This window comes from Aulonocara sp. 'chitande type north' Nkhata Bay, linkage group LG12, assembly GCF_057382095.1.
Source record: "Aulonocara sp. 'chitande type north' Nkhata Bay isolate Kocher_YH1m ecotype deep benthic linkage group LG12, A_spYH_male_GT1.1, whole genome shotgun sequence".
Lineage (NCBI taxonomy): Eukaryota > Metazoa > Chordata > Actinopteri > Cichliformes > Cichlidae > Aulonocara > Aulonocara sp. 'chitande type north' Nkhata Bay.
This window is the reverse complement of record NC_141355.1, coordinates 36843482-36965377: the sequence shown is the minus strand read 5'-3', so window position 1 is coordinate 36965377 and position 121896 is coordinate 36843482. Positions and strand designations below refer to the sequence as shown.

Below are 121896 nucleotides of genomic sequence, written 5' to 3'. Positions count from 1 at the left end.
TGGCTATAAGTTTGGTTAGTCAGTCAATTGTCCAATTACTTTTGAGCCTCTGAAACTCAAGAACTATATATAAAAATGTAATAATTCATTCATTCATATGGTTTGGTACTGAAAAACGTAACCACCCGTATTACTGATAAGTTCTTGCAATGTGAGCTCAGTTGAATTATTCGGGTTCACAGCAGTTTAGTGCTGCTGCAGTCATGGTAACCAGCATGACTGAGGAGGACACTGAGCGATTGGGCCTGTGAGGGTCAGGTCATTCATCAGCTTGTGCAGCTGGTTTTAAACCACGATCCGTCTGGAAAACTGCAAACAAATGGAAATGTGTTGAGGATTCTCTGTGCTTGGCGTCAGCTGTCCCAGTGTGTGATGATGTCATTGGTCCTCCTCTCCACCCAGAGAAAATCTCTCTCCTGTTTCTCTCCTGTCTTGTAACTGTGTGCAGTGTATTTGAGCCCAAGCTGCTTTTCTTAAATAGCAAAGTGACTTGAACCAAAAAAAGTTTATTACATTTTGTTATCTTACACTAACATCCGGCATGCTGAAGGTGATGTGGAGCAGCTGAGTTTGCCTGTTACTATGAAATGAAAAATGACTTGTTAAAAGCAACTCAAGATGGTCATAGTGTGCATAATTACCACACACACCTACACACACACACACACACCTACACACACACACACACACACTTGGCGTTTGTGTGTTTTGACACTTGGCCTCAAGTCATGATTGATAGATGCTGTTTACTTCTGGGCAAGGTGCTCAATTTCAACTTAAGATGCCATTAGTGACAAACAGTGCATTCTCAAAGGAGAAAAAGCAAGCTAAAATAACAGTTATTAAGGTAATTATGAGTTATTGATGCCATTAGACTCAATAGATCGCCGTTATTGTGACTAATACTTCTTTGGTTGGTTTTCTTGAGGCGCCCTGATATTTTAACACCTTTACACCTCAAAATGTTTTTCTCTTGTAAGATAAAAATACATAAACTCAAAGCAGGTGTGTCAACTTGAAGGACCAGGCTGTACGATCGCCTTCCTACAGGACAGTAAAGAAATATATTCTGCATGCTAAACACGTAATCACACTGCACTACTTTAAACCCTGTATCATAACCCTTATCATTTACATTTACACCCTGAGAAACCCTGCAGCAGTATCAGGAATAGTTCATAGTTGTAATATTTTATGAAGTTAACATTATTGTGCCTTGCGCATGAATGAGTGCAATTTATTTAATACAATTATGTCTGATATTAGGTAAGAAATGAAGAATCATAGAGAAAGCTAGCATCCAAAAAAAGGGAAAGCCATTAACTCCAAAATTACCTGCCTCAGACACACCCACGCCACAAATGTGGCATCAGGAGAAAGCCCAGGATGTCCCCTTGTACGGATACATTTCATACATTTTGGTTGGTGTAGAGGTCTCAGACTCGTATCCCTCACAGAGAACAAGAATGAATTGGTCTTAGGAATTTAGACGGAACCCAACTTTGATGCTGTTACCAAACAGACACGCAGAGAAGCGTCAAGGTCAGCGAGCTGCAGATCGTGTGGAGCTGAGTGTGGACCAAATGCAGATGATGCAGAAAGACTGAAACGAGTAAACATAAAGCGAGCTGTTTATTTAGGCTGGACATAAGAGTACACAAAAGAAAATAAAAAAATGCAACAAATAACCTAAACTGGGAAATATTAAGGGAACATGGAACTAGCAAGACAAGAAGACTGATAAGCAGAGACTCCAACGAGGGCCGAGACGAGGCTGAGACGATGCATACACAAGGGGGAGATTAGCGGAGGGGAGACAGCTGGGATGCACAGGGGGCACTAATTAGACATAACGAGGTAAGGGAAGCAACCTGAACGCAAAACACAAAAGACAAGGACTATCAAAATAAAACAGGAAGCACACTGACGCAGACTAAGATGCACAACTTGACGAAAGAAGAGAGCGAAGGACACAGTGAGGCGAACAAACACTGAGGAGAAGACTGAAAGGGCGAACGGAGACCAGACAACCTCAAATAAACCTGAATCACAAGAAATGTAAATATCATAATCAGAAAACTCACAAGCACAAAAACACTAAACTTGAAAACATAAAGTCCAGAAAACCAAACCCTGCGTCAAAGAAGCTGAAACAGGATCAGGCTGTGAATCTGTACTATTCATTTATAACAGGAAAGGATCTGTTTCCCAGCAGAGGTTTCGCTGACAGAAAAATCATCCTGTTTTGCAATTTTACATCCTATTTTCTCAAAATCCCAGGATATTATTTCCTCTTTTGGGAATAAGTTGCGTGATTTACATATCTATGGACCCTTTAAGCGAAAATGTCCAACTATTTACTTGTGTGTTGTCCCCGAGGATGTTTTGAACCTGCACTTGAAATCCTAATAATTTAGGTTATTAGAAGAACTTCTTTGTTTTTGTGATTTTGCCGTTTGTCACGGGTTTAACTCTTGATTAGCTTCAACACCTCAGTGCTTACATAAATTAGCATTGTTTTAACTGTCGCTTTTGATTTTTTCCTCCACCTCAAAAGCCCCCATGACAAATTGATGCACAACAACTATTTTCTCAAGCCACTGGATTCTTGTATATGCTTACATTTCCCAAATAATGGGAAATACATGGTTGTTGTTTTTCTTCTTTTTGTTCTCTTTGTTTTGTGGGGCTCTGCTCAGGGTACATCAAGTTAGCTAGCATGTACGGAAACCAAATGGCGTGCAAAAGAATTAACATTCTAATTAAAATCTAATTAGACTTTGATTTGCTAGATAATTATAATCGTGTGTTGCTGTTCTCTGGACTATTCAGATTTGATGAGGTGTGTTATGGTAATTACCTCACTGATATGGAGTTGTGTGACAGCGTAGTTTTCACAATGAGGCAAAACAAAAGAAAATGGATTCAGTTTGTTTGTGTAATCCGTGTTTCAGGAGAAGCTGCGCTGTGAATAATTAGTTCTTATACTTAAATGAGGTGAAAGTACTTCCTCAGAATAGAAAATGTAAACAACGAGCAGCTCTACAGGCAGATGTGGACATCACTATTTTTATATTACTGTCGTCTCTAACGTATTTGCTGGCATTTTATGATTTTTATGAGTAATGCTTTCAAAATAATAGTGTTGTTTCAGCTTTATTCAGCTATTTGCAGCGTTCAGATCAGAAATACACAATATTATACATTTTTATTTTAAATGTCTTTAAAGCAGATTTGTCAATTCCGGATTTAAAAGGCTTTCAAACACTACAAACATTGTACATTTCAGAGGGACATCATCTCAATAGATCTTTTATAATCAATAATGGTTAAGCTACTTTCCCAAATTCCTTCAGAACTCTCGCTTGCATGTCTCTACCTTATACGTAAGTATGTTGCCCGTTCTCACTCCCGAGGCGTAATATAGTTATGATTTTTTCAACTTTTACCCTAATACTGATCTAATACTGATGCCTTGGGACCTCTTGATCTCAATCTTTTTACGATAGTTTTAAAATAACATTTCATTGTTGCAACCTTGTCCTTGTAGAGTTAGTTTAGTTTCACCTCCTAGCATCCACATCACAGGCAACCCATCCGGGGCTAGATGATTAGGGGTTTGAGTTAGGTTTTGATAGATTTCAAAGACAAAATTGAAGAGTTATTCCAGAATGTTTATGCCCTAGCAGTTGAAAAGGCTAGTTTCATAATTGATGTATGATAAATTTCTTTATTGAAAAGACTGGAATGTTTGTCTCTATTCAGCTCGCTTTATTTTATGAGTTTGTTATGGCACCGAAATAAAATTCATGATATGTCAGTGTATTTTATAAATGTACTTTTCTTAACTTAGAGATGGAGAGAAATGAAGTTGTGTGAATGTAGCTTCTTCTTCTTTTTCTTCTTCATTAAGCTGCTTCCATCTGTCTCCATCTCACCCTGCCCCTAGCATCTTCCTCTGTCACATCAGCCCATGCATATCCTCTTTCACTACATCCCTGAATCTTTTCTGAGGTCTTCCTCCTTTCCTCCTGCCTGGCAGCATCATCTTCAACTTCTTTTGACCACTCCACTATCCCACCTCTGCAACTGTCCAAACCATCTCAGTCTTGCCCCTCTGATTTTGATATTATATAGGCTAGTGTTCATGGCTTTCAGTGCTGATGGGAGCTACCTCAATAAGCAGAAATTGCAGTAAGTGTTTAAAATCTTTTAATCTACCTTTATTTGGAACATTTGTTGTAGCAGATACAGGTAAAGCAGGAAGAGCTCAACAGCAGCTGTGGCATTAATTTCATAGCCTGGAGTCACATCTACTGCAGAGCCAGCTGCACGCACCTTGTTCAAACAAAAGACGTGACTCATCACTTACGACCAAACCTGGAATTTCCTGCATGTTGTGTAAAACACCACCTGATGAAATGTATAACTGGTGTTGAATGTAACCTGAGGGGAAAGCTACTGAGATATAAAGGAGTTATGAAACTTAATTACTCATCTAGAGTCAATAGATACAACTGTGAAAACATTTGCATTATCTGTCTTGGTTTTCCCTTGAAGGCTTGGTTTTGGAATGCTCCTTGGCCACATGTTCATATTGCATTTGGTTAAATGGTGCTGTGTGGCTCGGTGGGTGGAGGATGGCTTTTGTTTTATGCATACAGCTCCATGGTACGCTGCCAGAATTAGAGACGGGGGTGGGGGGTGGCGGTTCAGCTCCCACTGTAGATCAATGTGAGGAGCAATGCACTAAGTCGTCCAGGTTGGGGGATTTAAAACTGCACAATGAGCCATTTATGCTGATGATGGAGGCTGATGTAGTTCTGTGAGGACCCTTGAGTATAAAGGCAAATTTAATTTCAAATCCAACCACGAATTCCCAAAGATCTGATTCAGATCATTATCTTTAATTCTTGCAAGCACTGAAAATGTATATGAAAAAACAAATGGCCACCACATCAAGTCTATTCAACTGCCTATAACACACTTCTTTGAGGAAACATTTGTTTTCATTCTTTCTTTCTTTCTTTCTGCATATTTGTTTTCCTTATTTGTTTTACTATCCGTACCTACCTGGCTGTTTGTGAAAAAGTTATTGCCCTTGACATCTATCAGTCTAGAAAGTGCTACCAAGCCCTTTCTAGGGCTTTAGGACTCCAGTGAACCATGGTAACAACTATTATCATACCAAAATTACTCCAAGAGCACATCAACAACAAAAGAAACCGGAACAACATCTAATGATGCAAAAATGGCATCCATAGGAGACTTTCAAGGAGAAGACCACTGCTAGTCAAAAACAACACAAAGGCTTGTCAACCCAAGACATTTGGGACTTCTGTGATGGCCTGGAGCTGCTTCAGGATGACCTGATGCAACCATGAATTCTGCCCTTTACCAGAAAAATGTCCGCTCATCAGTTTAGCCCTGAAGCTCAAGCACACTTGGGTTATACTGAAGGACAGCAATCTTAAACACACCACCAAATTCACCTCGGAAGGGCTAAAAAAATGAGGAAAAAACAATTAAGTCCCAGTTTTGGCACGACCTTAAAAAGGCCATTCATGCTGGAAAACTTTCCACTCCAGCAGAGTGCAAAGACGAGTGCGTGAAGACTCCACTTAATTGCAAACACTACTGCAAGCGCTTAATGTCAGTTCTAACTGCCAAGGCTGGTACCATCAATTATTCAATCACCTTTTCACACAGGTCCAGGTAGGTTAGGATAGCTTTTACTACCTCTTAGTAAATAAAATCATCATTTAAACATTGCATTTGTATTTACTCAGATGATCGTTGTCTAACATTAAAATTTGTCTGATATCTGAAACGCGCGATTGTAATTTATGCAACAATCAAATACAAATTCAAAAAGAGGGCCAAATATTTTTTCCACAGTACTTTATACAAAATCTAAAGCAGACAGACTGGAGATTAAGAAATGAGAGGAGAGGCTTCTAAAGCGTCTCATTCTCTCAAAAACTGCAACAAATACCACAATAAAAAAATAAGAAAGCATGTGTGTCCTTAAGCAATGTCTTTTTTGTGTAACTTCTTGGATTTCACACATGGTGGACCTCACATCTGCATCCTCTTCCTGTGCTTGTGTAGCCAGCAGACTTTCTGCTTCCCTCAGTGTGACTGTTCGATCTGTATTGGAAAAAGAGCTTTGGATGCCTTCTCTGTATGCCACGTGTTCATACAGTTTGAAATGAAGCATGTTGCAGCCAAGCTAATGTTAGTGCTCCAACAAAAGCCTCTTAACTCAGATGTCATAAGAATTTAGGGAAATTGTGTCATTGTGAGAAAAAGAGAAGATGAAGCATGTGTGGTCATTTCAGCTTTCATAGCCTGAAAGCACAAATCATTAATCATTTCTCTTAGTTCCAAAGATCCCCTGTGCAACAGGAAGCTTTGGAGCCTTGGAGCCAAAATAGCTAACTAGCACCATTTGGTTTAAGAGCAACAAAAACACACATTTTTTCACCAGGTTACCAAGACTTTTGAAATGTTTCTCCGCGGTTTTTGAAAGATGAGACATCTCAGCAGAGCAAAAACAAAAACACTCTTTATCCTTCTTATGTGATCATTATTATGTAGTCCTCTTCATAAGGTGATACAGATGTTGGGTGTGTGCAATGGGAACTCCAGCACTGCATAAGAAACAGCTGGTTCCATCCCGTGCATGCGCACTGGACTGGACTGGAGGCTGATGACGCCTTCAAGTGCCGTCAGTATAACAGCGCTTTCCCAAAGTTGGGCAAACGTCAGAAAAAAAATAAAAATAGGTCAATGGATGACACATTCATCATATTAGTCGCGAGCAGCTTTATGGTGATGTCATATTTATTGTTTGTTTGTTTGTTTTTTAACAACTTACAGCTCCATCATTAAAACCATTCGTTAATTCTGAGTACGTTCAGGAACTTTGGCAGTGTGGGGTGGACTTCCTTGTGTCTGGTTTGTTCCAGCTTATTCTGCGTAATCAGATGGGACGGTTTGTAGTTTGTAGACGGTAATTTGGAGGAAATAAACATTTTTTTTTCTTTTTTTAAGGTTGTAAGATCAGGGCCTGCCATTTCAGTGGGAGGAGGCGGCCAGGTGGGAGCTTGGTCTGCGGTAAAATTAGGGCAGACTGACTGGCAGGACAGGTTTACCAGCAGCACAGTGCATTTTAACTGGATGATCAAAGTTATATGACTGACCTGTCACTTTTCTTTGATGGTTACATTTTTATGATGTTGTCCATTTTGTCCAGGTTAAAACACCTTTAGTGATGAAACGTACAGCGTTCAGGCTGTAGGCTACAGTAAAACGAAGGACTGAGTGATTTGATGGCACGGCCTTCAGAAACATGAGCACTTTTAGACTGCGTATTTTTATATTTTCATATTTAAAAAAAACCTGAAAAAACAAACGTCATGCAATTTACTTACAAAACAGTAACAGTAACAGTCCTTTCCACCACGTAATAAAGCATCTATTGTGTGCTTATTAAACACCTTTCTCTCCATTTACCAGCTTTGTTAAATTCAACACGAGCTCTTTTCTGGGCACATCTGTAAAACGAAGCAGGAACTTTAAAAGAAGCGATTAATTTTGTACCAAAGCTACGCCTACAGCACTCAGCAGTACGAGTTTTGAGCAGCCCTTGAAGTTCTCACAGTTTGTCTCGGTGAAGTTTGCGAAAAGCTGATATTTTTTGGGTTTCTTCCGTCTGGGGTTTTGCGTGTTTTTCGCCAGGTTTGATTTTATTGAGGATGTGAGTGAGCAGTGAATCACAACGATGTAGAAACTTCATCGGTGACGTGACGTGACGTGACGGCGATTTCCTTGATTTTGTTGCTCAAAGTGTTAACTTGGTTGTTTTGGAAGAAGTCTGACATGCAGCTCCTCCTCCCCGAAAACTCATCTAAACTTTGATTTTTCTCAACGAGCAGCGACTCCTTATCGTTTCTCTGTGTGGCAAACATGCGGGAAAAGTTGTCACGTTACTTTGCCGCGGAGGAGAAACTTGTGCGCGGACAGAGCGGCTGGACTTCGGCGGCGGTCGCGGTGCTCCTGCTCGGGTTGTTCGCCTCGTGCTGCTGGGCAGAAGAAGCGTCCTGTCACGGGGCGTACGACCTCTACTTTGTTTTAGACAAGTAAGTGAAAACTGCAGGCAGAGCTGGTGAACTTTAGATGACTCCTGTCTGATCGCGCTGCAGCAGCATGCTTTTTGTTATGGACTTCTGTGTTTGCCTTTGGAGGAGGACGAGCCGGTGCACCCCTGGGATGTTGGGGGGATAGTTTGGTTAGGGTGGACAGATTATCTGCGACCTGATTAGGAATATGCGTTTTCAACATATCCTGTATCTTATGCAGACTGTGTATAAATTTGTGGCACTATAAGGTTTACATTGGGTTACTGTTACTGGCCGAAAAAACCACTCAGGTCTGCTGCGTTATGGAGATGAAGTGCTACGGCCAGGGCCTTACCTAAAGGGGGGGCAAAGGGTTGTTTAAAGTCTGATGGGACCCACTTGGTGCCTGCTTCTCGACTTTAGTTTCACTGAAAACTTTATACACTCTACTCATTCCATTTATTTATCAATTATTTTTCACATTAAAAAATAAATAAATAAATCTACTTATATGTGATGTTGTTTTGCTTCTGAATGTCAGTTTTAGCGGATTTCTTATTTCCCAAGGGGGTCACATGGATTTCCATGTTAGAGTTGGCAGTTTTTGCAGGCGATGAAGTCTAAGTTTTAACATCCAAACGTGCAGTTTGGAGTGGCCTGGCCTGAACTGCGCCTCTGCCTAAATCCCATCTGTTGACATCAGTGGCAGACCCCAGTCATGCTGATGTGGCTGACTGGGGTAAAAATGTGATGTTACAGAAGTGGGGTTGGACAGGGGGAGGGAAACGTAACAAACTAAACCACTTTAAAAGCCAGCGAGTTGTGATAAAAATGAATTGACATGTTATAGTTAACTATACAACTGAAGCACAATAATCAACTGTGAAGTGATGCTGAAGTTGCTGATGTTTGTGTGTGCGAAGCGACTGATGGATACAGTCAGCTCTAATGAAGCTTCCCTGTGCTTTGAACGTACTGTTGTTTTGCTAGAGTGATTAAAGCTGTGCATGTAAAAGACCTTATCACTGAAGGTGATAACAAATTTCATTTACCAAAACTCACAGTACAAAGAAGGAATGTGCGTGGCAGCGTGCAAACTGATCACTCCTGGCACTTGCTTACTTTGGTGTTGTTATGGCTAGCTGGATATCTTTTAAATTCTTTGTAATCTGGTACAAGTGGAGACTGGTTCATATTCAAAGTGAATAAGCTGTGTTCAGGTTTACTGATATCTCAAAAAAAAAAACATCAGTGAGATCCTGGCAGGAATTTACTAGTGTGATAAAACCTTCTTCAGTATCACTTTTTCTTTTTCCAGAAGTATAACAGTCTCTATTTTCTTGATACATTTAGGAGAAGACTACAGCAAGTCAGGGAAGTATAAAAGGTTATATTTACTGTGTTAGCATCCCGTTCATTCTCACAACAGCAAATATGTCAGCCCTAACTGCAGCTTAAGAGTCATGTACATAGTTATGCAAGGCAAATTGCACAACAGTTTAAATGATGTATCACATGAATTACAGCATGACAAAGGATGATCGATTAGTAACTTCACCGTTTCTCTAGCTGCTGCATCACAGGATTTTGGGTACCTTAAAAATTAGGCAGTGTGCAAAATCTCATTGCTAGATATCAGAGGTTTGCAGATTGCAATCAATAAGTTGTGTTTTCTTCCACCTCCCAATTCAAGTACATAATCCCAGTTATGGTGGTCACTGTAGGACAAGCATCTCTGACCACCAGTCAACTGTAGTGACTGTCAGTCTGCTGTTTGTTTCGTCTGTCAATATGCAAAACTGTAATATGCAAATATGTAAAGCTTTGTGAAAGAAGTCAGTGGAGCTCACTTTCATCCAATGATTCAGGTTTTAAGATTAGGCTTCAAACTTTCCTTTTTGCTAAAGCATATAGTTAGGGCTGGATCAGGTGACCCTGAATCCTCCCTTAGTTATGCTGCAATAGGTCTAGGCTGCTGGGGAATTCCCATGATGCACCATGTATTTCTCCCTCAGTCACCTTTCTCACTCACTGTGTGTTAATAGACCTCTCTGCACTCAATCATACTTGTTATTATATCAGGCTCTCCTCCACAGCATGTCTTTATCCTGTCTTCCTTCTCTCTCCCCAACCGGTCGCAGCAGATGGCCCCGCCCCTCCCCGAGCCTGGTTCTGCTGGAGGTTTCTTCCTGTTAAAAGGGAGTTTTATGTCGCCAAAGTGATTGCTCATAAGGGGTCATATGATTGTTGGTCTACCTTACAAAATAAAGCGCCTTGAGGCGACTGTTGTTGTGATTTGGTGCTGTATAAATAAAATTGAATTGATACTGAGGTGAGATGTTGTGAATATCCTGAACTTTTCTGTCAGTGACTGTGAGCCGGCTTTTCTGAAGTATTGGACTCAGATACTTAGCGAATAAACTCTCATACAATGTGAGGATGTAATAGTCATTTACTGGCATTTAGACTCAGCTGACATAATTTCACCTTATAACCAGCTGTTGTTGTTTAGCTGGCTCGTTGTCAGCTGCATGTCTAATCTCCTGTTAGTTTTCAGTGAAGCTTTAGTGTTAGCTGTAACTAAAAAGTGGAAATGGAAATTGGGATTGCCTTGTAATGTAATGTAGAGCCTTCAGTTGGTCTGCAGCTGCAGGAACTTTGGATGCATTAAAAACAGCAGATGATGATTATAATGCACTGGCAGCTTACAGTTTATGTCTCTGGAGATTTCATGACAGGGCTTGAAAAAGGTCTCTGTTTAGCTGCTCGGCTGTAAAAAAAAGCTTTGATAAATGTTCGAGGCTAAGGTCAGATATTTGAAAAGAACTACAAGTGAACTCGAGATCAAGCCGGGGCTGTGACCGCTCAAGTGAATGATACTCTTGGGCTGTGTCTTGGTTACGTGGTGTACTGCTGTGCTTCGTGTTGCATGTGGTGAAGCGACTACTGTGACAAGCTCGTACCACCACACAAGTGTTACCGTGACCTCATCTTTCGCACCCTGAACGTTAACCAGACTTCAACCATAATATTTATGGTATGTTTAAAGAGCACAGTTGGTAACAGGTCAGTAACATGTCATGGGCTTTTTATAATGTTATCATTCTGGGAAATGCTGAATTGTTGAGAAGAGGAAGAATGAAGGTTTCTCAACTGTTGCTGTATTGTTTCATTGTTTCAGTATCCATAGCAACAGCTATCTGACATGACAGCAGAGCATCTTCTAATAAATTAATTAAAGTCTTTTAATCATTGATTAAAGTCTTGACTTAAGTCTTTTTTTATGTGAAAGCATTAACTAGTGTGAGTTTTACACATACAAGCTTCTAATCCTCGAATACCATTGAAACCACCCTTATGGTGCACCGACAAACCCAGCGCAAGCAGCTTGGAGCAGATGTTGATGCTGTATTACTTCCTGTGTTTCACACTCTCACAGCCCTGCTGCAGACATCACACATGCAGAGACTTCACAGCCACATTCAGTTCAGCAAAACTGCTTTGTAGAAGTAGTGCCATGCAAAAAGACCTCCTGTATACGAAGGAGAGTTTACAGCCTTGACAGCAACTGTTTTTAATCCCACCCTCCCACGGCTTGGACATGTGCCACCGTGCTGAGTTGAAACGCTGCTCGCCTGGCCCTTTTGTGTTTGACCCACCCTGCCCTGGATAAAATTGCATAATTACAGGATGATGACCAAGGTTTTTTGGCACAATTATGACAGCGTGCACACATCTTTGCTTGTTCAGCATTTCTTTTTTATAAATTTGCCAAATGCGTTGGATTTACAAATGCAAGTTTAAATGTAACAGGTCTGAACTTTACTGTTTGTTACTTGTCAGCTTGCAGCATCTCTAAGTTTACTTTATCTCTGCAGCTATGATGGCTCTACTTCAGGATTTCCTGGTTGAACTGATAAGACTGTGCGGTAATGTTTGCGGCAGCAATCACTGCCTTACCTTTTTCTTTCAAAACCCTTTTCAGAGCATCTGTCAGTCACACAGTAACACAAATCATAATCCTTTTGGACTCTATTGGGGAACCAACATTTACAAGTGAGCTTCCTGTTTTATAAACTAGCAGTTGAGTCCAAAAACCCATTGGGAAAGTGTTTACTGAAAGTACAGAGCAAGAGAACTGAGAGCTACTTTCCCATAGACTTCCAGCAGGCCATTAGATAGAATGGTTGGTGGCACTTCTGCACTAGCTTCACTTTTTAGCCTCACTTGTCATCTTTTTCCATTCACACTTGGCAACCAACCTGTACATCCTCAGTGTGACGTCAAAGAAAAGCAAACACTGATTGAAATGGTTTCTAACAGTGGATAGAGCACACTCCACCTGGAGCTGTATTAGCCTTAAAGATTTATGAACATAAAATTCAAGTATTTCCAGCCTGTTAAATCATTCTGAGATAGTTTATTTAAAATGGAGGATAGCTCAACACTATGAGAGCGACCTCTGCAAACTCCAAAAGCAAGAAAATTCTTGCAGAAGATGCAACAACACACCAGCTAATCAAAACAGGTTGAAGGAGGAGATACTATCAGCTAATGACTCTGCAGCGCTCGCTAGTTAGACTCCATATCACAGGAAGAGCAAACAGTAGATGGAAATTACTGATTTGGTGAAAAAGCAGGGTTAGCTGGTTTAAAAGCTCGACCCAAGATAAAACATCTCACTTTTTTGAGTTTTGTTGCATGACAGTATTGTGCAGGTCCTGATGAGTTATAACGTTAACTTACTTTATTCTTTGTCTTGATGCATGCTCAATCATCCAGGTAATTAAATCCCAAAAGTTGATTCTGTTTATCTGGACGTAGCGTTTTGTGGGAGAAACGTTTCGTCACTCATCCAGGTGACTTCTTCAGTCTCAGCTGACTGCAGGTTTCCAACCTTATAAACAGTACATTTGCATAATGACTGAAACCAGCCCACTGAAGGAACAATGGGCTGGGAGGTCAGTTCCTTAATCTTAATTATGCAAATTCTCATGACCACTGACCAAAACCCACTGACCAAAGACCATGAGTCCCATTCACAGAGAGTTGGGGAATGGCTGCAATCACAGCATTGTAAGATGGCGAAAGATGTACCCTTGGGCCCCCTCCTCGTTTCAGAGATGGTCTTTCCCTTTTCACGTAAATGGCCTCCTTGACTCCGCCCTCAAACCAGCGTTCCTCCCTGTCCAGGATTGATCAGTGGGCTGGTTTCAGTCATTATGCAAATGTACTGTTTATAAGATTAGGGAAACCTGCAGTCAGCTGAGACTGAAGACGTCACTTGGATGAGAGACGAAACGTTTCTCCCACAAAACGCTGCGTCCTGATGAACAGAATCAACTTTTTGGAGATTTACTAACCTGGATGATTGAACATGCATCAAGATATGCAAATTAATCTTGTGAAATTTGGCACCAGGTTATAAGAGCAAACCCAAATGTTAATGCACGAAGCAGAAAACACTCAGAATGTCTTTATTGTTATGAACACATAAGTAGATTAAGTTGGGAGCTTCATGCAAATAAAGATTCAAAATTGCTCATTATAATTTTTATAAAACCAAAAACCAACAAAAACCAGAGGTGATTCTCATCCCTTTAACTATTAAACCAATGTTTAGCCACAAAGAACTCACTTAAATATATGCAGAGTCACCAGCGTTGTCAAAGTAGAGTAAAACTCTTCTTTATTCTTGCCTCTTTCCTCCGCTGTGTGACCTTGTCTATGGGCAGCAGGGAGGAGAAAGAGGTGGCATGAAAGATGAGCCTCCTAACGGTCAAACTCTTCTTTTTTATGTTCTCCGTACATACATAGAATTGTAATTATTGGTTTAATTACCTCTTTGTCGTTACATCAAGGGCACATTTTACACACTTCGTTCATTGTGGTCAGACCGACTTACTGAGGGGTGAGAGGGGCCAAGGGCTATAGGTTCACACCCACCTTGGAAAATTTATGTGTCGTTTTTGGCAATTACCAACTCTTAATTAGTTTTAATGAGACAAAGACAGTAGAACAAGCACTCGCACCTTATTCCATCTTTCTCTGCACTTCTTGTAGAGCTCGTCTGTGTAACGAAAGGTTGCAGAAGTGGGCCTGTCAGACATCGGAGAACTCCCGCGTTACTAAACTGCACAAATTAACTGGATTAAGTTAAACTGCATTCTGTTGCTTCAACCTCTACCCGGTAACTTCCTGTTAAATTTCAGATCTGTTGGCCAAGTACATTTGTAGAGAGGCAAGCCTCGTGTGAACGTTTGAGGATTCTAACAGCTGAAGTGGCTGCTGTAGTACACAGACTTTGCACAATTATCCAGCATGTGGCTGGTGTTAAATGTCCAACTGTGGTTGTGGTACAAAGCACAAATACTGTACAGTATTTTACTCCCCAGCACACAATCTGCTGCAACTGATGAGCTGTGAGCTGACTGTTGTTTTCTTGTTTTCAGGTCTGGAAGCGTTGCTAATGACTGGCGTGAGATATATTCCTTTGTGAAGAACCTTACTGACCGGTTTGTGAGGCAAGTATGATATTTTCCTGCTTTCTCATATCTCACGGATGTTTAAAAAGAAAGAGGAATAAGTTGGGGAAAATGAAAGAAGGCCTTTTCTTCTGTTTTACATCTGTTTGACATCAGCATGGCGGTTTTATGGGATAAATGTCTATCACTCAAGCGCTCACACCGTTACTTCCAGCCAGTTGCACAGATTTAAATGACTTCCCACCTGTTTTACAAACTATCATTGTGCAGAATCTACGGCATCCGTCTTGCACATAATTCATTAAAAAGACAAAACGGCAGAAACCGGCTTGAAACGTTCAGCTTGCATAACGTTTGAGTCAAACGGCGCCTGCCAGCACAGTACAGACGGTAGCGACCCAGCCAGAATGAAGTGGTTGGTTGAAGAAAATAGCAAAGGCACCAGGTGGGAGTGGGTGGCAGAGAGGAGCAGTCTTCTGGGCTGTGAGAATGGCCATTTGCACCAGGGGGGGTCCGGCTCCACACTTATCCCCTGCTTCCACCACAGAACGGCTGACAGGCAGACAATGTACAGTAAAGCAAAAGAACACTGGAAGGCGATGAGGACAATCTGCTAAACAATGCTCGCTCACCAAGAGCACTTCTGTTCCGCCATGTGGAGCAAACTGGACTACTTCATCACCCCCCTCTCCACCATTCTCAAAGAAAAAAAAACCCAACACCACCCTCTGATTTGTCCTTGGCATCAACTGCGTCTTTATCCCAAGTCTTTCTTAGAAATAAGAAAAGATCCCAGTACTGCTAAAGAGGTAACAAATAACATCTTAAGCTCCAGTTAAAACCTAAAGTTCGACGTTAAGTCACCACCCACGATTTCTCATCCGTGACTTGCGTGCGGTTAGTTTTTAGTCCACATATGAGTCCCGAAACTTGCAGACAGGATGTGGATGTATACGGCTGCTACCGCTCCCTGCCAAATCTGGCCGTGTGGCTTAAAGATTGTGCTATTTTTGCGGGGGAGGATCGCGACTGGGCCATGTGTCATGTGGGTGAGAAATATCAGCACCTCTCCTTATGCTCTGAAGGCTTCGGATCTCTGAAGGAAACACTTAATTATCTGAAGTTTAACTCGCTCTGTGGGATGGCATCCGTGTGCTTTCTGTCTGTAGCAGAGGTGTGAAGTAACCGAGTGCATGTAATCGAGTATTCACCAGAGTATTGTTTAAGCGACGCAGAAGTATCTTTACTTTAGTTACTTATAGCATCCTGTGATTTCATGGTTACACGATGTTTTTCACCCTAAATTGTGTCGCTGATTGGAATCCACATATGACGAGGACGACCGCGTCGCTGTTACCTTTATGATTGCGCAGGATAAAAACTTTAAGGTCAAGCTTGCAGTGTAAGAGGATTCTGTCTTTCAGTTGACTTGGACGCTTCGCAGTTTGTCTGTGGTCTGGTCTTTTTTACACCATCAAACACTTGATGCTCGAAAAGTTAAACCGTAGGACACCAGCCTCACGCTGACACGTCTATTTTTCCAGCACTTCTTTATTCTAATTTAACAGGAAAATGTGTTACAGTGAACGCCACCTTTAGCATGAAAGTCTCTCAATGCGGTCACTTCTCAAACCCACTTCCTTGTAATCATATTTTTAGGTGGCTGTTGGCAGAAATATTTGTTTCATCACTAGTATTTTTAAAATAAAAAATCCCTTGTAGATGTTCTCTAAAGGTTTAGTGTATATTTAATTTGCCTGCTCAATATTTCGTGCTCCTTTTAACCGACGACCCATCACGCCCTTGTGATTGATTTCGGTATTCTAGTGAGGACGAGTGAAAGTGTGTCACGCCCTGCTGCTGGTTACTTAGAGCTTCTTTGGATTTTAGTTTGTTAACTGAATTTTATAGTGAAACCTTACTGAAGAAATGCACTTGTAGTTTATGTTGGCTTAAATAAAAGTATTGAGAAATCATTGTTTTATAATATTAAAACTAAATAATTCCCCCAGTACTCATCAGATCTTGTCATTTTTTAAATCCAGCTTAGTCAGAGCTTATATCTATATATGAAAATGTTTAATTTTATATATTCTATTTCATTCATTTCTCATTTTATGTCTTTTATTACAGTTCTAATGTAATTTTATTACCCCCAGTTTTGGGGAATGTCACCATAGCCATGTCTTCGTCCCTGCGTCGGTGTGTACAGGACTCAGAAACCAGCCATGTTTGTTTAAAAAAATAAATTATTAATAATTCATGAGGCGGCGAGCGAGTGCTCGGAGATGACAGAGCGGTACTGAATGTAAACAGCGCTGGCTGTACTGCGAACACTTGACGCCACACTGTTTGGTCAGACACACATCAAAGTGTCCAACGTGTCGTTTAACACCCTTAAAAAGTCACAGGTACAAAATATATAGATTCTATACTATATTTGCGCCTGTGTATGTGTGCGCGTGTGTGTTTGTGTTTGTTCGTGTGTTTATGCGTGACTCACTACCACAACATGTTTCCTGTCTTATTAATCACTTCCTCAGTCCCACAGAAGCTGCTTTAAGTCATCCACTAATATTAGTTGACATTAAAAGAGCCCCTTCTGTTTGGTTCATTATTAATGCGTCTTTAATTCCCTTTAACTGAACTGAACTGATGTAAAAGCTTTATATAACACTGTCTGTCACACTGACACATTCCCAGCTAGTCTGAGAACTTCACGTGTTTGATTGTGGCCGCGATGGTTTGGTAAAGACGACAAAGGACAGAAGTGCAGATTTTTGTACAGGATAATAAAACGTATCATATTACAGGGTTTTTTTTAGTTGTTATTATTTAAAACAAGCAACTAAATGAGACATTTAGAGTATTGCTTCTGTTTGTTTATTTAAAACGAATCCATGTCCTTCTGTTTTTCAGTCCGAGAATGAGAGTCTCATTCATCGTTTTCTCTGCCCAAGCCAAAGTCCTGCTGCCTCTGACTGGAGAAAGGTACCAGAGTGAACCCTAAATGGCACACAGACATGTATATGCAAATACACATACACTGTACTCACTAAATACACACACACACACACACACACACACACACACACACACACACACATATATATATATATATATATATATATATATGTTAGGGGTGCAACGATACTCGTATCGATATTGGACCGTTAGATACAGTGCTTTCGGTTCGGTACGCATATGTAGCGAACAATACAAAATGTTTAATTTATTTTATCAACTTTTCTTCTGATGATGATGCTGTCTGTGTTGAGAGCTCAGTGAATCTGCGTTCGACTACTCTGCCTAGGCTGCACTGTCGAGCGCAGATCCACTGAGAGCAGCACAAGCTAGCAAGACAGAAGCTAAGCTCATTGCAACATGGCAAATTGAACCTCCCCCACCCTCATTCAGATCTGGCCTTTGGAACTATTTTGGTCTTCATGTGACGTATGACCCTGAAGGTAAGCGCGTCATGGACTAAAGTAAAACAGTATGTCGGATGTGCCACGCAATGCTCAATTACATGGGTGGGAACTAGTGCGTTAGCGCAGTTAGCTCAGTTAGCTCGTTAACGTGTTGACGCCGTCCAGCCCCATACACGGGGCGATCCGTGGTAGCTCGTTAACGGAGATTTGCCGTGTTGTGGCGTTAACGTCATTTCAAATTAACGCTGACAGCACTAGTGGGAACACAACGAATAGGACTGCACATTTACTCCGACATCATCCTAGTGCAAAGACAAGTGGAAGCAGACAAAAACAACAAGCAGCATGCTACAAACTTTACCCGAGTCATTTAGACAGCCGTTAGCACAGGATTCTCCTTATGGGGACCTGATATGTTTAATATGCTGCTGAGAATATAGCCCAGAAGAAGCGTATAGTATAGCTTTTATTTTGGAAAGAGACATTTCTCTGTAATAAACTCTCTTTTCCAAAGATGAGTGATTTCTCGATCAGATTTATTATTTTATTACTTTGTTGTTTCAGCAACATTAAATTTAAAAACTGTACGTTTGAGTTAAAATCTATATTTATAATTTTAATAAATGACAAATTTAAAAAGGCATGAACATTTTTTTGTATCGAAAAAATATCGAACCGTGACACCAAAGTATCGAACCGAACCGTGAATTTTGTGTATCGTTGCACCCCTAATATATATGTATATATATGTATATGCACATGTGAATACATATATAAGGTGCATTATGCATGAAGTGGTAACTGTAACTTCATGCATAACTGCTTCTTTTTTAATTAAAATTGCAGAAGGGTTTTATATATTAATGTTGGAATTGAGTATTTTCACATTTTCATCATCCTAAAAAGCTTAAATGTGAGGATCAATGATCTGCATGATAACTACTGATTTAACATTCTCACCCAAGAAAAGGAAAATGTTTATTTACTTGATCTGAATTCCAATTCTTTAAATTAATATTAAATACTTTGACAAATAATAATAAAAGCATTTTTAAGTGTCTTTTATTTTTTGGTTTTTACCACTTTAGGGTATAAATAATTTGGCAAGTGGTTTACTGTCGTATTTTTATCTGCACTGTCATCAAAACCATATCTAAATTTAGCACTATTTTTAAAAAATGACATAAATAACACTTTAGACAAAAGTGTGATGTGTCTTATTTCTGGAAAGTGAAACTTTTTAATACTTATTAATATCAGATTAAGAAAACAGGGGATGCACAGATGACGTGAAAAGACACTGGCATCTGCACTGGAAACATTTTGGAACATGGCTGATGCTGAGAGTTGTTATTATGAAGAATAAAATAAGTGGTTTTTAAAGATGTTGGAAATGTCTTTGTTATCTTTGAACATTAAGCCAAACAGCAAAACTGATGCGAAGAACAAGAACAGTAGCGTAACTGTAATGATGATATTGCAGTCAACAAAGCCGATGTTGGTCAGAATAGTGAGTGTCATCATGTAGCTGCTGTAAAGACATTTTACACATCAGTGCTGCCAGAGAACACGCTGAAATGTGATTCGGTGTCAACACGTGGCGTGAGCCGCTAAGCGTTTCTTTATATCGTCAACATTTTTAGACACGAGATTGAAGAAGGTCTGCGGCTTCTGAAAGATGTGACTCCAGCAGGTGAAACGTATATGCACAAGGGAATCGAACAGGTTAGTTTTCTCTCCTTTTACTTTGTAAAGTAATCGTAAAACACAAATCTGATAAAATGCTCGTCACCAATCTGGTCTTGCAGGCCAACGAGCAGATAAAGCAACAGTCGCTCAAGTCCTCCAGCATCATCCTGGCTCTGACAGACGGGAAGCTTGCAGTTTATGTTCACGAACTGACTGTAAAGCAGGTGATTTTCATTCTGACCACAGCTCTAAATGTAGCTTATCTCCCCCCTTCCCTTGCTTTCTTACCTCAGCGTAGTTTAAAATTAAACTCTGCATTTTTCCTCATTCAGAAAATAAAAACCTTTTTTTTAACTTATTCATTTGCAGAAGTATCAGTTCATCTGTTTATTTGCACTCTGTTTCATGATGTTTTTTCTTTTTTTAAATTTCAACCTGTTGCACATCATCCACGCATTTATTTGAACTGCAGGCTGACGAAGCGAGGAAATATGGCGCTCGTGTTTACTGTGTGGGTATCAAAGACTTTGATGAGCAGCAGGTAAGAGGGCTTTAGTCTTAATCTAAACATAAGACGAGTCTGTCGCTGAATGTGTGCTCAGTGATTCCGGTTCTGGTGTAAGACACATTGGCGTGTTGGAAGAGTGTCAGGAAAAGGTAAACATCATCAGTGCTTTTACCTGTGCGGAAAAACCAAGTGAAGTAGTAGGACACCCAAACATGTTCTCGCTGTCAAACTTTCACCTTTTAAAGGCTTGAAGGTGGTCGGAAAAAATAATAATAATTTACATTAAAGCAGAGAACAGAGTCTTCGTGACCTAAAGCTTGAGTTCATGCCGGGAACACCGGATGTACAGTTGAGGGAACATATGAAGTCTTTGGAATTTCCAGGATTTCTGCATCGATTACTCTTAAAATGTTGTTGATTCTTCTTCTGTTATTATAGACAAACACCAGCTGAAAATACTTCTAACATGTAAATAGTTGTGCTTTCTCTGCCTTTCTGAATGCTTCATATAACTACTTGATGATGTGGAGGAGCTTTGGACCTGGAGCCATATTTCTGGGATGTCTTCATCCCTGTCAGCTCGATCAAATTGTAAATTCAGTGTTTACACATCGATTTCAAGGAGCAGGAGGACGCAGCAAAGCAAAACCAAACCATGATGCTGCCTCTGTCATGCAGAGCGCACTTCCTTTAGTCCTCCACTGTACAGGAAAGCCCAGCTTTAGTCTCATTTGTTGAAACTTGAGATGCTGCAGTATTTATTTGCAAAGCTTCCTTTGGTCTGTGTCAGTTACTGCAGACACAACCCCTCGGTTCATGACTGAGCTTATAGTGTTTGGTTTGTTCAGTGTCGCTGGATTTCTTCCATTTGTAGACACTTTATGTTTGTATTAATAAACACTCGCTTCATTAGAAATTCCTCTGTAGACTTTTCCAGCTTCTCGCGTCTCTGTGGTGCTTTTGTGAAAGCTGCTGTAATCAAAGCTTAGTTTTTGCCACCCAGCTATTCTCAAGAAAAGTAACCAGACTTTGTATGCCTGTGATTATTAGGAACACCTCAGTCCAAGCAGCTTGTGGAGAACTTGTAAGCATAAAGGTTCACCTTTTTTTTCAGCCTGCAGCATGTTATTGTGAATTAGATTAAAAAAAAACAAAAAAACCCCCAAACAATTCATGAATAATCTGTGCAGAAATCCGTCTAATCCAAAGCTTTTTTCTTGCACCCGTACGTGTGACCAGTTCTCTCACCTTAAATCACTCTCGCTTTTCAGGTGTTGATCTTAACCCTACAGTGCCATTTGTAGCATATTTGATAGATGAGTTTCTGAGACCTGTATCTCATCAAAATGATCAATACTTTCCATTATCTTAAAATGTTATGGACAAAACTCTTTTTTTGTTTTGTTTGTTTTTTTAAAATTAACATTGACAACAAAAAGTTGCCAAAAACGCCCAAAATATCAAATGTAATACAAAAAACATATAATAAAAATATATCATACAGAGCACGATATAACAAAAACAAAATTTGGATTTTGTTATAATCTCATTTCCAAAAAATCTGAATTTTCTGCCTGTTTTTTGTTGCTTTGGGTCTTACAGGGTAATATTAGTTTCATTCCCAGTGGTCGGTCATTATTTTCCCAAAATAAGTTGGAATACTGTACATGACTTTCTAGGACATGATATTTAAACATTTACTCTTTTTTTTAGATCGCATGATCAGTTATTACTTTTCATACTTTTTATTTTTGGACAAGCTTCCTTTTGAAATGGAATGAGAGGGTGCATAAAGAGGGTGCACACTAATATTTTTGGCTCATCGTGTTTTTCACAACATTAAAGAATGCGTGGAAATTTAAACCACTCTGAACTTTAAAATAACATTAAATTGAGGGTAATTACATTACAAATACTTGATACTAGCGATATGACCAGAAACTAAACTAATACACAGTAAATGAACGTGTGATCATACAGGAATAGTTAAAGTGTGTTTATACTATTAAGCCAGAATAGCAAATTCTTAAAGGTTGATTTAGCGTGTCGCCGGATATTATATTAAGCAGTACAGAGACCACAGGAGTGTAACTATTAAGGCTTACTGTGAGCTTTTGTTGTCATTAGAAACTGTGGAGTAAAAGCACCATTTCTGTTGGCTGTGAAATCGGTTATTGGCTCCTCACACCGTTCACACTATTTTTATTGTATTTATTATTTGTCTCCGTAGCAAATGATGAGTTTGTGCTCATATCGTAAAGTGACGTCAAGAATTTCTTCCCTCTAATGTCACCGATGCTCAGTGCTGTCTGCATTTTTACTGTCACTCTTCCAACATGGTGGCCTGTCCCTTGTAACCATTGGTAACCGATCCTTTGATGAGAACTTAAGTCAAAAACAATGGCAATGTTGCTCCCAATTTGTGCTGCAATTTTTTTTTTATAGTTGAGCAAAGTGTTTGCCACAGTCATGCCATCTGTTTGTCTCCTCCTGCCCATAATATGAAGGGAAAGACAGAGCTCAGTCATAAAGAGAAAAAGAAGAAAGCCGTGTTAAATCAGCACTGCTCCCTGTTTACTCCATTCTTTCGTGATACCAACAGCTTGCTGAAATTGCGGACACCAAAGACCATGTGTTTCCTGTCAAAGATGGCTTCCACGCTCTCAAAGGCATTATCAACTCTGTAAGTTTGCCTGACGTCTCTTTTTTTGTGTCTTCGTGAGGTAGCTTTGTCGTTCGTGCTGTAGACTAACAAGCTGTGGGTTTCAGCTGAACCTCTCTTCTCCGTATGCAGGCACAGCTCAGCTGCTAACATAGTGCACGCTGTTTGTCAATTCAGCAATTGAGTAAAGTTGTTTCCTTTGGCTTCGTTGGCATTTCTCACAAATTAGAGCAAAACCTCAGTGGACTTCCTGCTAAGCTGTTTGGAAAATGTCTGTGGAAATAACTGGTCGTTGTGTCCTCTTTTTGCACACAAAGACGGAAATGTCTTAGTCACTCTGTCGCAAATTACACGCTGTGATGGGAACAAGTAGTCACTGTCCATATAGCATCCGCTTCACGCTGTGTTTTTTATTGTGTCACAAGGCGCGAGTGCAGCAGCAGGGCTTCAGTAGAGCTAATTCTCATTTTTTAGATGATTTTTCAAAATAAAAGCTGGTGTAAGCCACCAGTGCGACACAGAAATCAGCGAGTCGCCCTCAGAGAGCGAGAGTCCCTTAAACAGTGTTTAAATAACGTTCACAAACAGCCGCCTCATCCTCTGCCAGCCAGTTAGTTATACTTTCCATGTGCTGCAGCTTTTAGCCTGAATGCTGTCAGCCAAGGTGGGGGTTTGTATGGCAACATTTTCACATGAGTCTGAGCCCAGAGTCCTGCAGAGCACTCTGACCCGAGCTGGACTTACATGAGCTGAAAAAGAGCAGAGCTAAATGTTGCTGTCAGACATGCAGCTGGAAGCACACAAAGCCAAAGGGTGCGACTTGTTTCTGTGTGATGCAAAGAACCACGAGCTATGATTGATGGCTCTACTTTTAAAACGACTGTGATGTACAGGAAAGTGCTGCTTTCTACCTTTGTCTTGTGAATGCAAAAATAAACAGGTAATACGGAGATACTTCATGCCAGTTCTTTATAAATGTGTTAATTTTATAGTTTATTTAGACACAGAAACATGTAAAGCTTTTAATCTAAGCACTGCAGCTGCTGTTAGCAGAGTCTCGCTCGTGCATGTGCAGCCACGATTCATTGAAAGCAGCTGTAATTGTTGTTGAACTATTGTGTGTGTGTGAGTAACCACAAAGATGAAAATGTTCTCATGTGTAAGTCCAAGAATACTGTCAACTGTCAGAAGTACAGACACCCAGTTTGTAACAGTTAAGATCAGAAGATAAAAGACTTTGGGGTGAATGGTGAACATGATTACTGATATTTTGAAGAAAATGCTTCAGTCTGTTTATTCTATCAGAAAGAGAGCTTTGTTCACAGGGCACTCTTGCCACTAAAGGCACATGTGCGTGTTTTTTGTGGTCTCGAGACACTCCAACCGTTATCCAAAGCGTCTGAAAGCCTGTCCGAGAAAGTCCAGGACAACAACAAAAAAGCTCGTCCCCTCAGAAGAGGAGCTGAGTGCAGTGACGCTTCCAGCATCCAAATGAAACGAGGAGCATTCCTCTCTGATTACTAATACTGGATTCCTGACTAGTTGGCCTTCTTGCTTCACTGTTGGATTTTGAGGATTTGAGATCATCTGTGCAGCCTTTTGCTGCAGGATCCACCCCGCCTCTGTGACCAGCATGACAAAACTCGCAGGAAAAAGCTCAGCAAAGTTGGGTTTCTGCACCCTCGTTTATTTCTTCTGCACTGGCCCTTTGTTGTCTGAGCTGCAGGCCTTTTGGGAAAGCCCCAAATTCAACTGCTATCAGTAACTTCCTTTGCTACTGGACTGTTAAACTCTGCACCATTAGTTGTTATCTTGTGGCACTTTACTGCAAAATAATGCATATGACAAAGAGTTCATTGCCATATGAACCTTTCCACTTAATTATTTCCAGAAAGTGATTAGACTAGCCTCATCCTTGCAGAAACCCCCGCCAGTTACAACACTGGCTGAGATATTTGGATGACTTTGGGTATTTGGACGTCTGCCTCCTTTTCCCTCTGCAGCCCGTAAATAATGTTTGTCACTAGATCCCAGAGAAATGAATAGCTGCTGTTTGAGTTGAAGCAAATGGAGGCCTCTAATCTCAGCATTCAAAGCTTATATTTTAATATCTTCAAAACACCGAGGATGTAGTTTGTGGATCCTGTAACCCAAACAATTTACCAAATTTTCTTTAAGAGTGAATTTTTTCTGTATGTGTGAGATGGAATTTCTTCAAGTGGAAAATTTCACTAGATGGAAAAACAGTGTAATTCCTGAGGTCCTCCCATTATTTTAAGCTTAGGGAGGCAAACAGTCAGTTGTTTTTTTTTTTATTTCCCCCTTTTTTTTTCTTTCTCTATCGCACTGCCAACGAAGTAATTAGACCGGGAAAATAGTGGCACAGAGGAACAGCAGCAGATCCTTTTCCCTCCCAGCTGTCATCTACAACCCTCTCCCCTTTTAACAATTCCATATCAAACCGTCATATTTAATAAGGCTGCTGTAAACACTTCCGTCTTCCTCTTCTCAGATTGAAGTTTAACCCAACATCAAATGAAAGGTTCAAGTGTCCTATATTGCAGTTAATATGCTTCTTTTTACTGACTGTGTACTGGGATTTGCATAGTTTGTCCTTTGTTGATTTATTGAATCATAGCCGATAGTGCGGCTCCATGACAGTGGGCTCACACAGGCTCTTTATATGGTAATGCAGGATCCCCGAGGTTTTTAATCGAAGTGAGGAACAGTAATAGTCTTGCATAATTTTCCCATAAAAGCTGACACAGCTGCTGTTCTACCTCCTGTTCTCCTCACCGCTGATATTCAGCGCTCTCCTTTAGCCTGCAGGTCCAGAGGAGCAAGACATTTCTCAGGTGTTGCACTCTAATCTGTTTTCTAAACTTGACAGAGTCGATAACGGCCAGGACTTGATGTATTTATTCTCAGCCCTCAAGCAGTAATGTTTGCATTTCATGTCCCCTTCCCCTCTTATCCTCAAGATATTAAAGAGATCGTGCACAGAGATCCTGAGCGTGGAGCCCTCCAGTGTCTGTGTGAATCGTAAGTAAATCCCGATCAAGTTTTTGGAACTCAAGTCGATTTATCCTCCACAGGAATCTTTTTGTTTTTACATGTGCTGAATGAAACAATGACATCCTTCCAATTGTGTCGAGCCTGCTCACAGACAAGTAAAACTTTAATGTTGGTAGTGCAAAGTCATATGAGAGGCCATCAGAAGAAAGGCGAAGACTTTTAAAATTCCTCCTCCGAGCTTGTCTGCTGTTTGTTTACATTCCACAGAGTCCTTTGATATCGTCCTCAGAGGGAACGGCTTTGCCCTCGGACGCAGCAATGAGGGCGTCGTCTGCAGCTTCATAGTTGGCCAGCAAACCTTCAGTAAGTGGAGAAAACCCAGAGTAAAAGCTTTATATACATACACCATGTAGTCGTTTAATGTCATAACTCTCTGTGTTCCTTCGGGTGGACTTAAGTGGACTGGTCTGTGCTGTAAACTGATGGTGAGCATGCAGGATTCAACTCTGCACAGTTATTGATTAATAATTTGAAATGACTCTTAAATATACAACACGGGTACCAATCATAGGACAGTAACTCCCCGTTAATGAACTGCTGAAGCCACATTGTCCAATATAATCATGATTACCAGTGACCAGAATGTCCTGACGAGCTCATTACATCCTGCACAACCGAGCAATCGTTGCAGCTAAGCTGTCAAATGATCATTGGCCCAGTCCTGTTATTCACGCAACACATTCACATCTAAAACTTTTGCAAATATTTGCTCAGATTTGTATTTTTACAGTGTCGTAAGTTTAAATTTCGCTCATGGCTTTAAAAAAACTACCAGGGAAGTCGAAAATCATAAAGAGGAAGTCGGCATGCCCGCAAAGGAATTTTTTATGAAGACAATATCATGTGGCTGTCTACCACAATCTGTCCATCCAGTCTTTTTTGTACAGAAATATTTTCTTTGCATGACCCGTATTTCTTTGCTCCTTCCAGTAAATATGTTTCCCAATCTTCTGACTAAAGGGTTCCAAATTAAATTGAGTTGAATCTTCCCGTTGCTCACACGGCAGGACCATGTTTTCACGTCACGTCTCCTGAAATGTCATCTTTATTTATATGCTGACAAACAGTGTTGGTCAAATTGCTTGAAAAAAGTAATTAGTAACTAATTACTGATTACTTCTCTAAAAAAGTAATCCCATTACTTCACTGATTACTTGTTTTCAAAGTAATTAGTTACTTAGTTACTTTTTGAAAACATGATACACAACCTGAGTGTGTCATAAAGCAATAGACTTTTCAGCCCAGTTCTATTTTTTCACATCATAAAACTGTAATCACATGAAAAAGCCTCTTTTTAAAAATTGTTTTTTTTAGTTTAAATCTTTTAATTTTATGCACATTGCATTAAGCAAAAATTAAATTATATGCAACAGTCTTTGACCTGAAGACATTCTTTAACATTTAACCCTATTTTCTGCATATTCCAGCATATAAAGTAAAATATTTTTTTGTGTTTAAACTCTTTCAAATAGTTGCAAGTAAAACAGCAGAAAATAAATAAAATCAAAGTCCTGTCGCTCTGAAATCTATTGTCACCTGTTTATCAGGAGTGGGGTGAGTGGAGGTTTGCCCGGCGCCACAGCGGTGATGTCAGTGGGGGGATCCGGGGGTTTTTCTGTGAAGTTCACATTCCCGTGGCAGCGTGCTCGATGTTTAGTTTAGGGGTTTTTTCGCTGTAAAAAGAAGTTTTCTTCCCACACAGAGTGTACAGCGGACGCTAATGTCTTTGTCACTTTTTACGGAATCAAAACTCAAAGTAATGTGATTACTTCCACGCTTTAAATGCGGCATGTTCGTTCTCTCTCCCACACTACATATTATCCATTGTTGAGCTACACACATCCGTTACCACGAATGTCGCTACAAACAAAATCACAGTTTAGTAACGCAGTAACGTAGCGTGCTTACAGGAAAGTAACAGTAATCTAATTACTTTTTTTGCAATAGTAATCCCTTATTACTCATTACTTGAAAAAGTAATCAGATAACAGTAACAATAACAGGACTTTATATTGCAGAGTAAAAACCAGTACGTGATGGGGAAAAACTCCAACAATAATATGAACCCTTATGGACAAGCACTTGGCGACAGTGGGAAGGAGAAACTCCCTTTTAACAGGAAGAAACCTCCAGCAGAACTGGGTTTAGAGACGGGCTTCCATCTGTTGTTAGAGGGGAAAGAGAAGAGAGCAGAGGCAGATGGGACAAAAGGCGCACATGGGAAAGAACAAAGCAACCACCAAACCTTAGAATATGCACTGTGGACATTTTTCCTCCCAAAATTTGGAAAATAACCCAAAACTTGCAATAATAATTGCAGACTAACCCAAAATCTCAGCAATGCCCTAAAAGCAAACAGTAAGTGTTCCATCTGCACTGATCTCAGCAAATTGTGGTTAACGTTTTTGTACGCTGCATCTTGAAATAGCTGTCTGCACTCTGATTAAAGGTTTCCCCAGAGCCACACTCGCAGTAACAGACACTCCACCCTCTTTCTCCACTGCTATGAATGGATCTTATGTGTGTTCATTTATAGTGGAAAACCTATGAGGATTTATTGTCTTTTAAGGACGTAACGTGAGCGACACAGACATGGAATACAGTATGTGTTGGAAAATCTTCATCTCGCTGAGAGGTCGGAAATGGCAAAACAAACCCGGCCCGGACATGTCTGTTATCTCACTCATCTCAATGATCTGAATTCAACAGAAGGAAGGGGGGGATGTACAGTAGGTCACCGCGCTCCTTATTTTGTGCTTGCAGTCTGTTCTGATAAGAAATCCTTTTTTTAGGAAGCAAACGGGATTTGGCACCTAGAGCCAATCTTTTAAAGCTCTCATTTGGCCGTGGGATCTGTGGGATCGGTGACTGCCAATGACAACACTTCCATCCTTGTCAAGTTATTTTTGATTTTCAACATTTCAACTTGACTAAAATACTTGGAACATATTTTTTCCCTTTAAAAAATAAATTCATCTGATTTAGGAAGCGGCCATTAGCAGATGTCTTCCTGTTAGTCCTTTCTCAGTTTAGGCTGTCTCACATTCGCCCACTTGGGGCTATTTATTCCCTTACTGGCTTTTGCATGTGTTCAGTCCAGACCTTTTTAACAGTGGGGCACCTTATAATTATGGACAAGCATCATGGCAGCTATGGAACACAGCACATATGTGAAGCAGATGCTTCACTCAAACCAGTTGGATCCCTCTGTAGAAAAGGAGGAACAAGTTTCAATCATCAGAGTGACCTCTGTGACTGGAGACGCTTCAGGTTTTTGTCAACCTGTGCTGATGAACGCTCTCAGATTATAATCCAATCATTTATTTTATTTTGTGCCCAATCGAGTCCCAGTTCCAAAATCTCATAGGATAAAAAATCCTGAGCGTAGAAGAAATGTTCATTAACACAAGTCAGTTAAAATGTGACAATATCACTGATTTTTATTCAAATGGGAAAGATACAGGTCTATTTAACCTCCTAGGACCTGGCGTCCACATATGTGGACATCACATTTTGGGTTATGTAGACCAAAATACTCAATTTTGCTCTACAAGGGCCTGATATCCACTTACGAGGACATTATACTGCTACTGTTCTATCGAAATTTTAAACGAATATCCTCATATGTGGCTCTGATTTTTCTTAAAAACAAAAATAAGGTAAAAAAAATCTGGTAATTCTTTGTTTTTACATTCATCGGGCCCCAATCAGCCCAAATATCAAAGAGAAATTAAAAATGCATGCTGTGGAAGAGTTCGGGTCTTAGGAGGATAACGCAGAGGCTCACAGAAGGCTGTTGGTTGCCAGAGAACCCCAGAACTGGCAGGTTCACCATGAGCGGAGGTCATCCTGTGGGGCTCTGGCAGCGCTGCTTTTGTTCCTCCTCTCACAAAGCAGCAGATACCTGTCTTACTGTTGGATTGATGCTGCCCCTCTCCAGCTCTCCTTACGTAACTACTGCTCTGCTGCACACTGTTGAGACTATACTGGGCGAGACCGCAAACCCAACCTGTACTGGACGCAGTTACCGTCTTGTGTCACCAGTAGACCAGAACTAGAGAACAATCGGTAAGGAAGGTGAGGAGAGAGCAATGGTCTGTGTCCACCACCATCAAAAATGTTGTCTTGCTTTTGGTCCTCCAGTGGACCTGTTGTGTTTTAAATCACACCAGAGCAGGTGAAATGGATTCGTGATGGTTTACACTTTCTAACGGGACAGTTTAGTTTAACTGGCTTTGTGTTACACCGTGGTGATCGAGGGTTTCCTTCATGTTTGACTGTGTAGACAGAACAAGCACAGATACATAAACAGATACTGTGTTACAATGCGTAATCCGTACTTACCTCATTAAACAATCTGCAAAGTTAATAATAAAACTTTTTTTTTATTTCTTCCAGCTGAGAAGCCGAGCACGGTGCGTAATGACTATCTGCTGTGTCCTGCCCCGAAGCTCTATGAAGTCGGACAGTAAGTAGGACGTTGTTTTATTGTCGTATATGGAGAAGCCGTCACAAACAGTGGAATCTCTGCTAACAGTGATGCTAAAATATCAGAGAAAGCTTTATGTGATATAGTATAATGCATCATAGTGTTGTAACTGTTCTATTTAAATCTTTTTGTTCGAGTCATGAAGAAGAAAGATCAATTTTACTGAGTGTAATTATTTTATTGTAATCGTGAATTGAAAATCAGATTCATCACCTACCATGACAGGTGACATATGTGTCAGTCATGTGTGCAGTGTTGTCCACAGCTGTGGCTTTGATGTTTTTATTACACACTTTCTTTATCGAAACAGCGTTTTAACTTTTGGCTCACTCACTTCAGAAAGGTTGAAGGGTTTTTTCTTACATCTCTTCCTTACTTTTTACATTTTAAGTAGTTGCCTAGGTAACATGATGACATCATCAGAGATGAAACCCCTCACTGACCTAAGATGTACTTGTGTGCTAAGTTTGGTTGCTCAACACCTGATGAGGCAGAGGTTCATGTGTATATCATGCAGAGCTCCAACGCAACAGACCTCCAGATATGATGCAAAGGCGAGGTCAGCTAGAGGTTATGCTTCCGTGCACACCTTTAATTTAATTAAGACATTTAAAATTATTCAAGGTAAATATATATATTTCAGTATATTCTTTTTTTTGCCATAACACTTGGTGAGCATGAACAAAAGTGAACTTTCTTGGCTGTAAATATTCACTGTGCGTGGAAATGCAGCAGTGTCTTCAGGAAGCATGTTCTCAGAAACATATGACATGATATATGCAGCTCGTTTGTGTTTCTATAGATACATTTATGTTTTCATCTTGGCACGATGACAAGAAGAGACGTGTGAAGTCTCAATGACAGGATCGCGCTGGCGTCTACAAATAGGGACAATCTAAATAGATTCAATATGCTGCCCTATAAATTGTTACAGCAAAGGAAAGAAAGGAATGTTGTGTAGGATAAATGCCAGATCTCAGTGTTTGTTTTTCAGCTTTATGTTGAATTCGGGAAGCTTAACTCAGTCGGTGAATCATATATAAGGTCACGTCCTTTGTAGTAGTTACTTCCCCTTTTACCCACATCAAGAATCTTCCCCCAAAAAAAGCAAACTTCCCTTTTCTGGAGAATTTAAGCTTCTTTTGTGCAGCTCAGGTCTCTGTGTTTGTTTGTTTTCTTCTTATTTTTATTTAAATCACACGTCTCTAAAGTTTTACTGAAAGATTAAAGTCTTGGTTTCTCTCGTGCACATTTTCTATTTTTTTCCACTCAGTTTTTCAAAAGTCTTTTGTGCAAACAATCAGCTCCTAAGTCTGTAAATTAGCTGTATGTTAAAACGCGTAAAGACGCAGTAAACAGTGTAGAAGAGACAAACACCCCATACATACAAGCCGCAAACACTCGAGTGAAAACAGTGCAAATACGCGTTCATTCCAGCCCGCGTTGCTGTTGTTTGATTTTAACGGCATCTCTTATAATCCCAAACCATAGCAGATGATCGCTAAGGCATTATAGATGGAACAACAGATTTTAATGTCCTTGCTGACTGCAATCCAATCAAAAATGTATGATTATGAGTGCCGCTGGCTCCTGAAGGTCTTCCAGCTCTAAATGAGATTGTGTATAATACAGTATGACGGCGGCGATGCCGTAACTACACCAATTCAACTTGAACCTCACCTCAGTTAATCCGCTCATGTCAAAAATCTAAAGTGTTCATGAAAACATGATATTTTCATTTTTTTATATTTTATAAAAACAGTGGCCTAAACTACAGAGAAGAGATGGAAGCATACACATACAGACTCTAAGAAACAGCATTTAAATGCAAAAACATACATCAATGCATTAATAACACAGGTCTGAAAAAAAATTATTTTCAGTTGCATGACATATTTTTGGTCAATTTTATGAATTTTAGGGTGCTGAATCCAAAAATGATCTCCATTTCCATCCATCACGTACAGTTTTTGCAAAACAGGAGGAGTTTACATTAAATAAACTACAACAGCGGTGAAAAAAATCAATTTTTATTACAAGTAACCATGCATAATTTTTCTGAGATTCCTTACTTTCCACTATGAGCAAAGTAAGCCTGATAGGACCTGCTGCCCCCCCCGGTATCTATACTTTGACTCAAGTATAGATACCAGATTTCAGTTTAAGGGAAACTATGCACTTAATTACACTAAAAGCATGAGTTTTGCAAGGAAACCTATCGAGATTCAGTTCAATTTTATTTAAATAGCGGCAAATCACGACAACATTCGCCTCAAGGCGCTTTATATTGTAAGGTAGACCCTACAAGATGGAATTTTAAAAATATTTTTCCTGGTTTCAGCGAGTAAAAATCTATAAGACAGTCAAAATATCCTATGAAGTTTTTTGTTTGCAGACCTGTCAGTACAGAAGCATGCATTTAAACAACCCTCAGTGTTTGTTGTACTGCTTGTACATGGAATTGGTTATTTTTCTGTTTTATTTTCAATCTATAAAGTCTAAAAAGATCTTTTCATGTTTTTATAAGGGAGAAAAAAGATCATTTACATCACTATATAACTATCAGTTGTTTTGATTGTGGATAAATCGATCAAGTCATTATTTGATGGATTTAATAGATTCATCCTTGTTTTCTCAGTTGAATGCCACAAAAATCCCAGATCCCAGGTTATATGGTTAGGTACCTTTAAATCTCTTCAACCGGGAAGAATTCAGTGATTTTAATATAAAAGAAAACATAAATTCTTATATTTTGGAAATTTGACAGATCATTTTGGCCATTTTGCATAAAATAAAATGATATTAGATCATAATTAGAGCTGGTTATTTATTGTCTGAATATTTTAGCACTGCAATAACTGAACAGAGGAAGGAGCCTGAAGTTGAAAAGGTTTCTTAAGAATTTTAGAAAGGTCATTTGACACGTCTGTAATTTTTTACTGCACAGATAAAGTTGTGAAGTCATGCATATATTTTATATTTTTATAGAGTTTTGAGAAGCCTTGAGGATTTCTCAGCATTTCAAAGCGTCTGCTGGACTTTGTCCAGGTTCTTTCTCCTGAGTCGAGCTCAGGGCAGCCAAACACAATGTTTTGGTTCAGCCTGTAAAAAGATGAAGCGGACGCCCTACATCACAGGTCTCCAGCACCTGATAGGACCTGAGCTGACACTGATGTTACGTACCCGCCATTTGCAAAAGGCCTGCTTAATTAACTCTTGGCTGCCGATGATGACCCATTAAGTAGTTAGCTGGTACGGGTGGTGAGTAAACACATCTGCTGGAGGGGCTTTAAAAGGATGTGCGACAGATGCAGCCGTTCCCTTTTCCGTGCTCTCCATTTAAATAATTCACCATGCAGTGACAATCCCTGCACCCCGGACCACCTGCGTGGAACTCCAGAGCCCAGAAACTTCCTTCTCCTTCCATCTGTCTGCTTCTGCTCCATCACCACTGCCGCCGCAAAGGATGCTCCTTTAACACGGCTCTACTCAGCCGGAGAAGAATTGTCATTTCATCGCACAATCCTTTCCCCCCTTTCCAGCCATGTTTTGTTACACATGGGGCCTTGTCCTCGCGAGCACTGCTTGAATTTTTGTTTTTGCCTCACAGATATAAGTTGCTGGGGAACATATTTCAGATACAGCAGTCGACTGAGTTGAGGTCCTCAGCTGCGGTTTCTTGTCCCGCTGGGGTCCCGGGGCACACGGCACCACATCTAGCTTTGGCGTCCAGGAATCAGAGCGTTCCCGGTCATCGAGCTGTGCGGGAGCACTCACGGCAGAGGCGTCATCTGTGCTGACAGCTGTGGCATCAGGCTTGAAACTCTGGCATCTGCTGACACTCTATGCTCCCTCCTCCAGCCCTCCATGCGCATCCCCATTAGGAGACCCCGCACACCCCACTGGTGCTCCTCACGAAGTGTTCTCACAGTAATGGTGGAAACAAAAAAAAATACCTGAAGAGGGAGGTGACAGCTGCTTTACACAGCAGGTGCAGTGACGCTGATATGCTGGTGGATAAATAAGACGTGCTGCTGCAAAGAACACCGTCACCCCGTGTGCTCCCCGGGGGGTATCAGGATGTTTTGATTGAAATGTCCTATTGTCTGAATATCCCTTCATGTTGCAGCACAGGCCTGCTTCGTGTCTGTTGATTGGTTGTAACATGATCTGAATCTGGATCTGGACCCGACCGACCGTGCCTGGGCCAACCTCATCGAGCAGCCCAGGGCACTTTATACTTAACAGCGCCAATGCTCTCTGTTCAAATTCACTCAAACCTGTTGTAGGTGCAGGTCACCTGGTGCGAGTGCACATATGTCACCCATCTCTGCTTTACGTCTCCATTGGTCAGGTTTGTCCAGGAGTTTGGTCTTTCTTTTAACTTTTTTTCTTGGTGTTTCTGATTAACTGTAAAATTGGTAGAATATTTTATATTCCCTTAATCTAATGCAGATTTCTCTAAAAGCCTTTTTGACTGTCTCAGTAAATCTGTCCAACCTTTGATCTTCAACGATGGGTAAACAGATCCCTTTCCTACATGACTTTGGGGATCTTTTTGGCACGTTTTCTAGACTAGAATAGCGGCGAACCCTGTTTCCTGTCTCTTAATAAGATCCATCCACGAGAGGGAATGTACGTGGAGCTGAAAGTACCAATCAGAAGTGCTCTCAGTTGGTATTATCACCAAATTGGATTATTGGTTATAAGAAGCCGGTCAATATTCCAATTTTGTACGGGGAGCCAATTTTTAGAGCAATAGCGGTTGTCTTGTCTGGACCACATTCTCTCATCTGCTGTCCAGGCGTCGTGAGGCGATCCCTCCCATCAACTGAGCTTCAGAACTTCTGCCACACAAACACATACAGACTGATGATTCCTGGATGCCGGGTGACAGGCCCCACATATGCTCTGCTGTAAATTATTCACCCTCCTCAATTTTCACATCTTTAAGGGAAGTTTGAAAGCCATTAGCGTCACCATTGTCAGCCGCTCCAGCTGCATCGCATCACCAAAGCTTAGCGTCACAGAAGGCCTACCTTCTGATGAATTATAGCGAGCCTGGGGACAAACTTTTTCCAATGCAGAGCCAGAGGTCTGCGGCGGGAAGGAGCCTTCGGCCGTTCAGCCGGTGTCCCTGGGAAGCGGTGTCTGTTTTTGAGCGATCCCTCAGCCCTGTGACAGTCTGCCCTTTCAGCTCCCATTTATTCAAACATAACTACAAACCCACCAGCAGCTGCAGCTCTCTCCTCAGTGTCACTCATTGGCTTTTACTGTGGAAAAGTTAAATGACAGCCTGCTCTGTTTTCAATTATTCAGTTACTGGGTTGCCTCTTTAAATTCTTTTAAACCTTTTAACCCCCCCTCTCCATAATCAAATTGCTAGTATTGCATTTAAACATTTTTAAAATGAACTTTACAACTGACTAACGAAAAAGCCATAGATTCATATTCTGCGAGCAGCAGAGTGACTAATCATTAGAGCAACACTTTAATAGATTTGGCCACGCAATTACTATATTCTTTTGGTCGTCTTCATGGAAATAAAAGTGTGTAAAAGAGAAGAGGATCTATGACTTATGCCTCTGTGTCAGAGCACATTCTGCCTACTCAACAGTAACTTGGTAAATTAGCAGTCAGTGTCTCAGAGAGGGAGGAGAAAAAAAGGCCTCGCTCACTATGGTTGGGTTGTGGTGCGTTAAAGATGTCCGGCGTTGTCGACCGAGGGAGAAGTGGGTTCGTCAGTGTAACTCGCTTGGGAGCTTTCCACCCTACACACTGCGGGGTCCACACCTCCAGCTTGATTAACAACCTGCCCACCATTATCACGGATTGATGGTGTCAGCTAAATTAGCCTCTCCCCTCATCCATTCAGCGCGAGCGCTTAGTTAACATGCAGGGACCTAGAACATCTTCGCCGAGCTACGGAGGCGTGCAGCGTTTCCAGTGATGCTTCCTGATGGAAGAAAACTGATTCTCATTCAAAATCTTCAGTTTTCAACTCTTAAAGTTACCATTCATTCATTTTCAGTCAAAAAAAGACCTTTTTCTTTGTGTAGGTTTAAAGACATGTAGCACATTACTAACAGTTTAAAGGAACCTGAAACAGGTCAAGTAAAGCCTTCCCAGCAGTACCAGAGCGTTTCTTAGTTCCCTGTTAATGATTTGTGAAAACTTCTCCCACATGCTTTTTCCTCGAATTGCAAAGTTAATCTGTCAGCGTAAGGTGTCGCGGATAAATACAACAAAATAAAACCAAAAAAAGAAGATTTATTCATAACACATGGGAAAAGACCCAGGGAAACAGAGTTAATGATAAAAACGATAAAATAACAACGATTAAAAACCCTGAAAACCATGAATTTCACACCCGACTCTCAACTCTGGCGGCCCGGTACCAAACGACTCGGCCCATTGGTTGGGGACCGCTGACCTAAAACTAAAAGAACATTACATTTACTTATTATTTTGTTCATCCTGCTACGTTGTAATCCTTCACTGACTGTCACTATAAAAGTGTCAGTGTATCTGCAGCACACATAACAGAATAGAATAAATGAATAGAATATTTTGCCCTCTGTAGCATTGCCTAAAATGCACCAGCTGCTTAAATATGAAAGACCTGCATCAAATATCCAATAAAGATTTTATTTTTATTTTTTTAATATAACTTTATTAAGTAATAGATAATTTGAAAGCACAAGTTGATCATCAACAAGTTGGTGAGGTGTCAGAGCGGATCCTGCTTAAAGGTCGCTGCACTGTATTTTAAATATTTAGCGCAGTAAATAAGGTGAGGTGCAAAAAAGTCAGTTTCGAATATTTAGACGGCGCAGTAAAGGACACATGGTCTGGTCGCTCATCTGTTCAGAACCACAGGAGAATTGGTGGCCCAAGGCACTGCCTGAGGCAAAATCCACAGCAAAGAGAGCACTCTTGTTATTATTCCACTGCACCATTTTTAATGCAGGCCTCCTCTGTACACTCCCGTGCACTCACAGCTGGCCCCTCGCACACAATACCGCTCTGCGTACTTCTTTCTCTCGCCTCTTTTCTTTTTGTGTCGGAGGGAATATTTCAGGCGTTTCATTCGTTCCATATCCTGAATTCTCATTAAACCTGCGGTAATTGGATTGGGCATAATAGACATATGGAAATTGCGGTGCCGTTCATCATTAGGGTTTTAATTGCGCCCATTTTGGCTTTGCATTTTTCTCTCTAAATAAGTCTTCGGAGTTCAGGAGCCTTGTTACTGCCAGTCAAGTTACTTCACCCACACACGATGATTATGTGATAATGACAGGATTTCCTCCCACTGAGGACATTTATTTAATTCTGATTGTTGTCTTTATTGAGCATTGTGCTAACATGACTCCAGGACTTATTAGCGTTTGTGAGAACAGGATTTGCGAGAGCAACGATAGAATTATAGAGCTCTTCTATTTTTAAAGTCTTGATGCAGAGCAAAGTATTATCAGGGAGAACAACATTGTTTTCAATAACACTCAATACATATTGTTAGACTGATTAAACACACACGTAGCACGGTAGAAGAGAGACAGGTAAAAATAATAATGTTGCTTGGCAACAACTCGTTACTTAAAAAGCAATTAAAGCTTCCCAAACAGTGCTGCTACCTCTAAGACGGCGGTGTCAAACATGAGGCTCGGGGGCGAGATTTGATGATCCCGTTTGGCGCACCGGATGGCTTCGCCGTGTGATAAAATTACAGTGAAGTCATTAATTACACGTTTTTGTTAAAAACAAACCACGTTGCTGTTTACGGTGTAGTAATGCATGACCAGTATGACTACACATGAGTAAAAATGTGTGCAAATCTGAGCAGGATCTCTGATTCATATTAGATACAAAAGCTTTACATGTGATGATTTTATGTCTTTTCACATCCTTCAGTTAAATTGTAACTACTCCAGCTTTATTGGCTGTACAACAACTGAGATACATTCTGTGTTTTTCTGAAGAGAACTCAGGCTGTTTGTACAGGGATGGTTTGTTACATTTGAAAATTAAATAGAAAAAGCTTCTAGAATTATTTTTGGCATTTAGGCTTTATTAGAGAGGGAAGAGGAGAGAGAGGACAGGAAACCAGGGAAAGAGTGGGGTGACGTGCAGAAAAAGATCTGGAGAGCAGACTCAAAGTTGGGCTCCTGCAGTAGCCTTCAGCCAGCAGGGCGGCAGCTCTGAGCAGACTTCTTTATACTTATTTAAAAATGAGAAATTTAGAGGCGTGTGTGTTTCATATAAGCTGTGATGCTGTAGTGTTATGGCTTCCTCAAAGTGGGACCAACTGGACTAAAATGAGTTTGACATCATTGCTTTAGGATGTTAAAGGCCAGCTTATGTTATGAATGGGGTTGGGAGGTTGAATAGAGTGTCTGTGAAACATGTGTCCTAGTATATTTAAAGGTACTTTGCAGTACTTCAAAGGGGCCTGGAAAATAAAAAGTCATGTATATTTAATGAATTGAATTACATTATAATAAAAATTTACAATATTCAAAATTTCATTTTATTATTAAATCCTGATTTTATGGACACAGGTGATTTTTTTTATTTATTTATTTATTTTTGCGCTGGTTGGAGGTCAAAAAAAAGTATTTTAGGAAAATTGCTGAGGTGACATTTAGCCCCTGTAAGACAGGACTGAGGGCACGATGTTGCAAAAAAAACACAAGCTGCAGCGCGATGCTTGTCCTTCTTGGAGATTAAAAAGATATCAGCTGAGACCCGATGTTTACAGTTGAAGTATCTTTAATCACAAAGTTTGCAAAAACAGAAAACGTATGACGAAAATTCCAACACAGTGAACTTCCCTGGAAATGCAAACGTGTTTTTCTTCTCTGACAAACGTGGGAGAACTGGCAGGATAAAGGGAGACGAGGTTTTAATATTGTTTACTGCTGTTTCCTTTAATTTCCTCTGATACTAATTAAACTCTTTCCTTTACAGGAAAATGGATGTTCTCATCAGCCTTAACAACGGCAAGTCCTTCATCTCGAGTGCCCACACCATCTCTGCTACCACATGTGTGAGTTTAATGCTGAGCTCTGATATTTCACATTCCAGATTAAACTTAAAGTCCCTTTAATAACATGAAGCTGCGTTTCCTGATTTTATAACTGAGGAAGTGATGCATAAAACATGGCCTGACTATAAGGTTACAAGTTTTCCTGTTATGTTTGAGCAGAACTTCCTTTTTTTCAGTGTTTCTCATATGATGAAGCAATGTCATAGTTTTATAGACACTTTGTGAAACATCTGCTCTTTTGTAAGACGATACGCTTGCTCCGATTTAGCTGTTATCGACCGCGTGTTCCCCTTTGTTTCTATTTCGTATTCCTTCTAACAAACTTTTAATATTTCTCCTCTAGCTTTGACGCATCCAGTTGTTTCCAGCTGTGTGACTGTTTTGCCTTTTCCTTTTCTCCTTCAGTCGGACGGCTTTGTGGTGGCGATAGTCTTCCTGGTGCTGCTCCTCCTCGTGGCCCTGGCCCTCATGTGGTGGTTGTGGCCTCTGTGTTGCAAAGTGGTGAGTGCTGCTACACCGCCTATAACCAGCACAGTCATGTTTGGTCAACCAAAACTGATAAATGAATTAAATCTGGCTTTGAGCGGAGATGAGAGCGGGTTCTCGACTGTGGGGAGAAAAACACGCTAAAGTGTTGCTGCTCTTTGTTCTGCCTCGTCCTGTAAATCTGATGAGGATAAACCCTATCACCCACTTTTTTCCCTCGTATTGCTCTGACAGCTGTAAACATCCTGTTGCGGCACATACAGCACCGCCTTGCTGAAAAAGATGAGGTCACTTGAAAAAGCATGTCTTGTAAAGTCTGACTTAATTTGGGTGAAAGATGGAGTTTAATCACCAGTTAAAAAGCACAAAGAGGTGACGGGCAGGCTCGGTGTTATTCACCAAGCCTTGCCGAAGGGAAGTGGTGCCGAACATCTGTTCAAGCTCGTCACCTCCCGCTTACCGCGATAAGTCACACTGGTTTAGCAACACCGCAGAGCACTGCAGACCAGCGGCCGATTGCTGCACATGCTATATGTGGAGAAGTCGCTTTACACAAACAGACTGTTAAAAACAATAACATAGACCAGCAGCAGAAAGATGTGAGTGACAGATTGCATGAAAGTTACCAGAGTCTCTGTTTGTTTAGGACTAATGTCGGGCCTACCTGGGGACTGAAGGGATTCAGAATAATCACACAGACTTTTAGCGGTTTTATCGCATTAGAATCCATCATGTCCTGCTTCAGCTTAAAACACTTTTACACATCTATTCAATCATGTTCTAGATACACTATTATGAATATTTCTTATTCTTCCTCAGTGCTGCTAATATTGTTTATTTAAACCTGCATTAGGCAGAAGTTGGATTAAATAAAACGTCCCTCTACTGTCGCTCTCCCTTTGCTGTTTAAAACCCGCCCACTAAAGACCAGAGGCCTGTGCGTGTACTTCACTAAAAAATAAGAGTGAATATTTTTGCTCATTTTTGTTTGTTCCTCACCCGACTAACACAAAAGTGAAGATGCTCGACTGGATGTGGTGACTGTGAAGGCCTTTGGAGGACAGTGAACTCATTGTTATGGGCTGGAGATGATTTGAGCTTCGCGGCGTGCTGTGAAGCAGCCATGAGGAGACGAGCACGCTGTCGTCACAAAGAGACGGAGATGCTCAGCAACAGTGCAACCTTTAAACTGAGCTCAGCTGACACTAAAAGGCCGCCGCTCCAAACTGCAGATACAGGCAGGATCGATCGATGCAGGTTTGACATGTCGTGCGTTACGAGGCGGCTTCTTCTGAACCTTGGCTGGAACGAGGGGTTATTTGACTTTCTGTTGCCTTCCTATGACTCAACATCAACAGATCTGCTACTCAAAGGATATTTTCTTATTTTTGGACCATTATCTGTGAACCCCAGAGACGGTTATGTGGGAAACTCCCAGCAGTGCCTGTCTGCCACCAACAACAGTCAATGTCTACCTCCCTTAATTCCTGGAGTTGCTGCCATGTGATTGGCTGATATAACACTTGTATTAACAGGCAGTTCAATAGATATAATTACAAAGGTGGCTCAGTGTATAATGCACACATATACCGCATATGAAACGGACAAAAATCTTTCTCCACGTACTTGACAGGACAGATTATTTTTCAGCTTCATCCTCATAAATTGAGTAAAGGATGTTGAAACAGAGACACACATCTGCTGTAAAATGATCAAAAATGTTCTTTTGTTCCTTCGTTTTGGTCCTAAAAGATAAGATAAGATAAGATAAGATAGAACTTTATTAATCCCTCGGGTGGGTTCCTCTGGGAAATTCGACTTCCAAAAAAAGTGTGAAAAGTGGAAACAGCCGGTTATGACTTAAATGTTTCTGCTTAGGGATAAGGTTTTTTAGTTTTTTTTAGTTTTGTGTTTCTTGGTCGTGCTTTTTATTCTCTCTCTGTGGAGGTTGGGAGGTTCTTCATTAATTCCACAAGTCACCACATTTCCAGTCCCATGTGTACGGGGTGTTTTAAAGTGGAACTTGAGGCTGCGTTTAATTAATTCATCTGAAATCTGCTCTTAAAGTCATAACTTATGACTAGAAAATATTTTTGCTTTTTTGTCCAGAGTCGAAACTTTGGTTTAGTTGGTTAAAAAAAAGAGTACTGTTTTAAAAACCTCGCTCTGGCCTCACCCCCTTTGGAAATAAAGTCTCCCCCGCTTAACCGTTTACAAAAATCCACAACAGATTATCGTTTGAGGCTATGAGAGAGGGGCTACAGATGGTGTGCGCAGCCTCTTTTTTCTGTCTCTGCCTTTTTCTATTGAGATCTGATAAAGGCAAATTTACCCTCTACTCCGCCGACCCTCGCGGCGGACCTCTGTTCCCGCTCACCCGCACCGGCCCTTAAATGATAGACGTCACCTGGCTTTGTGGACCTGAAGGGATCCCATCCAGGATGAGATGGAAGCATATTTTGGAAAACCAACAAAGGCATTAAAATGTAAACCCCCTGCAGCATGTCTGGCGGTGGACGTGTTTGTCTTGGTGGAGAGAGCTGCTGTTGCCTTCCATCGAGGGACGCGGCAGAAGAGGAGGGCCATGTGTGCCTTGTTAATATTTAAACCCCCAGTCTGCCAGGTTTCAGCAGTCGGGATGAGGCCGCGCACACACGCTCGACACACACATACACATACACAGAGACACATGCCCAACCTCTTTCCCACAATCCCTCTCTCCCCTTCTCTCTCCCGCGTGGACCGATGCCAGGAGAGAGGTCATACAAGCTGTGGAGTGGTAATTTCTTTGTTTATGATTTGTTTGGAAATTAAACTCGAATGGCATCGCCTTTAGTTCAAATCAAAGGATTCAGGATTGGAGATGCCGTTTTAAATTACATTGCCAGTTTATCCAAATTACAAACTATTCGCTGCTAAATTGGATGCACTTTTGGACACATTTGCGACTCATTTGGTCCTTAATATGTTATTAATCTCTAATTATTTCTTGTTCTTGCAGAACTTTTGTCGTCTTTGTTCTCTTTCAGTTGATTTTTTTATTTGTTTTGTTCTCGTACAAACAGTTTCTCCGCAGATGAAGACCTAAAGCAATTTTAAACTTTCGAATATGCTATCTGCCACTGATCCGTCGTTATAAGCCTCCCAAAACAGCTTGACACGACACGGTTCGAGCTTAAGGTTGGGAACGAACAGATTATAAAGTCCAGTTGGACGTTTACGGAGACGGCCATATGGGGACAATACCCCGAGTGCCTCTGATTGGTCCAATTCCCCCCGGTGTCGTGGCTGCGGCGGCGGGCCGCTGGGGCTTGTGTCAGATGGCGAAATATCCTGTGGTTTAGTTTTTAATTATGCCACCGCGCTGCTCCTCTTCACATCTGTCCATCAGGTAGCTGGGAAAGAGCAGCAGAGCGTTTGTGTGACGCTTTATTTGTCTCACAACATGTGCAGGAAATCTGCTGCATAATTACTTAATAAAAGAAATAATCCTGTGAACGTAAGGTGTGGCTGAAATGATGTTAATCAGCGTATGGCGAGGCCACCAGTAGCCCTTTACTAGATTTGCTTACAGCCGGTTGTGTGTTACAAAGGAATTAATTAACCCTAATTGATTATTTTTCATTATTCTAATGACAACAGTAAGCAGAGAGTGTGATAGCGTCCCTGAGCTTAAGAGTGAATGAAACAGCTGTTAGGATCTATGATATGCCGTAATTACATCGCTCCTTTTCCCTCCGAAACCACTTTAGCAAATGCATAACCAGCTCTGACACTGTGGTATCTGTCCTTGATGACTAATGAACAAAGGTCAGCTTTCCACTTTGCAGCGCACCTCAGGTTGAGATATGTCCTTAGTGCAATTATAAGCACTGCATTTATAGGGCACCTACTGTGTCCACCCCTGTGTGGGGAGCGGGGAGTGGGCGAGGAGGTGAACAGAAGCTTTTTCCTTTGTATCAGGATTTAGGTTTGAATAAATGTCCCACAAAATTCCAATAACACTTCCTGAGCTCAGTTTGATGACTTTGATCCAAAACCTGAAGACTTTTAACAAACAGTAACAGAAAAAAGGAAAGTTGAACTGAATTTGTAAGAAGATACATCTCCCTGCCTTCACTATAAATGATTTGCTCTATAGTTAAATAAATAAAAGTTTTTGTCACCGGCATGTTAATCGATTAATTGAGTAATAATGGAGACATTATTCAGAAGAGATTGTGACCTCACTGTACTTTAAGATATCGCACAGTATCTCCACACAGCCATTCTGCAATACTGCATGATTTAGTTAATTAAAATCTTCACTGTGAGCTGCCGTCTGTTTAAATTACACCGTTTGATGAACTTCAAGTCGTGAAACAGAGACTTTGTTCATTTAAAAAACTGGCTGGGGTCAATCTTAAAAGCATCAACGTGTTGTAGTGAAAATATTTAGTGCCAGTTCATCCATAACCCTATCGCAAGTGGAAACAGTACAAAATATTGGACTGTATTGGTATTTTTACCTGCTGGATCAGCTGGTGCTAATCTGAGGAGCTTGGAAAGAGAAGCGACTGGACTTCTTTGAGTTTATCGATTTTTCACTATGTAAAACTTGACTTGCATGGTGACTTTCTCTTAGTTTCCTTGTGAAAAATACACAAAATAAAAGAAAACTTGTTAAAAACCATTAAAAAGCATTAAAGATGCAAAAAGAACATAAATAAACTGCAAGTGTGCAGGCCTGTGTTTTCACATGACGGCTGTGACCTACAGCAACTGACAACACCGAAGAATAAAGCGCCTCGGTCTTTCCAGCGCCAGCCCGCTCACAGATGGGTTTTTGGTGAGTGAGTGGCAGAAGCGTCTTCAGTAAAGAGTCGGACATCAGTATGTGAAGCGTCTGACTGACACCTGACAAATGTCACTGTCAGGCCTCTCTTTGCTTTGCCGTGCACATCTGAAAAACCCGGCCGAGGCATCTTGTCCTTGAGTGGAATCACATTGTGGACAACCTGCTCCTCAGGTGCCCTCTCATCCAGTGTTGTCACAAACAATGCCGCTGGCCGGTCACTCTGCTCTGGGAGAGTCGTGTCCTGGTTATATGTGGGTGAGGGTGCGCGTGTGTGTGTGTTTTCTTGTATTTTCTGTGTGTGTTTGCCGCCACTCATCTTCCCTTCAGACGGGGCTTGGAGCTGAGCCCAAGCCTCCTCCTCTGTATCTCATTGGAGCTAATTAACTCCTTAGGACTTTATGATTGGGGGGATTGCTTGGAAGCACTGAACCCCATCCAATTAATTAAGAGCTAAACGGGCAGCGGCGCTCGCCCCAAAGACTCCCCTGTCAACAAGTTGATTTTCAGCTTTTCTTTATTTTGCACGGGGGGCCCCTGATGTTGGTTTACAAGCAGAATCCTTGTAATCAGCAGTCAGTGACGCGATGGGGCAGCAGTCGCTGCTGCAAAACAGGCTGGCAGCGACGGCGTCTCCACCGTGAGATGAGCTCAGGGATGTTTCTGTTTGGCTCAGTCACCTGTCACGAATCACCTCTGTCAGCCTTGTCTGCGCTCGTCTTGATGAGGTTTGAGCGCGTGTGTTTGTGCGTGTCCCAATGCGTCTCCTGACGGGCTGTGCTGACGCTCTTTTGCTTCTTCTGTTTATCCAGGTCATCAAGGACCCGCCGCCGCCGCCCCCACCATCTCGTCCTCCACCGCCCGTGAGTCACAATTGTTTTATTTTCAGGTTTGAAAATCTGTGCGGTGCAAAAGAAGAAAATGGGAGTCAGAGGAGGTTCCAGAGCTCAGAATGGTGCAGCACTGAAATTTCAGGGAAACTTTGCACGTTTTGAGAATCAGGATTATTGAGCGTCTCTCTGAGAATTTCACAGGGCCGTTATCGCTGCATTGGGCATCTAACTCGAGCCAATTCAGACTAAAACTAAAACCATAACGTGTCCCTTTTACATTTGTTTGTGTACAGATCATATAAACAAGATCACATTTTAATTAGTGAGCTGGTAGATGGATTTTTGAACTTTGGACAGAGGCGTGCTCGCTGTTTGCCCCGTGATTTCAGTCTTTCTGCTAAACTAGAGTAATCCCAGCTCCAGCTCTGCACACAGACATGAGAGTGATGGAGCTTGTTTCTTCTCATGATGAAATGAAGTCAGTTTGCATATTTCCCAACGTGTCGAGCAGTTCCTTCAAAAAATGACTTTAGAAAAGTTGGTGCTTGTGATACACCTTTCGTCTTCACTGACTAACGATTATCGTAAAAGACTGAATCAAAAAGCGTCTCCTGCAATACGAGATTCATTAACAGAAAAAGATTTTAATGTTTAACTGATTATTTTAGTTAATTAAATTCCAGAGGGAAACAGTCAATATCAAAGTATGTAGCTGAGGTCTAATATTTTAGATTTCACTGTGTAAAATCTAAATTTTCACACCATTCCTGAACTGAATCTCTGTATCCAGACGGATAAGTGGATCCGGGTCATTTTGTGATACTTAATCACCCCTAAGCTGGACCAAACCTCACCATTTTAACTTGTCTATAACATTTAGAGCAGGGGTGGGAACTCCAGGCCTCGAGGGCCGGTGTCCTGCAGGTTTTAGATCTCACCCTGGGTCAACACACCTGAATCACATGATTAGTTCATTTCCAGGCCTCTGGAGAACTTCAGGACTTGTTGAGGAGGTCATTTAACCACTTAAATCAGCTGTGTTGGTTCAAGGACACATCTAAAACCTGCAGGACACCGGCCCTCGAGGCCTGGAGTTCCCCACCCCTGGTTTAGACAATCAGAGAGTTGCCGATGGAGTTACTCAACCTCCTTGGTGAAAATCATTTGCAGGTTTTTAAAAGCAAAGTAAAATACCGTACTGCTTGTAAAGCTTTACACTAAATTTCCCAGCATCCTCAGGGAGCTACTACCTCTTGACTTTTTCCCCCCAGAACGGGGGTCTCAAACTCGCAGCCCACGTCACCCCTACTTTGTTAGGGAGGATGTGTTTGTTGTTGAGTGCAATGTTGAAATAAGTTTTTTAAAAAGCAAAAAACGACTTAATATGAGCAGAGAGCACAGACACGTTGAGGGCTGTGTTAGTTCAGAGAGTCAAAAACGAATGTCTGCGCATTTATTTTGTTAAATACGAACAAATTTATAGCAGAAAACCCGCCTGAGTTTAGTTTAGTTCCAGAAACATTGTAGCGTAAAGTAGACATTTAAATATCTGGCTTATCATTGGCTGAATTTTTGCCAAACACGTTAGCATGATGCTACAGTTTTGTTTAGTTCTTTTCTGCAGGGCACAGGATTACAGTGTAAATGCTTCTGAAAGCTTTACCCTGTGTGGTAGTTGATCCCATCCCACTGCAGCATTTTCAGTTTGCGGCAGATGGAACTGTAAACGTCAGCGGAGCGATACGAACGGTTTCCCCTCTGCACTTGAACACGCGCTGAGCCAGGAGTAAGGCCTACGTTTCCCTTCCTTCCTGACAAAGTGACATCTTCCCGATGAAAGGAAACGTTGTTTTGGTGTGCAGGGACAAATATGGACGAAAGAAAATAGAACAATAGCAAACACATCATTGCACTTCCTCCCCTTTGTCATTACAGTGACTCTGATTAATGTCATACATATAAATATGGAAAGAAAATTTGCACACACTCTTATTTGACACACAACTATGTGTTTCCTGGTTTTGTTTTCTGTGTTTATTTCTTAGGAGCCTGAGCCGCTGCCCAAGAAGAAGTGGCCAACTGTGGATGCCTCGTACTACGGAGGAAGAGGAGTCGGAGGGATCAGTCGGATGGAGGTCAGAAACTCAAAACTATTGGCCAACATGCTGCTTCCGTTCTTTCTTAGTGAAAAGCTGAACGAAACAAGCAAAAACAGCTGAAATATTCCAAAGGTCAAAATGCAGACAGCAGGAAATGACACATATGTGTGGTCCCGTAAACTTGCATCATCATGTTCAGTCTTTTCTGCGAGGCGGGAACTTTGTTGAGTTACGCAGGAATCAGGAGGAGAAACCCACCGACCGAGCGACTGACTGGCTGACTGACCGGCCGGGCCGCTGTCCTCGTCAGCCCACTGATGCCTCCGACATGACAGGCCCTGCCATCTCGTCCTTGGCCGTCGAGGGCTGATTGGATCAAGTCGCAGCCGGGATGAAAGATTGAGTGCTGCTGTCAACTTGACATACCCACCTCTCCTCTCTGCTTCCCCCGTCTCAACTTCCAGACCTTGGCAGCTCGCTTTGTTATCCGCCTCCTCCGAAGGGAATTCAGGTTTAAAAGCGAGCTGCCCCTCCCCCTCCTTCCTACTTAGCCCCGAGGAAGTTGGTGGCATGGCAGGGATTTCCCAGCATCCTCGGGGAGCTCCTACCTCTTGACTTTTCCCCCCCAGAGTGTTGCTGAGATCCAATCCTGGCTGTTACCTTTCTCTGTTCTTCCACTAGCGTGTTGATTCCCATCGACGGGCGCGTCTCCACATCTGAAGCCCCCACTCCCTCCCCGCCGTCACCCCACTGATAGATAACGAGTTGCTTGTAAAGACCAACCCGTCCGCTCCTCCGCATCCACATTTAAGACGTCATGCTGAGAAAACCACCTCCGCCGCTTTGCCGCTGCCAGCATTTCAAACGATTATTGAGGTGACAACGTATCTTTTATTCATGGCAGCCTTTCTCTTTTCCTGATGATGCGGCAGGCCGGCGATGTATCCCAGAGATGATTCTGAAAAGCTGTTCTATATTGTCACGGCTTAACCTACAGCTTGAAAACTGTGTTGCTAATTAATCACCTCACCCCATTCATGTGACGGTGGGTTTCTTTTCCTTTTTTTATCTCCTCCTTGTAACAGATGTGATGAATTCAATTAAAAAGCAGGACAGCTTTACTTAACACACAGGCTTGCTTTCACACGCTGACACCCCCCCAACACACGCGCGCACACACACACACACACACACACACACACACACACACACACACACACAATAACACATTATACCAAATGTAAACGTCCTTATTGATAAAAGAATCCGAGTGATTTTTCCAACACGTACAGATCTTTTACTGAAGCTGTGGTCCTGAAGCTAAAGTTGGTCACAGATAGAGGTGTTTGGCCAGGCTCATCACGCTGACACACTGCTGTAGTGATCACAGACAGTCCTCACAGCATCTCTAATCTTATTTCCTGTAGTTTTTCTCAGACTGATGGACCAATCAGGTGTTTAACTGCTTAATTGCCCTCATTTAACGTTTCTATTTTCTTGTTCAAGGTGCGCTGGGGGGAAAAAGGCTCTACTGAGGAGGGGGCCCGGCTGGAGAAAGCAAAGAATGCCAAAGTGTCCATACCACAGGATGTAGAGGAGCCAATGATCAAACGGCCCACTCCAAAGCCCGCTCCCAACCATCCACCCGAGAACAAATGGTACACTCCTATCAAGGTGAGAGTTACTGACTGACTTTAGGATTTTTCTTTTCCTACTTTGGGTACTTCTAAATGATACTGATAGGAAAAGTCTCAGCTTAAAGGCCCATTTACTAGTTCTCCAAGGTTCATCCAGCAAATTACACTCATGTGAAAATCTCTAAATTGTGGTTAAAAGTTAAAGCTGTCTTTGGGTAGTTGAAAAGAAACGCTTCAAATTAGATTCCCTGTGAACTGTTAAGACTTTTTTTATTACCATGAAGTGAAACTCTTGAAATAGAGAATGGTCGAATATTCATTTAAGAGGCCACGACTGGCATCTACGGTGGAAAACGGCATCCATGGATGTCTAATGCTTTGTGCGTTACCTTAAAGATCAGTCTGTAGAAACACTGGTTTTGAAAATCTACACAAGATTACGTAAATAAAGACAACCGACACAGTTCCGTTTCTGTGCTTCATCAGGGTCGTCTCGATGCTTTGTGGGCTTTGATGCGGCGGCAGTACGACCGAGTGTCCCTCATGCGACCCACATCAGAAGACCAGGTAAGTCAAAATTCATCCCTGATGTTCTTCTCAAACCTAAAACAAACTCGAAGCTTCTCAGCACCGGTAATTTGCTCTAATGGAAACAAAATATTTGCATATTAGCCAAAAATACAAACTCATTTGCGATTGGTGAATTATGCAGGAGGAAGTCATACCGAGAGTGAAGTGTACACGTGTGCAAAGATTGTGCAGTGCTGCTTTTTAGTTGCACAAACCAACAGCTTGAGGCAGTGAGTCAAAGTCTCATCAGTGGTCATCAGTGCAGTTTATAGTACACAGGAGCAAAAATAGAAAATATCCTGCATTAGTCAGCAGCGTGGATGTTCTTCTTTTTCTTTTTTTAAGTGGTAAATGTTCCTGTAACCATTCCATGAAGTCCCTAATCCCCTCTATGCCTTAATAGGAATACTTTTATCCCTCCAAATCTTTAAAGTCACCGCAGTTACACTTAAGAGCTCATTGTTTTATTGTTGTATTGTATCGCAGCTCCTCTCGGCAGAGGAAGCTGCTGGCACAAGTTGTGCCTTGTGTTGTTGTTACCTAAGGGAGCCAATGTGAGCTGCAGCTGCAGATACTCACAGAAGGAAGCGTGACAGGGATGACCTAATATGGTTATGCTCTGGGTTTTTTGGTGTGTGTTTTTCAACCAGTGTAAAAGAAGAGGAAGCAAATCGACTCCACAAATCGGCACAGTGAAACCTGCTGCTAAGTCAGTTAACCAGATGTTTTTATATATTTTTATATATTTTAATTGCTGACTACAATCCAAACACAATACAATCTGCTGTGCTCGCTGTGCTGTATGCCAAATGTCAGAATTAATGGTGAGATTAGAATCAAGTTGCAGACAAGTGGAGCAGCTATATTACTGTGGCCCACAAACACGTCCTTGGCTTTTCCTGGGCTGCTTCTTCTGAAGTCTGTGAGGTAATTTTAGAAATTCCCTGTCAGTCTCCTTTTTAACATTACACAGCAGAAATGTATTAGTATTAAAACTGCCAGGGGAAAACCAAACGTGAATCTTGAAAGAGAAATGCGCGGACTCTTCCAAACTCTCATCGCTTTCCAAAGGACGGTGCTTCACGGGCACAAGCTGTGCAGGCGAATGGGCCAAAAAATCTGCACCTGTATGGTGCACATACATTATTTCCCTGTTGTCTCCAACTTCTGTGCATCTTCGTCTTCACAGAGGTTAGAGAGCAGGAACCATCCAAGCTTTTAGTAGTTTAGAGAATGATGTCAGGCTGCAAATCTCTCAAGTGGAGTCGTGTTTTGCAACATGGAAAAAACCCGAGCCAGTGGGCCAGCTGTGAGCCTGCCAGTTGCTACTCGGGGTGTCACAGTGCTGTTTAGCAAATTTCAGAATGCCAGAAGATGCACTGGTAAAAATAGATAACAACTCTCATAGTTCCAGTGAGTAGTGATGTGACAGATCACATTTTAGAAGATGTTTAGATATAGTGGTTAAAATTCATCAGAATCTCACTGCGACGTGTGTCGCCAAAATTTGAATGAAAGTATTTTAAAGCCATGCAGACACTGATGTTTCTGAGCCAGTGCTGATTTTAATTCCAGCTTTTGTTTTTAAGAGATGTGAGATGTTTTGTATTAATATAGAGTCTTACAGTCTTACTTTACATTAGCAGATATTCTTATGATCCATCATTCTGATACGACTTTGGACGCTCATGTTAACTTGGTTAAAGTATGGACTAAAATCAGTTTATGTACTGCAGGATGTCAGTAAGCCCAGATGACCCTAATATGGTCATCTCAGACATGCAGTTCTGATTGTGAGCGCAGAAGCTCCACCCACCTGCTGATCAAACTTTATTGTTGAGAGGGGCAGCCAATCAGAGAAAAGCACTGCTTGAAAAGAGGAGGAAGGGAGTTTAAACAGGTTGTTTGAAACTCTGATTTATGCAGATCTAATGTGGTATAGGCTGACTGTAGTAATGTGAACATTTGGACGCTCTTCTTCATAGATTTCGTTTCTCTTTCTATTTAAAAACAGAAGATTTTTTCCACATTTTTCACCTGTTTTATACATATTAGATTTTTTTGAGCTGTAGTTATATATGCAAGTCTCTCAACTCAGCAGTAACCACACTCTCTCCTTTCATGTTTGTCATTGTCATGACGACCAGTAGCCAATTAAAATTTTTGCTCATTTGTACAGTGTGGTGTACCTCAGTGTCACAGTGAAGATACTGAGATACGATACAGAGTATTGAGTTCAACCATTGCTGTTGATACATCAGTGATGGATCAATATAGAGCATTATAGAGCTCAGTTTTAGGATTTGCGACACCTTGAGGTGCTGGGAGCTGTAGTAACGTGTAATCTGGACTTTTTAAAGTGACAACCTTTTAACCAAGTTAGTCAAGACATAAAATGAACATCGGTGGAAGTCAATTAGAGGTCTCGTGATCTGTTTCAAACCTGTTTGCCTTCCTAAGCGACTGAGCATCAACCAGTTATTCTCTACAAGAGCGTAAACAACTCAAGTATGATGTGAAGTGACAAAATAAATTGTTAAAAGTTTGTTAAATAGGCTGATGCTCTTTGAGTTTGTTGAAAGGCTTCATGATGAGACTAAACGTGCATATTTACCTGCTTGGTTTTCGTGAAGTGACAGGAATTCCCCTGCCCGGTATTCATCCAACTGTCTGAATGTGGAAACATCACGGCTGCTCCAGCTGTGTAGAAGATGACTGATATTCCCACACAAGGGGTCACCTCTGTCGCTCTGAGCAACCTGTTTGGAAACAGAGTGAAGCCCACCAGTGAGTACACAAGTTATGTCAAAGCACGTCGGCCGGAGGAGGGAAGGCTGCTGCTGCTGAAGTCTCGCTTCATTCTCATGCCGATCACTGCGTCCACATTAAGTCTGTGATCAACATCGTACACACTGGACGCGGGAGAGAATCAAACAGAGGGCCACGAAGTGTGTTTGAAGTGATGTCTCAACTGAGAAGCAGTGGAAGGTGTTTTGAAACCTAATCGCATTTTGGAGATGATTATTTTAAATCGCCTACTGGCTCACAGTTGAATTTCAGCTGTGTTGCTAACATGTAATTGATTTCATGTGAGTTTCGTAAGATTCAATCAATCTTTCATCCTTGATTCTATCCACAAATATGAAATCCAATGAACCGTTCAGCTGATTTGATTCACTTTCTAACTCTGAAACTAGACAGTCAACTGCTAAGTTGTAGCAATTTCCAGGCTAGTTTTTTGAGAATCTTTTGTTAACAACACAAATTCTCAGAGTTTTTGGGACTTGGGATCCTTACAGGTCAGACATCCTGAATGATTTAATGATACTCCTAAACCAGAGTATTTCCACTAGTGAGACTACATCATGTCTGGAACATGTGAGGAAAGAAATGGAGCCTAGACCTGATTGTTTATCTCGATTTGTGGTTTTACATTTCATTTTCCATTTTAGTATTTTTCCAATCTCTATGATAAAACTGGCGCTGGTGTCACATGTTGCCTTTTGATTGGAGTGGAAATGCTTTGGGAGCTTCCATGCATCTATGTTATCATGGCAAATATCTCATATTTGACATTCATTAGTTGTTAGAGAGCTTATTTCGAATCCGTACGCGCTGCTGTTGTTGTGCTTCTCCAGCCTGGCCCCGCTGAGACACGTGTGATATCGTTCTGAACAGATTCATCAAAGTGTGAGGTGTCTGAACTGTCCAGTGACAGGTTAGGTGTAGATGGCAGAGCAGACAGTGACAGAGAGAGGAGAGCGGCGGCGGCAGAGGGAGGGGACGAGGAAAGGAGAGTAGCGGTCTTTGAAGGCGGACAGGAAACCTCCAGGGTCATGAATTTTTCAACACGCTGCTTCCGCAGGGTTACAAGGACTCGTACAGGTGTAAGGAAGCAGGTTGTCGCAGACATCTGTTCTGCACGGGGACCCGGGTGTCCGTGCTACCCCCTCGCTCCTCTCCATGCTTCCATCCCTCCCCCTTCTCTTTCCCAGCAGTCTCCTTTTGTGTCTCCCCCTCCCTCCCTCCCTCAGTTTTGCCGCCCGGAGCCAGACCGCTGGATTGTCAGCAGATGCAGAAGAGAGACAGAAAATGAGAGTGAAACAATTTTTTTTCCCTTTTTTTTGTGGTCTCACATTTAGCGCCCGAGGGCCTTCAACACCAAAGGTAGAGTGGGGGTGGACACAGCTGCAGTGCCGAACTTGCCCCAGGCACAAATAAAGAGATCTAATGCGGTTTGACTGTGTTGTTGGTGAGACCAGGGAGCCGGGGAGGCACTTCAGAGCCAACTTAGCACAGCAACATCTGCCGCCAAGTTTTGCCGGGGATCGACTGGGGACAGCAGGTAGAGGAAGGTGGCAGAGAGAGAAGGGGAGGGCGGGAGAGAGGGAGGTTGGCCTTATTCTGATGCTCTCTCAGGCTCTTTTTGAAGAGGCGGCGGTGTGCGTGCACGCATTTCTTTCTGCATTTTCCAACGCCTACCTCTGAATTCTAGGTATTGTTTTCTAAAAACAGCTGTTTACAAAATGTCCAAACAGGGTGCATCACCATACATTAAACCCTCCTCATCCTCCTGCAGATCAAAACGCAGGAGAAAAAAACGGAGAAAAAAGGCGTTTTGAGTTCTTGTGAGTCCGTGAGGATTTACAGTTGAATTTCCATTTGTTCCTCTCAGGCTCATCTGTTCCTCACCAGGGGGATGTGTGGGCTGAGTGTGCTGGTGTGCGCGGAGGTTAATAGTATTAGCTGACGCTATTGCTATTGGAAAAAACTTACTTCTTTGTGGGGAGGTGGGGAATCTCCCTTCTTGAACATTGAAATGGTAGTTTAACGAGGTGATGGGTTCTGATCCCAGGGGTAGAGAGAGGACACAGAAGAGAAACAGAAGCCTTGTGTTTCCTCCCACATCCATCTCCTGATGTCATTTTATCCCAACCTCTGCAAAGGTTCTGCGTTTTTATCGAGTTTTATACCTTTAAACTAAATAGTTAGAGATGCTAAATCCAATCAGGGGATTATTCTCCCTCAGCTAAAGAAAAGGAGAATGGATCAAAGTCAAAACATAACAACAAACTACCGGGATGGTACAAAAGGAGCCCACGAATCCTCCTTCCTCAGCTGGATTGTGGATCCCTCTCCCTGCCTGTGCTTGTTTCTCTGACAGCATCAGTGTCTTTATTTAACAACCATTGATCGAGTTGTGGACGGCATTTAATTAAGTGACTGTGAGCCGAGCGACTCCTCAGACCTGCTTGGGAAGGAGGGGGAGGAAGCGATGGACGTTAAAGGGAGGTGTAAAAACAATTAAAAAGGACCATCTCGAGCCGAGGGCCACTCGGGGCAGGGGTGACAGTCTGCTTGCCAGGCATGCGAGAGAGCGCGGTGCACGGAGGTCACAGCAATACACGCTTCATTTTATGTTCTCCATTCTCAGCAGCTCAGTGTTGTGCCCTCGTGTTTTTCTGTTTGTGTTTATCTTCTTTCATCAGTTAAGATGCGACGCTATTGTTTCCTGAAATAGAGCCGAGGCAAACAGTGGAGTACGATTTTTGCTTTTCATTTTCAGTATTTAAGCCTTTAACATCAGTAAGTCATCAGTAATTACAGAGACATGATCATAATTACTGCAAACAAACACGGCCGTGGCTGAGAGGATTGGCAGCCTGTTTCTGGCCTCTGCACTGCATTTTTACATCGCGAGCCACGAGGTCACATTTTGCGGGAAATGTTCCTCCAGTGCAAACGGAGCTCAAGTTTCTCTCAGAGTTTTTCTCAATGGCAGATGGTGGAAGGAGTGAACGACTGATGGCAGAAAAAAGTCCAATATGTTTACAATCTTCAGAAACGCTTTCATCATATCATCATCTGTCTGACGAGCACTGGGAGGTTTATGGAGGCATTTTCTTAAATAAGTTGTACCATTACTTTGTTTCTGGCAATATGTTCGCCAAAGCAGGGACTCCATTAAGTTTCTTCCTTAGTAGTAGTAGTGATCGTTTACAACACATTTTTGGTTGTTTTGAAAGAAAATTGCTAATGTCCTTGGAAGAGTTGCTCAGTGCATCAGCAAAACTGAGGTGAAAACTCAGAATATTAACTAACCTAATATTGTGGCAGAGCCTCAGTGCCAAGGTAAACCATGAATGGAGAAATGGTTCAGTGTCAACCCTTTTCCAGTGATGCAAAACAAAAACTAGCAGATTACAGACAGGAAGTGAGTCTTAACATGTAAGAAATGCTTTGTAAGGTTATTTAAAATCCATAAATATAAAGTGGACTGAACTATTCTGATACACCAGGCTCTCCTGTCACCTCTGCATGGCTGCAAGTCATCCAGAGAAAACGCACAAAACATAAAAAAATGTTGAGTTGAGTTTTATCGTGATGCTCTGTTCATCTGTAATCCGTCAAATTCGATGTCCTAATGTAGTTCTCGACCAGTGTCGTACACTTGCAGCTTTCACTGAGTCTGCAGATCTAAAGAAACTCCTACAGAGGAAAATGAAACCGTTTCATCCTTTTAACCAGAGTTCATGATCACAGCTAAGATTAAGACAAACGATTAGGATCTTTAATTCACAAAGATATGCCAGTTCATTTACAACAGCGGACCCCAACCCCTGGGCCAGTCCGGGAGTCGTTTGGTACCGGGCCACGAGAGTCGAGGCTCGGGTGTGAAATTCATGGTTTTTATCGTTAACTCTGTTTTCCTGGGTCTTTTCACGTGTCTTATGAATAAATCTTCTTTTTTTTCGGTACCGGTACTAGTTTTATTTTGTTGTATTTATCCGCGACACCTTAAAGGCCGGTCCGTGAAAATATTGTCGGACATGAACCGGTCCGTGGCGCAAAAAAGGTTGGGCACCGCTGATTTACAATATGTGTTGGTGTCTAACATGTTACATTCGACTGAACATGTATGATTTAAAACAATGAACAGCTACATGTGGTGGGCTTGGTGAGCCTATAGAGAAATATTATTAATGTACTAATGTGAAAATGACTTGTAGTAATGCCTCCAGTTGTAGACTACGACTGAATACCACTGAGATTTAATTGTCCAATCAAATTTAAACCTGTGAAAAAACAAGTCAAACCTGTGAGTTGCACTGGAAACTAGGAGGCTGGTTAGGGCTTGAGAGATGCACAGTGATCCATTTATACAATACAGGGAATAAAAAAAATACTGTGAAAGAGGATAAACTTTAAAACTCCACCGAGCATGTCTGAAAACTCGTTTATTCTTCCGTCAGCAGCTTCTTTCTTTGCATCTTTTGTCGCTTCGTCTCAGTATGTAAAGCAGAGCAAACATTTGTTGACTATAAAAAAAAGAAACCCACACAAACAGATGCACACATACTCATCCTTTCACGCTTTCCTTGCTTTTGTCTCGTTGCATTACAATGCCACATTGAATATGGTGAGAACATCTTTCTTGAAACGAATAAAGCCGTCAAACTGTATCGTTCGGTGTAAAAATAAATGCCTGATAGAAGCCAAAACATGACACATCCTTGTAGGGTTTCGGCGCTGGAGAAGGCCGTTTTGCTCTCTCCACAGCTGGTGAAAGGAATAATTTGGTACCTAAATGCTATTGCGGCGCTAACAAATGCCTAAAGAAAGAGTCGATAGCAGCGCTAACACGGCACAAACGCGAGGTGATGCACGTGGGAGGACTCCTGCATGTTGACATCAGTCAGGATGTTTACCGTCACACGGACAAATGCCTCGCTGAAGCAAATGTAACACTTAATTTCACAATAAAAGGCTTTAATCGAAAGTAAACAACCTGGCAAATGACATTAAGTTGAAACAAACCTCGAGATCAGAGAGCATGAGATTTCCTAATTAACAGGGGTAATTGGAATTAAACCAAGGCGTCACGAATAATGAAGCGTTGGGAGAAGAGACTATGCTTTATCGAACAGGGCTGGAGTTGACTCTGAAAAACAAAGCTGCAAATGTTGCTCATGCTTGAAGTTTAACCCCCAGCTACTGTTAAAATGATCCCTTCAGTTTGAGGATGAAGGCATTAATTCAGGGGCTTTTTGCTCTGCTAAGAGAGAAGCGCGGGTTGTTCTTCATCACACTGCGTATGTGCTGTGTGGGCTTCGCTCAAGAAGGAGACGGACAACAGGCGACATGTTGTAACTGGCCAACACGGTGAAATGTAACATTTCAGGGAAATCTGCAAGTCCTTTAGTTTTTTTGTTGAGTTTGTAAACTCTGTCAGGTTTTCTCAGTTTCTCATCACGGTTGCTTTGTCGGCAGTCCTCCTACACATACTTTCAAAGGGGGTTTAAAGCCGTTAATACAAAACCTAATGGGCATTTTGCAGATCGGCTTGGGCGCTTACCTGTGACCGATAATTTCTTTTTAATCAGAAGGAATTACAGGAATTAGTAACAGTGGATTACAGAAAATCTACCGCTCAAGAGAGCAACCAAAAGAGCGCAAGAGAAGAAAAAGCTTCAGTTTTTGCTGTTTTCCAGCATTTAGATGTTGTTTAAAGTCACAGTGTTGCAGACGTGTCAACAGTCTGCAGAGCTTGCACGTGTTTCTTGTGTACAAATCATATTTTTCTCAAATCCAAACCCTGTCTTTTTAAAAAAGTGATATGTAAGAAAAATCAAATAAAAATAATCAGATGTTTTTAAAAAAATCTGCTGATGAAAAGTGGAAAGAATGTATCCACTTTCTGAATTTTACATTCATTTGTAACTGAAATTTAAGCTCGCCCTCTGTCCTTTCTCCTTGTGTGCATTATATAGCAGAGAATGCAGCTGAAGTAGTGGCGGTGTGGGCTGCGTGGGGTAGCGCCGGGCCCTGGGCCTCATTAGTCCTATCAGTGGACGGCCTTGTTAGCCCTAACAAGTAGCCAGCTGACAGCTCCATTCAGCCGCCGCTCCCCCACAAGAGAAGTGACAGCTTTAACTACGGCGGAGTGCCGCCGATTTACGAGCCGCGCCCACGCTCTCTTAACCAGATTAGTTCTTTTTACATTAACCGAGGAAAAGTAGGGCAGATGTCCGTGTGACTGGCTGTAAATTTGATAATGACCGCCATGTTAATCCCCCCCACTCCCCACCATCCCAGCACATCCTCGTTCACGACCTGGCTGGTAACAGGATTACCGAAGAGGGGGCCCTCGTGTGTGTGTGTGTGTGTGTGTGTGTGTGTGTGTGTGTGTGTGTGTGTGTGTGTGTGTGTGTGTTTCTTTAACCAATAAAAAGGAAGCTAATTGTTGTTGGTGGTGACTGGTTGGAGAAGTAAAATGAAAAGTGGTGTAATGTGGAGAATCATGAGAAAATCACCATGAGACAGACAGACACACACACACACACACACACACACACACACACACAAATTAATTTTAGGTCTTTCCAAATTTCTCAGAGACTGATTCTTGGATTTGTTTGGTAATGAGAAAAAAAAACATCCTGTAACAGCAAATGTAAACGTGTTAATTGAAGTAATGACGCAGATTTAGGACATTTTAATGTGCAGTTACACTCTGACCAGTCCAGGCAGGCAGATAACAGCTTGTTACTTGGAGATAAACGTGTGCATTTTATACACTTTCTGTATTTTGAAGTATAAATTATTTGTGTCTTGTAATCTCTTCATTTTGTGTTTTTGTAGCCTCAGTGTTGCCTCATGATTTCTCGAGCAAACAAAGAAAACGGAACCAAACAAGCTGTTTGTCGGACGCTTTAATATCCTTCCAGATTTAATGTCATTTCCGAGCATGTGAAGAGTCTGACGCTGGATTAGCTCGTGTTTTTCCCGCTCCCTTAAATCTCATTCTGCACTGAAATCCACTTTGCGCACAGCTTTATATATTAAGTATTTTCCAGTGTTGCTGAGCTCGATACTGTTTTCTGGGACGGTCCAGCACCCCCGCGAGTTGGGCGGTCTCCCCTTTTCCTCTCCATTAGCTGATCGGTGTTGTTGTATTTGGGTGGCCGGGGCTGGTACCTGCACCCGCTGTCCCTCCCTCTCCCTCCCTCCCTCCTTCCCTCCCTCCTTCTCCGCCTGATACGATGTGAACTGATGTCCTGCCGGTGCCTTTTTTCCCAGTACCCCTCAGACCGGTCGGCGCGGTGGCGGCGGCGCCGTGTGCCGAGCCTTTTCTTCATCACCTATTAAAATCAAAGCCCCGTCGTTTGGCGAGGACCGCTGGGATCTTGGCTTTAATTAAATTACATTATTGTTAACGTCAGCTTTGCCGAGGCCAGCTCTGTCGCCTGCACTTTGCCCTCCTCCTCAGCTCACCTCCTGACAGACATATAGGACTTGGAGGGGGGGTTACGGGATACATGAAGTAATATATTCTAAAGCTCTCCTCCCATCGATTTGAATTTTTAAAAAGATGAAAGCAGGGAGTCGTGTTATGCAGGGAATATGTTCACAGTGAATATTCAATTAGCCCGATCGTATTTTGTATACATAAATGTAACGTTGTGACAGTGCCGGCTAATATGTAGTGAAGGGCCCTCGCACGCAGCTTCATGCAATAAGATCCATTCTAAACAGTTTGCGTTGCGTTTGATAGCAGACGTACGCTATGAATAAACATGTAAACATGTGCCTCTGAGCCTCAGATGGTAACTCTCACAGTGACACTACAGTGCAGCAGTCTTTAAGTTAATTCTTGTTTTCATACTTGTATAATCCTCGCTCCTTCCTGTCTGCGGTAATGCTGTTTTTCTTATATCGCCTCTAACACGAGCTTATATGATACTCCTTCTCATCCTGTAATTGAATTAAACTTTTTACCAGCAGAATCAAAATCACTACCGACTGATCTTTGGTAATATTTGTGCTTGTTTTTAATGTTTCTCTGGGAAAATATGCCGAGTGGCCGGCTGAACATCTCACCCTGTGAGCCTCTTTCTTCCATTGTGAATAGAGGGTGCAGTGAAGTGTCACTAATGTGGCTCTATTCATTTGCTCGCAGGCTTGAAATGTGTCTTCATGACAATAAACACCCCGACAACCTCCTCCTTTCTCCTCTGTCCCTCTCTTTACTGCTGCTGTTGCTCCTCAAAATCGTGTCGATAACACAGCTCCTACAGGTTAGCCACTTTGACACCCCTGCTGGATACTTCTGACAATAAAAATTCAACTTGATTCGATTCTCCTTTAGATCAGTGAACAGTTTGAATGGTCACTCGGCCATAAGAAAACCTCAGCTTGTAGGAGGAGGAGCTCGTGAAATTGAAAAATAATTTTCGTGCCAAGGAGTGATGTCCAGTTTCTTTCAGGTACACTCAGCTTTACAAACAGACTCCTGCACAGACAAATGGGAACGTCATATACCGCACACGCCCTCCCAGTTTATGTATTTAGGGTTTCCCAAAATAAATGATTAATTTGTAACAATAAGGTCGTTTAAATATCACATCAAAAGCATCCCACCTCTGGACATTTTCATCTCAAAGGAAGTTTGAGCGGTTTTAGCTCGGTGTTTTCAGAATTAGACATAAGAAAGCGATTCTTACAGGACTGGTCCTGTTTGCATGTTTCCATTTTCAGCCTTCACAGGGTGATGAAAACATATCTGGGGAATTAAATAGGTGTCAAATGTGGTGGACATTCCAAAAACTGTAACAAATTATTAGAAAACTATATAATTCTGGAATTTTTCGTTGAGCGCTCTTGGCTAATAATGCTAATGTGATGTTATAATACAAAAATTAAAATTACAAAGACATTGAACTTTATTTGTGACAGTTATGTTGGAATATTAGCAAATACTTACGTATGAGTTAGCATCTGTTACATTTAAACTTGCTTTTATAATAAGTTCACACAGCGGCAGCTAAACTTCACCTGTTGTAGTTCGGAGCCGTTTTTAGTCTGACTGGGGGGGGGCAGCAGTTACAGCTTCTGAGAATAAAACTGCACTGGCTGCTTATCAGACAGAGACACCAGTGTGAGTGTTGTAAGTGTGTAATTACTGTCACTGCCTTCAGGGGGAGACGAGCATTCTCGTCTGCAGGCTTATGATGTATCTATTAAACCGACTAGTAATGGTTAAAATTAATAAAGGTAAAATATGACACATGCTGCACTGAATCAGCCAGAAACTTATTATTGTCAATTACGGGTTTATTAAAAATATTTCCTTCTTTTATTTTATTGCATTAATATTTTTAAATATTAAGACGTCCCCACGGTGCTGACTGTATCTCACAGGAACCAAATGTTCGGCCTCAAGTGGCCATTTAAGTGAATTAGCGGTGCCCCTGTCACCGCCGTGAAAGGGTCACTTCTCAACCAATTACCGGCTCCACCTCGTTAACTCTTTCAGCGCCGGGCTTCTGTCGTTTCTTTAACATCCTTCCTAATTAAGCTAATGAACTTAAGCATTAGCTCTTTCATTATAAACTGTGGGCTCAACTGCTGTTTAAAGATGCTTTAATTTGAATTCAATTTGACCTTTTAATTAATTTTTTTCCCCCGTGACCTTAGATGAGAAGAAAAGCAGCTTAAAACCTGGTTTAATTATTTACACAGCGGAGCATTGTTTTATTATTTTTATATGGGTGTTTTATATTAAAGGTGTGTTAAAATGTTTCTGATAAGAAACTCCAACCTCCTGAGGCTCTTCACTGTATATGCCCAGTGATTTAAACAGATGTCTTCTGTAAGATACTGCAAAAAGCTTCTTTTTTTTCTTTTTTCTTTCCAGTGGTTAAATTCTTCAACCAACTGGAGCCTGAACATTTCATGAATAAATTACAGTATTTCATAATTGATTGAGAGAAAAGATGCAGATGTGACAATAGTTGGCAGAGCAGCACAGTAGCTAATTGAAAACACTCTTGAAGGGCTTCCAGATGTAGTTGTAATTTTGGGGGGATCTTTCTCACCTCTGGAAATATCCTTAGTGCAGTTTTTTTTTTCTACAGTCAGAAACAGAATCAAGGTTTCATTTTTATAGGACGATTTCACCCGTTTCTCTCTCTGCCCACACCAATTTCAGAAGCACACCCATTTTTACTACATATTTTATCAATATGTCATTTATTATTATAATAGATTTATCTAATGTTAATGATGATAGTTTGTAAAACAGCTTATTAACCTTAATGACAGTGTGATCTTTTACAATTGATCGGTTGTCTCAACTTCAATTACACTGAGTAATGATGATACAGATTTAATTAATGCGTAAGTGCTCTAATGGCTTTCTTTAATGCCTGTACAACAGCTCACAAGTGCATCTTTTAGTGGGTTTTTTATTATTTTTTGACATTTATTTATATCAGTATAAGCCGGAGGCACAATAGCAGATGTTTACTGAGGGGCACACCAGAAATACGTAGTTTAGTGCGCCTAAAAGTGCAGAAAACGATTCTTTTTAGGTGCAATACTGCAAAAAGAAAAGCGCGTAAAAGAAAAATCAAAAGAAACAGAATGAAACGTGAGCAAAAATTAGGTAAACTAAAGCGCAACATACTGCGATGATAAACAATCTTTAATTCATCTTGAAGCCGTGTTTGTTGATGAGCTCCCAACGAGATAAAGCCTCCATAGAAGTGCAGAAATAAAAACACAAAAAGAATCTGTGTTCCTGAGTCGTCCCTTTGCTTCTCTGTGGTCCGTCTGTCTATGTATCTGTGTCTCAGAATGAATGCCTCGAAAGCGGCGTCCAATCCCACTGTTGGGGAGCACAGATGCACATTCAGTCCTGTGTTCTCTGCAGTCTTAATAGTGTTAACCCGTCAGCTGTCCCCACACTGAGGACACAAGCGTCTCCAGTGTTTTCGCCACTAAGCCGGATTTTCACTCTTTCTCGCTGAGCAATTAGCCAACACAACTTCCACTTTTCATCTCTTCAGCAGAAAACCATCATCCGCCTTATTTTTTGAACTTTCCGTGCTTCTAATAGCGGGCGTTTAAAAATTGTACAAGGTAAAATCTTAAAGTTAGATTAAAAAATTATAACACTCTTAGCTAGTAAACAGAAGACAGTATTTAGGCAAGAATGTTTTAATAGTTTAACATGCCAAGTAATTTCAAGCTTATGGTGCTTAATCACCATTTTCTGGAACCTAAATTTAACTATGCTTGCCCTTGGGTACCAAAATTATCAAAGTATCAATGCATGAGCCTCGTATTCAAGTAAATATTGTCATATTTTAAGCATTTTGTCAGTTTTTTTAAAACATAGGAAAATCTGCAAACTTTGCCTGCCTCAAAGCGGGCCTTCAGGGACAAAGCACGTGAGCATGATTGGTTCAAATGTGGTTAAGCAGCTTGCCTTGCTTAATAGTCCCTGTGCAGAAGACGAGGTGTGTGCAGGATGTGCACCGTAAGCCTCGAAAGATCGAGACAATCTAACTGGTGCTTGAAATTTGTGCAAACTCGCTAGTTTATGTAAGCTAGTTTACATCAACTTATTTTTGAGTTAAACAAAAGCAGTAATGAAACATGTGCAGTTACAATATTTAAATCATTATGTGATCATTTCCCATTTTTTCTGTTTGCACAAAACTTAAATGGTTCTCCTGATTTACATAGGTTTGAAATTCCCTTCAATATTTTTAAGGTGAGCAAACTCTGGACAGACGTCTTTGTGCTGTCATCATCTAAGCCAGTTACAGCCCACTGCACTCGTAGTGTCACACTTTGGGTCGTTTGGGTTTCATATTTCTCAAACCGAGGTCTGAAAAATTGTCATCCCACTGAGAACATTCTAGTTTTTTATCAGCGCTGCTGTGGAGGACTAGCATGTGATCCTTAGCCCTGAAGTTAAATGCGTGTTTTCTGCAGCACAGGATGAAAATCCTTGCGTACACTTTGCTTTGCCATCTGGTTTGTGTGACAAAAACTTTCTCTCTTTTCTTTTAAGGCACGCTGTGAACTTCCAGCCACTCTTCTTCCTCCCCCTTTTCCCAGTCTGCCTTGCTCTTTCTCCCTCCCACTGTACATCTTTCCCTTCCTTCTCCCTCGCCGCCTTTGTCTGCCACCTTCGTGTCTGACTTTGCCCTCCTCTTCGTCTTTCACACTCCCTTCCCGTCTCCATCCTTCTCTGTCCGTTCACATCGGGACGAGGGGCGCTGGGTGCCTGTGACAGTGCTCCTAATTAAGACGTAAAATTGTGGGCAGCAGGTTTCTGAAGGTTACACTGTCTATACTGCGGGAAGTGATAAAGAATGGAGTCACTGATGACATGTGACGTTTTCACCAGGGATGATGCAAACCGCTGCTAATGAAGCCAGAGCTATTGAGGAGGAAGCGATGGGGACAGGGGGTCTCTGTGTATCTGTGTGTGTGTGTGTGTGTGTGTGTGTGTGTGTGTGTGTGTGTGTAGGGGGGATATTAGCATGTGTGTGTTGATGTGTCTATGTGGCCTGTGGGATTTCAGGGGCAGTATATTTGAGCCAATTAGACAGGTCAAGTACGCGAATTGCTGCCCTGCACTTAGACTCATGCAGTGTATGATGGTCGTGCTGTATTCTGCAAATATAAGATCATTTCTATGGCTGGGTGACGAGAGATGCTGTCATTTACTGACTGTTAATTATCTGCATTCAGACTTGTTACCCAAAGACATTTGTAAAAAGTGTGTGTGTGTGTGCGATTGAGTGAGTGTGAAGCCTTTCATCAGCATCTTTGCACGTGTTCTAGAGGATTTGGGAGTTTAACCGCTCTATCTGACAATGTCTTAATAATTTAGAGTAATTGGAAACGTTTAGTCTCACTGTGTCTTTGATGCTGCAAGGATAACCTGATAATCTAAGTTTCTGTGTGAGAACTTCATGATGCCTTCTGCAGCATCTGCGTTCACCCATTCTCCTGCATATCAGGTGATACACTATAAGAAGTGTCCTGTAACTACAGTTCATGCTATTTGTTTGAATGCTTGAATTTTAAACGTTTTTTGGCTCCTTAAAGCTGCTTTGTGCTGTTGACACGGCGACCTAATCTGGAAATAAGTTTGATCTGATGGTTGTTCAAATATTTTCGAGATATTAAATATTTGGAGTAAAATCATGGTGGGAAAAACTGAAGAATTTCTTCAAGTGAAATTATATTATTATTAATTTATTCTTCAGGAGTAGAGGTCAGATGTTTTTCTCCAAGATGTCACACTGACTTACATAAAGCAGGCAAAGGCCACGCATCATAAGACGGTCACAAGTGCAGTGGAAACACTAACTGCACTTGTGATTTTTACCTCGTGTCTTTCGTATAAAATCCCAAAGTTTCTATGCTGACTTTTAGTTTTTGTAATAGCTCTATGAAGCACTTCTCTTCTTCTTTCTTTGTAACCTAACGATATCTGCTGGAGTCGTGCAACTTGTAACGTAGAATTAAAAATTGTGTGTCTGTGTGTGTGTGTGTTTTATATTTAGAATATAGTATTTGTCTTTCAAAAACTTTCTTTTTTATATAAAGAAACGGCTTTGAGAAAGAAAATAAATGAGTGAATAAGTTGCTAAAAAAAAAGACCTGGTCAAGCGTGCTGTGCTGACTTTCTTTTCTTGAGTTATTCACACTGGGTGCTACAAGTACGTTTCCCTTAAAAAGTATTGAGCTTCTATTTCTAAAAGTCCTAATTAAAGAGGTTTGCTTCTTGACTTCTGAGCCCATGCATTGCACTGGCACCAGTATGGAGAAATGTTGAAATGATGGCAAATTACACTAATTAAGATTTAAAGTGCCTGTCAGTGTTCAGTGCAGTCATGTATAGATGTAAGAAGAACTGAAATAAAGCACGAGCTGGAAGAATATTTGCATCTTCTGTCTGCCCAGACAGACACACCTGTGGTCTTTGCACATTCAAATTTGGGTTATTTATTGAGGATAAATTCATAAATGATGTAGTGCTTAAGAAGAAATTGCTCAGTCCATTTGTTTCAAATAGACCAGTTTAGACACAATCTATGAAATAAAGATGAGATGATGCTATAGCCAAACACATTTCCATCCAGATGCTACGTCAGTGTCAGATCCCATCGCCGCCGTGTCGAGGGTCTGCTGGCACGCAGTCAAGGCCGAAGCATCTGCGGCGGATGTATGAAACCTGCACGCTGTAAAATATAAAAACTGAAGCTCAAGTCAAGCTTCATCGTCCAACAGCTACGCGCAAGTGAAACTGAACTGAAAGCGAATGCATAAAACATGACAGCTGGCGTTTTCCTTCAAACGAAATAATCTTGACACACTATGTTGAAAAGCGCATAATAAAAGACTACAGAATGAGGCGCCGCTGATTAGCATGCATGTCGCCCTAACAGTACAGCTTGACTCCCCAAAAAACTTGGATACGTGCAGCGACATGCTCTCGGCCAGTTAGCGTAACATCATATGTGGGTCCTCCTGGTGAAATATCCTCTCGAGACTCGCAGTATGCACATAGTAATGAACTGCATGGCCACCAAACTCGCCATTAGGAGAACGGCGGCGATATTAGCCTTTTTAATGCCACGCAATGGAGAGCGGACCCGCTCGCCGTTGAATAATTACACTTAAGACTGAGTGTGTTTGAGATCGGGCTGCAGGCAACTGCGAATGTCTGTAGTCTCCAGCATATGCAAATAAATTACCATAATGCAGATCGTGCTCAGAGTTTTGCTCATGGCAGCAGCAGAAGTTGAAACGAGTGTTGACCAACTGCCTGGAAACCCGATTAATTAAACAGTGCAATCAGTGTTACTGCAGAGATTTAAATCGTGAAAAGAGCAGCGACAGAAACTTGATTTTCACATGTGGAGCTTCACATTTGAAGATTTGGAGTCTCTGACTAGAGGCCGACTCAGATTCTTAGCTAATATTGTTCTGATGGATGTTTCGGCGTCGATCTTTTTCAACAAATATCTGTTTTTCTTTCAGTGAGTCACCCCAGTCTGTAAACTAAACTAGTGATAAAAATGAATTCATATTTTTTCTAATTTATCAACTAATTGTTTCTGCAATAAAAGGATTGAATCATCACTGCTGAAGTAAAACAAGGAGGACGAATGACTAACATCACATGACCAGTATTTATCTGACAGGAATCCCTGGCAGCTGTGTGACAAAACTATTTTCTTTTAGGTGCAAGGGAAGACGTTTTGTGATATTGTTGTTGGCACTATGAAACTGAGAACATATTTCAAAATATCTGATCACCTTAGGCACTACACTGCTGGAAAACGTGGTTTAACGCCTCCATTTCTTCTTCTCCTGAACCATAAGCAGTCATGAATTTACAGTAATCATTAAATGTATTTAAGAGTCAGCTATTTAAATTTCAACTGTTGAATGGAACAAACTTAATACCTCAAAGTCATACGAACATCAGTCGTTTTGAAAGGGTTCCAATCTCGTTATCAGCTGATGTAAGAAGTGCTGACAGAAATGTGAGAGGAGAATCTGATTCAGCTCTTAACTCAAACTCAGACCTGGAAAACGTCATTCATGCACTTTTTTATCTGCTGCATCCCTCCTTTCCTTTCTGACTGTATTATATATGTTTGTCTGACCTCTTTGTAAACTCTGTGTTAAAGACGTTGTGTACACTATGAGATTTACATGTTTCAAACAAATACTATGTGCAGCGCTCGCCTGCTTGTGACGGTTAATAGAAACATACAGTTGGACTGCTGGATGTCAGTGTACATGTGGTACAGTTTTCTCGCCGCCGCCTCTAAGCTGCTAAATCTCAAACACGACCGCGGTGCCGCAACTCGACAATCCTCACGAATTCATTGGTGTGAGCATCTGAGCCCAATGTGAACTCTAGCCCAAATGTGACACGCTGGCTCTGGCCATATGCGAGCTTTTCACCCCTCCTCTCTGTGCTCATACTGGTGTTGTGAGTACACGAGTCACGACTGTTGGCTGTGGCAACACTCTGACTCACATAACCCCTCATAAAAGATCGGGCCAAGCTCTCAGCCCAGGCCAAGCCAGGCCGTCTCTGCATAAGACTGTAATTGATTTGATGGACTGTGTGCCGTTCACACCCCTTCCCCAAACAAACAGTCCGCCCAAGATTTGTCTCCATTGAGACAAAGAGGCAGTGCCCGCCCTCCTCTTGCAAAGAAACACTCTGCGACCGCCGGAGAAGGCAGCGCAGGCCTGCCAAACTTGCTAATTTCACTCCTGTGCCTCAGGGAAGGTTTTAGTGTGCTGTGCAAGGATTCATCATATTGCAAATCAAGGCTCCCGCCCATTGTTATACCAACTCCCAGGTCACCCAGAGTTGACACAGGTTTGCAGGCAATTTCTTGCCAGCATGGCGAACACTGCTCACGTAGGACAGTTGTGAGAACTGTAGCTGCCTTTGAGAGTTCTTGAACAATCTAGGTTTCTTTAAGTGTAACACGCTCCAATCCATGCAAGTACAGCGCGGCCTTTTTCTTTAAAGAAACTCCTCTTGACTTTGCATTACTCAGCATAGTTTTGTCTCAAAGCGTGAGGAGTAACTTTCCAGTGAACTCTTGGCCTCTATAAAAATGTGCCTCTTTCACCAAATGTGCTTGAACAAGCAGAAATTACAAAAGTAATGTTTTTATAACTGAAGCAAAAACTTGATTGAACGTTTTATTGTCTGGATGTACAGAGCTTGAAACACCAAAGGGTGATTTATGTATGTGTTTGCTGATCTCCTGTTCACGATTTTGGAGTGTAAGCTCTGAGAACATGGTAAAGGTCAAGGGCCTGTTGTCACTCCAAAGGCAGCGAGGTGACTCAGTCGCAGTCAGGCTGAAGTTACAAAGGCGCTGTATTCCTGAGAAGATGGCAGGCTAGTGTGTTCGGACAGTGACCCTGCTGAGCAGAGGATGATGACTAAAATAGACTTACTGGAGAAAAAGTGGGGTTGTTTTAATGAAAAAGAGTTGATTTATTCAGTTTTCTCCTCTTTAAAATCTTTGGTAAAAGCCAAGTGGAACATAGTATGACTAAAACATAAATCTGTCATGTTCTCCTGACATTGAACTGTTTGCATTGGGACTTGAGCTCAAACAACAGTTTTTGCCCCCTTGTGAAGAATGGTTGACTTACTAAAGAGTCATTTGTTGTTGTGTGTCAGCAGAACTTTATGGAGACCTGAAGTTAAGTGATGACGATAACAACAAACTTACTGATGTTTACGTAGTTGTTGTGCAACATTAAGCGTAACACTATGTTTGCCTTGAACGTGCTGGATAACTTGTTAACCTGACTGAACTACTCACCACTACAGTCCAAAAAAGATTGTTATTGCCGTCTGAATGTTGGGATGTGCCTGCATGAAGCAAGAAGAGCAATAGTGACAACAAATACAACATTAAGTAGGTGAGAAACAACATGGGGGAAAAGAAGGAGCTGGGGTGGAGGTGGGTTGCAAAGTGGTTTGCAGATGTGCAGGAATGTTTGGAAGGCTAAAGCCAGTTGAATGTTTTGAGGGCTTATCAGATGTCAAAGTCAGGGTTTGCAGCTGAGCTTGACTTTGTATCTCCACTATTGTTTTGTTTTCATATATAAGATATTTTGCATTCTTTATTTTATAGGGATAATATTTGAAAGCAGTCAGAGGAGTAGTATATAAAAGATAGAGGATTTGTTTTAAATTGATACATTGTGTTCAAACATGCATGTATTAGGACTAACAATGACACTATAGTAAAATAGATACTGTAACATTATTAACATCCACACAGTGTATCTCAGTATGGTGTATACCTAAACTGTTACATAGACAAGCATTAACAATCAGGTGTGTATATGAGGCCAACTCAGGCTTCATTCATCAAGTGTCAGCATTAATTTGGACTAAAAATTTGTATTATTGTGATATTATTTTGGAAAAGATGATAAACTAACATGCAAAAAACACAGTGAAGCCAAATCACATCCACTTGAATGTTGCTCACAAAATAAAAACTTGTTTATAGCTTTCCTCATATATATTTCTTCGTCTTTGTGTGTGGGTTGCTGCTTGTGTCTTCTGTGCTTAGGACATGTTAACCCAGCTCTCACAGTTTGTAGCCCATGTTCAAAAGCAAGAAAGACAGAAAGAAAGAAAAGCACACAAACACCTCCCTGTAGTCAACGTAGCTTCAGGCTCCTTCTCACGCTGTTATATTTCCAGCATCACTGGCCGATGATCGCATTATTTACTGCTTGTATTAACATGCGGCTTGATAAGCATATTTTCCTCAGTAGAGCTAACAAGATGCTTTATCGCCGAGCCTTTCCGCCCGCCGTAGCAGGCTGCGGCCACCCGCTCGTATTTCCACCCTGTGGTAGTTTACAGCCTCGTAAATAACAACTTTTCTCCAGTCGAGATTTAAAGCTGGAGTTTTTGCCGTAAAATCAGATTTAACTTTGAGCGTGAAGACAGATTTTGGCTGTGATTTATACACACAGAAGCTTTGGTGTAAATCAGCCGCAAGCTCTGCTAAATAAGCAGAACAACTTTGGAATATATACAACACAACAGCACAGAGTTCAAAGTCAAAATGACAAAAAGGGAAGAAGAAAAAACGAACCGGCCTCTGCCTTTGAGTTTCAGTGAAGCCGATGGTTTAAGGTAACATTCTTAAACTTTAGAAAAATCAGGTGTATGTTAACTGTTAAAATTGCATATTTTTTGCAATATAAGTAAAAAAGATATTGTTTAGGAGAAAAAACTGTGCTGTTGTGATTATTAGCACACAAAATAATCCAGAAGAAAGCTTTAAATACCACGAATGACTAATTGAGTGTGGGAGAAGGAACTTTTCTGTCTGTCAGCGTCCAACAATAACAAGGCAGCTACAGATGTTCACGTCCTGGCAAAGATGAAATAAACCACAGTTGTCAGAGAAACTAATAATAACTAATTCATCAGCCCACAACGCAATTATCTCCTTTGTGTCTGTGATTAGACACAATTTGCCATTAATGCTTTTGTTTTACCTTTTTTGTAATTGTAGTTAATCATGTCAGCAGCGCGAACGCTGCATCGCACGTCTTTGGCAGTTCACGCCGGCACGTCGTTAGCTGCAAATCTGCATCTTTAATTTGTTGATTAACTCTTAAAAGAGGAACGAGGGGCTGTGATCTCGCTCTCGCTAATTGCGTCTGAAGGATCAATGATTCAGTAATGATACAAATATGAGAGCTTCTTTTCTTTAGATTTGGGAAATCGTTGTTTTTTTTTTAAAGAATCGGCAGGAAAAAAAATATGAATATTCATAGCAAATTAAATCCAGCGGAACTGTTAAAAGTGTCACATTCAAAGATAACACCAAGAAAAGTGAAACAAGTAGAAATAAGTATTTAGGATTTTAGGTCAACCTAGACCGGCCCTCCCTCTCACCTGTCAACCGGGCAAAAAGCCAAACCCGTTTCCTCCTGCATTAGTCTCATCAGGGACTTTAATGTGTGGCACCCTGTAGGAGGGGACCCGCCCTGGCATGTGCACAAACACACACACACATACACACACACACACACACACACACATATATATAAACACACCGCCCCATCTTGACAGCTCACTCCAATTACTGGCCCTCGCTGTCGCATGGCCTGCATCTCCACTCAGAGCAGATCGCATGTGACCCCGTCCAGCATGCCGCTGGTGGAGGGGGAAGAGGGGGACCCACGCAGGGAACAGGAGCACGCACGCACACACACACACACACACACACACACACACACACACACACACTAAAAGGACACTTTCCAAAAATCAAGGCCAATCAAAGAGTTTCATTTCAAACTGAGCTCTTCAGCACTTGAAAATATATCTGCCTCCTCTGACGAACACGACTGGCATCGAAGTAAGAGCACATTGCTGCTAGTGAGTCATCTTAAGACCTTTGTTTACAAATAGGTTGTGAAGATTGAATCATCTGTGTTTTTCAAATATTGACAGATTCATTTGAGGCAACAAAGTTTGGCCAAAATGGATATTTGCAATATTTGTATAAAAAGAACCTTTAAGACTAAAAAAAGGAAGTAGTATGTCGGTGGTTTCCTGAAGATGTCCTGTTACTACGTGACGCGTTAATTATGTAAATAATTGGCGTTAATGTTACAAAGAAAACTGGAAACCGAAGAGCTGAAATCTAATGTCAAATTCTTAAACATAGCATTGAAAAAATAGAAAACGTGTAATAGTTCAAAGACACATTTATCCTCTTTTGACTTTTTTCAGTGCTTTTAGTAGTTTTTCTTAACTTGATTCTCATCCCCACATTCTTTATTTCTTTGTCCTATTTTGAATGTTACAGATCCATAAATGATGAAGATAGCATTTGAGGTCACATTTGCGGCAACATTTCAAATATACCAACGAAAAAAATGCATTTTTCACTTGTGCAAACAGACTCGCGCTGCAGAGCTGCTGAGTGACTGATGAGCATTTACACGTCTGTGAATATCATCAGTGCATTTCTTATTGTCCTGTGGAAGTTTTCTTTCCTTGAGGAGGGGCACGTGTTATTCTCCCACATTTAGCTGGAGGATGCACTGATATTAAAATATGTTTGACTTGATGACGACTGCAGAAATGACTTTCTGTTCATGTTGTAACGCCAGAATCGCACCAGCTGACTCAGAGCGATTGTTGTCACCTCACTGCCGTCTGTAACTTTGAAATATTTTGCATTGTAAGTCCAGCATGCACGGTGTTTAGTTATCCCCCAGCGTTGTGTCGTCTGCAAAAGCCTGTTTGTTTGCTACCTTGCTTCACATTTTTGCAGTGTGGTGATGTGTCCTCGAGCAGAAACACTGACATGTCCAGCAGCTACACGAATCCTATTTGTCCATAATTTAATTATCGGTGCCTTTGTTTACTTTAAATGTCTAACGACCCTCAAGTTTAAGCAGCAGCGAGGTTTGTTCCTCTGAGCGTCACACGCACAAATATTCCGCACGCTTTAAGTTCTAAAAGATGCTTGTTGATGATGGCCGAGAGACATGATGTGAGCTTATGTTTTTAGTGCAGTTCCGAGTGTTTGTGGCGTCTCTCCTGGCCTCTCTGTGAGGACAGTTGTGGTGATGACGCATAATTTGAAAGTACAGATGAGCCCACTGGCTCTCTGTGGACACTGATACACTGTGGCACCCAGAAGAAAAATTAACAAATGCCCCCCTTCTTTATTTTTGGTTTGGCGTCCTTACTCAGAAGCGTTGCACATGTTATCTGAGCGCGTTGCACTGTAGATCTGAGCTTTTGGGACACTAAACAGCTGACTGTCCGCTGCAGAACTGGCTCCTTTTTGTTTTATTTGTTTTTGCAGAATTCCGGTGCTGCTAGTTCGCATGTTTTTACCTGAAGTGTGCAACAGCTTAATACCTTTTTTGGAATTTTAGGACAGATTGGATATATTTATTGTGCCCTACTTGCACCAGAGAAACTTTTTCTATGTATGTCAGTAGTTTTATAATGTCGTTCTATAATTTTCTAGTTCCAAGCTGCCCACTTATCCGCTTTTTTACTCCTATTTGAAAGCCGCTTGCATTTTTAGAAACCACACAGACGGCTGAAAAAAGCTCAAACATAAAGTATCATGACCGCTTGGAAGTATTTAAACTTTTATCAAAAGTACACGGCGCTCCAAACAGGTTTTTGGGAGCCATTTAGCACCAGCAAAAGCTGTGACTAGTTCTTCCTACAAGCATCTGTTTAGCACTACTAGCTAAATAAGAGACATAGCAGTGTTTTTGTGAATGCATTACACAACAAATGTTAAAATTGTGCAGTATGTGGGCATCACGTGGAAACGCAGGGAAAGATTTCGTCAACGAGGAAAAAAAGAAAGAAGCCTAAATGCGAGTCTGACGCCTCACGGGTCTCGGAACAGGCTATCGGCTGGCTCGCACGTTGTACAAAAGTACCATTGTACCAGGAGAAGGTGCAGTCTATAAAGCGGCTCTTCCTTGGCACAGAGTGTTTCAGTCTGTCCATTAGCTGTATACCCAGTTGTCGGACTGGAGTGGGTTGACTTGGATGAGGCCTGTCTAAATCGCTTCAGCACATATCAGCCCAGGAACAATCTCTCCTCTGTCTGATCCTCTTGGCACCACTCCACGCTGATCCTCCCACGGTCTCTCTCTCTTATGATTATTTTATCATTTTAAATTCTTTATGTCGCATTGCCGTGGCACCGGCCCCGCTAGAGCAGAGTGACGCGTTGGCCATACAGTACATTCACACTACAGTTATTTGGACGGCGCTCCGGTGTGGCTCTGTCCCGGTCCCTCGGTTGGATTCTGCTCGTCCATTAGTGCCATCTGTGCCTTCATGCGCCGTCTGTGAGGGCCCCGTTGATGCCAAAACGATTGGCATTTCTCTGGAACAACCAGAGGGACGGTGCCCAGAGCTTTTAGCTGCCAATGATGTGCACTTATTCTGACAAAACCAGAGAGGATGGGGGTGAGTGGAAGCAAGCAGGAGGCCTGGGCAGGAAACAGCTGCACCTACAGTACTGCTGCTTCCGGAGATATTGTTTATCTCTGCAGCGAGAAACGCACGATGCAGAGGCTGTTGCAGGACGTGCATGTTAGACATTTAGCTGGTGCTTTACTGAGCACGATGATCAGCTGCGTGCTTGAACAGGTACAGGTACAGATTAGCGCCTGCTTACCAACAAGCTCGTCCTCATCATCAGGTGGTTAAACCTAATTTAACCGAGCACAGACCTCAAATGTTTGCCGACATGTATTTGTGCATTAAAATTACACCTTTTCTGCAGGAAACTGAGAGGTTGCCTTGCCTGCAGAGTAGTTTTTTAGCTTTATTTGCAAGTAAACCGATCACACATGCAAGAAGTTAGAAGTGAAAGAATGGCTGTTCCTCTTTTTTCTCACAGACTTCTTGGAGATTTTGATGTAGAGTTGTTCATAGTTTTTCTGCCAAGTCAGGTAAAAAAGGAGCTACGAAAAGCCGAGATTATCCCAGCAGCATAGACCCAGTAGTAGATACATCTGTCTGCTAAATATCAGGCTTCAAAGTGTTCATTTGATGTGTGTGCAGAAAAAATTAGGCTTGAAAGTTGTGATAACCGAAGGGGGGGATACACGTCCTTGCCGTTGAAGTAATCTATAATACAAAATGAAGATGTGGACTGTGAGAGACAGTAGAAGCAGTAGCGTGGGATGTGCATGAGAGTGGAGATAATGATCGTGTACGAGGCATGAAAACAAAACCAAAGAAGTGAAGAAAAACTAAGAGGGCGAGCACACAGCAGCCAGGCGGGAGAGGAGTGAGATAGAAAGATGCAAGTGTGCCAGCAACAGTTGTATTGTCTGGAAACACTGGGCGAGGAAGGGGCTGGGGTCTTCACAGCGTAAACGCATCTGTTTTATCGCCTCCGGGTCGCGGCACAGGGCGGAAAACAGAGGAAAATAAAGGCTAGTGTGTAACTGAGACGTGCAAAAGCGCGACTGCTGTGAGTTTGATGCACAGAGAAGAAACATTAACAAAAAAATCTACAATCTAGATTCTTGTTAATGTTAAATGAATCAGTTCTTAACTATAACAGCTCTCAGATTTCTGTAGATCTGATCTTTTGACTTTGGCCGCTGACTTGCTGTAATGGTTAGAAAACGAACTCTGCTGCAAGATCCTCCCGATCTGATCGACACAGTTTTCAAAGTTGCAGCAGAAACGTAAAAAAAGAAGCAGCCCAAATAACTCGACCTTTTTCTTTTCTGCCTTCAGATTTTCTTTTCCGCTGAAATATTCTCCTGTCTGCAAGAAACGGGAGCCAGCAATGCTCTGACAGTCTGCAGACCATATGCTGCTGCCTGTTAGCGTAACTTTTTTACTGCAAGCTGTCGCTCACTCCCTCTCTGCTCCCAGGGTCAGTCAAGTAGCCATCAGAGCCCGATTTCCCATCATCCACCGCTTTATTCACAGAGAAGCAAAGCGGCGTCGCAGTTTGAAAACCCATGAAATATAAATATAGTGTAGAGAATTCAACTTTATCGTCACGCAATTTCAACTGCAAATCCTAGTTACTGAATTATTAAAGATGTCTGAATGTATATATCAGTACTACACAGACCTGGATATTTATATTTAATTCCAGCACAGTCGCTGTGGTGCACCCGTGTCTTCGTTGTGCGTGTACAATGACAATAAAGGGCTATTCTGTTCTATTCATTCTATTCTATGCTAATGTATTAGGGGCTTGGACAGTGACTCTCTGGAGGTGTCTTGCATTAGAACAGCAGTGGATATTTCAGGTTGGGATCATTGTCATGTTTCTGGAGACAGCATCTTAGGAGCTTCTTTTATTGTCTTGCTGAGGGAGGCTGCAGCCATTGGGGAGTGCCCCAGGTTTCTCAGCAGAGCTCTGTATAATCAGTGTGATGATGAACAGAATTAACAGAAGGTGTCAGTGATATTTAAACGGTGGCCAATTAGTGTATTTAAAGATTCACAGAATATGTTCTCAGTTATTTGGAGATTCTGGGCGGAGCCTTTCTGTGTGCATGTTCTCTTCTTTTTTCCGGGGACTCCAGCTTCCTCCCACAGTCCAAAGGCATGCAGTTAGTGGGGTTAGGTTAATTGGTAGCACTAAATTGCCCATATATGTGAATGTGAACCTGTTCAGGGTGGTACCTGCCTCATGCCCTATGGTAGCTGGGATAGGCTCCGGCACCCCCACGACCCTCATAAGGACAAGAGAAGAGAATGAATGGAACAGATATCACAGCAGACGTGGTGCAGTCTACAGTCTCCTTGGGACTAAAGTTAACATATCGAGGGATGTGCAGTTTCTGCACTTTTGCTTTGCAATAGGTTATTTTCTGGTGTGAATTAGACTCCTTGGACTTTGTGCTAACATTTAATCCTTTCTACTGATTCCTTGTTGAAAATGTATTTCAGGAAGTGTTTTCTATGCAAAACCTTGGTACAAACAAATATTGATCCATTAAAGTAAATTGCAGCATATGCAGGACTTCTAGCCTCAGCTAATTTTCAGACTTGACATGGTTAGGTTTTTAAAACGCAGTATTGTTGGACAGAGATGTGGAACCAGCAGTAAACAAAGTATAAGGCGGAAACAATGACTTTGATATTTTATTGATGTGTGTCTCAAATTTTCGCTGAGGGTCCCATATATGACCGGTTCATCAAGAATTTGTACACCACTTTTGATATTTGGATATATTCAGAGTTTAACACCCAGCATCAATGTTGGATCTTTTACTGAAAGGAAGCAAATTCCAGCGGCCAGCTTAGTCCAGAGAACGGATGTTGTTACAGGAGCACACGATCCAGTCTGTGCTTTATCTGTCTGCATACTTTTGACCATGCAGGTGCACGTTTTTGGTAGTGACACAGAAGCTTAATGAGTATCGAAGTGCGTGTAGTATTGTGGCTCACTGCACTATAGTGTTTGCATATACGCACAGCTCCTAAGGCCATTAAGTAAGAACGGAAACTCTTTCCTGTTTTGGAACTTTCCTCCTGAAAGTCGTACTTTTTTGCCAGCTTCTTCCGAGCTATCTGCTGAACGTCACAGCAGTACTGAAGGGAGTTACTGTTTTTTCCTCCAATGTACCTTATGTGCTTGTGTAATCTTTATTCATCTCTTTACAATCAGTAGAAATGCCCGAGTTGTCAGCGAGCATCATGTATTTGGCCGAGTCTCAGGTGGCTCTGATTTCCCAGCAGGCCAGATGGCAGTGCTGTGTGGGCAGTGTATATGTGTGTGTCTGTCTTTGAGCATGTGTGTGTGTGGACGAGGGGCTGTGAGAAGAGGGCCAGCAGCCTCATGAAGGGAGGATTGCTCACACTCTGGCTCTGTCCTCTGTCCCCGTGCAGCTGTGCTTCTCCGTCCAACTTGAACTTTTAATTTGTTCAATATGTGGCAGAGGACACCGAGTAAAACAGAACACATGTCTGGTGGCTGAGGCTCGACAGGCAGGGACTCGAAGGGGAGGATGACACCGCGCGGAGTTGTTTTTTAACATGTCGAAGTCTGCTGCTTCCGGGAGATCGTGGATTTCATAAGGGAATAGTTCACACCTTTTTTTTAATCAAGCGTTTGCTTTCTTGTACTTGGGTTTGAACCAACGCTGCACAAATACACAAGGTGGCTGCGTGTTCTTAAAAGTCTCAAACATTTACTAATAAAAAACTTAAAAAGTATTAAATCGATTTGAGTTCACGTCACGTGGATATGTGTTCAAGTTTGTAGGAACGTCACCGTGTGAATTTCCAGCACACGGTGGTGTTAGTTAAAGTTTATATGGACTCTTCTGGTCTTTTTGTCTAATGGTAACAGTGGGATGCTTAATTCACGTAGCTTAAACATCTTAAAAATACAAAAATCTCATCCTGCAGGTCTCTGAGGCAAATTATATTTGCTCCTGCTTTAGACGCACTGATACAGTCTGATTCTGCATTATTGCCAGTTAATTTTTCCTGGGTTTTTTTATAACAAATAAATTGAAATTGTTATAAAACACAACAGATTAAATTGCACCTTTATTTCTCTTCAGATCACTGCTGTCAGTGTGATTTAAAAAGTGGATGTTTACATTTTTTGTTGGGCTCACAGAAGTCTTAAATAAGGTTTAAGAAAAGAGCTTAAATTAAGTTAAATAAAGTTAATCCATAATGTAACTCAGGAAACAACAACATGGTCACATGGTATCGGATTTGTCTGTTTTTGGTGTTTTGTTTATGAAAACTCAGCAGATTACTAAAACTAAGCAGCTTATAGCTTAGTTCAGAAACCCTAAAGAATTGATTCCTTGATTTTTTTGAACATGGAAGGAAACTTTGCATTCATCTTTCATAAAATTTCTGTCCCTGAAGAACCTTCGTATTTATTAGTTAACAGGATACCCGGTGAATCCTCATCCGTTGGATGGTAGCATATATCCATCCCTGTACAGCATCTACTTAAAGTCAAAGTGTGAAGTGTAGCAGTCTCACGAAAGAATAAAAAATCACTGGTGTCTAATCCTTACTTCATATTATCTCATTCAAAACATATTGATATAAAGAGGAGCCGTGAATCAATCAGGAAAGTTATCAGTGTTTGTTATCGATATCTCTGACCCAGAGAGGGAACACGGACTCGGGACTAGATTGGTCATGACAGGAATATTAAAATAGTCATTGAATTAGTCTTAAAATGCTTATTTATCCTTGATCTCATCAGCACAGGATAGTGTGTAATGCACTGCAATGCAAAGGCAGTAAGGCCCTTTAATACAAAGGAGGAGGGGCAGGCAGTTCAAATGTGGTGCACTGATATTAGTTTCCTGCACAAACAGAACAAACATGAAAAATATGAAATGAAGTCCTGAGCAAACTCTGCCTGCTAAAGCTAAAATGTCCTAAGTCTCTCACCAATATGTAATTTAATTTGAGAGAATGATCTTCACACAATAGTGAAATAGTTCAGAGAGGATATCAAGTAATATTTTGGCTTTTACACTGAACCTCTGGGGACTCCTGTGGTTTCTGGAGGAAGGATGTTGAGGCCTCAGTGTGACGGACTAGACGTACTTGTTCATCCCAGAGACGTGCGGTTGATTTGTGGTGTGGTATCTGCTGAGGTGAGGAAAACAGCCTCCTGTGTTTGTTGCCATCTGAAAGTGATGTGATGGAGGTGACTAGGGATGGGTATCGAAAACCGGTTCTTGTTGAGAACCGGTTCCCACTGTTTCAATTCCTTGGAATCGTTTGCCACTTTTATAAACGATTCCCTTATCGATTCCAGTCGCCCCGAATGACGTCATCACGTTGAGTAGCGTCTTTTACCCAGTAGGAAACACGGCGCCTGAGCGGCACAAACGCTCAAAAGTTTGGTTACACTTTATGAGAAAGGATGACAACAGGGCAACGTGCAATACTTGCAAAGTAGAGATTTCATCAAAGGGAGGAAACACTACGAACATGCAAAAGCATTTGCTCAAAAAACACGCGATTGCTTTCAACGAATGTCGTGTTTTTGATCCGCTCCGGACTAGCGAAGCTCAACCCAGCAGCAGCGGTAGCGTTTCCACGTCCTCTCCTGTTAATACTGCAGGTAACTAATCAATTAGCATTGCATATTATGTTAGCGCGATTTACCTTATTACAAAACCTGCTATTACTGTGCGTTGCATTTAGATAACCATGATGAGAGAGAGAGTCTGGCTGGCTCAGATGCTGGCAGTTCTCGCTGCAGTCTACCGGTAGCGTCTCCTTTCAGGCCAGGATAGACGAATGTCACCGAGCAGTGACTCAGTTTGTGGTCAAAGGCTTGCACCCATTTGCCACAGCAGATGCCCCCGATTTCACTTTGGTAAGTGAATGTGTTTAATTGTAGGCAGGGACATTACTGGATATTCTTGTGTAATTGCTACAGAATAATTTATGTTAAACTTTGTTATTGCTACAGAAGAATATTTATTTTATTATTTTACATATACATTTTTTTTCCTGGGGACCCTGTGACACCCCATTGAAGAGCCGTAGGCTGTGGCTCTCTTAAGATCTCACTGTTGGGTTTGTAAGGCCATGTTACTCCTAAATTTCTATCTTGTTCAAAGAGAAGATATAAAACAAAGTTCTAAGCTAATCGACTTTAGTGTTCTCCTTTTAAAAAAAAAAAAGAATCGATAAGGAATCGAATCGTTAAACAGAATCGAAAATGGAATCGGAATCGTTAAAATCTTATCAATACCCATCCCTAGAGGTGACTGTGTCAAAGTAACATGTACGCGAAGTGTAGTTTTATTTTTCATCTCTCTGAGGCAGCGGCACGACTGTTGGACAGTCTCCTCACTTTTATTTTGATGGTTTAGTTCCTGATGACCACCTGTGGTACTTAACAAACACACTGTTAAATTCGCTGTCGTTGCTGTATTCAGACCCATGTAGACGTCTCTGATCTCTCGTCTCTCGGTCGGACAGACTTTAACGCCATCATCTTGAGCTGCAGAGCAGTAAAGAAACTTTTATCACCAGCTCCGGTCCAAGATGGTGGAGGTGGTGTCCGAAAACCGGATCAGGAAGTTACCGATCTGAGGAAGCTGATTGTTGCTTTGTTATTTATTGTTACAAAGGATTTATGATATTCTCTAAAAATGTATTTAAAGATTTTGGGTGCACATGCTACTGCTTCATATACAGCGAACATGTTTCATTGGGACAAGTCTCTTATTTAGTGGTTTAAATTTTGCAGACGATCGATGGATACAATATTTCATAAGTGTCAGAAGCATTTGTCGCAGTCGTGTTGGACGTGTGATCTTTCTCATTGTTAGGGTCACTACTCTGACATATGATGTGTGCATCATGAAAAACCGCGGCCTGACCTCGTGCCACACGTGGTCACTGTAAGAGAAATGCAACATGCATAACTGTACGCGAGTACTTTGCAGTATGAATTTGCTGCTCAGCTTACCGTATTTTCACGACCATAAGACTCACCGTACTAAAAGGCGCAGTCTCAGTTATGTGTGCCATTACTGTATTTAACACACACATAAGGCGCACCTGATTATAGGGCGCATACAAGTATGCGTGTTTAAAAATAAAGCGGGAGCAAAACTGAGTTAGGTACTCACATTTTTATTACCGGTAATTGTCATCAATCAAACCCATCGAAGTCCTCATCCTCTGTGTCTGAATTGAACAGCTGTGCTAAATCTCCATCAAACATGCCAGGTTCACTGTCTTCACCGTCAGAGTCACTTTCGTGCGGCTCCTCGGAAATGATGCCGGCTTTTGCGAAAGCTCGAACAACAGTGCCAGCAGACATGTTAGCCCAAGCATCTACAATCCATTGGCAAATTGTGGCATAAATCGCCCGGCGCTGCCTTCCACTCTTGGTGAAACTGTGGTCTCCATCGGTCATCCATCGGTCATCCAGCGCTCCCACGCCGCTCGCAGCCTTACTTTGAATGGGCGGTTCACACCGATGTCCAGCGGCTGGAGTTCCTTTGTCAGGCCTCCCGGAATGACAGCAAGCTCACAGTTCATTTGTTTCACTAGCTTTTTCACATCGGCTGTGAGATGGGCACGCATAGAGTCACAGATCAACAGCGATGGTGATGCGTGGAAAAAACCACCTGGTCTCCTTACATACACCTCCCTCAGCCACTCTTTCATCATTTCCTCATCCATCCAGCCCTTTTCATTTGCCTTAATGATGATTTCTGCTGGAAACTTCTCTTTAGGCAAAGTCTTTCTCTTAAAAATCACCATAGGCGGCAGTTTCTGTCCATTAGCATGGCAGCCAAGCACAACAGTGAAAGAAGACTTTTCGTACCCCGTTGTGCGTATCGCTACCGTGCTGGTCCCCTTCTTCCCCACAGTGTGACTCACCGGGATGTCAAAAGTGAGCGGGACCTCGTCCATGTTAGTGATGTGGCTGGGCTGGATGTTTTTGTCGCCGATGTGTTTGCTGCAGTAGGAGCGGAAGATGGCCAGCTTTTCCTTATAATCCGCTGGAAGTTGCTGCGCTACCGTAGTCCTGGTCCGGATGGAAAAATGGCACCGTTTCATAAAACGAAAGCACCAAGACGGACCTCCTTGGAAATGTTCAATTTTCATTTCTTCTGCTAGTGAAACTGCTTTTAGCCGAATGGTGACCGTCGAAACGCTTCTCCTGCTCGTTCTTTGCTCGATGATCCACCGCTCGAGTCTTTCCTCCAACTCGGGCCACCTCGCCTTATGTCCGCGGAAACTCAGCTGCGTTTTCTTGACCTGCCGGAGCTTGTTTTCCAGCTTCCTCCACTTGCGAACCATCGATTCGTTAATCTTAAATTCTCTCGCCGCTGCTCGATTTCCATGTTCCTCCGCGTAGCTGATGGCCTTCAGTTTAAACTGTGCTTCATAAGCGTGTCTCTTTGCCATTTTCAGGGTTGTTAAAACAACGATGTTCCACATAATCGCACATACCTGACCTTTTATACAGGTATGTGCGATTGTCCCGGTATATACGATCAACGCCCACACTTCACCCTTTAGCGTTCTCATGGTGTTCTCTACTACGTCCTCCTTACAACACACAGGGGCACTGCACTATAGGGCGCGCCGCACTTTTTAAAGAAAATCTAAGGCTTTTATGTGCGCCTTATAGTTGCAAAAATACGGTATTAACATTTTGTCTCAACCAGAGACGAGTGTTGGAATAATGAGTGATGAGTGTTGCTGTTGGATTAAGTAAGCCCTAGATTAACTAAGCTACTGTATACGCTGCAAAGCCCTAATGTGGAAAAAAAGTCTCTGTTCTGGTAATAAAATCTTTCAAAGCCTGTAGCTTATCACTGCAAAATAAGCATCTTGCAACTGGATTACAACTCTCATGCTTGCAAGTGTTTTCACACTACAGTCCAGATGGGAGATTCGTTCTGTAACCTAAATGGATTCTTCTTTTCGTGCATCTCCTTTTTTTTGGTTTCTGATATTGTAAATGTGACAAACTATACAATCAATTAATACACCAAGCCAATACAAACATTTGGAAAGCAGCTAATTCTCCATCAGCTGTGTTTATTTCCAGCAATCTCCCAAAAACGCCGAAGGAAAAACATTTCAAACTTGTTCTGACAAACCCAAGTTTTTCTTTAGCTCATAAATCATTGATGGTTTACAAGTTATTTGCTTAATTAGTGCAAGAAAGTCTGGAATGCATGCTCAGGTTTGTGTTATTCCAGCCAACAGGGGGACCCAGAAAGTTGTCACGGTGTAAGTCCACCCTTGTTGCGCGTGTCCCAAAACCCTGCACATTCAGGAAAGTATTCAGCAGTGAACGGAAAATAATATTTTCCGCTTCTTTAGTGAAATGAAAGCCGGGTCCGCAGCTGTGCCGGCTTACTAAAAGCATTTCATGCACAAACATTTCAAACGCTTCAGACTCCAGGTTCATCTGTGTTCATGTCAACAGCAGACACAGTTCACTCTAAATAAGTTCGCGAGGACCCGAGTGATTGTGTGCAGATATTGCTTTTAAATAGAAAGTTGACTCTGGAAACAGTTGCAGTGCACACACACACACACACACACACACACACACACACACACACACACACACACACACACACACAAGTTATGAAAGCCGGTTTGCTAAAGCCAAAGCTTTCTGAGGTCATGTGACATTTCTTGAAGAGTTTACACAACCTCAAGTCATCCCCTCTCCAAGTTGATGTCAGTAGTCAATGCATATACACATGCAAACATACAGTATACAAATGCAGTAAATGAAAACACTGAAATAATAAAAAAGTAGACAGGGACACCTTAAATATTGCAGTTTCATATTACTGAAAGGCATCGAGATGTAAAACAGGAGTGCTGTGAAGTTTAAACCTCACGCAGACATGTGGCAGCCAATCTGTGGTTCGAATTTGTTGTGAAAATGCACGACTCGAGCACAAAAAGAAGGAAAAGTACTGCTCCTTAAATTCCCTGTTAGTTCACTGAAGCTTTGCTGGTTATGATTTGCAGGCTCGTTTAATAGCAAGAAAAAAAAATCTCGCAGAGTTTAGTCGCCACTAACAGTTTGCAGAGTCTCACAACCTCGTGCAGCAGAGATCTCCAAAGAGTTGTGGGGGACTCGAGCTGCTCAGGGTGTGAACGCTGTGAGAGATGAGAGTCAAAATCACACATGCAAACACGCGCACACCAATTCACTTCTGGAGCTGTGCCTCAAGTAACGAGCCGACAGTCCAAGTGACAAACATGTTGTCTGAGGACTGGACGAACGTGGACCTCTGCGGCTCCTCTCCGCACGCCGCGAAGGCCTCCTAACACGGCTGCGGCGTAGGTGGCGACGGCCCCGATCAGATTATTATTCCTTCCACTTTGAAAGTTTTTGTTCTCGTGCTGAGAGTCTCGCAGAACAAAACTGTGAGTAAATGGTGCGTAAATCCTGTGATTTTTATGGTGTTTTACCTCTACGGTACGTTAAAAATTATCACAACCTTAAAGCGTTTATTTTGTTTATTTAATATATTTATTAATTTATTGCAAGCTGTTTCCATTAGTTTCAATTGAAAGCCAGCGGGGGGTGTCTGTAATGAACCTTATTAATCTCAGTCTTCATTTGGATTTGATGACCCTCTCTGACCCACTCCCCCCTCCTCTCGTCTCTCCACCTCCCCGTCTGACTAATCCGACCGTCCATCCGCGGTCACGCTGCCGTCCGTCTGATGAGCCTTCACCGACGCTCCGTGCTGACATATTCAGACTATTGTTCTGCCGCTGCGGGTGGCACAGGTGGGCCTCCGTCTCTCCAACATGGCCCAGTTACAATGCAGCGCTCCCTGCCAAGTCAGGCCCCGTTCATCCGGGAACAGGGGAACTGGAATGGGTTTGACCGTATTGTGCTGCACCTGCTTCGCCCTCGCACCATATCCCCCTGCTTCGCCTGCCATTCTGCCACTGCAGAGAACGCTTCTTCCCTCGCAAGCCCCCGCAACGTAAAACCCGTAAAATCCACTGAACTTAGCCGCTCTGATGGCCGCGGCCAAAACAGCATCTGATGTGCCTTATTTGTTGACTGTGTGAGATTAGTTGCAGAGGGTACACGTCGAGGGGCTTATCATGCAGAGATGGAGCAAAGCCCCCACCCCTCCACCAAACACCCACCAGCCTTGCCAAATAATGAGAAATGGAAGAATCTCCAGCTTGTCTAAAGCCCTTGTCACAGTCGGTCCGTGCACACTTCTGCTCCCGAGCCAGACTGTAGAGCAGATACTGTAAGAGCTCCGGGACCAGAGGAGCTGGCTGCTGAGCTCCACATTCAGCAGGCAGCTCGGGAGCCAAAGTCCTGGTCATTTTTGTCTGCCGTGCCTCAATAGGAAGCATCCACCTGGACGGCGTTAGGCCTGCATGTGAAAGAATGTGCTTTTGTTTCCACAGAAGGAGAAAGAAGCAGCTGTAGCGCTCGAACATGTGCACGTGTCACCGTGTCGGTACAAATGCAGCGCAGGAAATGAATCGGGGCCTTTCAGATGAAATCTTCAAAGCGTTTCAGCTGCCTCTGTGTTGAAAAGCAGAAATAAAATGTTCATCTACTCTTTGCTGCTGTGAGTCAGTGAGCTGCTCTTCCTGCAGAGCAATGCAGCCGTGCAGAAATCCTGATTTTATGAACCCTGCCAGCCGCAGTACCTGTTCATGAGTTTTGCAGGACTTGCATAAAAAGCAGGCTGGTTTTTTTTCTTCTTCTTTAAGCTCATAAATCCCATAAAGGTTTGATTTAGGGATTAATTTCCAGAAAAAATCAAATGTATAGAACTCAATCGATCATGTTAACGATGGGATTACAGAAACTTTCCACACACAGGCAGCCCAGGAGCGCCCTCGACCTCAGAAAGTTAAGGGTCCAAACTGTACTCTTGTTATTCTTGAATGTGTGAATTGACCATTCGCCAAACCTAAACGCCAAAAACTCCATGCAGAAGATCAGGAGATGTTTACATGCTGGATTTTCCTGTTTACTCTCCTCTTGTGCAGTTGGTCTGTGGCCTGTGACCTCTTGGCCTGTGTTTGAACCAGATCTCTCGCCTCCCAGAGGGCGCCAGCTTTGCGTAATAAAGAATCAGTGAAATTACAGAACAACCCAGTAAAACAATGAGTGAAAGACAAATTCCACAGCTAGCATCAGTGAATGAAGTGTAGCTGAGCACCTGGATGATGCTGGAGTCAGGCTAAAGGAAACACAGAGAGAGAGAGAGAGAGAGGAGGCTCACGCAGGCAGAGATGTGAGGATGGAGGCTGACGGGCTGCTGGGGATTCGCTGTGCGAGAGCTCCCTCTTGGTGCCAGTCAGCCTACTGTTAGTGAGCAGGGCGCTGCTGCACAGAGAGGCTCAGGCAAAGCTACAAACACACAAGATAAAACAAAGCACAGGGACGACTGAGATCTCTTTTATTTTGAGCTTACTTTATTTTTAAAGCACTGCTGCAGGGTCACCAGTTGATTCTTCGTTTGATTGAAGCTGAGACAAAGATTTCAGCTCGGTGTAGATTTTGTTTCATTTGATTTATTCTGAATATCCATCCCGGTGTGTTTACACGCGCTCTGTGTGTGTTTATGAAAATCTTCTTCAGTTTGGTTTTTTGTTTTGTTTTTTTTGTGCGTGGGGAAGGGGATTGTTTTGTGAGACCTATATCAGTATTTTGTAATATAATCGCAATATTGATTGATTTGTTTTGCTGTCTGAATTATACTTTTCTTTTTACCAATTTAAAGAATATATAATATGTATAGAAATATCTCCCACAGGAATACATGTTTTCAAATTCTGCAAATTCAAAATCAAATGCAAATCATTTTATTTAATATTAAGACATTTTAAAAAAAAAATGTGTAATTTGCTTGAAAAACTGCAGTAAAATGCAAAGTGGACGTTTATTACTAAAGTTTTAATCCTCTCGGTGTGTGTGTGTCATTTTCAGGGCCGGTGTGTTAATTTCAGCCGTGTGCAGCACGCGTAAAACAGAAGAAGAAGAACTACTGTGTGAAAACCAGCATGTGCTGATTGCTGTGGACAAGAGAAGAATTTCAGGTTGTTCTCAAAGACGTGTAGCCCTGCAGCTAAAACCACTATCTGTTCGCTCTGCTTCACTTTGTGCACAAAGTTTCTGGTTCTTTTTCCTCTCTGCAGTTTTAAAAATCACACAAGGGGAGAACGATAGTGCTCTAATTTTCATTTATTAAGTTATTTACTAGATTTTCCTCAAACCAAATCTTTTTATTTAATAAAAAAGGCCAAAGCAGGAATGCAGCGTGCCCCAGAACTTAGCACTCAGACACGGTTAGCTTTTCATGCGCACCAAAGGCTTAACATATTCTGACCATATTGCAGCTTCTGTGAAAAACCTCATTTCGTGGACACAGACAGAAGCTATCTTTAAAAAAAAAAGAAAAAAACATGGAGGAAGGGGCTGTTTGCCTTTGGCGTGGAAGTCGGAATAATCCCAGCGGGCCTCGCAAGTGCAGAAGTCCACTGCCTTTTGGCAATGTCTCATCACGACTCCTCTCCAACTTCGGCTGTGCTGGATGCCTGGCGGCTGCCCTTTGACTGGCTTATCTTGTCATTTTAACACTGAGAAGTGCACACGCATGACAAATTGTAGACAGGATGCCCCAAGGTATTGGAAGGCACCAAGACTTTGCCCTTTAGTTTTTTGTTTTTTTTTAATACACCTTCCTTTCATTATGCACTCGGGACAAGGAAATTAATAGAGCGTTATTCGACCGCAGGACAGCCTCCTGACCGGGGTGATCTCCAGCTAGGTTTGAGGGATTGATGCCTTTAAGACCTTGACATGGCGCTTGGTGTTTTTTGCCCCTGTTTTCAGTTCAGTCTGCTCCCTGCTCAGTAAGGCGTAGCACATCACAAACCATAAACAGGCCTATCAGTTAAGAGTTTTAAGATATAGATGCGGCTGCCTCGACACTGCCCGACTCTCCGTCTCAATTCTCCGAGGGCTCCCGAGCTGCGTCGCAACTCGCTAGTTCGCTCAGCAGCGGAATATCAAAGTTTAATTAAAATAATTAAAGGCAACAGCAAGCAGCAGCCTGTGAAGACCTGGCTGTCTGTTTTTTATGCCTTTTGACATTGAATGACCTATTACTGCGTTATTCACAGGAAAACGAGGACACGGCGCCACGGTGACGGTGCACCGCGTCCAAAACGTAAACCCAAAGCAGCGGATGCGATGGACGGATAAGTATTGTTCATTTCCAGAAATTATTTCGTCCCCCTCCCCTTCCTCTGCCCCAACCCAAAAAGGAAGGGATATGTACTTAAATATATTGTGGATTTCTCAAGCGCGCTGTCACGACGCCAATCCCAAATGATGTTAGTGTGAGCGGAAACACTGTGGGGGAGGAAAGGGGGCAGCAGCTGAAGAAAAAGGCTCGAATGATCCAGTCACTTTGGATACCGTACTTCAGACGCAAAATGGATATTCGAGTCGAAACCTGACAAAGCGTGCCGGCTTTGACGGGAAGCGGTATAGACAATGACCAGTGGCTGGGTCAGTGGGATGTCTCTGTGCAAGCAGGGAAGCTTATCAAATGACACTAAAAATAAGTTCAACAACCATCAAGTTTGAGGGGGAACGGGCGAGCGTCTCGCATTCGGTGGGCACGAGGGTGCGTGAGACGGGCGGCGAGCAGCACGCCGGACTAATTATTCCTTTGTTTCCTCTCCGTCCCGATCGGAGGGACATAAATAATTCCGAATCGAATCCTCGGGGTGCGCTGGTATTTATGTTCGACTTAAACGCTTTTAGCCTCTTGCATAATTTTGCAGGCTGACATTTAATAGGCTCATCAGCTCTGGACTTGCAGGGGACGGAGAAATTTTAGCACTTAGATCTTGTCTTCTTTATGTAGCGACCGAGAGCACGGGAATATTATTAACCCAAACTAATGAGATATTTACATAGCAGTCACAACACAACTCATCCTGCTTACAGCATGTCACAAGTCACCGCTGCGTCCCCTCCCCACACCACATACGCCGTTGTTGTACATTTAAAGGTAACAAATCAAATTTGCTTGTACCTCTCTGTAAATTAATGCTTTTTTTTTAATAAATGCAAGTATTTTTGTACTTTTTTTAAAACATCTTTACAACAACTTTAAACTTCACATTTTGATTTTTGTCCACTTTTAACAAATTCCGGCTTCGGTTCGATATGCATGCACAACTTTCTGTATCGGCTCATTTCATGTGCAGAATTTTTGTTTTTAAAGCTTTTCTGAGTTTTACACTGTTTTTATTTTTAATCTGATTTTTTTCTGTCACTGTTGTACACTCTGCAGTCTGTTGTATCAAATATACATTCAACAAAAAAGTGAACAGTGTTTTTGTGTGTGTGTGTGTTTTTTTCTTCCTCTTTCTCTCTTTTTAACACATGTGTGCTGGTAGGGGTGGTCATGCTAAAGGCTATCTTTAATTGGGCCCTTACAGATTTATAGGGCCCGACAGGGAACATGATTATACAGAGTGTGTGTGGACAGAGTGGACAGTGTGCAGCCTCTCCCCCTGTGAAGTCAGTCACCGGAGGCACACACACACACACACACACACACACACACACACACACACACACAAAATCCCTTCAAGGTCTTCAACGCCCCAAAAATGAGGTCTTCCATTTAGTAAAAAATATGCGCTCGTACACCTTCTGCTTTATCCACATTTGCATGCTGTGACAAGATGCCAGCTGAGGTGTGTGTATGTGTGTGTACGGGTCAGTTTGTGTGTGTGTGTGTGTGTGTGTAGGCTGTATATACAATAACCCCAACGCCATGTTGAGGAAGGATTTGTTGTGTCATGAAAACACTTTTTTTCTTAGTTTAGATGCTTCACTCATGAGTGTTGTTCAGCAAAATCTGATTTTGAATGTCCTTTCTGGTATTTTAAACATCGAGAAATAATCTTGTGCAGTCCACGAGTCAGTTTTGAAGTATAGTAAAGATGTTACTTATTCATAAAACTGAAATTGTCTTCAGATACCAGAATTTTCTTAGTAAAAACCCTTTTTTTTAAAATGAATCAACTTTTTTTAACGTTACAAATAGTCGAACCAAAATACTCTCAGCTGTTCACATGAGGTTGTAAAGTCATAACAACTGTGTTTGTGTGTTGTTGTTGGTTTGTGTTTTGTTTCTTTCTAGAAAATCATAAAAAAACAAGTCAAATTTCATGAAACTTGATGTAGAGACGGAGGATGAACGAATCTATTCAAACGGCACAAACGGGGCGCAGTTTATTTAAACCTGCATGTCTGCACATCGAGCTTTTACTTTAATCTATCAAAAGTAAAAGTCAGCAGAGTGTTGTTAAAGTACTGAACAGACCCGCACGCTGTTTACTGAATTTATAAATGTAGCAGTGATCATCATCTAACAGTCGAACGAGATCTTTAAAGAGTCTCGATTTCTTTTTCCTCTGAAACAAAAACACAGGATTAAGACTAATTAACACTGATTTAATTTAATTGTAATTATTTATTATATCCTTATAGAGCGATTTTTTGTCTTCTGCCTATGAGATCAGATTAACTTTGTTGATCCCACACAAAGGAATTAAAGTAAAAGCAGTTTCAGTGTTCAGAAAAAATAAGTAGATGGAAGATGATGCCACTGGGGAATTAATGTTTTCTGAATAACTGACTAATCAATCGTTAAAATTAAAAGTATTCAAAACGTCCCCAGTTATATAATCACAACACACACAAATGCATTGACATATTGACAGCAATAAAATAGGAGTCACAGTCTGATCATTTCCTTTCAAGTAACTGAAATCTGACAATTTTTACAAAGACACTGAAGAAAAACTCACTTATGGCCTTTAATTGTTGATTAGTCAAAAAGATTTTCTTTTAAAGAAAAAAACCTCTACATGCAGCATAATTCAATAATGAACTAAATCATGAGAAGACTCTCGCCCCTTCACTTAGCTTTTAGAAAACAGAGACATTAGAAATCATCTTTTTCCTAAAAATGAAATCGCACAACTCTACAAACAGCTTTAGTGAAATATCAGCTCGTCTGCTCTGTTTACCGTTGTGCTTAGGACGGCAGCTACACGCGGGGTTGTTTTAAACAGAGCAGGCTGCAGGAAGCACTTGGTGATAATCTGACTTTAGTATTCAGCCCATAAAAGTTGACATTTCTAGACTGAAGTCTGGTGTATGACGACTTCCTCCACAGGGTGGGTTTATGTAGAAGCTGGCCTCTGATTTTAAACTGCAAACATCAGATATTTATATAAAACACATTGAAATAAAGGAATGAATTAAAAGATAATAACTACAGAAGTAGAAACTGGCAGGCATGACTAATCTAACTGCAGGTAAAGATGTGGTGATGATCAAAATTACATTTTTGCATTTTAATTGTTGTTTTTTTTAATACTAGCAAATTAATTTGTAGGATATTACAAAACACGTGTTCTACCTCAGCCTCGCTCTAACTGGATGAACACTGCTGCTGTTTCAAACACGATGCAGTTTCATTTTGTTAATTTATAAAGTTTTTTTTCCTTCTTCCTGCATTTTGCATGATGAATTTCCTCCTTTATTCTTTTTTTTCTCGGTTTGTGTTCATCAGTAATGAACGCTGTGCAAGATCACATAAAAATGTGAGTCCGAGTTTCTAGCAAACACCAGCTGAATGTCTTCACACAGAAGGGGTAAAAAAAAATCACTTGAGATGAAATAAGTCCAACGATCGAGTTGGCTATCCTTCTGGGAAAATTGAGCCGTCATCAGAGCTACCAACAAGACCTAAAAAGCCTTTTTTTATCATTATGAAGGCTGTGTAGCCATTGATCTGTCTTAAATACAAACAATAAAACACATAAATGAAAAGAAGAAGAAGAAAAAACAAAATGCAACTGCAGCGATGCAGAGTTTGTCTTCCAAAAACACTCTTCACACATTTTTCACTCATCTGCTTTATTGCCTTTACTTCACTGGAGCCGCTTTATATACCATGCTGTCATTCAAGCTTATACATCGTGTGCTATGTAAATGGACTCGGTGCATATGAACACACTGCTATACTAGAACAAACAAAATAGTTTGGAGATGAAAAGACATCTGAGAGGAGAATAAAGCAGCCGATTTACCCAAAAGATGTCGTGTGTTTAAAGAAGCTTAGATGCTGCACATATTCTTCATTTTAGCAGGAAAGAAATTCACAAATGCGTTACAAAACAGAAACATGAAGCGCCGTAGAGGAGAAGTGAATTTTGGTGGTAATTTTCTGACTGAACGCTGGAGAAATTCACGTCCTTCCACTGTAGCGGCGTCTGCCTGCAATTCACTATTGTATTTCAGATGGAAACTAACGTCGTGCTTGGAATAAAAGTGGCACATGAGGACAGCGGCATCCGAAGGTCTTTGCATTCTTCTATTTTTATATTAGCGCTTGCAGCCAAGAAAACAGCAAGCAAACTCCTAAATCCATCCTGATCTGTGCCACAAGGTTCTGTTTTCGCAATTTGATGGAGGGGGCTTAGCTGCCATAAAATTTCAACCTCCACTTCCCCTGATAAAGTTTCTCTGGCAGGCAGCGAATGGACTTAAGCAGCTGTTGCCCCCCGAAAGCCCGTCTGGCTTCCCAGGTTATCCAGATTTGCACAGTTGTCTCTGAAATTCGGGTAACTGTGGGATCAAATGCTGCAGCGCTGCACAGCCGCTAACCTTTCAAAGCCCGAGCCCAGACCCTGTCAGATCCAGAGGGCCGTCCATCCGCCCTAAGAACAGCTTGTTAGAGTTGACAATTGATTTTATGCATTGTATTTCCGAGAGCATTACAACTAAATCCCCTTCTCAGGCGATATGGAGGGCTGCTGTTCACTGACGGCTATGGAAAATGCAGGTGGGAGGATTAAGAGAGCTTGACGGTTTGGGATTTCAGAGCTTTATCTTGATGCTCTTTCCTGTGAGCTTGCTGTGAATTTTTAAGCCCAATATACTATATATGCTGATAAAGATTTAGGACTCCTGTAAGATGATTAGAGTGTTGGTAATGGTGTACATTTATTTCAAGAGAACAGCAAAGTAGTGGAAAGCCACATATATGTAATGCAAGTCATAAAGCTTTAATGTGACGGAAGAGAAGAAAATACGTTGTGTGATTTTCCAGTGGCTTTAAGTGAATGTGGAAAACTGAGATGGAAGGTGCAACTACAGTGACTCAGTTCTGCTCTTAAATGATGTTATCCATCAAGACAAAAGCTCCAGGGCTGACAAACAAAGTGCCAAAAACATCATTTCACGTAGGTACCCGTGATAAAATGCTTTCTGATTGTGCGTTTGACTTTTGTTTTGTTTAGTTTTTAATAAATAAGCCATTTGAACATTAGAAAGGCCTAAATCTGTGCATTACTACATAAATAGTCACTTTCAGCTACAGGTGGGTGCCATTTGCTTTACCTACCCTAGTTTCAGTTACATCTTGTTTGTGTTTGATGCATTTTGGAATATTTCAATGCAACTATTTGTCATATATGGCTTCCCATGCACTAATAGCACATTCCTCAGTCCTGCAGGTATTAGATCTCACCCTGGGTCTACACACCTAAATCACATGATTAGTTCATTACTAGGCCTCTGGAGAACTTCAAGACATGTTTTGGAGGTCATTTAGCCATTTGAATCAGCTGTGTTGGATCAAGGACCCTGCAGGACACCGGGCCGTGAGACCTGGAGTTGCCCACCCCTGGTATAGAAAGTGCTTCTCACCCCCATCTGGTCAAGGTGAATGGCTGCCCCTCCATGAGCCTGGTTCTGCTGGAGATTTCTTCCTGTTAAAAGGGAGGTTTTTGTTCCCACTGTCGCCAAATGCTTGCTCATACAGGGTCATCTGATTTCTCTGTATTGTTCTATACCTTAGAATATAAAACATATCGGCACTGTATACATTGAACTAAATTGCAGAAATGTTTGGGGGGCACTTGGCAGAAGTCTGATTCAACAGAAGTCTACAGGAAAACAACGCTTCTGCTCCCTTCATGTCTGGGGTCTTATCGGATGTAACATCATGTTAAGTTTACATTAGAGTCAGAAAGGACAATTAAACAGGAAATGTGATTGACAATTACGCCATGAGCCTGCAGTCTTACTGTTTTTGTACAGTCGACCCTACCCTCGGTCATTTAATTACAAAACTCCAAAATGGTGAGGGCATTTATTTCATATACAGTCAATTATTAGCTGTAAACCAGCCGATTGTTCCCAGGCGGACAAAATACATCCAAAAATGAGCTCTGGTGGCACGTTGGTTTTCAGTCAGGTCCCTCACGTAGCTTCACAAAAGATAAGGCTATCACAGTGGCTATGTCCATCTTTATTAAACATTCAGTGTCCTTTGGAAGTTCCTTGCTAATGCTAACAAGCTAAGTCAGCAAGTTAGCCAAGTTAGCTAACAGCATTTTTATTTAAATAGCCTGAGGCTCCAAAACGGACAAAATGTTAAAATAAAATCAGGTTTAAAAACAGGACTCCGTACACCAGTGGGTAATATCAAGTTGGTTTTGTCTATTTTTCTTATTTAAGTTCTATATGAGTTCTATAACTGAATTTCCCGGAGGAACCCACCCGAGGGATTAATAAAGTTCTAATCTAATCAGTCTATAGTCTGTGGTTTCAGAGTGTTTTGCATCATTTTGCATCATGTGTGAAAAAATGGTTTAAAAAATACCATCTTGTATTTGACATAACATTTCAGTTGCCAAAATAGTTTAACACACATGCAGCCCTGTTAATGTTTAACTGTCTAATCAAAACAGGACTTAATGCATATCAACCCTTAAAGTATACTAGTACAAAAAACAAGTTCTAACTGTTAAATTCATTTAAATTAACATATGTACCATCTTTAAACAAAGATTAGTCGAGTAGAGGTCTACGAACTCTAAGTTCTTGTAAAGTGGTTCATGTTTATACATTAAAAGGCCATTTTAATTTAGTGTAGATACAGGAAATTTCTTTATAAAAGTCTTGAAGTAACAAACATTTTAATGCCATTTGCCATTTCATTGGCTACAGTTAAGAAAACCTTTCCATTTACCACTCAGGTGAAGTGACATGATAAGCAGGAGTTCCTGTGGAGTCTGCGTGTGCTTAGAGTGTGTGTTTAAAGTAAATCTCTATGATCAGTTTGCAAACGTGATAAATATTAAGCTAAGACTCTGGCAGTGGTGAGCGACATGACAAAAATCTTGTGTTGCTTTTTGAAATCGCTTGTGTGAAGTGTTTTTGAAGCTGTTCTAAAATGAGCAGATGGCCAACACATGCAAAAGGTTACGGATGCCATTTCTGTGCTTTGTTTCCCTCTCCAACCTATTTCTACTTATGCGGGGGGAAAAAGCTCTTTTCACAGTAGCCGGCATTTGCACCTACATTTGGGCTGTGCTACGTGAAGCTCCTGCTAGGTATGAAATAATGATGGCATAATATGTGTGTTGAAGCTCCACGGGGGCATATGTTGAGTCAGGCGGCCAGGGAGAGATCACCTGTCCGGCCGGAGGGGTCGGCAGGCCGTCTGGAGCCTGATAATGATAAACCTCCAACATACTGGCTGTCAGCTCATGGCAGGTCTTCTTTGAGCAGAAGATCCACGCAGGCAGCCGCGGTCGCTTCTGCTCCACGTCTGAACCCATACTGGACCCACTACCCGCACTGATGGATGGCCCTCTGAGCCAATCGCGTGGGGCTCTGGGAGCCTGGGCTGAACCGATGGGGGTGGAGCTGCAGCAGACCCGGGTCGAGTCACCTTGCCAGCAGCGCTCTGCGTTGCACTTTAATGAAGGCAGAGGGGAACATTGGCTGGAGGTGTTTGTATGTAATCATGTCACATTTCCAAAGAGGCATGAGCAGAAGAGGCAGCAGATCGCCTCTGACTTCTCCAGCAGATGTTTGGAAATGGTGCTAATGTAGTGGATTATGTCTGTGGGTGAGCAAGCAGTGAGAAGCTCTGATACTAATGAGAACTGAGTTAACTTTGGTGAAATGTGCTTTTGATTTCCTGCACAAAGAAATGCACGAGGTAAGCAGTGGTGGTGCTTCACTTTGCTATTTCTCTGTAGTCTGTTACGTCTGGGGTTTTTTACTCATATCACACATGCCTGCTTTGTAGAAGTGTGCTTAATTTCCTACATGATAAACAATAAATTATGCTCCAACACAACAACACATATGCAAGCAGACAGGTATAAAATGACTGAAGAGACCAAATGTGTTATGTGCTCTCCTTTAGCTTTTAGTCTTTTTTAGTGTTACTTTCTTTCTTGTATCTAGTATTCATCTATTAGTATCTGTTAGTTGTCCCTGTTTTATTCACTTCCTGTTTTTTCCCTTCTGTGTGCTCATCAGTGGATGATTTTCTCCACCTGTGTCTTGTTTCATAAGCCCTCTGAGTAAATACCCCTTTGTCTTCTGCTTGTCTTCTAGCGTCTCTCCTCTTTGCCCAGTTTCAAGGTCTGTGCTTTTTATTGTTTTATACTGAGCTTTTAGTAATCAGCGCTCCATAAAAGGCACTTTTTGCCCCGTTCTTGTTCCTTCTACCTCCGAACTGATCTTGACGCTCCATAAGAGGAAAGATTGTGACCTGAATGTCTTCCATGTTTGGTAATCCAGGTAAGGAAATCAGAGTTGATTCCGTTCAAAGATCCAACAACCATTATTTGCAAAATGAAAACCATTATTGTGGATATGATTTGAAGTTAACAACTGAAAAGTGTTTACTGATGTCACAGATGCACCCATTATTTTCCCACAGACTTTTAGTGGGGTTTCCCCGGCTGGCCATTAGAAAGCTTCAGTTTGCAGATGTCAGAGCTCACATGGAGAAACTAAAAATAATCCCAGTTGACCAGTCAAAGGTTTTGTTGACTCCATTTGGTGTTAGTAATCGCCTGGAGTTGCACATTAAGTGCGTTATTGTGATACCTTCTGCATTTTACATTTCAACAGAAGTAGCTCTCTCTTATTTTGAATGGATCAAAATAGAAACTGTATGTGTATGAATGCAGGGAGCTCAAGAAAAATACGGTTATAGCACAGTGAAACGTTATCCTGCAGAGAGGTGTGTTGGCTGGATCTCACTCCTAGTGCGTTACAATCAACGTTTTATGGCAGTTTAACTGAATAAAACTTTGATGTGTCAGAAAAAGGTGGTTTAAACTTAGCGACCTGCAGTAGATTCAAAGTGTGAAGATGAAGCCTTCACAGTTTGGGACCTCTGTGGGGTACAGGCCATCCAAGACGTTTATGCTCCAAGCTCAGTGAAAAAATGTTTTGGGTCCAAAAGAGAAAAACCAAGGATTAACCTTCCGGTAGCTAAAACCAGCTTTTTGTACAGGCTACAGTATTAACAAGAGATTTCCAAAAATACCATCTGACTTCTTTAAGTGCATGTGTTTGGATCCTTTGTTGCTTATAAGAAGCCATTAGTTATGGTATTAATCACATGTATGTATTGTACATGTCATTAAAAGGGGCTGCAAAAATACCCATGAGCATCTCATCAAAACTAATATTAAATTTAAAAACACTGGTCTGAAACCCGACAAATCTGACATTGGTGTTTAAATAGTAGAGTTTTGCTGATGTTCTGTTTCTCCATTCTTCTCCCCCTGGAGATGAGGTCTGCTCGGAGCTCCCACTCCCAGCAGGCCCTAATCTAGGCCAGACTGCGGAAGGAGGGCAGATCTGAAACGCTGTTTACAACCTCAGCTGCTGCACTCGCTGGGCCGAACAAACACAGGCCTCCCACATGCCCGGTGCCACTTTTCTCCGTGGCTGGCATCGTTTAACATTACGATATTTTCCCGGTGTTTGCCCACAGATGATGAGGCTCTCATTGCTATGCATGTGCCAGATGAATCATAAACCTATACCATATGCCATCGCAATTTGCTGATGGGCCCAAGCTGTTTTGGTGGATATAAAATCCAGGGATTATGGAGGCTTGATCCTCAGTGAATGAGGGGAGAAAAGGACAGGGAGATGGTGAGAGTGAAGGGGAGAAAGGTGGAGGCTGGTGCTCGCTCCCCGCTTTCCTATTGGTCCACTGCAGAAAAGGTAGTAGGCAGGGCTGCTGATTGATACCTCTCAAACTGTGTAATTTAGCAAAGTCTGCGAGGTATTAGCTAAACCTCGCAGTTTGTAAATGCAAACAAACAATTTCATGTGCACACAGACAACAACATGTTTGTCACCTTGTCCCCAGTGTCATATGGTGGTAATTGAAGTAGCTGTCAAAAACAAAGGGACAAAAGCCTTCAGGGAATTACTGTTGTTGTCATTCTCCTCCCAGAAAGTGAGAGTATTACATGTGCGTCTATCATCCTCTTTGTTAGCACTAAAGCTCATATTATAGAAAGGAAAAAAACTGTTTGTTGACAGAAGGTGAGGTATTCCACTCTGCAGCAAGATGAGTTTGATTGTTAACCAAAAACAGGAGTTAAGAGCTTAGTTTGCATCAGTGAGAGTGGATGTTTTTGTTTTTCCTCCCGCAGTACCTGAACACCTTTCTCTAAAGTATCTCGTTCCAAGCTGAGGGGGTTCCCATGCACTGCTATAGCAACATAACATCTCCAGCATTAGAAATATGGAGCGGGTGCTCAGTGTATACAGTAAATAAAAGCATAATAGTGTTTTACATTCAAATCTAATATTTTACTTTTTTATTTCATTCCTCTTTCTATGGTTTTCATATAATATCAGCCACAAGTCTAGTCTGAGAACGTAAAAACACATTAAGGACAAAAGCAGTTGTCTTCTTATTGGACTATGACATTTCATTATGTGTTTCCCTGATTGTATTTTTAAATGAATTAGTTTAATCTGGAAATGTTGAGATTTAGAGAAGTGGACTAACAGTTAACTGTAAATCTGGATTATATTAATGAAGGTAGGATACGGGTACACAAGAAGAAGGGAGGATGAGTGGTGCTGTTTTCACTTTGTTTCATGGTGGTAAAACCCAATAAAGGTATTTGGAGTACTGTGGCACGTGTAAATTTGTCTCTGTTCATCTGTTGAAAGATTTTGTTTACTCGATATTAGCACAACTATGTGTGCAATGATTAAATCTTGCAGGTGTGCAGTTAAAATAAGAAAATTATGGTCATTTCTAAAGATGGGTTTGATATTTCATAAAGGGTACTAAAAGTATTGTGGGAAAATAGTCATATGGCCTTTTTTGTTTTCTATGTGCAACCCCCCAAGATGGTCTTTACAGTAAATTTACCAGCATATATACGGAGAGAAGATTAATATTTAGTGTTTGAAAAAACTTCATCGGATATAGAAATGCTTTATCAGTCGTTCACAAGATGATTTTTCATTTCTTACTGCAACACTTAAAATATTGAATTCATTTTGTAACAGTTTAGTAATTTATGGTACAGAAACTTTTTTTCTCCAGTACATTAGTGGGTGGCAGTGGTTTGCACCATCACCTAACAACAAGGAAGATGGCAGATTTGAACCTGTCGATCGGCCTCTGCCTTTCTGTTTTGTGTTTTTTCCATCTCTTAAGTTGGTTATTTATACAGGTGCTCCAGCTCCCACAGAACAAAAACCAGTTGCTCGTTAGTTCAATTGGCTGTAAGTGTGAATGTGAATTTGAGTTTCACCCGAATCAATCACACAGGCTAATTCGTAAGAAAATTTTAAATGACACGAGCACTGTCACTATAAATAAAATGAGTAAACCAGATCTACTTGTCATATTTAATCTCTTTTTGCATATAAGAGATATCCTGTGTTAGTGAAAGTCAGACACTTCCTGTGTGTTCCTCTGCCACTGTTGTGTACATCCTGAATACTTTGTTAAACTGTACAGTGATGTTGCAGCTTGCATATATTGCAGACAAATTAATACTTCAATCAGAAGGCAAGAGCCGGCCTACTCTAGAGTGGTTTCTCACCCCGGTGTGAAAGGTCAAAAAACAAACCGATAAACAAGTAAAGAGGCTTAACTCATTTCCAGGTTTTGATTAATATCAATATTTGGCTTACAGACAAAGAATTCATGTCACGCTACAGACAGTGGAGGAAGAGGATTATGTCTCACAGCAACATTCGAGCAGTTTTAATAGGGAAAAAAAAGAAAACGGTACAGTCCAACTTTCTATTTAACTTTACTGCACTTTTAAAGGTCACCTGAACTTAAACCTTTGGTACCTTCAGAGGTTTAATGTATCATTTCTTAAGTAATTGCACAATAGACTCGGGAGCACCAGCAGAGAGAGACCGCACTAACCACCATAACTCAAACTAACAGCATGTATAAGCGATTACCTCTTACTTTTTAATTGAGTGGGTTCAGAGAAGCTCTAACTTCCAAGTTTTACGAGTCAGGGGTCTTTTAACGCCTCGGCCACAGTAATTTGATAATCATTTTCATTTGGTAGAATGCTGGCGATCAATCTGATGGATGACTTCATCAATCCTTATAACGGAGTCGTATAGGCCGCAGAGTCTGAGTGTAAGTCGAGAGGCCATGAATCGTCCCTTTATGAATCACATCCCAACTAAAACTTGATTAGTGAGCTATTGCAGCAGGGAAATACAGCCGCACTTGATATTCATTAAGATAAGGCGTTACTGCCAGCGTTACATGGTTTGTGACAATAAATTTCCCATTTGCATGAAAATGGGCTCCGAAATTTAAATGGCAAAAATACAGTCTAGCTCATTGTGGCACCGTTTGGCAGTGAGGAGTGGAATAATTTATTCATGAGGTTGGCAGGATGTTGTGTGCTACCATCTGAAGTGTGTGGTGAAGAGTGCTGATACTTTGTTGATCTTTCCTAAGTGAATTTTACTTTGTTTTTTTGCAGCATGTATTATTTATTTTTTTTAGCATGTATGGTGGAATCCATGTAATTCCAGGATTTTTCCTCCAAATCCACCAAAAGCACCTCAGATCAACACGGTGAAGTCAAACAACATGACGGCTGACCAACGGACTGAGCCGAAAACAAGTCACATCGCTGATCCCAGTTTTATTATGTACATGTGTATATAATAATTCCCTACCTACGTTGGCCTGCCTTTGTTTTGTTTCAGCCTAAAGTCTTCAAACAATTGGTGAATAAATCATATTTTTTCCATCCTATTAATAACTGAGATTATCCTCCTGATTATCCTGTTTTGCACTCCAGCCTCAGCAGACCAGATCAGGTCGAAATAGTTACTGCGGACTTTGATAGACATCTGTGTAAAGGTAAACACAACAATAGGGTGGGTTTTTGTTTTTTGGGGGGGTTTTTTTGTGGGGTGGGGGGGGGGGGGGGGGGCACTTTGGTGTTTTGGCCACTCAGCTCAAAAGCACAGATTATAATAGGAAAGATAAGATGAGGAAAGAAAATATTAAAGAGAAAAAACAACTTTCGATTTTAATTTTCTTCCCTTTCTGTTGCTTTCAAATTTTTTTGGAAAAATTATTCATCCACACCGATCATTATTGAAATTCATTTTAGCCTCATATTTGGTCAAAAGGTGATTCAATTCTCAATGTAATTGTATTTATATAGCACCCAATCTCTCTCACACACACACACACACACACACACACACACACACACACCACCCCTTGTCCTGTATGTTAACAAATATTAACGATTACATTTAATAACAAAGCCTAACTTTAGGGGTAAAAATAGAAAGAAACAAACCTATTTTGTAACATATAAAAAAAGATGTTGACTCACAATCAAATTTAAAAATAATACTTTCAAGAAAAAAATAAATGTTTTGACTGTTTTTTTAAGTTTTTACTGATGTTCATGACACTTGGAGGCACCATAGAGCCCATAGGTTGCTTCCTCTTTATCCCCTATTAAGTTTCACCTTTATAGTTGTTTTTGGTATAGCCCCCCCAAAATTGTGAAATTTGTAAAAAGCAATGGTTTTAGTTCATAAAAACATTAAGTGAGACACAAATATCACTAAACCAACACCATGTGAGTTGCTGACACTGCAGCAGGTTTGGTTGAATGGCAGGCTTTTCACCCTGTGAGAGAGAACGTGTGCACTAATCATCAATCAAAATATGTATCATAAAACAGAGCCATTATTTCGTCATCCATCTATCCATGGATGGATAGATGATGGTCTCCATGACAGCCCGGGTCATGGAGGCAGCAGTCTAAGCAGAGATGGCCACACCTCCCTTGCTGCAGCCACCTTCTCCAGCTTCTCCAGCTGTTCTGACAGCACAATGACTCATTTCCAAGCAACCAAGAAGCTTTATCTCTGCAGCATGTCCCAGGTCATGCCTGGGGTTTTCTTTATGTTGGATATGCTAAAACACCTCACCTACCAGGTGTCCAGGAGGCGTCCTGGTAAGATGCCTAAACTACCTGAACTGGCTTCTTTCAATGTGGAGGAGTAACAGCTCTACAGGAACATAGTCTGACCAGTAAATTGACAGAACTCCTCCTTGAACTCTCATCCACTGTTTTCAGCTTCTTTAGTCTTGGCCACAAATTCCCGAGTGCAAGTTGGAGGTCGTTGCTAGATGAAGGCAAACTGAGAAACATTTCGTTATCATAAACAAACATGTAACACAGGATAAAATGTCATATATGCAGATTGTATCAGAACTATTTATCAGCTTTTTTCAAGTAATTGTTTAAACATTTACCTATTAAGTTACTACTTATTGATAACTCAAATAACTGCCACAGTGTAGCAGATGATGGACAGAGTATGGCTGTGGAAATACCTCAAAATACATACTGTCCCTAAAATCAGAATCACGTTTACATTTTTGTTTGTGTAATTACTGTAAATGTGTTTGCAGTTTGTTTCTCATTCACACTCACTCACACACCAAAGGTGGCAGAGCTGCCATGCGAGGCGCCTTCGGCATGTGTCTGTGCCAGGGATCAGATAATAGACGACCCGCTTTGCCATCTGAGTCACCGCCACCCAGGCAATATTTTAACAACCAAGAATTTAGTGGAGTTAATGAAAGAGCTTTAGAGACTGCTGTTTCTGTGCCTATAATGGATGAACTTTCCATAGTTATTGCAATATTCTGATTTAAAGCAATCTGCACCAGCAAAAATAATTCCTGAACCCTCCGTGTATTGCTCTCACTATTATCGCCTCTTCCTCATTGACTTGCACTTCTCCCAAATCCTGTTCGGACAGTTGGCTGGAACAGCCTCCATCATCTCGCTCGCCTGGACGGATGAAAGTGAATGATGTTAAAATGAAGTGAGAGTGGCCCCTGGGGGCCTGTGTGGCTCTGCCGTGAAGAAATCTAGCTCCAGCTCAAGATTTCCTTGACATGTCCTCACCTGAGCAAGGCCTTGGGCGAAGGTTGGCCTCATCTACAACCCTGCGCTGCCTCCTTCTAATACCCCCCTTCTTTAAAGAAACACAGTCACTGATATCAGCCTTTCAGTCCAGGCTAGAAAACCTGTCAAGCTGTGACACCATCAGCGTCATCCAGTCTCATCTATTCTTTGTTTTGAAGCTAATGGTAACTGTCAGCACTGTAACAGCAGTAAACAGCAAGAAAAAATGACACCAGGTATTGTTTTCAGGTGCCATGTGTAACATTTCAAAAACATCACATTGAGTTTTAGTCTTTGGTTTCACTATACGATTTTTTTTTTCCACACATTTTATATATTTTGGATTTTTTTTTTTGTACATGTGGCGCTCTGTTGTTTACAAATTTCCACTTTATTAGTAGCAAATGTCTCTATTACATTTAAAATAGGGTCATGTGTTTGGAGCAAAGACTGTATAAAAAAGATGGGCACGGCCCTTCTTAAGTCAGCTATTGGTTTGTGGACTCTTGAAGAATAAGTAGCACTAAAAAAAAAGAATAAGGACAGCGAGGTGGCACAGTGGTAAATTGAGGCCTCTCAGCAAGGTCTTGAGTTCGACTCCACCTTCTGCCGTGGCCTGTCTGTGTGGAGTTTGTATGTTCTCATGTTCTGTGGGTTCTCTCCAGGTGCTGCGCCTTTCTCCCACAGTCCAAAGGCATGCATTTAGTGCGATTTGGTTAATTGGTGATTCTGATTGCCCATCGGTGCGAATTGTTGTCTGTCTCTATGTGATAGCCCAGTGACAGACTCATGACCTTTCCAGGGTGCCCCAAACATCCCCCACCCCTGCAACCCTGATAAGCAGAAGAGAATGGATGGAAAATAAAGTAAAAAACCATCCATTAGATCGCATTATGCTTGCTAATTAGTCATAACTAATAATAATAATAACAATAATAGCATTTCACTCACCTAAACCAAAAAGCAAAGGAGACTGGCACAATGAGGTGACTCACTTAAGTTTGCAGATTGTCCCAAAAGGTTGATTCTGTTCATCTGGACGTAGCGTTTGATCGATGATTGAGCATGCATCAAGACATCTTGCAGATAGCTGCCTGTACTGGCACCAACCTATGGCTACACCTTCAATCAGGCATAACTTTAATCAATTTCATACAGAAAGAGAGATGAATGTGTGTGCACTAGGGGAAGTTCTCTCCCATGAAAAATAGCATATACTAAATAGCGCGTACTGAATGTCTGGCAAATAAATATTACCCAGTACTGTACAAACTGTCTCACATACCTCACTTTCCATAATAAAAAAGTCTTCAAACACTTAAAGGGCCAGCTTATATAAAAAAAACCCTCTGCCCTGTATGGCAGATAAAAATTAGAATATTAGGTACCGATGTCAAAATCTCAGTAAAGTTGAATGTTTTCATATTGTTTTATTTTTTCTCTAAGAAAAACCACGTCGAACCAGCTTTGTGCCTGTGCTTGGTTATGATGGTAAACATTCAGTCTTTATTCAGTGTATAATGCATCGCTGCTTTTTTTTACACATGCCAGGTCTCTGCGTCACTGCTACATAAAGTTTACCTTTGCAACCTTCTCTGTTGCAGTTCCAACAGTTTCCAGCTGTTTACTCCAAACAGCTGCTTTCAATGTGCTGTTTGGAGGCATTTTCATACAGACCTTGGACATGGAATAATTTTCAGGAAGCCCTTAAACACTTTGCTCTAAATATGTACTGCTGGATGTAAAAGTGTAATGAGGACTGTGGTAATGTGTGGCATGATTATTTTCTTGAGAGGACAGTAGTGTTGTTTTGTTGTGGCTATTTGTAGATCCTGTATTTTGTGTTGTATTTGCTGTACTTTTTTAATACTTTGACATAGTATGGCTTCTCCTTTGGCTAGCCCTTGTAACGTGATTTGATCTCAGTGGGACTTCCTGGTTAAATAAAGGGAAATAACATGGCAGTCTTTTGGGACTGACTCACTGAAATTCTTTTTTTTTTCACCGTGTCACTGCTGCTGTTCTGCTTCTAGAAAAACTTCGAGAAAAACTGCTCTATTGTTAAATAGCAGCTCGAGTATTTACGATGTCATTAATTCTCACTGTCGTGGCAGCATGGACATATCTAGACCTGTAGCAAGTTTATTTACTTGGCACTTATTAAGACCTAGATTACCTGCAGTGGTGTACTTGCACTTGCGTTTCTCTAAAAGTTAAACAATGGCATAAAGTTAAAAGTTTTAGATAAACGGTGTTTATTACTGTCCATATGTGAGTTAGTGCAGCATTACATCATTGCTGCTACAAAGTCCCCTCTTTGTGTCTTCTTACATATTTGATTTGTCAGATCAGTGCACTGATAATGAATTGCATGTCAGTAAAAATCTTTGCTCGGTTTGACGTCCATGTCTTTGTCTGTCTAAGAATCTGCCTCAAAGTCCTCACTGTGTCACAGTCCATTTAAAATAAATGAAGAGGAGGCTTTTTTGTATAATGTTGTTGCAGATGAGGGTTTGTGTTAATGCAGGTAAGTCAGTGTGCAGAGCTTCCAAACCACAACAGTTATACGATTATTCCAACTTTCTGTAGAAATAAATACAGCTAATCAAAAGTTTCCACATTTACTTACATGTTTCGCCTGCTTCCACAGAGATCTGTGCAGAGATCTAGACCTACATCATTTAAATGCATTTATTACCTGAGTGTCACATGTCAGAATATGTTTGATTCCATATAAAACAGCACTGTGCATTTACTGAATTTGCTGCTAACACACATATCCTTCCTCAAAGGGCTTTAGCCAGTGGGATCAGTGAAAAACCCATGGTCTTGATTACATTAGAAATCTGTCCGTCTCTTCAGAGAATTCAGTCAATGCTGTATAAAGATCCGATGTGTCCCTCAGGGTTTTATCCAACAACAATAATCAGTATGAGAGAGCACATATGTATTTTCATTTGTACTGTATGTACTACATAATCCTGTATATTTTATTTGTCTGGAGTTACTGCTGTAATCTCCAATAGCGTGACCAAACTTACGTGACCTCCAAACTTACACTGGGGGGATCATTGGCTGGAGGGTCGCTGATGTTATTATGTGGACCAAATGAAAATCTGTTGGGGAATTTTCTGACATATTACACAGCTTAACTCTTAGAGTTCTTAAGGCAGAGCGGAAGTCACGGCAGGATGGCCCTACAGCTTATCCTGTTTCCAGCTATCCTGTAAAAAAAGACACGTATTAAAGACCTTCCTTTAGAGAAAATCAGATGAGATTAAAATATGTAGAGCATGTCTTTTCTATAGGGAACTGAAGAGGAGCAATTTGTGAGTTTCAGTCACGTGCTATTATACTGCATGAAATGATTAAATGTTATTATAAATACAATTTAGCACTATGTAACATCACTACATCCTCCAAATATCCCCATAAAGTTTTCTGTGACTGAAAATATTAACTTCAGAAGCAGTGTGGGGAAAAACAAAATAGCCACGATACAGTAGCTTGTAGATCCATGTTTAGCGGTAAGAACTTGGACATACCGTACTTTTCGGACCATAAGGCGCACTGGATTATAAGGCGCATTACGCGAAACAATTGTCCCTAACCACCAGAAACCCCCACGTTAACTTTTACCGAGTGGAAAAAAGTTAGCATTCATCCTCTACCTTCACTGTGCTAATGTTATGCTAACATAGCTGTGTCGCTAGCAATCAAGTAGCACACCATTATATACCAGCCCAACTTCAGTAACCCTACAAACGTCACTGCTGTTTAGTTTTCTGTCTTCATTTATGTTGGAAGTGATAGCAGAGCTGTACGTTTTAGTTTTTTCAGAAATCTCTCAGTCAGAACATGCTATATCACGTTTAGGTGGAAACTAGCGAGCTAACTTCCTGCTAACTTCTAACTCTGTTAAATTTAATAAATTCTTTTTTCATGGATGCCTGGATATTAAACTTACCTGGTAAAGCAGCAATACTGATCATTTTATTACAGATGAAAGAATTTAGTCAGTTTATAACTCTCAGTGATGCCGCAGTGTTCATTTGACTTTGGGACCTGAAGTAGATGGCGTTTTGGACCCAGATTACTCCGCGAGGCTCCTGACTACGGCAGCCGTAATGCTCTGACAATCCATCAAGAGGTGTGTACCACATAAAATCGGTTCGAGGTCAATAAGCACAACCAGAATTCCTACATAAGGCGCACTGTCGATTTTTGAGAAAATGAAAGGATTTTAAGTGCGCCTTATAGTGCGGAAAATACAGTATTCATTTTCTGTGTTACTTTATCAGTCCCTCAGTGTGGAGAATTTTTGGCCCAATCTTTACAATGTTGCTTCAGTTCATTGAGGTTTGTGGGCTTGCGTTCATGCACAGCTCTTTTAATTCGGTCAGGTTAAGGTCTGAATTTTTTTCCGGCCATTCTGTTGTAGTTTTCCTGCTGTGCTTGGGATCATTGTCCTGTTTACCCATTGAGCTGAGCTTCAGCTGTTGGACAGATGGTCTCAGATTTGACTCTAGGATACTTTGGTGTACAGAGGTCGGGTCAGTGACTGCAGGTGCCCAGGTCATGTGGCTCCAAAACAAGCCTAAACAATTTCCCCTCCACCATCGTGGTGACAGTTGGTATGACAGCTAATCGATTCTCATTGGATTCTAATTGGTTCCGCTTTGAGAATCATGTTATTGTTGGATTATTACACATCTTACACAGAACATTCTGTAAAATGACTTGCAATGCATTTCTCATAAGTACTAGTTAACAATATTTAACAGTCCCACACACCAACACACAAACACAAAGCTATATAAATAAAATTGAATTGAATTGAATTGAATTGAAATCCCCATCCTAATGAGGACACGCATACACTCTTTGTCTTAGTATTTAGGTAGAAACACCAAGCTGGGAGCTCAAAGCAAATATGAAAACCAAAGAGACTTTAGAGTCGCTGTGGTGACTGCTTTACTGTAAAACCAGTTCTCCATTCCCATCCCTGGTTCAGGAGGCTTTCTCCTGGCAACCTTTGCAAACATAAGCCTTACTTATTAGTCTGTTTCTTACTGTACTTTCATGAACTTTAACATTAAACATGCAAGCTAGCTGCATTCATTAAATGTGTGTGTACAACATATAGGCACACATGCTATGTGTTAAGTAAGTAAATAATAAAATACTGGAATTATGAACGTCTTGCATGATTTGCACCATCCAGCAGGCCATAGTATTTGTCAGATAAATAATAGATACAGATGCATAGATACAGTAACAGATCTATTTACATAATTTCCTTAGAGATTATTCAAGTATTCTGATTCTGATATAATTCAAATGTGATGTTAATGCACATTAAAGACAAAGTGGGCAGAGGAAAAAGACAAAGACCTCTTTGGGTTGAAAATGAGTAGATGTGCCTTCAAACACAGTGTAAGTCATCATGAGCCACAGTTATATGTGTGCATTGGTTCATATGTTCCCACATTTCAGCTGCTGATGGTGATTTGGGGGGAGAAACTGTGGGATAACTGTCGTCTTTGCCATTCCTGAATTTTCCCATGTAATCCTATTCATTCTGTTAAAACGTTTCTGCTGTTGTGTCTGTGCACTGATGCCAGTGAACGCCTCGTGCTTAATTGTGAGATTCATATGATTTAAACCAACATTAGAAAACATCTTAACCGGTTTGACTTCATGACCATGACCCTCCCATAAATGGAGCTGAGACAATAAAACAGTTTATTTCATAATCAGTATTTTTCATGTCAGATCAACACACATTTGAGGCTCTGGAGAATATAATTTGTGTATTTGACACTAAAATACTTTAATTCATGATAAGGGAACATGTCACCCACTACAACAGTGTGAATGCTTGTTGTGTATCTGACTACAATAAAAATCGAAGGCACAAGCTTTACCGCAGCCTTACCGGGCTGTGACAGACACTCGGCAGTTCCTTCTCTGACACACTCGTTTTTTGTTTCAATCGTGGAAATGGGACTTCTTAGGACTAGGAACAGCCCTTGTCTTTTAATTACGACACACACTCAAATTAGCTCCTATTGATGCTGTTGGCTAAAACAAGTTAAAAAGTAATACGCATTAAAAGCGTGTCTAAATTTTCGTGCATCAAAAACTCGTGTATCTCTTGTATACATAATTATAGGAAGCCTCGGGGAGAGATAAGATTGAATTCTCTATCAATCAAAAGTCAGAACTGCATGTTAGTTCAATTTCCATAAATATTAATTTCTAAATACTGTTAAATTATTTGTATAGCACATTAATTCTAAATTAATTGAAAAAAGGAATCTTTGTGAATTGCATAAATGTGTGAACTACATGCAGATAATTAAGTACGTAAATATAAAATGAAAAGTTTAGATCAAACACCTCAAGCTCCTGTTATATGATCCCACAGCCATTTCCTGTCTTTAAGGCTATGCACATTAATTATAAACCTCACTCAGAGACCCAGTATTAACACAGCGTGTCATTAATAAGGAAGCGAGAGTGACATGTGAAGGTCTCACATTGTGACTAATTGAAAAGGCATCAATCATCAAGGGCCATTTTACTTGCCTCAGCACCTGCTACTGTATGGAGGAGGTCACACTTTGAACAGGATTCAGACAACTTAATCTAGACAAATTAACACGGCGGACTGTGCCAGTAGGATGTCTGCCATGTCCCTGATCTCATCCTGCTCTTTCACACAGAGTTTTATCTCATGGGATCAGGTCCATCTTGGTCCCTGCACCCCTGAGGACATTTCTGAAGATTGTAAAATTCCTTTTTTAATTTTTTTCAAAGTGTAGCATGCAGATATTCTACTAAAACTACAATCCCAACAGCTCCAAAAGTTGAAATGCTGTGCAAAAATTAAATAGAACAATCACTGAAAACCTGTATTTAGCTTAAAGAGAAACATGTCTTCATGTATGCTCAATCATCCAGGTAAGGAAATCCCAGAGAGTTGATTCTATTCATCTGGATGAAACGTTTTCAGTGTGAGAAACACATCATCACTCATCCAAGTGACTTCTTCAGTCTGACCCAGTCCGTCCCTAAAATAATACAGAGAAAACCACAACAATCAGATGAACCCCTATGAACAAGGGCTTTGGTGACAATGGGAAGGAAAAACTCCCTTTTAAAGGGAAGAAACCTCCAGCAGAGCCAAGCTTAGGGAGAGGCAGCCATCTGCCACAGCTGGTTAAGGGTGAGTGGAAGAAGACTGGACTAAAAAACACACTATGGAAGAGAGCCAGAGATTAATCATGACTAATGATTAAATGCAGAACGTTGTATGAACACATAGTGAGTGAAAAAGCAAAGTGAAGAAGAAACACTTCATGGGAAGCCCCCGCAGCCTAGACCTGTTGCAGTGTAAAGGAGGAAAATTAAAGTTAGACGTCATCCAGGTCTTTATGTTTTTAAGACATTCCTGCAGTTTAACTAATTGGTGTGTGTTATCTGCTTTCACTGATAGATAAAGGTGGTGTCATCTGCATAGCAGTGAAAATGTATACGATGTCTCCTAATGATGCTGCCTAAGGGAAGCATGTATAATGTAAACAGAATTGGTCCTAGCACAGAACCCTGTGGAACTCCATAATTAATCTTAATGTGTGAAGAGGACTCTCCATTTATATGAACAATTGGACCTTGTCAGATAGCTACAATGATACAAACCACAACCACCAGCAGTATCAAACGCTGCACTGAGGTCTAGCAGGACAAGCACAGAGATGAGTCCACTGTCAGAGGCCATAAGAAGATCATTTGTAACCTTCACCAAAGCTGTTTCTGTGCTGTGATGAGCTCTGAAACCTGACTGAAACTCTTCAAATAAGCCATTCCTCCGCAGATGATCAGTTATCTGTTTGACAACTACTCTTTCGAGATTTTTTGAGATAAAAGGAAGGTTAGAGATTGACCTATAATTAATCAAGACAACTAGATTTTTAATCTTTGTAAGTTCAAGACTTTTATGTAGTTCTTTAACTACTATCAGTTTAAAGGCCTGTGGTACATAGCCGATTATTAGAGATAGGTTGACCATATTTAAGATTGAAGCATTAATTAATGGCAGGACTTCTTTGAGCAGTCTTGTAGGAATTGGGTCTAAAAACATGTTGCTGGTTTGGAGGAAATAATTATTGAAGTTAACTCAGAAAGATCAACTGAAGAAAAAGAAAAAATGGTACTGAAAGTAGCTGTAGATAATGTTACGTCCGTGATGTGGTGTGAGTCATTATTTTCTCCAATGATTAAAATTTTATCTGTGAAGAAATTGATCAAGTCAGTCAGACTAGTTAACATTAAAGGAATGGTTGGGTCAACAGTGATCTGACTGTTTGTCAGCCTGGCTACAGTGCTGAAGAGAAACCTAGGGTTGCTCTGATTTTCTTCAATCAGTGATGAATAGTAAGATGTCTGTGTAATTGTAACCGCTATTATGAAGAGGGAACCCATTTAAAGAGCATAAAACTTTTTCTACCAGGCTGCAAATGTACTTATCTCACTGAAGAGACCCATTACTGTCTTAAAAGTTTCAAAAGCAACATGTTTTCTTATTCAGGATTTCAGCTGCCCAATCGTTCAATAGCCTCTGTTGTCATATTCTCTGTGTCAAAGCGAGTCAATTTTTTTCCTGTGTTACGGCCTAACAGGCCCTCCTATCATAAGTATACTTTAAAATCAGATAAGATGAGATCAATTTATTTCAGATTTCCATAACAGGATCTAACATAAACATAGTTTTGTCTTTGCATGGAGTTTTAAGTGTGAGCACAGACTCCAGAAGTGTTCCTGAGCTCGTGCACTGATTTCCACTACAGATTCACATCTGCTTTTTAATGCAGTTCTGCATGATCACAGATCACAGCCAAATAACGGTTTGGGGCCTTGTCCCTTGAGTGCAGAGATTTCTCTGGATTCACTCAATCTTTTAACGATATTATGCTTGTAGATTATGAAATCCACAAAAACGTGAGTCTTAAATTATTAAACCATTTGCTCAAGCGGTCTCTCACAGAGTGATGAACCCCTCCCGCAGCTAAAATCTCAGTCTTACTGTGAAGCTCTTTTAATATCAAATCATGTTACCAGCAAATCATTTGCACTTTTGGAATTAAGCAAGACTTTAAAGTGGGAGTTTTCAGCTCTAACTTACTTGAGAATATTTAATTTCTTCTAAAAGTTGAACATATTATGGTCTTTGTCTGTGAAGCAGGCAAGTTTGCATCCAGCATTCATAGTTAATCTCCTTTTCACTGACAGTGTTGTTTAACTGGCCTTGAGGGACTTTATCATCTTTACAAGCAATAAGCAAGCGCTCAGATCAGATTCTGGTTCAGGAAAAAATAAGAAATGAAAGACAGTGTATGAAATATAGACAGTGTTTGCACTGCAGTGAGGGGATGAATTAAACTAAACAAGTAAATTCATAACAATTGAATTTGGTATATAGGATATTTTAACTTATTTTATTCTATACTGCTTTGTAGTTGAAGGTAGACTTCATGCCACTGATTTGTGCCACAGTGGATGTATTTGCAGAACTATATACTTTTGTACATAAAATAATTTAGCTTTATTTATCCTACTACACCGCAAGACCGCATTCTAATGATTCTGCTGATTCTAATGAAGATGAAGATGCAGTGGATTGTATTACATACTAGAAATCACCGCTAAAACGTCTGCTTCAAAACAAACTTTCAGATGGGATAGCAGAAGGAAAACATTTCTGCCACCAGATATTCAGCTCACTTGATTTCTTCACAATTTAATATGCCAAATAAATCCTCTTTCATAAGTCTTTGAAGCTTTATTCCTGTGACTGATCTGCTTTTTCTGTTTTATAGCAGCCAAATGACAAACACATTAAAAGAGGAACAAAGGGAGAAAAGAAGTCACTGAGCAAATATGCATTTTCCTTATCTAATGGCGATTTAGATTATATCACTAGATAATCCTTATGCATTTTATTAAATTATATTTATTGTTTGTCTCAGTCAACGTTCATGTACTGTGCAATGGATGCAATGAGTACAATCCACACTAAAACAGGAGAATTGCATGCAGGAACCTCTGATCTTGGAATGACCGTGAACTACAGAGAAGTTCTGGGAAATGAGAGAGGTAGCAGCTCTGGAGACGGGATGAGAGATCATCAATAACCCACCGCCCTGCACTCACTTCAGTGTTTTCCTTTCTACACTTGTCATGTATTTTTCATCCCCGTGTCCCATCGGCTCAGGATAGGTCACTCCTGAGCGGCGCTCCTCAGCAGCTCCAGCTGAACAGATGTTGGGAATGGCAGATGAACACAACTTAGGACCCACATATGCTGCACAATCAGGAGTGTGGAGTGATTTATTCATAGAAGTGAATAATGTAAACACACTTTTTAGTGAGCGGCAGTCTGCTTTGGGTGTGTGTGATTCGGTTCAATTTAAGACACACTGATGTTAACGTCACAGGAAATAACAATCATGTCTCATGTCGGGGAAAACTGCACAGATGTGGAGAAATGAGGTTTCTCTGAGATCGCTGAGATCTTACAGCTTCCTAACCTCTATTTTATATATATTTATATAAGATCTTATATGTAATTATACGTTTAGGGCGCTTTGACTGTTGTGAATTGAAGGTATACAAATAAAACTGGATCCTGCAACAAGTGTGACATGATTTAGCCGTCATGATCTTTGGTCTATTACTGGATTTTTAGCCTTTTTAGAAGATGTTTAAGATAAGATGTGTTCTGCTTGGTTTTTATCATTCTTAGTTTCTTTATGTTACGTTGAGGGTTTGCCAGCTGGGTGGTGACTTTCTTTGTGGCATTCACATATTCTGCCCATGCAAGGTGGGTTCTTTTTATGTACTCCAGCATCCTCCCACAGTCCAAAGACATGCTGTTAGTTTAGCTGGCGATTTTAAATTGGATTCTAAATTGTGAATGTGAGCGTCAGTGTTTGTCTGTGTTAGCCTCGCGACAAGCTGGCGACCTGTCCAGGCTGAACCCTGCGTCTTAGCCTATGACAGCTGCAACCCTGAAGTATATAAGCAGTTAAGACGGATGGATGTTTGATTTCATTTTACATCCCTGTACTTTTAAATTTAGTATCTCTTATTGCTGAGTTCTTATGTACTGTGTTTTAAGTCGTATTTTTGACACTGATGCTACTGTGGGAGGTTTTTTATCCATGTTTTTGTATTTTGGTTTTGCCATTTTTATCTCTCAGTGTTTCCTGTTGCTCTCTCCGTTTTGTATTTCTCTGTTCGGATGCATCAATTTATTCATCTTTCAGCATATTTTTTGTGTTTTCGTTTAAATAAATTTGCAAGAAGTTTCTTTTTCACCTTCTATGGCATGTATTATGAGGTATTGTGTGTATAGATTTTCGAATGAAAATGAATTTAGTCCATTTTGGAATAAGGCTGTAACATGACGAAATGTTAAACCAGCAATGTGAACACTCTCCTGATGGCTGTATATGACACCCCGGGAAGGATATAGTATATCTTCATTTAAGTATATCTTATACTGAGATATTCAGTTTACTAGCAGATTAGAAAAATGTCAGAAAATACTGTAATTACAAAAGTTTATTTAAGCGAGGCAGACCTTACTGTAAAGGGAATGCCAGCATTCCTGCACGGTTAATTCGAGCTCCCATCTTCAGATGCCTGTGAGAAAGGATCGGATATCTCAGTGGAGCCACTGGAGGCACCGAATGAGTTAATTACCTGCCTCCCATCCGGTGAGTTAGATTGTGCTGTTGAATGGTGAATTAGATATCTAAAATGACCAGTGCGATTGTAATGACAGCTCTCTGTAAGAATCATTTCATCTGCCTACATTACTTTGGAAGACGTGATTAATGAAGCGCAGCGTCCTTCACATTTTTCACCCACTCTCCCTCTCATTCCCAGATATACTGATCTGCTGACATTTACTTAAGTTTGGGCTAATGTATTAATTCCAAAGATAATTATTCAATATACTTTTGTCACTGTTGATATAGCTCAGTGTCACCCTGCGTGCTCTCCTCTGAGAGTTTCTATATGACTTTGCCAGATGGGAAGCGGGCTGCTGCAGAAATCTCGTTCTATGAAAAAGGCCATATGTGAGAAGGAGCACAGAGAGAAAAACAGACGTGAGGAACATGGTTTCTACAACAGAGGCAGACAGAGTACAGCTGATTTATTTCTGATGCACCAGGCAGTGATGGAGATCATAGATTAGGCTAACCAATCCCTGACATATGAACATTCACCATGCAGTCAAAAAATTGGTTTAAAACCAGTAGTAAACAAATAATAACAACACTAAGTCTTCATTAGTTACTATGTAGCTATAAAGATGCATGTAGCCACCATAAAATAACCCACTGGTTTCTGAACTGCTGTTTTAAAGGCTTGCATTTCACATCAATAATATTTCCGATGTTTTGGCAGATTTGATCATTTCCCAGTTATCAGTCTTGTTCTCGTCACCAGAAGGCTCAGATGGTGATTATCATTCATTCTAATCGTGGATAAATGGAGAGTGTACTGCCTTAGCTATGACTAGGCAGTCAGTTAAACTCCTTCCCACATCAAGACTCTGATAACAAGATTCCCGGTTCACAGGTTTACACAGGGAGAGGTGAAACTGCAACATACAGTACAAGGCATAATCACGTTTACTTATTCACCATGTAAATATATAATGATGAAAATATATAACCTGTTTTTTAATACAAGCCAACATATAATATTCATATGAATTACTTCCCTTTTTAACTCAAATACAAATATTAAATTATGATTCTAACAACTTTTGCTGTGATGAATTCCTGTAATTTGTTTGTAATTGCCCTTTAACTAACTCCATGAGCGATTGCTAGCGTAAATTGTAGGAGATTGTTTTTAACATTAAACTTGCAGAAAAATCGCCTTCAAAGAAAATGATCCTTACATGCACATAAAACATAAAACACGTCTGTACATACACACAATTCTACCAAAGGCATAGGATGTATGTGGATGCCGCTGAATTTAACTAGCTAAGGCCACCATGCTGCACAAGCCTTCTCCTCAATTCAGGCTACTTCCTTTTTACATTCCAACATCATGTCCTATTACAGGCGACACTGACAGCGGTCCCCAACCTTTAAGGTGTCGTGGATAAGTACAACAAAATAAAATAATACAACCAAGACAAAAACTGTGGTACTTTGTAAATATAATAATAAACGCAAATTCACTCTGTATCTGTGTAACTTTATTAGCAGTGTCCTCCTGACAACGCTGAGAGTAACGTCCTCCTCTCTGCCCCTTAATGCTCTCTGTTCGCTATGGTAACGCATAAATATTTCTTTCAAAATAAGACGCACAACTACAACACGGGAAAAGACCCAGGGAAACCGGTGCTGTTTTCTGTTGTTCCTGTTGTATTTGTTGTATTTCCTCTGTTTCTAGTGTGTGCTGCTTCTGTGTTCCTGAGTTGTGTTAGTCTTCATGCTTTACTTATTTGGCTCAGCTTTTGTTTTTTCCCCTCTTTGTTGCCCTGCCTTCACTAGGTTCACCTGTGTTTGATTGGCTCCACCTGTGTCTCGTTCCCACCTGTTTCTTAACCAGTCATTACTGTGTGTATGTATCCGGTTTCACTTCTTGCCAGAACCAATTTTTTGCTCATTTATCAATAAAAGACTTATGAAATCCTTATGATTGTTCTTTAGTAGCAAAGTGTATGAAGTGAAGCTGTCAGTTTACTGATACCACAGTCCTGCTCTCGTCTATGAATCCATGACTCGCATCTGTGAGGCGTCGACCAAACGAATACGATCACAGATCCCAAGTTTGTTTTGCGAGATCTCACAAAAGTCCGGCTTAATTTTTTTTCTCTCCCATGTCCCTTGCGGGGCTCCGTACTTTAGAGAGGATGAAGCCCTCAGCATTTAATTAGGACATCGCCTGAGTAAGGAGTTTCTGACCTGTCCAGCTGTGAAGCAATACAAGCTACCACGAACCAAAGAGAAGTTATAATGCTTCTGTTTGTATGTTCACATGCAGCATTGAAGCATCAGCCCCTAAATTATTTGGAATAAATGTGTCAGTCGCAGTGAGAATAGCCACTGCAGACTTTCCAGGCAGAGAATGGGACTCTTTCTAGAGCTGAGTGGAGCTTTTATGCATGAAAGGAAACTAGGATCAATTTTTCAAAGATCACTGGAGTCATCTGTCAAATAGCACACTCAGCCTTTCAACAAGTTGGACTGCCAAAACATCTGGCTGAGCTATAGCCGCTCAAGTGGGATCCACATGCCATCAACTTTTTTTCTCTTAGATTTGGTATTGTCAGCACTACGACATATCCCCTAAGGAGCTGGAGTGCAACAGGTGTGGGGCTGAATGGGAAACCTATGAGAAATAACTTGGCACAGATTTATATTTCCCTTCTAAGTGTGATAAGACGGCATTGTGAAATCTGAAGGAGTGCAGGAACCTAAAACTCCCACTGAGGATTGAAGCTGATGAGGTGAAACCAAAACCTTGTGAAGAAATCTAATCTTTATAATATATAGTCTGTGATAGTGCAATCAAACATGAACATTAACTGAACATAACCAGATGTTTAGTGATATATTATCTTCTGCTTCTTTTCTGTCTGCTCTGGGGGTCATAACTCCATCATTCACATGAGGATCATAAAATGTATTCTCGTGTTTTTCTTGTAATTTGAGTTGTTTACATTCACTGGTCTATTGTTTATCTACAGTTTGACCACAATTCATGGATTTCCTACCTAAAACAGACTTTTATCAATGTTTTGACACCCATATGAATGACAGCAATGGATTATACTGTATGAGCTGGATTGAGTACTTCAACTTGAAAACCAAATTTTCCAGGCTTTGTTAGTAATTAGAGATACAGTACACCATTTTGGTGGGTTTTTTGTAACCAAACTTCAAGCCCAGGGGTCAGATTTGATTATAAGATCAACAGAGATGGCACACTCGTACGACAGGGATCTGTCAGTCTGAAGGTAGACTGTTTGCGTGGGTTCTCTCCGGGCACTCCGGCTTCTCCCACGGTCCAAAGACATGCAATTAGTGGGGTTAGGTTAACTGATAGGTGTGAATGTGGGTGCGAATAGTTGTCTATGTGTTAGCCCTGTGACAGACTGGCGACCTCTCCAGGGTGTACCCTGCCTCTTGCCCTACAGTAGCTGGGATAGGCTCCAACTGCCCACGACCCTGACAAGAATTATCGAACGAGAATGGATTTATCAACAGTGCTGTTGACTATTTTCTATTAGATTTATACAACTAAAACTCTTTTTGCCTTCAGTTTGCAACATTTCAAAGCTTCTGGTGCAGAATCTGGGCCCTTTCCTCAGATCACCAGTCACTGTTTGCAAAAGCAGATAAACATCTGCAAAAAACTAAAAAGAATTTAAATCACCATCAACTTGTTTTTGAGATTTAATGTAAGCACATGCAAACTGTGATTTGCTCAAGTAGCATTTATTTACATGCCAGGCCTGCTCAAGCATGACCGGTCAACAGAACGACAAACCAGAAACTGGAAACCAGAAGGATGTTTTAGTTGTTAAAAATCTTTGCTCAGAGATATTTGTCTACAGAGATTAGATTTCTGCCATTTCAAATGTGAGTAATTGTATCACAGCAGTGTTATAAATCAGTAATTACATGGAAATGACACATAATCAAAAGTTCAGTAAAAGCTGTACAACTGTAGGAGTCTGATGCATTATGTCAATGCACTGATTTTGTTTAAATGGTCACAATTTAGGTCAAAATATGTCTTTGACTGTTATCTTTAGACTTTATTTTGTGGTGTTAAGAGTAACTACGGGGACTGAAAGGGATGCTTTTAAAAAATGTAAACAAAAATGAATGAATAGGAAAAAATACCACCAGAGGTAATAACAATCAGCCAAACTGAAGCTTAGAAGATAAGCAAAGGAATCAGAGGAGCCATCAAATGCCTGGGCCATCCTGATCCAGAAAGGAATGTGGCATCAGGAATCTGTTTGAGTTGGAAACAAAGCCTCTGAACAGAATTTCCTTTTTGCATGTCAGTCGACACAAAAAGCAAAACAGCAGGAGCTGGAGGAAGCCAGAAGAAGAGCGCATCACAGCAGCGTGCTCGTCAACCACACAGCAAAGTCGACATCACAGCAGTGCACGCATCAGTGGGGTTGTGTGTCCGAGGCCATCTTGCAGATGTCTTTGTTGTGTCCTCTCTCTCCGGGCTGACTTGGCCACTGTGTTTGTGTGATAGATACTAGGAGACACGGGGGGGCTGTCTGTAATATTTCAGCAGCTGTTTCCTTTATGCAGCTGCACCGCTGCAGACAGGACACTTCAAATCATGCTCATCGCTGCCACCACTGTGTGTGTGTGTGTGTGTGTGTGTGTGTGTGTGTGTGTGTGTGTGTGTGTGTGTGTGTGTGTGGCAGTCCAAAGGGATCTAGTCCCTGACGTCATAGTGAGACTCAACAGAGTCACGAGGGACACCCTACATCTATCACTATGGATATGATCAGCACAGGTTCACTGCAGAGAGGGCAGGTCGTGTTTGTGGGAACAGAGCATCACTAGCTGAGTTTCTATCCTTTATTCAGTTTTTTCTTCTCATCTAAATACTGTTTTAATTTCAGTTTTATTCAATACTCTTTGTGAGCAAACTTGCACATTTGACCTTAATGAAGTGTCTTCTCTGCAGCAGCTCTAACTTATGATTGATGTTCTGGGGGGGTGCACCTTTGTTTGGCATGTGCACCTCCCAGAACAGGTATTAAAAAAGAAGCCTCCTTTTCACTTGGATTAACAGTACAGTAATAAGCTGTCACTTAAAAAATTTAAAAAATATAAATGACTATATATATGAGCAGTATTTCTGAAAACAGTGGCAGGTAGCTGCATATCTGAAGAGAAGACTAAGTGGATGACAGAATATGATGAGTTCTTGCAAACACTGAACCAGATAGTTTACATTTTAAACTTTCCTAAATGTAAGACTCCCTCACTTTTATATCTACATTCATTTAAATTTTCTCAGACTAGACGTTTGACTTGTTAGAGATGTGGCCCCTCACCTCTGCTGACTCTAATCTCCGAACTGGACCTCAAGCTTCAGATGTTAGCGCCTTTT

The 121896-nt window shown here is 41.2% G+C and overlaps 1 protein-coding gene across 1 annotated transcript; it reads left to right on the top strand.

The window, feature by feature from the left end:
• Window positions 1–7657: 7657 nt before the first annotated feature.
• Window positions 7658–90731, top strand: antxr2a (ANTXR cell adhesion molecule 2a). The gene is made up of 17 exons (XM_086315460.1): window positions 7658–8144; window positions 14576–14647; window positions 17528–17599; window positions 19683–19764; window positions 19848–19952; window positions 20201–20269; window positions 22839–22919; window positions 25880–25940; window positions 26181–26276; window positions 30372–30441; window positions 39433–39511; window positions 39917–40012; window positions 45644–45694; window positions 47710–47799; window positions 49270–49437; window positions 49887–49967; window positions 88310–90731. The coding sequence occupies exons 1-17, from the start codon at window positions 7972–7974 to the stop codon at window positions 88346–88348; spliced, it is 1485 nt and encodes a 494-aa protein (XP_086171586.1). The 5' UTR covers window positions 7658–7971; the 3' UTR covers window positions 88349–90731.
• The last annotated feature ends 31165 nt before the right edge of the window (window positions 90732–121896 follow it).

What these genes read in the sequence shown, in the direction of transcription:
- antxr2a (XM_086315460.1), top strand. Translation starts at nt 7,972, where the DNA reads ATGCGGGAAAAGTTGTCACGTTACTTTGCCGCGGAGGAGAAACTTGTG. An exon ending in CTGCCTCTGACTGGAGAAAG is followed by an intron (nt 17,600 to 19,682) that starts GTACCAGAGTGA and finishes CAACATTTTTAG; the next exon opens with ACACGAGATTGAAGAAGGTC. An exon ending in CCATCTCTGCTACCACATGT is followed by an intron (nt 39,512 to 39,916) that starts GTGAGTTTAATG and finishes TTTCTCCTTCAG; the next exon opens with TCGGACGGCTTTGTGGTGGC.